This window comes from Squalius cephalus (assembly GCF_949319135.1).
Source record: "Squalius cephalus genome assembly, chromosome: 3".
Lineage (NCBI taxonomy): Eukaryota > Metazoa > Chordata > Actinopteri > Cypriniformes > Leuciscidae > Squalius > Squalius cephalus.
This window is the reverse complement of record NC_137124.1, coordinates 57143788-57287966: the sequence shown is the minus strand read 5'-3', so window position 1 is coordinate 57287966 and position 144179 is coordinate 57143788. Positions and strand designations below refer to the sequence as shown.

General features: G+C 38.1%; 3 protein-coding genes across 4 annotated transcripts; all 3 read left to right on the top strand.

The window, feature by feature from the left end:
* The first annotated feature begins 11021 nt into the window (after positions 1–11021).
* Positions 11022–19759, top strand: LOC307154814 (NLR family CARD domain-containing protein 3-like). 2 transcript variants are annotated; one of them, XM_079864933.1, is made up of 6 exons: positions 11022–11212; positions 12545–14623; positions 17998–18171; positions 18411–18584; positions 18966–19012; positions 19188–19759. In XM_079864933.1, the coding sequence occupies exons 1-6, from the start codon at positions 11064–11066 to the stop codon at positions 19733–19735; spliced, it is 3171 nt and encodes a 1056-aa protein (XP_079721059.1). In that variant the 5' UTR covers positions 11022–11063; the 3' UTR covers positions 19736–19759. The 2 variants fall into 2 exon arrangements, with proteins under 2 accessions (XP_079721059.1, XP_079721058.1); XM_079864932.1 differs by lacking the exon at positions 17998–18171.
* An 8747-nt stretch (positions 19760–28506) lies between these two features.
* Positions 28507–44028, top strand: LOC307154816 (uncharacterized protein). The gene is made up of 2 exons (XM_079864935.1): positions 28507–28690; positions 42053–44028. Exon 2 carries the CDS (start codon positions 42055–42057, stop codon positions 43693–43695), a length of 1641 nt encoding a protein of 546 aa, XP_079721061.1. The 5' UTR covers positions 28507–28690; positions 42053–42054; the 3' UTR covers positions 43696–44028.
* Positions 44029–47875: 3847 nt separating this feature from the next.
* Positions 47876–141195, top strand: trip4 (thyroid hormone receptor interactor 4). The gene is made up of 13 exons (XM_079864934.1): positions 47876–48038; positions 51244–51419; positions 52868–52995; positions 53083–53301; positions 53809–53887; positions 53982–54087; positions 56875–57090; positions 58893–59019; positions 60179–60363; positions 61092–61216; positions 62156–62247; positions 102899–103001; positions 139697–141195. Exons 1-13 carry the CDS (start codon positions 47959–47961, stop codon positions 139753–139755), a joined length of 1695 nt encoding a protein of 564 aa, XP_079721060.1. The 5' UTR covers positions 47876–47958; the 3' UTR covers positions 139756–141195.
* Positions 141196–144179: the final 2984 nt, after the last annotated feature.

Sequence of the window (144179 nt, the reverse complement as noted above, 5' to 3'; positions counted from 1 at the left end):
ACAAGGTAGTTTGTGACGTCAGAAACACCAGCGATTTCAAAGCGTGTTTTTGAGACTGTCTTTGGTTCACTGCAGTTTTAAGGAGAAAATACTCAGCAATGCTGTCGACTTATGAGTTACACATGGTTTGTCTTAAAGCAGATTAAAAACACCACATAGACATTTAAACAACGTTAAAAGCTTGATTTTCACCACAGGGGGACTTCAAATAAATTCAATTTACAGAAACTAGTTTTTTTTATCTTAAAGTCAAAAACTAAAACTCAACTGTCATTTTTGTCTGTATGCAACAAACGACCCATTTGGCATGAAACTCTCAGTCAGCGGTTGTGCAGCGGTTATCGGTGTTGATCGTGGTGGCTCTCACATTTCCAGGTTTTTTCCAACAGTACAAAGCTCTTGGAGCTCCTCGAGGACTTCAGGTGTTTCACATTATCTCTCTGAGGGGGTCCTGACCTTCATGGTCTCAGCTCTGGGACTGCACACCTCATCCACGTCCTCTTAAACTGCCCTGTAATGTCCTGCAGATCTCCACAGAAGTGTAAACACATTTCAGACCCTCCTTCACAGCGCTTCAAAAGCTCGAATCCAGCGCTCTGGCTAACCGGCCTGCTGGGATTGAACTTGCTGTGGGTGAGAATATGTCAAGGACTATATGCAAACTTGAATTTTTTTTTTTTTTTTTTTGTGAGGATCTATTAATATTTCAATGCATTAAAATGCAATTCATACCACAGTAAAAAACGTTGGGTTATTTGTTTAACCCAACCGTTGGGTTACACATGTTGGGTCAATATGTTGGGTTATTTTTCCAAAAATTATTGGATCATTTTTAAAATCGTTGGGTAATTTCTAGAAATAACCCGACTGTTGGGTTAAATAGCATATGTATGCATGCATGCAAAAATGTCAGGGTATAGTCATAATGAAGAGATTGTATGAATCTAAAGGAGAATAAAGCATTTGTAGTAAAGGCTCCTAAGTTATGGAATAGTTTGCGAGTGGATATTAGATCTGCTGAATGTGTGTCTGTTTTTAAACGTCGTTTTGTATAGACGTGCTTTAATAATAATTTGATATTTTGTATTTATATTACATTTTCTTGTTCATATATTGTGTATAGCTCTTCATGAATGTATTCTTAATGATTGTGTCCTTAGCACTTTGTGCGTTTAAAAATGCTATATAAATAAAATGATACTTGCAAGTTTTAAAGAAATGAATTGTTGAAAAGAAAACCTTAAGTATAGGTATATGGTAACTATTTTACAGTGACATTGCCACACGTTACATGCAGTTACTATAGTAATAACTGTAAATTATACCTTAAGTAACTAACCCTAAACCAAACCCTAACCTTAAGTATACTGTAACAACGTCGCCACGAACAAAAGTGTACCCAAAAATATTTTAACACAACTGCTTATAATTATTTGAAAAATCTTTGTCCATTAACTCAAAGTTATGTGGTGTGACCAACGTGCAAAAACACCCATAAAGTACAATGGTAACACTGTACAATAAGGTTCATTAGTTAACATTAGTTATCTACATTAGTTAACATGAAGAATGAACAATACTTCAATACAGCATTAATTAATCTTAGTTAATATTAATTTCAACATTTACTAATACATTATTAAAATTAGGGCTGTCAAAAGATTAATCGCGATTAATCGCATCCAAAATAAAAGTTTGTGTTTACATAATATATGTGTGTACTGTGTATAATTATTTTGTATATATAAATACACACACATGCATGTATATATTTAAGAAATATTTGCATACATATATATTTATATAGTTTATATTATATATAAATATAATTTTTTTATATATATAAATAATAAAAAATTCTTAAATATATACATGCATGTGTGTGTATTTATATATACAAATTTAATTATACACAGTACACACACATATATTATTAAAAACAAACTTTTATTTTGGATGCGATTAATCGCGATTAATCTTTTGACAGCCCTAGTTAAAATCAAAGGTTGTATTTGTTAACATTAGTTAATGCATTGTGAACTAACATATTCACTAATATTAACAAAGATAATAATACTGTAACAAATGTATTGCTCATTATTAGTTCATGTTAGTTAATACAGTAACTAATGTTAACTAATTAACTTTATTGTAAAGCGTTACCGATAAAATAAAACAGATATCGCAGAGACACATAAGACTGTGTGAAGTACTCTAAAATATATCAGATAAATTTTCCTTTTCATGTCAAAGTAAAGTTAGTTCAGGGGGGAATAGAGTAGATATTTATGAACTTATAATTGTGATATTTGCAGAAAAATAAATAAGTGTATATTTGTGGGAAAACTTTAAGATGAATACACTCGCATGTGTTTGAAGTGTAAGAAAAATCTATCTGTTTACTGGCCACACATGACATTTTTAGAGTCATTGTATTCTGACAATAGATGACGAAGGAATGTCGAGTGTGATGTGAAGAGTGTGTTATTGATCTCACACACCCATTTTGGGCCCTGAATCAAAACACTGTGTGTTACAGTGTGAGGTTTGTAACTTGAGATCATGCAGTGAACATGAATAGCCTTTTGCACGTTCTCCAAAAGGTCTGTAACCGATCTCAACTTTATTATCGAGCGCACACAAAGAGACAGAGAGAGTCAGAAAGCTGATTAGATTGACGTGTGTAAAAGTATATGTCGTTCGGGAATGTTTGAGTGAGATCTCTACGCTCTTATAAACACTTGCCAGTGAGATGTTAACATGGCTGCAGTAAATTTAGCACCAAATGGTGAATGACCTTTGACCTTGTTTGTTCATTTCAGCTAGAATTTCCTCAGAGAGTTGTGGTGATAATTATAGAAAGGCTTAACGAGACGTCTTTTAGATACCGCAGCAACAACAACAAAAAAACATTTCATGACAAAGCCACCAGACAGGTTTCTATAAACAGTAACTTCCTTTAAGAGAAATTCCTCAGCCAGAAACAAAACTATATGGATTTATGATCATGAAGACAGGACATCTGGAGGTCACTGGATGTGGAAAGGACGGCTACAGTCCGCTGAGCATGAAGACATGACAGATGATGACAAAAATAACCTTTTAGAGATGCACTTCTTATGAATTGAGTTCTTTTATATCTCATTTCTCTCTTTGCTGACTTTCCAGTCAACTAAATCTGAGGCCAACAAATGAATATAATTCTATATCACAGGTTTTGACCTAAAAGTCCAAAAGTCCACTCGTTCATGTTTTTTACATACAAACTGAGAAATGCACTAAAAATTAAATATTTTTATCCCTTAAAACTAATCTTTGATCACCGAAATTCCATATTTAAATGGGTTTTCTTGAAAAAAAAAAAAAATGCTGTTTTATCATGTTGAAAGTGTGAACAAAGAATCCTTATCCAGTCATTCAGGATTTAAATTTGGTCAAAACGAGTGTAACCTTGAAGAACATTAAAGTCCCCCCTTAAAACTCATCTTTGATCACAAAAATGACATATTTAAATGTTTTTTTCCTTGAAAAAAAGTTTCTTAATGCCTTAAAATAGCTTGATTGTAACTCGACACCCTTGCCTCATTTAGTATACGTGGTTCTATGAATATGCAAATGAGCCCCGCCTCCACTCACTCGCTCAGCTCAGAGATCCACTCGTTGACGATCACACGTTGATCTGATTGGTTACAAGGTAGTTTGTGACGTCAGAAACACCAGCGAACCGTGTTTTTTGAGACTGTCTTTGGTTCACTGCAGTTTTAAGGAGAAAATACTCAGCAATGAATTTACCACATGGTTTGTCTTAAAGCATATTAAAAACACCACATAGACATATCATTAAAAGCTTGATTTTCACCACAGGGGGACTTTAAATTATCTTTATCTTGGGACAACAGAGGTGTATAAATAATGCATGTGTCTGTACAGAAGTTGACTTTCAAAAAGAAACATTCAAGTTCGTATTTATGACCACTTTGAACCTGTGAGCTTATTCGCTTTTTCCCCCAAAGCACTAGCAATGAAAAATTTGTGAAGTGTGACAGTCAGACAGACGTCACATTCAGGATGATGTATTAGCAAAGTAAGTAAAGGCCTGGTGAGTTAAGATGTTACATAGTTCACCCAAAAATGAAAATTATGTCCTTATTTACTCACCCTCAAATTGTTCCAAACCATATGAGTTTCTTCTGTTGAACACAAAAGACAGCTGACCCATTGACTTCCATTGTACTGGAAGTCAGTGGGTGCCGCCAATTGTCTGGTTACCAACATTCTTTAAAATATCATATTTTGTGTTCGGCAGAAGAAAGAAACTCATTGGTTTGACACAATTTGAGGGAACGATCCCTTTAAAAAGATTATGACTGGTTTATGTTTATGGATATTTGTCTCCACCTGGTGTTCAGATGAGAACTGTATTGTACAGAATCAGAAGCTATTCCAATGACAGGGAATCTCAGTGTTGTATTTTCTGAAATAATTAGGAAAATCCCACTTGAATTTTGTCAAGGAACATAGACTTCATTTAAATAGGCTATATAAAAACCTAATACATTTAAATACTGTATATTTATAATTAGTGTGTTTGAATTAGTGTATGTTCCCTAAAGAAAATACAGTGAAAGAGGCACTTTGCTTGAAATGTTTGGCATTATTAAAAACGATGACGTAAATTTAGTCATATGATGCATATTGTACATAGATATTCATGTTTAAACCTGGTCGCACGCAGTCACCGTATGTTTGGTCTAAAACGAAACTGCTGGGTGATTCTATAATTGGAGATACATTTTGCATTTCAATTTTTTTTTAAAAAAAAGGTTGTCATACAGAACCATTGTTTAAGAATTACCTTGAAAACACTTTAAAGTTTATATATTCAGTGCTATACAAATACAGATAGTTTATTACTTTCTCTATTTTATCAAAATATCACCTGTTTATAATTTTTCTCGTCAATTCTGTTACGGACGAACAACCAAATATATAGAAGTAACAGTACATCAAAAAATTGTAAATCTTTTTAGTTTCATTTGTCATTTAGTCCTTTTATTCAGGCCTTTAAAACAGATATTAAATGTTATATTTATACAACTTCAAAATTAGATTCACCCCCAGGCAATAGTGGATTATCCAAAGGGTGCACTTGTTTTTTTATAAAATTACTTGAACATTACAGGGTAGAGATAAAACTATAACATATATCTTACTCTTGCACAATATAAAAATAACAATATTAATTAGTTTGATATTTCAATGTATTATCTCATTAATATTCAAGATGAAAGACTAAAAACAGAATTGACACATCTGGCAACAGAATTGACGGGGGTAACAGAATTGACCCAAACCAACCAGAACATGCCTATAACAAGAAAATAACTGCTGAGTTATTGAGAAATACTCGACCAGATATCCCTCTGGATCTCTACATGCCGTGTCGCAACCTTGGTCGGGGGTGGAATTAATCTGAGGATGTCCTCATGTGGGTACCAATGAACATCTTCACTACCAGGCCAAAATAATCTATTTTTTCCTATTTGGTGCATGCACTTGCGACGGAAGCAAATCAATCAAAACTAACTTTAGATGGAAAATAACTTAACTCTGCTATAAAGCCAAAACAATCTCTGTTGCCTTAAATTATAAGCTTATCTCTGTAAAGCTGCTTTGAAACAATCTACATTGTTAAAAGCGCTATATAAATGAAGATGACTTGACTTGACATGACTTGACTTGACCCTCACATGAGTCTCATTGACCTCCAGGATGGTACCAGGATAGATATCATGGTCATATGTGAGGACACACCATTGTCCAACCACATCCTGGCTCTCCCAGTGTATGTCTGTCTGTTGGTCTTCATCTCTCTCTTCAACAGCTCTCTCTTCTCCAACGGTTCTCTCTTCTCTCCTCCTCTCTCTTGGTGTTAAAGGGATAGTTCACTTTGAAATTAAATTTTGGTATGTTTTAGCTTACCTGAAGGGCATCCAAGATGTAGGTGTCTTTTTTTCCGCAGTAGTTTCCATTTTGATATTTTTAGGTCAAACCGTTCTTGTCTGTCAGTCACTTCATGCAGGAATATGGTCACGGTCTCAAAGAGCATGCACAGAGTCCAAATTAAAACAATTCCCCATCGTCCAAATTAAACAATTCCCCATCGTAAGTACACATTGATGGCCTAAGACACGAAACGAGCGGTTTGTGTGAGAAAACAAACAGTATTTATATCGTTTTTACCTCTTATAACACAATCACGTCGAAGTGATATGAAGGCGCGGGCGCTTTCTGCTGTGTGACGTGTGCGCATAGATGTATATACACTAGATTTCGCATTAAAGACATTCGTTCCAATGAACTGCCGTAGCCAAGGCGACATCTAGTGTATATACATATATATGCGCACACGTCACACAGCAGGAAGCGCCCGCGAGTTCAGATCACTTCGACGTGGTTGTGTTATAAGAGGTAAAAACGATATAAATACTGTTCGTTTTCTCACACAAACCGCTCGTTTCGTGTCTTAGGCCATCAATGTGTACTTACGATGGGGATGTTTCATTTGGACGATGGAGAATTGTTTAATTTGGACTCTGTGCATGCTCTTTGAGACAGTGACCATATTCCTGCATGAAGTGACTGACAGACAAGAACGGTTTGACCTAAAAATATCAAAATTGAAACTACTGCGGAAAAAAAGACACCTACATCTTGGATGCCCTTCAGGTAAGCTAAAACATACCAAAATTTAATTTCAAAGTGAACTATCCCTTTAAGTCCACAACCAATCTGACTCTTCCCATTTCTTTCTTGTGCCTCCATCTTTCCTAATCCTTTTTTAAGTTCTCCTCTCTTCTCTCTGGGGTAGCATCACGTCTCGCTCGATATCTACTCTGTTTCTCCGCAGCAGAGAGTGGCATGTCTGAGGCACACATTTTTACATTATATTACATTGTATTACAGTATTATTATTATATTATTGTACGGTAGCATGACAAATAACCACACATGCTTGGGTGGATGGTACATGTGTGTGTCTGAGTGTGTGTTGAAATCCTCTGATCATGGTAGAATAACCCAATTGATCAGTGTGTGTGTGTGTGTGTGTGTGTGTGTGTGTGGCTATAAACACACATTATGCATTTTTGTGTGTGTTTGCATCATTGTGTGATTGTAACCAAGGCAGGGGCAGTGTGAAAACCAAGGCATGGACATTGGTCAATTCTGTTACCGTACCTTGGTAACAGAATTGACAGTAACAGAGTTGACATTTTTAGTATTTTTTCCTAATAACACCACATGCTAGCATAAAGGCTAAGAGCACATGGCCTGATACTAAAGATGATTTTAAAAACTTTTAATACCTCCTTTTCTTAATATTTTTGAACTTTGCTTTCCCTATGAGATTGTTGAAACAGTTTTGACATGTTATATAAGAACTCTTGGTGCAAGTGCCTGTAAGATTGCATGGCTTCAGAGAGAACAAAACACATACCTCCTAGTTCTTCACAGTTTAATACCAAAAGGGAAGTGACATCATCTTGCGTTGCTTAGGATACTGATGCGACAGATCAGCATAATTTAAAGAGACAATAACATGTAGTAACAGAATTGACACAGGATTTATGGATTGGTATTTTCCAACAATAAAAGTTACTTTTAAACAAATTAATTTAGCATAATTTGGAAACTGTCACCAATAATAATTTATAAACAAAATAATTAAAACCCCAACCTGAAATTTGTAATTTAAAACATGTTTAATGCATATTTTACCCTTGTTTGAAAAAAGTACCACCCACTAAGGACAGTATGATATCATGACTTTCAGCATCATGAAATAGCTTTTAAAATAAAATATTTTCTAGTTTTACACTCTAACATTTTGTGACTCTTAAAAAGAATAAAAAAAAAATTAAAATGTGTTTTTGGAGTAAAATTTTGGTAAAGCTGTTAAAAATAAATGGCTTCGGACTTCAAATGTATCTCCAATTAAAGAATCACCCTGCTCTCACAGCAAATGTGAGTAAATTCTGTCATCTTTGCAGGACTGTGATATGAACAGTGTGCAATGTACAGGGTGGGCCATTTATATGGATACACCGTAATAACATGGGAATGGTTGGTGATATTAAAGTCCTGTTTGTGGACTTCTAAATGGCCACCATGGTCACCACCCATCTTGAGGAGTTTGCCCCCTCACATATACTAATGTGCCACAAACAGGACTTTAATATCACCAACCATTCCTATGTTATTACGGTGTATCCATATACCTAAATGGCCCACCCTGTAGAATATTTTTAGCAACAGTATGGAAGTGAATAGCACATAACAGGCACAATACTGGTATAAACATAAATATCAATAATATTTGACTAAATTTACGTCGTCGTTTTTAAACACCACGGGTTTCACAGTCCACACTACAACGTGAAAACGGCGTTTTCAAATGTGTCCACTTCGGAGTGCTTTCAAAAAAGCTTCGTTTTTATTAATAAAAACGCCGTCTCAGTGTGGACGGAAGGCCAAGCCTACGGAGAGAAAAGTAGGCTATACGTTTTCAAACGAAAAATGTGGTCGGTGTAGGACCATGTATTTTGTTGAAATCTACAGTATGAACTGGAAGAGCTGTGCAGTTTCACAAAGCCTTCATTATAATGCATGGAAGAAAAAACAAAACAAAACTTTAGACCATCTTGCAAGTTATTGTTCTGTTAAATTAAGCTGATCTAAGACTAACACGAACAACCCCACAACATTTGAACAAAACTTGGTTGATTATCCACGGCAGGAGAGTCAGGTATGAATTATGAATTAAATGATTCATGAAATGTGATTACTTCATAACACCATAGAAAGGAAATGAATATGACACACTTGTCATTTAAAGACCATAGACTGTGTTAAAGACCCACTGGATGGCGCCATTTATCAATTCACTGAACATTAAAAAAACAGCCCTTTATCAAAACGTATTTGATTTGTTATTATATTTGTTGGTATTGTTTCTAATTATAAAAAATTCGCTTCGTTTGTCGAAATTTTAGTAAGTGCCTCCAACTTGTTTTTTTGTTGTTGTCATCACTCTTATTCATCTCCATTAGTCATGGATGTCCAACTTGAGCTAGTATTTTCTCAGAAACTTGAAGGATCTGAAACCAAAATACATGACCCTTAATCTTTATGCGTGACCGACAGTAGCCTATTTGGTCACTAACTCGGCAGTCACCGATGCTTGACACTTTACCTGAACAACTATCAGTTGGCTTGGCTGGGGAGACAATTGTGTAAAAATGTAACTACATAGGCTACTACAACAGAAAGTCCAACAAATAGCCTACTGAGTCATTCCTTACAGCATGGCGAAATCTGGAAGTTTTTTGGGGGTGTTTTTGTCGCAACAAAGGCACACAAGAAGTGTGAGAAAGCAGAAGAAACTTCATGGGTGAGCTGTGTGTGTTTGGACTTCAGACGAATGAAGTGCGACCACCTGATTCGACAGACAGGAACATAGGGCTCAACTTCATTTACAATTGTCTGGGTGTGAACACTTTTTTTTTTTTTTTTTTTTTTTTTGAGAGAGAGAGAGAGAGAGAGAGAGAGAGAGAGAGAGAGAGAGGTAAGTTTCCATAACTTGATTTTTGATAATTAATGGTATGTGGCAGTGACAAACATTTTAAGGACATTAGCCTATTCAGATTCGATATCTAGACAGATATCATCCAGCATTACAAATGGTTTTGACTAATTGTGTTTAGTTTCAGATATCTAAAGTGAACCATAATCGCCATTGAAGTGAACGAGAATGCTAATCTCTGTGTATATTAGACTAGTATATATAGTTTGTGCATTAATTTACTCTATTTAACACTATTCTAAAGGAAAACATGTCAGGTTAAAAAAAAAAAATCCCTTAATGTTTCTTAGAAAAACAGGATTTCCATTCATGCAAGTTTTAAGAGGAAACAGCTGTTTTGGGGTTCATAGAAGTTCATAGATACTTTTCAAACTAAAATCAGAACACCTTTCTGATATAATGACAAATAAGTGCGTCCACGGTTAAGGATTCTTCATCTCTTTCTATTCATGTTGGTACTATGTGTTTTTTAAAAAAAAAATCTATCTATCTATCTATCTATCTATCTATCTATCTATCTATCTGTTTGTGTGTGTGTGTGTGTGTGTGTGTGTGTGTGTGTGTGTGTGTGTGTGTGTGTGTGTGTGTGTGTGTCTGTGTGCAGTCCTTGGCAAAATAAATAAATAAAAATGGGCCAACCCAAAAATGGGAAAATGTCTTTTTAACCACAAACCACTGGTCAGGAAATTAGCAAGAATTGCACAAATACTGTAAAGTAACTTTACAACGGAATAGCCTTTCCCAACTTACAGACAGCTTTTTGCTGGAGTCAGTGTTGTTCCACTTAATGTTAATGGCTTCAAACATTTCATGAGTAGCTGAAAAAGTTCATTCGAGTTCAATATGAGACCAAATATTCACTATAGGGTTCAAATCTGGACTCTGACCAAGGCCAAAACATGAGCCTGGTAGACTTGTTCTCAAGCCAGTTCTCGGTTATCAGCATTGTCTTGTTGAAAAATAAATAACATCTGATCATTCCTCTTTAGATAAGAATATTTAATTTGTGGGAAGCAAGCCATTCTGCAATATTCTCCTGTACCTCAAAGCATTAAATTACTTTTCACAATGAAGTAGCTCACCAATACCAACAGCTAAAAAGCCTCCTCTTCCTCCATGATTCACTGTGGTAGAGATGCATTTATTATTATTATGTCTCAGTAGATTTTCATAGACGCTGATCTGGTGCATCACCATGCAACTCGTGTTTCATTGTGATTCATCAGTCCACACACAACTTCCCATATTCTGCTCAAATTTCCTTATTTCCTTGCCATAATTCTTCCCAGGAGTGCTATGCATATTGCATTATCAGCATTTAGGACAGTTGTATAACCTTGACTTTTTGCCCCATTTTAAGATGTATATGTATTTGCAGACCTAATGCCAGCCACGTCTGAGGAGCAGCAGGGCCTCTAAAATGAGTTTCCATGAAAAGAGCGAGGAAGGAGTTTCTGTTCAGGCTAAAAGTGCAGGAACTCCAGGACCCAGCTGTGTGTCTATGAAGAGTGATGTATCTATGGGCATACCACCTGAATTCAGTGGTGAAGCAGCGACCTCTGACCTCAAGTGAGAAACAAGATTAAATCATAATAATTTATACAGTACAGACGAATAAACATAGGCACACTTCCTTTCCATGGTCTATCTATAAGCATATTCACAAAGCTTTAGCATGTGGCTGTGTATTAATGAAAAGTGACAGTTCAATGAAAAACCTCATACAACATTGGCAATGTTTACATGCAACCAAATAATCCGTTAGTAATCGGATTGACGGCTCAATCGGACTGAAAAGCCTTCATCGATTCGATTGAGCTCGATTCAAATGAAATTTCGATCGGATTGAAAGGGGTGGTTTCCTTTTCTAATCCGATCGAGAGAACATGTAAACACAAGATTGAAAATCGAAACTGAACAGACTGCGCTTGTGCAATAGCGTAATGACGTATGACGTTGCGAACGAGCTGTTTCTCCTGTTGAATAAAGTGTCTTATAAATGAAATCCCGTCATTCTAAAATTCTCCTTTCACTGCTTCTGTGAAGTCGAGCAGGACAACGTCCCACCAGTCCTTGTTTCGGATTCTCATCCACAGACGAGCCTGGCTCCGCCCTCCTATGTACTTCCGCTCAATTTTCATTTTCCTTCAGTACTCCGTCTGGGTTTGCGGTATATTCTTGGGTTTTCTTCAGCCAAATTTTTACCGGCCCAATCAGCGAACAGAGGGAGTGGCTGAGAACGATGATGTTGAGTTTGTGCGCTAGTTTGAGTTGTAGGGTTACGTCACGACCAAACGTTAGCGATTGGTTATGGTAGATCCAGAGTGGCTCTGGGCAGATCCAATAGTTTTAAACTTCAACAGAGTACTCGCCTTCAAGGAAGTTAACGCTTGTCAATGGAGAGTGGCCAGACTCTCTGTACAAATGAAATGTAAGAGAGTCTGGTAGGACCAGGCTACTGGTTTTGGGTGCGGGGAGGGGCATTTTTACTGAGTGATAAATACAAGCAGCACGGCAAAAAGGTTCATATGCTCATTGTCTCCAAATTATGACCAGAGACGGATATGAAGTCTGCTGTTTAAAGCCAATGTCGGAGAATCGTTATTATTCGCAGTCAGTGGGAAACTCTGTATATTCGTGCAGTGTGCGTATGTCAAAATCAATTCCAATTTAAAGCTTGTGACATAAACGCGCACATCAACTTCAACTATGATCACTTTATTTAGTGTTCATGTAAACACTACATTCGGATTCATCAATCGGAATGAATTGAGACCGATTGAAACAAAAGGTGTGCATTTAAGGCAAGAATGCAAATATGATTAGCTCACACTTTGAGACTTTTAAGTGCATGCAGTGCTAACGATGTTACCAGATAACACATCTAAAGTCTCTCTGCAGGGATTTGCTCCAGGTTCGTTCCACATGTGGAGTGTGTGAGCAGGTTCTGAGAGATCCAGTCTCTATTTCCTGTAGACATAGTTTCTGCAAACAGTGTATCAGCTGCTACTGGACTAAGTCCAGTCCATCAGAAGACTTTGACTGTCCTCAGTGCAGGAAGAGATCTAGAACACGGCCCATTCTACAAACAGATAAAGTCTTGGGAGGATCCAGATCTGCTGGTTCTGCTCTTTGTTACACAAAAGCAGCCCGGCTGGAGGAGCCTAACAACCTGGAGCCGGTGGTGGATGATGTCCTGCAGAGAGTCAAAGAGAGACACAAAACCAGCATGAGGAACAAGTATGAGAACTTATTTGAGGGAATCAGACAACAGGAGAATCAAACCCTCCTGAACAGGATCTACACACAGCTCTATATCATAGAGGGAGAGAGTGAAGGGGTGAATGAAGAACATGAAGTGTTACAGATGGAGAAAACACCCAGGACACAACATTCACAAGACACTCAAATCCACTGCAATGACATCTTTAAATCCTTAACTGAACTAGGATGTGAGGGGAAGAGAAGAGAGGGGAATGACACAATAAAGACTGTTCTTACTAAAGGCGTTGCTGGAATTGGAAAAACAGTCTCTGTCCAGAAATTCATTCTGGACTGGGCTGAAGGAAAAGCTAATCAGGATGTTGACTTCATGTTTGTGCTTCCATTTCGAGAGTTGAACTTGATTAAAGATCATCAGTACAGTATTCGCAAACTTCTGCTCGACTTTCTTCCTGAACTTCATGATGTGGACTCAAAGATTTATGATGAATGTAAAATGGTGTTCATCTTTGATGGTCTGGATGAAAGCCGAATTACAATGATGTTTTCAGATGGACAGAAAGTTTCTGATGTGAATGAGTCTTCATCAGTGGGTGTGTTGATGTCAAATCTCATTAGAGGAGAGCTGCTTTCTTCTGCTCTCATCTGGATCACCTCCAGACCAGCAGCGGCCAATCAGATCCCTTCAGATTGCATTAACCGGGTGACAGAAATTCAGGGATTCAATGACTCTCAGAAGGAGGAATATTTCCGGAAGAGGATCAGCGATCAGCATCAAGCCAGCAGAATTATCTCACACATCAGAAGATCAAGAAGCCTCCACATCATGTGCCACATACCCGTCTTCTGCTGGATCTCATCCACTGTGCTTCAGAACATCCTGAAACAAGATGACGGTGCAGAAATCCCTCAAACTCTGACTGAAATGTACATCCACTTCCTGATCATTCAGATAAACATCAGGAATCAGAAGTATGATGAGAGAGATCCTGGAAGACTCCTGCAATTCAACAGGGAAGTGATTTTGAAACTTGCGGAACTTGCTTTCAAACAACTGAAGAAGGGCAACATCATGTTCTATGAGGAGGATCTGAGGGAATGCGGGATAGATGTCATTGACGCCTCGGTGTATTCTGGGATTTGCACCGAGATATTTAAAGAAGAGTCTGTGATTCATCAGAGGAAAGTCTTTTGCTTCGTGCATTTGAGCTTTCAGGAGTTTCTGGCAGCTGTTTATGTGTTTTATTGTTATGTAATTAACACTGTGGAGGCACTAAGGTTTTTTGATTCCCTGCATAATTTGCTCAGAGGAGCTGTAGATAAAGCCTTAGAAAGCGAGAATGGACACCTGGATATCTTCCTCCGGTTCCTGCTGGGCATCTCACTGGAGTCCAATCAGAAACTCCTAAAGGATCTACTGACCAACACTCACAGCTGTTCAAGGAGCATTGAGAAAACAACTGCGTGTATTAAAGACAAAATTAAACATGGACATAATCTTTCAGCTGATAGATCCATCAATCTTTATCTTTGTCTCTTTGAAATGAAAGATCAGACTCTGTACAGAGAGATCCAGGAGTTTCTGAAATCAGACAAATACTCAGAGAAGAAGCTCTCTTCTGCACTTTGCTCAACAATCGCCTACATGTTTCAGATGTCAGACGAGGTGCTGGAGGAGCTTAATCCCAAGACATTTAATACATCGGAAGAAGGTCGAAGAAAACTCTTACCAGCTGTGAAGAACTGCAGAAAAGCTCTGTGAGTGTTACATTCTCATATTACTTAAGAACTGAATGGTGCTTTTTTAAATAATTTTCATAAATTTACGTTTTACAACTTTGCAGATTTTCCCTTATTAAGCTCTGCAAAGACTTATTAAGTATCTGGCAAAATCCGACTAAACAGTCAGTAGGCTTGACAGTCTTGAAAGTTATCAAGTTGTTTTGAGTGGGCTTGTGAGATGCAGGCTTAAAGATGAAGTATGTAAGATATGTTTTATGTTTAAATACATTTTCTTAACCCAGTTTATTGTTCATTGACTACTACTATTATGTCATTCATGAGTTTATCTCCCCCAAAAGCACCATCAAAACATTGAGAGTGGTAGCAGGCTGAGAGTTTGTGGGCGTGGCTACTGTAGCAGGCAGGGATTTTGGGGTGTGGCTACTGTAGTAGGCTGAGAGTTTGGGGGTGTGGCTACTGTAACAGGCAGGGATTTTGGGGTGTGGCTACTGTAGTAGGTGGAGAGTTTAGGGTGTGGCTACTGTAGCAGGCAAGGAGTTTGGGGTGTGGCTACTGTAGTAGGCTGAGCGTTTGGGGGCGTGGCTACTGTAGCAGGCAGGTAGTTTTGGGCGTGGCTACTGTAGTAGATGGAGAGTTTTGGGCGTGGCTACTGTAGTAGGCTGAGAGTTTGGGGGTGTGGCTACTGTAGCAGGTAGATAGTTTTGGCTGTGGCGGCTACTGTAGTATGCTGAGAGTTTGGGGCGTGGCTACTGTAGCAGGTGAGAGTTTGGGGCGTGGCTACTGTAGCAGGTGGTCTTTAGTTGTGTTTAGCCTGTGTAGGATCTAGGGATGCTCATTTCGATTAATTTTCCCGACCGACAACCGCCGCTCGTTAATCGATTATTAACCGTTAACTGATAAGATTATAATATTGAATTGACAGCCGATCTCACCAATCATAATCCGCCATTTTGTCCGACAAAGCAGTCAGGAGAGATAACGTTAGCTAGCAGATTAACATGGGAGGATTTGAACTTGAAAAACGGAATGTACTGACCCCTTTCCGCGGTTTAAAACAACATTCCTTCTTATGTTCATTCGTAACTTATTTGATGCTATAGAAGGAAGAGATGATCGTTTCACGAGCAGCTTTAACGGATGCTCTACAGCGATCTGTCAGACACATTTAAGAGCCACAAAACGGTATGTAGCCTATTGTATTGTTTATTTTAAAAAATGACCAAATTTGAAAGGTGAGACTTTGTTTAATATGTTTAATATCAGAAGTAACCGAAAAGTAACCTGGTCTGTCCTGTCTGTCAGCATGTTGTCAGTCTCCTCTCTGCTCCGCGATGTATTTTTCACTGCGTGAGAACATGGTGTACGTGAGAGCAGTGTAGCTTGTCGGACATAGCGACAGTAACTAAGGGGGGCGGGTCTTTGCGAAGGGTCAATTGCATTAAATACAAATAAAATGGACGCGTAACTGTGACCCTTTAAAAAAAAAAAGTTTTTATCAAAGGGTTTATTTTAACGTGCAAAGTGCAAACAGCAGCATACAGAACAGATCAACAACAGAACCTGGATTCAGTTTAAATTTTCACGCACTTGCAGCATTTCTGACAGTGAGAGAAAAACAGAATAAAATAATACAAATAAAAAAACAAAATAGGCCTACACTAAATATATTTTTTTAAACTTAAAGGGTCATTTCACCCATTTGAACATTGTTTTTTATTTAAAGTGGGTCATATATGTAGTCGAAATGTAAAATAATTTTTGAATTTGGTGCCTTCGTGACCGAGAAAAGACAAAAAATAACTTCAGAACGCATTTGTATGAAAGACAACAACTCCCACAATGCACCACATTGCACAGCTCCGCAAGCCACTCCCACTAATCCAGAAAGCGCATATCTGCCTATAAGAGAAATCACTCTTCCGTCTACAAGGCTAGCTACTACCAGAGCTTGAAATTCATTTCACATTCACACAAAATGTCTAGTTAGTTGGCGAACTCATATAGTGCATTACTCCTCGTTTGTATTTCTTTCGAAAAGGTGAATTATTGCATGGTACCTGGATGTTCAGTCAGAACATATGCGGTGCGAAACTAGGATAGTTCTCAACACAAACGTCCGTGTCCTCGTCTGATTCAGAGATTTCGTCCAGGAGAAATTGTCATCGTTGAAATTCTTTGCCGCAGACGGACTCTATCTCTGTGTTCGTAGCGGTTCGTAGCTGCATTGTGAGATCACCGGCGCCACCAGTCCGCCCTAACTCGAGCCAGTCCGGGCTCCTCGTCCGCGGCAGGCAGATCTTCTGCCTCGGCTGCTCTTCGCTATAATGCGGCTTGTAAAGGTAGCCACAAACACCTGATTCAAGCATCAGACTTCCGAAATCCTCTTCTTCTATATCATATTGAGCACTCTCCTCCGCTATTGTCATAACTTTACATCTGTCTCCACAGCGCCTGTTAGCTTAGCTTCAAACAAGATGGAGGATATTGCTTTCAGTTTCAGAGAGTAAAGTCCCACCCACTGATCTGTAATAGGTCTGTAGCGTGAGCGCGCCCCACCCTGGGAAAGATGAGAAACTAGTGCTTGTAGTCTTAACAGAAATCCCCCCCTCTAACACTTCCTCCTACAATGACGCAAAATGACGATTTTTGCGTCATTGTAGGAGGAAGTGTAAGAGGTAAATAACAGATTTCTCCCGTCTCAGGGGAAAATGAGAGAGTGTTGCACGACCATTCAATAGTATGACTGGGTTTCTAACAATGCAAAGCTTAATGCAAATGGGTGAAGTGTCCCTTTAAATAATTAAATTAAGATGACAAAAAGAAAACACTGAATCCGTTTGTACAAAGCTTTAGAAAAAAACGGCAATTTTTTTTCCGTTTTTTTATTTAAAAAAAGCAACATCAACGTGATGTGGGGTCAGTCTGGAGCGCAGCCTGTTGACAGTTAGACCCGCGGCAGAAAACACCCTCTCCGATGGGATGGATGTCCCATCGGACGGGAATACACAGGTAACGTCTCGAGACGTGTGTGGTTGCACTTGTCGACCATAGACTGTAAAAAAGGTGTCGACGCGCTCCGTGAGTTAATAAATATATAAGCTATAAAGTATTTTATTTTTAAACCATGCAGCAAACTAAAAAAAAAAAAGATAAAAAAAAAAACTTTTAAACCGTTTAACTGATAGTATTAATCGGTCAAAATTTTTACATTCGGTTAACGGTTAAACGGTCAATATGAGCATCCCTAGTAGGACCATGACTGACACGTTACATGAGAAAAGACATTCAGCTTCGGTTACAAAAGTGCAAGCCAAAGTTCAACCTTCAAAATTTTAACCTTCAAAAGTTAAATAGGTGATGAATTTGAAATGTGTTTTGTTCTCTTATAGTCTTGCTGACTGTAATCTCACTGATAAATCTTGTGAGATTGTGGCATCAGCTCTACAGTCATCAAACTCCGTACTGAGAGAGCTGGACCTGAGTAACAATGACCTGCAGGATTCAGGAGTGAAGCTTCTCTCTGATGGACTGAAGAGTCCAAACTGTCAACTAGAGAAACTGAGGTTTCTAAGAGTTTTTTACAGTTCAATTATTTTGATAAAATACAATCCTGTGTTAAAGTTAAATGCAAGCTGCCCATATGGTTCCAGACACAGTCACTTTTAATATCTGGTCTAATGCTATGTGTAAATTACCACATGTACAACAGTTCTAAAAAACTGTCTTAAACTGTTCTAAAAACAGTGTGTGTGTGTGTGTGTGTGTGTTTGAAGATTATCTGACTTTTGATATGCATGTTTAGATTATCTGGCTGTATGGTGACAGAGAAAGGCTGTTGTTGTCTGGCCTCAGCTCTGAGTTCAAACCCATCACACCTGAGAGAGTTGGATCTGAGCTACAATTGCCCAGGACACTCCGGAGTCAAGATGCTTTCGGATCGACTGAACCACCCAAACTGCACACTGGAGATACTCAAGTATGTAGACCTGAAATTGTGTTGTGTACATTAGGGGTGTATATCACACTAAATGATGCAATTTTTGCCGATACCATAACACATGCCACGATTGGATTACGATTCAGTGGTATATTGATCAATATATTGATAATATGATATTATGTGCCTATTTTACACCATCAGTTTTTTTTTATTAACTTACAAATGCAACCAAAACACATAACATGAACATTTAACTGAAATGTGCAAATCATTGGGACATCCACAACAAAAAATAAAAACAGAAGGGGGGAAAGCAATAACAACAGTCAACATGCAAACTCTGGACAAGTGATAGAAGGTGATGGTTTGTCATGAAGGTGAAGACCATTTTTACATGCGTTCTTCTGTGTTGTTTAGTTTGGACCATGGAGAGTCCTTCAGGATCACACCAGGACTGCGGAAATGTAGGTTCTCGCTCTGACACACACTTCATGCACATTCAGTTTTTTTTTTCAATTCAATATTATTGTGCTTTTATAATACAGATGATCCAAAAGCAGTCATAGAATAGTGGCAAAGACAAAGATGACAAAATCAAGGATCTTTAGTGATATCACTGATGTTTTAATCTCTCTTCAGATTCCTGTCATCTCACATTCGATCAAAACACAGTGAACACTCATCTCATTCTGTCTGAGAACAACAAAAAGGCAACATATTTAGAAGAGGAGCAGCCATATCCTGATCATCCAGAAAGATTTGAGCACTATGAGCAGGTTCTGTGTGGAGAGAGTCTGACTGGACGCTGTTACTGGGAGGCTGAATGGAGTGGCTGGAGTCATATAGCAGTCACATATCGAGGTATCAATAGGAAAGGAGGGAGTGACTGCAGGTTTGGACTCAATGAAAAGTCCTGGAGTTTGGTCTGCTCCGGTAAAAATTACTATGCCAGGCATAATAATGCAAGAACTGACGTACCCGCGCCCTCTTCATGTTCCCACATTATAGGAGTGTACCTAGATCATCCAGCTGGCTCTTTGTCTTTTTACAGTGTTTCCACTGAAACAGGCAAAATGATCCACATTTACACCTTCCACTGCACATTCACTGAGCCCCTCTATGCAGGATTTGGTGTTGGGGTTGACAGCGGCTCTTCAGTGTGTTTATGTGAAATACAGAAGATGTAAGGCAGGTGTGTCAAACATTCAGACCACGGGCCAAATACAGCCTGTGGAGGAATTTTTCTTTTTTAATTACGCAACATTTGTGCTAAAATATGCTTAAATTATTTATTTATTATATTAGTGTCATATTTAATCTGTGTGCCATGCCATGCACAAAGAAACTCTGGTCAGTGATGTCACATTATTTATATTATTATAAATCGGACAAGTTCAATGTTCAGTGTTTTCTACCAGTGCATAACTTACATTTGACTGTTATATTCTTATTGGGAAATAAGTGTATATAAAAAATAATGTGCTTGTATTTCTATTTTGCATCCTAAGTCTGTTAAACATTATTTTATATATGTCAAACAGACAAAGCATAACAGATAAAAGGCAGTGCAATAATGTTAACTATTTCTTGTTGGAGGTTACATAAAGTTATTATAATATCATTGAATTACAACTGTTAGTTAGAAGTGTCTTAAATTTACAGAGAAAATAAATGTCATAGTAAAGTTTTTTCCCCGATCACCGTTTTGTATATAAACTATAAGAACATGACATTAGACAATGTCTGTCCTTGATCATGTGTTGCACTGTGGATCTAGGTTAAAAACATTTATATAGGCTTGCTACACTGTAAAAAATCCAACTTACGTTTTGTATGACAAATTCAGTTTTAAAAGTTTATTCAACTATTTAACATGAAAAAAGTTGAGAAAAGTTGAGATAACTCAAACACATAAGTTGAGAAAACTCAAAAATGTCCTGCAGCTGGTTGCCTTAAACTTTTAAGTTTTCTCAACTTTTTTTTTTTTTTTTACAGTGTACATGTACAACCCACTTTAATGTCTTTTTCTTTAACAATGTCTAAAGATCTACAAAATCATTAATATATAATGAATAAACTACAACATCAGTAATGGAACTGTTTAGGAGTTTAAGCGTAAAAAAAAAAAAAAAACTTTTCACATAGCCTAATTATTAACAGCAGTCTTGTGGACTAAACTGTGGATAATCAGGGATAATCGGTTTTCATATTTTAAAATACACAAAAAATATTTAAAATAATTACAAACTATTATATGTTGCCTTGTTTAAATACACAAAAAGGAATATCTAGCAATAATATTGTATAAACTTTTTGACATTTATGTACACAAAGCCTGGTTGAAATCTGCAGACATTAGGCTATTGCAGTTTATTTTTATTTATTTTTTCTTCCACCGAGAATCACAATATTGTTTACAAGCTATTGGACTGTTTGAAATTCACAGGCTGCATTTTGGTCTGTTTTTTCAACTGGTCAACTGATTCGGACCAGAGCAATCAGTGTGGTGTAAAAATGAAAAAGGCTGAAAAATGCTACAATTTATAGCAATTTATACAATTTATTGGTCCGGACCAAATTAACTGAGCACCCTAAACCAATGTGAAACACCCTAAATTATCATTACATATAATTTCCCTTTTTTAAAAATAATATTTATCATTAAAATAATCATACAAATAAATTTTTAATAATCAACTTATTGAAAGGTCTATTTTTTCTTTTTTCTTTTTTTTTTTTTACCGAAATTAAGTTGTTAGAGAGAATGTTAGGGATTAGCTGCACACTTTTTAAAGTCAAATTTAAGGCTTTTTAAGACCTTTATTAGACCGTAAAAAAATAATACTGTAGGCTACATTAGGGGTGCGCAATATTGACAAAAATATATCTTGATATTTTAAAAGTTTTGTTGATAATAATTAGATGATATTTGACTGATTGTGTTTTTGTACTGGTACCATGCTGGTTTAGGTCTGTTAGAGAGTGTAGGGTGGCAAGTGTCACTTTTGATTGATCCCATAAAAATTCCATTCCAAATATTCCATAAATTCATAAATAGAGTTCACAATCACATTGATTTAAAACTTTTAAAAAACTCTGTATAAAGTTAAAAGATAAAGGTTTAGTATTCGTAGGCCTACATTTTACAACGTTAGGCCTATTAAAAAAGTTAGAGAAAGTTATTCCTTTACATAGGCTGTCCTACATTATTTAAAACCATTAAAAACAAAAAGTCAATGTACAATCATTTAAAACGTTTTCAGAAAAAAGTATCTTTCTAAGTTCTTTTAAAGATATCAAAAAAAGTTGGTTTCTAAACAGTTCAAGTGTGAGCATTTAAACATATCAAACAGCGGTTAAAAATACATCAAACGAATAAACAAAGTGTTTCCTTCACATAGGCTACAACTTAAAATTATGCCGACCTTTAAAATACAAAAAGGATAACAGAAGTGTAAAAACAATTAAGAGAGTTTTTCCTTCACATAGACCTACATCAGTTAAAAACGTTTAAAACATGTTCTTAAAACAAGTTAGAGAATGTAGCTATTTCGCTTTTAAATATATCAGAAAAAAAACGTAAAGTCCGTTTCAAAAACTTTTCAAGCCTGACCATTAAAACACATCAAACAACAGGTTAAAAATACATCAAACAAATATAGGCTTGAGTTCTCTACAATCTACTGCTAAAATGTAGTTTTTAGGCAGAAAATATCTGTCACTCAGTTCCGTATTACTCATCGATGGCAGAAATATGAATGAGAATAGATCAGTGTGTGAAGCCGAGGGGCTGTGTGTGTATGTGTGTGCTCGTGTATGTGAAAATCCCAAAATAAATTCTTATGGGGGGTCCCTAATGACTTATGGGGGGTCCGGGACCCCCCCAGACCCCCTCATTTCGAACCCTGTCAGAGCCTGAATATAAACCCAGCACATATTTTTCATTACTCAGCTCAACATACATACAGTATATACACTCACCTAAAGGATTATTAGGAACACCTGTTCAATTTCTCATTAATGCAATTATCTAATCAACCAATCACATGGCAGTTGCTTCAATGCATTTAGGGGTGTGGTCCTGGTCAAGACAATCTCCTGAACTCCAAACTGAATGTCAGAATGGGAAAGAAAGGTGATTTAAGCAATTTTGAGCGTGGCATGGTTGTTGGTGCCAGACGGGCCGGTCTGAGTATTTCACAATCTGCTCAGTTACTGGGATTTTCACGCACAACCATTTCTAGGGTTTACAAAGAATGGTGTGAAAAGGGAAAAACATCCAGTATGCGGCAGTCCTGTGGGCGAAAATGCCTTGTTGATGCTAGATAAGAGGTCAGAGGAGAATGGGCCGACTGATTCAAGCAGATAGAAGAGCAACTTTGACTGAAATAACCACTCGTTACAACCGAGGTATGCAGCAAAGCATTTGTGAAGCCACAACACGCACAACCTTGAGGCGGATGGGCTACAACAGCAGAAGACCCCACCGGGTACCTCTCATCTCCACTACAAATAGGAAAAAGAGGCTACAATTTGCACGAGCTCACCAAAATTGGACAGTTGAAGACTGGAAAAATGTTGCCTGGTCTGATGAGCCTCGATTTCTGTTGAGACATTCAGATGGTAGAGTCAGAATTTGGCGTAAACAGAATGAGAACATGGATCCATCATGCCTTGTTACCACTGTGCAGGCTGGTGGTGGTGATGTAATGGTGTGGGGGGGGGTTTTCTTGGCACACTTTAGGCCCCTTAGTGCCAATTGGGCATCGTTTAAATGCCACGGCCTACCTGAGCATTGTTTCTGACCATGTCCATCCCTTTATGACCACCATGTACCCATCCTCTGATGGCTACTTCCAGCAGGATAATGCACCATGTCACAAAGCTCGAATCATTTCAAATTGGTTTCTTGAACATGACAATGAGTTCACTGTACTAAAATGGCCCCCACAGTCACCAGATCTCAACCCAATAGAGCATCTTTGGGATGTGGTGGAACGGGAGCTTCGTGCCCTGGATGTGCATCCCACAAATCTCCATCAACTGCAAGATGCTATCCTATCAATATAGGCCAACATTTCTAAAGAATGCTTTCAGCACCTTGTTGAATCAATGCCTCGTAGAATTAAGGCAGTTCTGAAGGCGAAAGGGGGTCAAACACAGTATTAGTATGGTGTTCCTAATAATCCTTTAGGTGAGTGTACATGTGGGATATACGTGGGCCAAGAGGCCGAGATAAGCGTTATCAGGTTTTTCTGTGACAAACCATATTTGGAAGTTCAACCTCCTAAAAGGAAGGTCATTTTAGACCATTAAATCCAAAATGCACGACTTCCTGTTCTTTTAGGGCATCACATCACAGAACCTTTTTTACATCTGGAAACAGGAATTTCGTACATTTTGGTGAAACGTGCAGTGGGGGCTTTGTGAGTGGAGTTTTGTGAGTTTTTGAGCCCCTTCAGGCTATAAATGTGATTCATTGGGAGGAAAAAAAACAGACACATTTCATGCCCAGGCACTAATAATTGTAAATTTAGATTTAAAGGAAGACAAAGATTATATGTAGTAAAAAGGGAAGGCTGGATGTGCACAGGATCTACATTTTAATGCCACTGGGTCGAAGGGTTTCTGTAAATGGAGGTTGTGAAAGTACTTCTGTTGCAAGCAGAACACCGAGGGGACATTGGCTTTTTCAACAGACTAAAGTACCAAATAAAATGTCTGAGTAAATAAACTGTTTACGTTTTGTGTCTCTATAAACCTGCAGCCAGAAACAGAGTTTGTTTCAGTAAAACAGCTTCTGTTTCCTGCAGCAGCCGCTGAGCACAGGTACTTTTTCTTCTACATAATAATAATAATTATAATAATAATAATGATAATACTGTACTATTATGCAGATATTAATCTGCTTGTGTTAATCTAGGTAACAGTGGTTCTATATAAATGTAAATTTTGTAATAATAATAAAACTCTAATTGTCACATTTCATAGAAAAGGATCCAAGATGTTGGATTCTACTTAAGATCATTATTGTTATTAAACCAAAGAACTACAGAGCCACTGAACTATCCTACTTTACAATGTGCTGAACCGGCTTTATATTATATTATTTATTCATATTATCTTACATTATATAGACATATACAGTATATTAGGGTTGATTATATTTATATAAAATAAACAGAACCACAAACTTTGTTTTAGCAATGCCCTCTCTAAGAAAAAAGCCATGGAAAAAGTTTTTCGTGGTAAAATTACATTTTAACCCCTTAAGCAGCACCCCCCCCTATTTTTAAAATAGACATGAAAATGCACATTCCGAACTTAAATGGTTGTAATTCAAGAATGCTTTGGAATATAGATGTAAGATTGGTCTTGTTTTAAAGAAGACATTTGGCAGATTTTTGTGTTTATGAAAATGTACAATGTTAAAAATTTAATTATTCATATTTTATATAAAAAATATATTTTCAAAACCTGGAGGACTCTAAAAAAATCAAAGCCAAAAATCTGAACAAGTTGTATTTTCATACAATTTATGAAGTAGACATCCTATTCAGAAGTATAGGATGGTTTGGCAAAAGTTTGGCAGATTTTTAAATGAATTCAACCTCTAAGAAACACAAAAAGAACACGTACAGTGCGTGCAGAATTATTAGGCACGTTGATTTTCTGATCTTTTTTTTTTTTTCAGGCACATTTGACCAATTCCAAGCCACATTAATCGTAATAACTACAAATAATTTTGTATTTAATCATTTATAAGTGATATATAATTGTTCATGAAGGCTGGAAATGAAAAATGCCTTATATTCAGGTGTGCATAATTATTAGGCACGTTTTCTTTTAGAGATAAAATAAGCTAAAAAAGAGATTTAACTTATTAAAATTATTAAATGCCCATGAGAAGAATGCAATATTAACTAGGAATTGCAGTTAAGGCATGACCATTGGACAGTGAAATGCTCATTGGGTCAGCAGGGTCAGACAAATACAGGTGGAGAGGAAAATACACGTTAACTGCTAAATAATTAGGAATTAAGGTGAAGAATTAAGTGTGAAACCATCAGGAACCCTTTAGTCTTCAGTGCCACCATTTTCCAGAACTGCAACCTACCTGGAGTCTCCAGAAGAGCAATACCACTATTTGAAGAATTCATCTTCCAGAATACGTTTTAATAGGTTTTGGGAGTTAATTTTTAGTCCATCTCCAACCCTGAAGTCCGTTTTGCAGAGATGGACTAAAAATTCAGAAATTCAAAAATGTCAGATTCTGGAAGATGAATTCTTCAAAAAGTGGTAGAAGAGGATGTGGTGCTGGTCCTTCAAGAGTCACTCTAAATCTGTCTGTCTATAAAGCCTATTAAAAACAGTCTTCATGTATTTCACAACAATTCAGCTTGTGATTCTTATTAAGTGGGGGTTCATTTTTAGGATTCTTTACCTAACCCAAGTCTCTGAGACCCTGACACCTTGCTCTTCTGGAGACTCCAGGTAGGTTGCAGCTCTGGAAAATGGTGGCGCTGGAGATGAAAGGGTTCCTGATGGTTTAGGCATTTTAAGGCATTTTTCATTTCCAGCCTTCATGAACAATTATATATCACTTATAAATGATTAAATACAAAATTAATTGTAGTTATTACGATTAATGTGGCTTGGAATTGGTCAAATGTGCCTGGAAAAAAAATATGATCAGAAAATCAACGTGCCTAATAATTCTGCACGCACATGTGCGCTATAGCTCGCTGCCACATCACAAATGGTGAATCTATTCTTCTTTTCTTTATATTTAAAACATTTTCAGACCTTTTTTTCTAAAAGAATTGAATGGATGCTATCTTTTGAACTCTTGGTATGAAAAGAAACTGAGGTTTCTACCATTCTTTCATGATTTTTCATGTTCATCACTATTTCAAAATAAAGGTCTGAACACGCCTTAGGAGTATAAAAATATTCTTGTTGCAAATTGATAAATTACAGCTCTTCCGTAATTTATTTAGAAAATCAGTCTCCAAATATGTAATCTAGAGATTGTAAGCTTTCAAATTATATATAGTTTGTCAAGATTAGTTTAGGTTTAGTATAGGATATTACTGTTTTAAATATGCAATGGCCAATATAATGGGTTAAAGCAAAATACATTTAAATATCAGAAAAGATAAAAAAAAAATGCTAAATCTTTGGAGAAAACAAAAACAAAAAACAAAAAAAAACCATGTGCTCTTATAATGCTAGTAATATGTTAGCAGACCAACACATGTCTATTTAGTCAAGATAATTTTTACAGAACCTTGAAAACATCTCAGAAATGGTTAAATCATATATTTTCCATCAAATATATAATGGGATAACATTAACTTTATCATATTAACAACAGTGAATGTTTTTAAGTTAATAAAATTATTATCTTTGCATTACTTCTTGTGCCAGTACATTTACATTTACTCATTTGGCAGAAACTTTTATCCAAAGCGACTTACATTTGAGGAACAACATACAAGCATCAACACAGTAAGAGATCTACAAGTGACAATAGATACTATTAAGAGCTGTTAGAACATACTGTAAGGCATCAATGGGATAAATATCTCTCTGTAAAGTGCAAATTGATAGCACACCAGGGAATAAGAAATGAAAATAAAGCAAATATTACCACGCTGCTAACAACAATTATTTTGTAGCAAATAGATTTTATTCCATTATCTTAGCTTCACCTGGACCGAAAAATATGCTTACCTTTAAAACGTTTACCTTCAAATGCCACAAACTGATTTCTCATGTCTGTTGTTTCTAACTACCTGTAAGGAAGTGAACTGATGAGGTGTGCTACGTAAAGACACAGCAACATCTAGTGGATTTTATTTAGCATAACATAACTACACTAGTGGTGGAGGTGGCTTTAACAGGTGAAGTTCAACACATTTTTCAAGAAGATATAGTGATTCAAAATGTGCTCTACCACCCTTTATACCACAGCAACATCTCTCTGTTTATAAAGATATTATGATATGAAAAATAAATTACAATGAAATTTACCTTTAGTTCAGTTGAAGCAATTTTTTATCAGGATGACACACTGAATTCATACACTTTCTTTTCGACTCCACTGACTGTGGCAATCTTTCTTCAGGAACCTTTTGCAATGCTGTTGAACAAACACTGTGACAGTCCAGGTGGAACCATTGAGGGGTTTGGGCTTTTTAAACAACCCAGAAAAAAAACATGACACAAAACCTTTAAACAAATATTTAAAGGGATAGTTCACCCAAAAATGAAAATGCTGTCATCATTTACTCTTCCTCAAGTTGTTCCAAACCTGTATGACTTTCTTTCTTCTGCTGAACACAAAAGAAGATATTTTGAAGAAAGTCGGTAACCAAACGACTGATGGACCCCATTGACTTCCATAGTAGGAAAAAAAAAAAATACTATCATGGAAGTCAATGGGGACCAGCAACTGTTTAATTACCATCCTTCTTTAAAATATCTTCTTCTGTGTTCAGCAGAAGAAAGAAAGTCATACAGGTTTGGAACAAATTGAGGGAGAGTAAATGATGACAGCATTTTCATTTTTGGGTGAACTATCCCTTTAACAAACAGGCCAAGGTCAGTCCATCTCTGCACAAACTGTGTGTTTCATTGATTGTCCAAGTAAAACAAGTTCAGAAAACTGAATATTTGCATTAAAATCATCATGATGGAATTCTTTTCTGCAAAAATGGATGTCATATAGCACATTACAAAAACAAGGAAATTCAAAGTGCTTTACATAAAACATAAAAGCAACATAGGGAAATTGAAAAAGACATTGAAATACTATTTTTAAAGGGGTAAAATAGAAAATAAAAACAGGGTAAAACAGTTTACAGTGCAGTGTAAGTTACTAATCTACAGCTTTAAATTTTATTAAAGGCAGTGGTAAAAAGAAAAATCTTCTGTCTTGATTTTAAAGTTTCAGCAGACCTGCAGTTTTCTGAGAGTTATAACTCACCCTGGTGCGTGTTGGTATACAGCTGTCCTCACAGAAGCTGATGTGGGACGTCACAGCCTCTGTAAACTCATCCAGACTGTTGGTAGCAGTCCTGAAAACATCCCAGTCAGTGCAGTCCAAACAAGCCTGAAGATCCTCTACAGCTTCACTGGTAAACTGCTTAGCCCGTTTAACCCCAAATTTTTCCTAGCGATATGAGTACATGCATTTTACTCCTTAGACCACCCTTACACACAAACTTTATGCCCTTTTTGATTTTATGTTGGTTAAGTTAGTGAAATATTAGGTTTTATACTCGGCCATAATAGTGACCAGTGGGAAACGGCAAAATTCACACAAATTCTTCAATTAGACCCATTTACACATTTAAAGGGGCATTCCACCCATTTGAACATTGTTTTTTATTTAAAGTGGGTCATATATGTAGTCGAAATGTAAAATAAATTTTGAATTTGGTGCCTTCGTGACCGAGGAAAGACAAAAAATAACTTCAGGACGCATTTGTATGAAAGACAACAACTCCCACAATGCACCACATTGCACAGCTCCGCAAGCCACTCCCACTAATCCAGAAAGCGCATATCTGCCAAGCGGGAAGGAAGTCGACCGGAAGTTGAAGTCGGCCGGGTGCCGCCATCTTGAGCGGAACTTCACTTGCGTTAGCAATCCCATTGACTTCCATTCATTTTGGCGTCACTTTGACAGCGAATAACTTTACATCTGAGGCGTTTGAAGACTCCATTTGTCCATTTTTTATTTCTAAAGAAACACGACAATGCAGGCCAGCTGACAGTTTTGCCTGGGCCCGGGACGAGATAATCTTAGATGGGCCCCCCCCGCGCCCAGATCTCTCCTTTTCCCTTGCTCTTCCTATCCTCTGCATTAACTATGTTAACAAATACAACTTTTGATTTCAATAATGTAGGCTATTAATAGCCTAAATATCAAAATGAAAATTAACAATGCTGTAGAAGTGCAGTTTATTAATAGTAGCCTATGTTAACTAATGTAGTTAACTATAGTTTAAAGGTGCTCTAAGTGATGTTGGGTGACCTCACTTCTAGTTGACGTTTAAAGCATTGTCAAACAAAATGGAGGCTAGCTGGACCCTCCCTCCTCCTCATCCGCGCACTAACCCCCCAAACCCCACCCCAGATCCTTCTTGTCGGTTATTGGCTGGAGCAGTTTGTTATGTTTCGTGGTGCGGATGAGCCCAGTTGGTTTTTCTTGCTGTTTGTGGAGCTTGGGTTGTCTACAGAGACCGCGTTTTTTTTTTATACAGTGTGTTCAGGGGACAGGCAGCTAGCGGATGGTGAGGAGATGTTTGCTGTATGTGACAAAAAAAATGGCCTAAAAAACGCTTAGACATCGCTTAGAGCACCTTTAATAAATGAAACATTATTGTAAAGTGTGACCGATTTTTTTATACACCAATTCAGTGTTGGACAGATCAGTTGTTTTAACCATTCATTAAAGTGAATGGTTCAAAGGAGTCATTCGTTTGCGTATACGGCACGCATTGTGTGATTATCTCGGGTGTTTAGGACATCGCACAAGATTTGTGTCAACACAGAAAACATTTCATCACTGGATAGGTTTTTTCGTTTACTGAAATTGTGAATAATTCAAGAGGAAAAATCTCCCAATGCTCCACGTGCAACTGCGGTCTTCCGACCTTTTACTATCGTGTCAGTTGACTGATTAATATGCGCGAGGGAGAGAGCGCAAGACAGCGCTGGTGTTGTTTGAAGACGTTAGTGCGCGCGCGCGGCCGGGGCTCTCTCTGCTCGTTATCGCCCTGTCAAGCGCAGCAGTCGAATTCATTCTATTCTACATAACTCACCGATCAAATAAGGCTTTGGCAGGACAAAAAAAATTTGCTTAAAAAAAAAAAATTCAATGCAGGAAAACCCCTAACAAGTCTCGTAAACGTTGGCTGCGCTGTTTCTTACCTTGCTCTACGTTGACTTTACTAGTTACAGCTTCACCGTCACCACCTTTTTTTAAATATTTGTTTAGAAAATCTCCCAGGGCTCTATTTTCTTCTTCTCTTCTTCTCCTCTTTTCTTTCCTTTTCTGAGCACCGGACTTGAGCTGATCAGACATTTTGAACTGAACTGAACTGAACTTCAAATCAAATGACAACATCAAATTTTGATCAGTGGCCAAACCATTTTTGTGTTGGGGGGTGGAGGGGTTCTTGACCACTATTTCAAGGACAATAAGGAAGAAAACAAATAAAAAGCTTTTATGTAACTCAAATATTACATATTTATTTCCACAAATAGGCCTATTTAAACAAAATAATTTTCAATTATTCCATAATTGAATGAGGGCCCAGTTCTGGGCCCCCCCTCTAACCTGGGCCCGGGACAACAGACCCGTTTGTCCCCCCTGTCGGCGGGCGTGCGACAATGTATAAAATGCTCCATTACCTTGTAGCTTATGTTATGGCCCCGTAGAAGCAGTTTTTGTAAAAGTAGGCTAACGATTGCGTCATAACCAAGCGCCTCTTTGTCGCACATTAGAGAGATTACCGTATGGACAGGAGGAGAAGCTCGCTGGCAATCGGGGGGACGTAGAGGCAAAATGACAATATAATTAATCAGAATACCTAGCAAAAGTTGATCCTGCTCCTGCTCATGGACAATTCCTACTCACACTCTCCGTCTCTGCAAGATTCGGAAGGGAATGATTCAGATTTCTCTTGGCACAGCTACTAGAAGACAGACGGGTTGCTCACGTGGTCCGTGTAACGCTTTGCTCGGTTCGAGTCTGCGCGTCAGGAAAGGAAGTGCTAAGAAATCGCTAAAAATGGGCTTCACTTGTCTCAATTGAGTTCCAATGGGGTCGCTGTGTCCATTTCTTTTACTGTCTATGATATCTGCCTATAAGAGAAATCACTCTTCCGTCTACAAGGCTAGCTACCACCAGAGCTTGAAATTCATTTCCCATTCACACAAAATGTCTAGTTAGTTGGCGAACTCATTAGTGCATTACTCCTCGTTTGTATTTCTTTCGAAAAGGTGAATTATTGCATGGTACCTGGATGTTCATTCAGAACATATGCGGTGCGAAACTAGGATAGTTCTCAACACAAACGTCCGTGTCCTCGTCTGATTCAGAGATTTCGTCCAGGAGAAATTGTCATCGTTGAAATTCTTTGCCGCAGACGGACTCTATCTCTGTGTTCGTAGTTGCATCTTACAGTCTATGAGTTGCCTAGTGAGATCACCGGCGCCACCAGTCCGCCCTAACTCGAGCCAGTCCGGGCTCCTCGTCCGCGGCAGGCAGGTCTTCTGCCTCGGCTGCTCTTCGCTATAATGCGGCTTGTAAAGGTAGCCACAAACACCTGATTCAAGCATCAAACTTCCGAAATCCTCTTCTTCTATATCATATTGAGCACTCTCCTCCGCTATTGTCATTACTTTACATCTGTCTCCACAGCGCCTGTTAGCTTAGCTTCAAACAAGATGGAGGATATTGCTTTCAGTTTCAGAGAGTAAAGTCCCACCCACTGATCTGTAATAGGTCTGTAGCGTGAGCGGGTCCCGCCCCCTGGGAAAGATGAGGAACTAGTGCTTGTAGTCTCAACAGAAATCCCCCCCTCTTACACTTCCTCCTACAATGACGCAAAATGACGATTTTTGCGTCATTGTAGGAGGAAGTGTAAAAGGTAAATAACGGATTTCTCCCGTCTCAGGGGAAAATGAGAGAGTGTTGCACGACCATTCAATAGTATGACTGGGTTTCTAACAATGCAAAGCTTAATGCAAATGGGTGGAGTGTCCCTTTAAACTTAAACTAACATGTTACTGCAAATTCCCCACCCCATACATTCCAGTGTCAACAGATTGTTAAACAATGTTTTTCTTTTCAAATTAAAAACTGCCTCGTCATTTACAAAAACATAAAATTAGAGAAGTAACTGAGTTAGATTGACTAACATCATTGCCAGAAGATGGTTTGGGTATATCATCCAGCAAGTTAAAGCAATAAAAAACAAGCATTAAAAAACACATTTTCATTTCAAAAACAAACCCCCAGGGGTCCTCAGCAATAAGGGGAATAGTTTTTTTTTTTTCCATAATAATTCCATCCATAATAACACGATTACTATTTCAGTCATGGGTTTCATGCACTTTCTGTAATAAAACATCTACCAATCTAAACCAATCAGACACACCATCCAATCTTTCACCATTCAAAGACCTGTAGGCCTCCAGGACTCTGAGGTGACCCCTCCCACCCCGGACACAAACAGACACTCTCTCAGACCCCCACCCCTTTACACTGTCAGTATTTTGCATATCAAGTCAAGTCAAGCCATCTTCATTTATATAGCGCTTTTAACAATGTAGATTGTTTCAAAGCAGCTTTACAGAGATAAACGTATAATTTAAGGTAACAGAGGTTGTTTTGGCTTTATAGCGGTTCTTTAGTAAAGTTATTTTCCAGCTAAGGTTAGTTATGATTGATTCGCTTCCGTCACAACAATAATTTTTTATTAAATTAGGGGCCGCTAAGACGACCCAATTCTCTCTACATAGACTTTAAACGCGAACCTGTGATAAACGCTGATGGCGTTCACATGCACATTAAGAATTGGTTCTATAGTTATGTGCGTTTGAATATATGTACGCAGGTTTGTAATTCCCTACAAACCAAGCCTAAACAAAGTACTGGTGTTTCCCTATAATTTTTGATACAGAATTTTATTTTATTTTATCAATTTGGGGTAGATACGCGAATTGAGTTTCCCGACAACGCTTTATCTGTAGAGTGGTAAAGGGATCCTCCATAGGGAGAGACTAGTTGGCACTTCAGCACTGCATTGTCATCGGGTCCAGGCGCAGGTCCTTCATCAGATCTGGATACGGCCTGGATCCGGCAGGCTGCGGGAAAACCTCGGGATAAACAAAGACACTAAAATTAGCGTAGATGCCATTCTTCTTATGATGTAACGAGTACATCAGGATTTATGGGAAGTGTTCCCGGTTCCAGCTGACCTAATCTATGCAGCCTAATATTGAATCTAAAGTCTATAATGTATTATGTGAAAGCTAGGTCAAAGAGATGTGTTTTTAGTCTAGCTTTGAACTGACAAAGTGTGTCTGCTTCCCGGACAATGGTAGGAAGGCTGTTCCAAAGTTTTGGTGCTAAATAGGAGAAGGATCTACCGCCAGCAGTCGATTTTGATATTCTAGGTATTATCAACTGGCCAGAATTTTGAGATCGCAATAGACGTGAAGGACTATAATGCGTTAAGAGCTCGCTCAAGTACTGCGGAGCTAAACCATTTAGTGCTTTGTACGTGATCAGCAATATTTTAAAATTGATGCGATGTTTAATAGGGAGCCAGCGCAGTTTTGACAGAACCGGGCTAATATGGTCATACTTCCTGGTTCTGGTAAGAACTCGAGCTGCTGCGTTTTGAACTAGCTGTAGTTTGTTTATTAAGCGTGCAGGGCAACCACCCAGTAGAGCATTACAATAATCTAGCCTTGAGGGTCATGAACACATGAACTAATTGTTCCGCATTTGTCAATGAGAGCATATGACGTAATTTAGATATATTTTTAAGATGGAAAAATGCAGTTTTACAGATACTAGACACGTGACTTTCAAATGAAAGATTGGTATCAAAGAGCACACCCAGGTTCCTAACCGACGACGAAGACTTAACAGAGCAGCCATCAAGTGTTAGACAGTATTCTAGGTTATTACGTGAGGAAGTTTTTTGTCCAATAATTAGAAACTCTGTTTTTTCAGAATTTAGAAGTAGGAAATTACGAGTCATCCAATTTTTTATATCCGCTATGCATTCCGTTAATTTTGTGAATTGGTAAGTTTCGTTAGGTTTTGAGGAAATATAGAGCTGAGTATCGTCGGCATAACAGTGAAAGCTAATTCCATGTTTCCTAATGATATCTCCTAATGGTAGCATGTACAGAGTGAACAGCAGCGGTCCTAGTACTGAGCCTTGTGGTACGCCATACTGAACTTGTGATCGATGAGACATCTCTTCATTTACTGCTACAAACTGATAACGGTCAGGGGTGCGTTCTCCGAAACTACCTTAACGCTACGTCGTTCTTAAGTTGTACCTTAAGAAGTACCTTATCGTTAATACGTGGTTTCCGAAACCTTCTTAGTTAAGTATACCTTCTGTAAGTCATACGTTCGTAAGGTTGGTCTGGAGCACTCTTAGCTATACCTTATCGCTGCTGACGGTTCATACCGCTAGTGGCCACTACGCAAAAAGCTTTTTTACATTGCAGTTTAATTACACATAGAACATTTTATATGAACATTTAATATAAAATCTGATTTAGTATTAAAATTACATTTTTACTTTACTTTAAAATTTTACACATAAAATACTTAAGTTGTTATAGCCTACACCCAGTGTATATGGAAGTGTTTTCATTAATAAAGTTTCCATACACTAATGGTTGTTAGCTTTTTTAATCCTAAGGCACATCAGCTGGCGAACCATTTGACAGAAAAGGCTTAGGAGTCTATATAAAGAAAGATGAATTGCACAAACTTTATAGCTATGGCAGCGAGACAGCAAGTACTTGTTTTAAATCAAAGACGGCGCCGTCCGCGGAGCCAGTTAGTGTAGGCTATGTCAACTACATGGCTGGTGGATAATCAGCATACGTTGTGGAGAACATTAACACACTTATGGCCGTGAGGGTTTGGGATTGCACACTTGCTAAATTATAAACACATACTCATATTTATTTCTGCATGTACATATTTCAATGAGCCCCGATAAATGCAGTTTGTACTATTTCTAAAACGCTTCTTTATAAAGAACATTGTTTTCTCAATACTTTACCTATACCGCTGTGAAGGAAAGAGCGCACAATCGATCATCGAGGCATCGATATCAACCTATTCAGCGCCTCCACCATGGACAGCGCCTGCTAAGGTCGAACTTAAGAAGGTTTACCTTAAGCAACATCCTAAGGTATAGTTCGGAGAACACACGTAGGAAAGGTATACCTGTAGTTAAGGTGTACCTTTTGAGTCTTCGTAGCGCGCTAAGAGACAACGTTATCGGAGAACGCACCCCAGATAAGTATGATTTAAACCATGCTAGTGCAATTCCACTAATGCCAACATAATTTTCGAGTCTATTTAAAAGAATGTTGTGGTCGATAGTATCAAATGCAGCACTAAGATCGAGTAACACTAATAGCGAGACACAACCACGATCGGATGATAAGAGCAAATCATTTGTAACTCTAACGAGAGCCGTCTCGGTACTATGGTACGGTCTAAATCCTGACTGAAAATCCTCACAGATATCATTTATTTCAAGAAAGGAACACAGTTGTGAAGATACTGCTTTTTCTAATATCTTTGACAGAAAAGGTAGATTTGAGATCGGCCTGTAATTGACTAATTCTGTAGGATCAAGTTGCGTTTTTTTAACAAGCGGTTTAATCATAGCCAGCTTAAAGTTTTTTGGTACGTATCCTAGAGACAAAGATGAATTAATGATATTAAGAAGAGGATCTATGACCTCTGGAAGTATTTCTTTCAGTAGCTTAGTCGGTATAGGGTCTAACATACATGTTGTAGATTTAGATGATTTAACGAGTTTAGTAAATTCTTCCTCTTCTATAGCAACGAACGAATCAAATTTTTCCTCCGGGAGACTACAATGCACTGCCTGATGCGATACTGTAGTAGACGGTTGCATAGTTATAATTTTCTCCCTGATATTATCAATCTTATAAGTGAAGAAGTTAATAAAGTCATTACTGCTGTGCTGCTTGGAAACTTCGGTGCTTGAAGCTTTCTTTTTCGTTAGTTTAGCCACCGTTTCAAATAAATACCTAGGATTATGTTTATTTTCTTCTAATAGGGTTGAAAAATAAGCAGATCTAGCAGCTTTTAAGGCCTCTCTGTAAGCAATTGAGCTCTCTCTTTCCATGAAATGCGAAATACCTCTAGTTTTGTTTTCTTCCAGTTGCGCTCCATTTTTCTGGCTGCTCTCTTAAGGGCCCGAGTGTGCTCGTTGTACCACGGCGTTAGACTATTTTCTTTAATCTTCTTTAAGCGCAACGGAGCAACTGTGTCTAAAGTACTGGAAAAGAGAGAGTTAAAAGTTTCTGTTGCAATATCGAGTTCTTCTAAGCTATCTGGGATGCTGAGATGATGAAACTGATCAGGAATATTATTGATAAAGCAATCTTTAGTGGCAGAAGTGATAGGTCTAACATACTTGAAACACGGAGTCGGCTTTGCACCCTTGGCTAAATGAAGTTTACACGAGACTAGATAATGATCTGAGATGTCATCGCTCTGCTGCAGAATTTCAATGGCATCAACATCTATTCCATGTGATAATATTAGATCTAGAGTATGATTACGACGATGAGTAGGTCCTGACACGTGTTGTCTAACTCCAGTTGAGTTTACAATGTCTTTAAATGCCAATCCCAATGCATCTTTTTCATTATCGATATGTATATTAAAATCACCAACAATTAGTACTTTATCTGCAGTCAATATTAATTCTGATAGAAAGTCCGCAAATTCTTTGATAAAATCTTTATGGTGCCCTGGTGGCCTGTATACAGTAGCCAGCACAAATCTCAAACGTGATTTATCATTTATACTATATATTTTTACATTAAGTACTAACACTTCAAAATAATTATATTTAAAACTTGATTTCTTAGTGGTTTTGAAAATATTACTATAGATTACAGCAACTCCTCCCCCTTTGCGTTTCAGACGAGGCTCATGTTTATAACAGTAATTTTGCGGGGGTGGACTCATTTAAAGTAATGTAATCGTTTGGTTTTAGCCAGGTTTCTGTCAAACACAGCACATCTAGGTTATTATCTGAAATCATATCATTAACAATGAGTGCTTTTGAAGTAAGCGATCGAATATTCAGCAACCCAAGCTTTAGCATTTGCTCATATGTATTTTAGCTGTTTTTTATTTGTTGAACATCAATTAAATTTTTAACCTTAGATGGGTTTAAACGTTTTTTTGGATTTCCAAATTCGGGGAACAGACACAGTCTCTATATGATGATAGCTAGGTGAAAGAGGCTCTATGTGATGGGATTTATCTGACCTGGGTGACGCGAGGCCGCTAGCAGACGGTCGGTTTAGCCAGTCTGTCTGCTTCCTGACCTGAGCCCCAGATTGTCATGTTTGAGCTCTAAGACTATGAGCCATATTACTAGAGAGAAGAGCAGCACCATCCCAGGAGGGATGAATACCATCTCTTTTCAACAGGTCAGGTTTGCCCCAAAAACTTTTCCAATTGTCTATAAATTCTATATTATGTTGCGGACACCACTTAGACAGCCAACCGTTAAGCGAACACAATCTACTAACTATCTCATCACTCCTGCGAACAGGAAGGGGGCCAGAGCAAATTACAGTGCTTGACATCGTACTTGCGAGTTCACACACCTCTTTAATATTCATTTTGGTGATCTCCGACTGGCGGAGTCGAACATCATTAGTGCCGAGTCTGCCGACGTGAATAATGATCTTAGAGAATTTACGATTAGCATTAGCCAGCACTTTTAAATTTGCTTTGATGTCAGGCACTCTGGCTCCCGGCAAACATGTGACTATGGTGGTTGGTGTCTCTATTTTCACATTCCGTGTAATAGAATCGCCAATAACTAGGGCACAATCATTCTCAGTGGGTGTTTCACTGAGCGGGGCAAATCGATTTGTTATGGTAATCGGAACGGAAGAGTGGTTTTTTGATCCGCGACTAGAGCGATCCCTCACTGTCACCCATTTGCCTGGCTACGCAGGCACTAATTCAGCTGGAACCGACTCATGTAAAGAGTTCACTATGCTAGGCGCATCCAAAATAGTATCTGAAGCTCTAGCACTCTTACTATCCTCAATTAAAGTTTGGATGCGTGTTTCTAGTTCTGAAATCTTCTCTGTCAGCCTAACTGTCTCCTTGCATTTATCACATATAAATCCTATATTGCCAACAGAGAAGTCTATGCTAAACATGTGACATGAAGTGCAGGTGACAATAACAGAACAAGACATTACTCACCGTGTTTGTTGAGTGATTCTTACTCACCTGAGCTTTTATGAACTCAAAGGCGCGAGCGCGCGAGAGAAAAATAAATAAATAAATAAATAAAAATAGCTGAGCGCACGGGTGGCGCGTTAGCAGGCTAGCGAATTACTAGCGTGTTGTGCTAGTAGTAACGGAAGCTAGCGATGTCAGGTTAATCTGAGATGTTGGGTAAGCTGTATTTAGTAGTAGTATAAACAACTAGAAATTGTAGTAAATGATGGTTCAAAACAAGGAAATACGAGGCTAAGACGGAGCTTACAGCACCGAAGCAAACACACTCACAGCAGGCAGCGAGGCAGACAGGAGCAATCGATCAGACCATGTTTGTGCAGATATCACTGCACAAACATATTCTTACATATCCTTTATGATTCCTTTATATTTTGTCAATTTTTTACTTTATTTTTATATAAATCACCAAAGAAAATTGTTAACTTACTTGGCAATAAAACTGTTTTTGATTCTAAATGCAAAATCTCTATCAGATGGGGGACCCTGGAAAAAAAAATCTTGTCAAACTGGGGCCCGTGGTCTAATATGTGTCAGTTTAGGGGTCCTTAACGTGTAAAAAAGTTTGAGAACCACTGCCTTCGAACATAGTGCAGAACGTACTAGAGGGGGGATACTATGTGTGCATTCCACAATAGGGCTCATAATATACAGTACATGTACCCTGATGGTAGGGCTGGGCGATATGGCAAAAAAAAAAAATCTAGGTTTTTTCATAAAGTTTGACCGATTCACGATTTCGATTTCGATTTTTTTTTTATTGTGTAACTAGTCAGCTTAAAACATTACAACAACATGACTTAAGTAACATTCTCTTTGTAAGTAACTTGAAAAACCATTTGGTTAAGGAACATTGTATTTTTAATGGCCATGCCATACTTGGTCAACAAGGTGTAAATAAATGTAAAACAAATTCACGAGTTAAATATCTTTGCAGAAGATTTGAATGAAATATGAAAGTAAATATTGTGCAATTTGAATGAAACATTAAATACTTCTGAATATATAGTAAGAAAATAACCATTTTAACCAATGTAAACATTACATCATTCAACTCAAAAAGTTATGCAAATTTTCAACAGTAAAAAAAAAAAAAAAAAAACACTTTGTAGACCATCGTGCAAACATAAAGCATGCTAATAAACTGCGCTGCACAAGTGCGCATTTAAAAGTTCACGGCACAAAGCGAAGAAATGTCGAGAGCACAAATCCTAGTGTCTGTCAGTCCAACAGTTTATTGATCATTTGTTTCTTCACAGTTTTAAATTCCAGTTATTGTGCGTTTGATGCCGATTTAGTCCTTGTGATGTGTGTGATCTAACAGGCACACGGTAGCGCGAGTCGTTTAAAAACAGCAACAAACTCCAACAAAATAAAGTCATTTTATGCAAATCCACAACCTTTTCTCTGCAGATCAAGCATTATAATGTGAATATCATATTGGAGAGAGTTTTACCGTGCATGTATGCTGCTGTAACCGGACGAGGCGCGCGCGCTGTTTGAATACCGAATGGAGAATGATTGACAGCCGCAGAGGAGGGAAAACGAGTTTTCGTAAACTTTAATGATTTAAATAGACTTCTGTCCCTCACATTAAGCTATGAAATAGGCTTCAGATGAATTTGTCACCCAAACTGACGTGAAAAAAGCGGGAGGCGCCGAAAAGCGCGCTGTTTGCATCCCTGTTGGAAAGGAAGGAAAAATGCATCTCTTTGCCATCTGTAACCATGGTGACGTGCCGCCCGTTGTGGCCCTGTTGCGCGGGGACGGCGATTGTGGTTCCGTCCCGGGTTAACATGGTGACGGCTGTGATTATTCTGCCATTGGTGCAATTACAATATCTATTTTTTTTTTTTTTTATTAAAAAATCGCGATACCTCGATTTAATGATAAAAAAAATCGTCTTAAAACGTAAATTCGAATTAATCGAAAAAATCGAAAAAATCGCCCAGCCCTACCTGATGGTGATGAAAAGCTCCACAATTCATACCCAAATGGGATTGGTTGACATCAGGAATCAGGTGGATCATGACGTGATCAGAGTGTCCCAGTGGAGCGTGTGTGACGGCGTGATAGGCACTGCTAACTGTAGTGTAGCAGTGATCCAAAGTGGTCTCTTCTCTGTTTGGACACTTTATAAACTGTCTGTATCTGGGGAGTTCTTGGCTGAGGTTTCCTTTGTTAAAGTCACAGAGAACAAGGGAGTCCGGGTTTGTCGTGTGGTCTTGACCTTATATTTAGTAAAGCTATATTTAGTGTGGTAAAAACATTCTCTGCCCCCCTTTTTGCAACAGGCTGTGGCTGATGAGGAATTGATGCTAAACTTGCAGAATGTGTTGAGTGCTTACTGTTTCTTAATTATTGTTTATCTAATACCTATCAAGAAAGGAAATTAAAAAGCTAACAGGACACAGCTTGTCATTTTCCTTGTAGCCTGGACCAAACACATATCAGTTATTTTGTGCTGTGCTTTTAGCAGGCTGGGGAAACAGGGCAATTTTGATGCCGTTGGGTGGGGGGAGGGGCCGGATGCTGTATATGTGACACGTGTCAAAACTGGCTGAGGACTATTGGGTATTGGTGTAAGTGGACGGTGAGGGGTATTTAGGGGAGAGGACATTGGAGTAGGGCGAGGCAAGGGTGAGTTTGGTCCCAGCAATAACCAGCTCTTTTTAATGTGGTCAGTGAACTCCAACAGGGAAGAGGAAGGAGAAAGGTTGTTTGGAGATAAGTGTGACCTGGATGGGGTTTGGGGTGCTGAAGAAGGTGCATCCTCAAATGTGGTTTTTAGTGAAGGGGGTGGAGACTCTTCCTTTTGGTTCTGATTTCTCCCATGATAACAGCTCTTTTCCAGTGGGGGCTGAGGTGGCTTTCCTTCAGCGTTTCTGGAGTGTTGTGTTATGCCTTGTTTTTGTTTTGATTCCTCTTCTCCTGTCCTTGGCAGAGGGAACAGATGACTGACACATGAAGTAAAATAGGGTGGAGCTGAACAATTTTACACCTGACTTTTTAAGGCGAAGTCCATCTGTCTGTGGTCCCAGAAAAGGTTGAAATTATCGATGAAATGCACTGAATGGACAGTACATGCTGTTTAGAACCATGTGTTGAGTGCCAACAATTTACACAACGTCTCCACTCCTCTTTGAACTGGAACTGCAGCAAAGAATCTGCACTGTAAGAAAGCTGGAACCGCATGCATTAGACTTTAATTTAGCAAATAATTTGCAATAGGTGGACGAAATACACAAATAAACCAAATGTCTTTAATTACTGGGTTAGGGTTTCTAAATAAACCAGATTTTTACAGGAATCATTTCAGATGCTTTGAGTCTCTCAGTCCGACCCAAAGTCTTGGCTGTACAACATTTAGAAGGTTATTTCATGTCCTAAATTTCTGTTGTGTGTTTTGCAGTCATGGCGTTCCCTCGGCTGCCTGCCCCGATGCTGTTGGCTTCATTCATCCTTCTTCTCTACTGGACAACCTCCTCAGCAGAGTCACATGACCCCACCTCAGCTGATCTGTCTCCACCCTACAGGGTGAAGAGAGACCTGAAAGGGGACGTGGAAGCATCTTCACAGGTGGTAAAAGACACCCTCACAGTTGTCAAAGAAGTTATTGAAAAGATTGACCCCAATAAGTTGTCAGCGGTGATGAAGGGCCTCGCCAACTTTGCCAGCCTGGCGCCCGGTATCGGATCTCTAGTGTCCTCTGTTATCATCGTGGTCTTGAACTTCACCCCTCAGGAAGACGCTCAAAAGGAGCTGTTTGCTGAGGTCAACAGGAAGCTGGACTCTCTCTCCATCCAGATCTCCAACCTGGCAACAGACGTGGAGTGGTTCAACTACGCAAGCGTTTACTCTCAAGACGAGGTCCGCATCCTCAATGCCTGGAAGAAGTTCAATGAGTTTCTTAAGAACAGTGAGTTGGTAGATAGTGAGGAGACCAAACTCCGTCTGGCAGAGGTATTCACCAGCTACTATGAGAACACAGCCACTGAGGCCAGTGTGGCCAACCTCTACCTTTACCTGACGGTCAGCAGCACGTCTCTCAGTGGAAACCTCAACGAGCTGCTGAAGAAGAAGTTTAAATGTGGCATTCCTGAAATCGGCAAATATAACCTCTATTTCAGCAGCTTGCTGTGGAAGGGGATGGTCCTCAACCAGGTCTACTGGAATCTGATCGGCTTAAAGCCATCAGGCAAAGAAGCCGAACACACAGAGATGTTCAAGATGGTCTACAAAGCTCAGAAATCAGCTGTGGAGTTCTGCTTGGACAACTATAAGCAGTACATGATAAAGGATGTGGAGGAGATCAGCAAAGCAAACAGTCCTGACAACAAAACAGACATCGCTGTTCAGGTGAAGAATAAACTGGATGAGAAGTACAACTGGTACAACTGGGTGGTGCTGGTTTATGACTCAGCCCAGGAAACATATCACATCCTTTATGATCTGACTAAGATCCCTGTGGGCAAGATCACTGTTGCTGTGGGTAACATTCGGAATCCAGAAGAGAAAGGCCGTGCACTAAAAATAATGTTTGATGTGGATGATTGTTATAGAAAAAATACTGGTACAGGAATCGGAGTCCCTGTATATTGTGATACTTATCCACAGGAAATATTGCAGTGTCTTCATGACTTAGTTGGTGTTCCTGTTAAAATGATAAATAACGTTTATAACTATGACGTTGGTCTAGTCCCAGAAACCCTGATTCATTTAGATTGTCTGACGGGTGGAACCTACAGCAGGATCTCTATCTATTTTTCTGGAAGAATCACCCCCTGCAGTGATAATACATGTGACAGAGGAGAGTGCAAGATGCTGCTGGAAGGCACCAACGAACATCTGTGTGAGTGTCCTGAGGGTTGGGGTGGGGATCGATGTGAAAAAAAGATGGACCTCAGGGATGTCCCAGTGACTGATATAGGCCAAGCTGTGCCCGACATCTCTACCATCAGCGCCAGACTGAAACTGATGGAGGCCAGCCAAAAAAGGATGGAGGCCAAACTGGAGGAGATCCTTGGGACACTCAGGAACAGTCCTGCCGAGTAAAAACCGAGACTACAAACACGATGTGTAGTGAAATGCTGCATTACCCTGATTTTTCAAGAGAGATAATTTACTAAATATAAGAGTGCTAACAAGAGCAACATTAAAAGTGAAGAATACAATGAAATGTATGTAAAAAAGCTAAAAGTTTATTGTTACAAGTAAAGACAGTAGTACGGTACTGAAAGCAGAAAGGCGTCCACGGAGCCGCCATCTTGGTTACAAAACAACAACAAAGTAAAGCTTGACCATAAAACAAGAAATTCCCCAAGCACAGCAACAACAATTAGGTGCCGGTGGATGGCAGGATGAATCCAAGAAAAGTAAAAAAAACAAGCTACAGCACACTGATCTGACTTTACAGCCTTTATTGTGAGCAACACGTTTCGCCTATTTCTTCTTCAGGCTCACATAGTGAAAGGTTTGACCATGTTGTTGGAGGAAAACATTCAGGGTTTCTGTCTGGATAATGTTCAGTGTCAACATGTTTCAGTCTAGCAGTCCTAGTTCAGAGGCCAGGGTGAATCATGGGTATAATAATATGATTACAATCTAATGTATTAAAAAATGTATCAATACAGGTATTAATGGATTTATTCAAAATGTATTAATAAATGGGACATGGCGCCTCCACTCAGCCTCCCTCTCTTTTTGTTTGGTCGAGTCGTCCTTGCTCTTTTGGTCCAGTTGATTTTGAGGTGAAACAAAGTCTGCAGGGCGACACTAGATCAGATTAGTTACACAACTGGAACCAGTCATCTCTTGTCCATATCTGACATCAGCAGATTTCCTCCTCAGGTTGCACTAACAGACGTTGTTTCCTCTGATCTCTACAGCTGAGGGGCAGAGGACAAAGGTGGACTGGGCACCAGAAGTACTGGGAGTTTTCCCAGTGCAAGTACAGTTAGGTCCAGAATTATTTGGACAGTGACACAATTTTCATAATTTATATCAGAATCAGAATCAGAAGAATCAGAAGGAGCTTTATTACCAAGTAGTGTTTTACACATACAAGGAATTTGCTTTGTTGATAAGGTGCTCCACGTAGACAAACATACAGTTGACATAAATAAATGTAGAAATATATAAATAGGAAATAGACAATGCAAGTTATATAAGAATAATAAAAATAATACATTACAACTATTAGCAGAGAAAGAACAACGTCGCAGATATTTACATGTGCATTATTTTGGGTTTGTGTTGTGCAGCCGTATTGCAACGGAAGAGAGTATTGTGTACATAAATATATAAATTGACAATATAAAAATATACAACAACAACAAAAAACAACAAAGATTAACAATTAACAACAAATATGTGCAATGTGCCAGGTTTGTGCATAATATGAAATTAAATAGTATTTACATGTGCAGAGACATTTGTATCATTAGCAAGGGGGGAGTGTCAGTGGGGGACCTGGGTCTTGTTAATGAGGCTAGCTGCAGACGGGAAGAAACTGTTTTTGAGGTGAGAGGTTTTGGTCTGATGGACCGCAGCCTCCTGCCAGAGGGGAGTGTCTGAAACAGTTTGTGTCCAGGGTGGGAGGGGTCAGCTGCAATCTTTCCTGCTCGCCTCAGGGTCCTGGAGGCGTACAGGTCCTGAAGAGATGGACGATTGCAGCCAATCCCCTTCTCTGCAGAGCGAATGATACACTGCAGTCTGCCCTTGTCCCTGGCGGTGGCAGCAGCATACCAGATGGTGATGGAGGAGGTGAGGATGGACTCAATGATGGAGGTGTAGAAGTGCACCAACATTGTCTTTGGCAGGCTGAACTTCTTCAGCTGCCGCAGGAAGTACATCCTCTGCTGGGCCTTCTTGGTGAGGGAGGTGATGTTGAGGTCCTGGGAAATGATGGTGCCCAGGAAGCGGAAGGAGTCCATAGTGGTGACTGGGGAGTTACACAGGATGATGGGGGAGGGTGGGGCTGGGCTCTTTCTGAAGTCCACGACCATCTCCACTATCTTCAGAGCGTTGAGCTCCAGACTGTTCTGGCTGCACCAGGTCACCAGATGGTCGATCTCCCACCTGTAGGCGGACTCATCCCCACCAGAGATGAGCCCAATGAGGGTGGTGTCATCCGCAAACTTCAGGAGCTTGACGGTCTGGTGACTGGAGGTGCAGCTGTTGCTATACAGCAGGCCTATTCAATTGGTGGTCCGCGGGCCACATCCGGCCCCAAAGCAACCTCCATGTGGCCCAGCACATAATCTAATGACAACAGGTAAACTACATGTATAGTGTATGGAAGTAGCTAAAGAGTGATATCGTTTCCTTCTCATCTTTATTGAGTTTCACATGCGCTGTACCGATCACCACCAATCAAGGTCAACTGTCCGACCTGCAGCCTCTCCGCTCCTCTTTGTCTCTGCAGAGCGCCTCCACTCCACACACACACGCACACGCAAACGCGCGCACACGGAGCAGAGTCAGCCAGCTGATCGGCGGACTTTACGACGTTGACAACAACTATGCTCGTTAAGTACGTGGTGCAATAAAAGCTTTGCGATACTTTACCAACACTCCTGTTTAATAAGCATAAACACGCAAAACGCGATATTTTAATCTGCTCAGTCTCTCATCCACTGCAGCTGTGTTTAGGTTTTACACAGGCACAGCGCTAGCTCAGCTAATAGCTTATTGTTAAAAACAAGCTAAAGTGAAAGCTGTCTGTCTTTAGTAACTGTTAAGCTTAGTTTGCCAGTAGCCTACCTTAAAATATGACACATTATAAACTCAGCTGGTGGCTGAGACAGACCCTCCTCTCTTCCAGCAGCAGCAGAGGGAGGAGGAGGACAGGATCGAGGGACTGAATTGTTGATTCTTTCTAAACTTCACTCAGTATGTTGATGTCAGTAATATGATTTATTGACTTTTCTGATGTAAATCCTGTTGCTGCTCTAGAAACAAAATTTAGTAAAAAAAAAAAAAAAAATCATATTATTGTTTCAAATAACATATGCAATTATTTAGTAATAAATAGGACTGATAAGAGCATTGATAAAGAACTGAACCAATAAAGATTTCCAATACAAGTGACAAAAAAATAAGTAAAAAATACTAACGATACCCATCCCAACTCATGAGAAAATGTCCGGCCCATCTCCGTGTCCCGGTTTTAGAATCCGGCCCAATTGAATTTCTAATTGAATAGCCCTGCCCTACACTGTGAAATGATAGATAATAGAAAAGCGCTGAGGATTTTTTACTGCTCGTGCCACCCCCCATGTGACATGAAAAAATGCCTCCCAGTTCAGTTCAGTTCTTCAAGTGATTAAGGACACACAACCTAATAGCCTACAGGAATAATGAAACTTCTTCAAAATGTCACTACATTTCTTTTCGTGTTGGCTGGCCTCTCAATAACTGGGTGCGTAGTTACTTTGTCATTTGTAGCTGGCTTACTGTTACCTTTTATATATATAGAAAGGTAACAAAGGTAACAGTAAACAGTATAGGCTATATATATATATATATATATATATATATATATATATATATATATATATATATATATATATATATATATGTGTGTGTGTGTGTGTGTGTGTGTGTGTGTGTGTGTGTGTGTGTGTGTGTGTTTCTAATAAAAAAACACACATCATAACACATGCTGGTGGTCTGGCATGTGTTATGATGTGTGTTTTTTTATTAGACTGCATCAGCTATGATATTCTACATTGTATTTTTTAAAGAAACGTTGCCATACTTTTAAGAAACCAAGAATTTATAGCTCATATTGAAAATGAAATTTCAAAACAACATGTAGCTACAATGAAAATCTGACTTTTGTATATTAGTGCCAAAATATAATATATGTAGTATTTCAGGTGTATACTACATGGATTCTTTTCTGACATTTAAATAGGCCTTAAAAAATCTGTAAAATGCTTTCAATTATAATAATACTAATAAAAGTTCTTCAAGAAATTATAAAGAATTGTGATTGGTTCATCCTGTCTAGCGTTGAGAAAAGTAAAAAGCCTCATATGATACGATGTTCATAAATTTAAGAAGCGATCGGGATAGAAAATTACATTTGATGAAAAGCACCGACAAACTTTAATAGCCTAAAAATATAACACTGTAAAATATACAGTAAATAGTTAATATAATTATTGTTTTAACCCATCACACAAGACCTGAAAGAGTGATGGAGACTTTTATTTTGAAACACGTCTCCCGGAAGCCATTGCAGTCTCTGAGAGAAATCCTGACAGCTCTGAGTTTCAGTACAGCAGTGTCTCACAGTTTACTAACTTCATCATGACCGATTCTTTGCTTCGCTGGACTGTTGATAAGTTAAAGCATGGTTTTGGATTAGAGGCAAGCGACGACATTGTACAGTAAGTACATTTTAGTAGATGTTTATGCCTCTGGAGAATGAATTGTGCGCGAGTCTGTCTAATGCCAATTGTATAATTGCTGTAAAATATAAATGACAGAACTGACAATGTGTACAAATTCGTCTATATGTAAGTAATTTAATGTGTAATAACGAGCAGAGATAACTTGGTGGGCCGCACTCTCTTGTGCTAAAATAATAACTTACCATGTTTATTGACATCGTACTTCCAATAATACGATGGCACGACAAAAGTACGGAAACACCTTGGTATATGATTATGTCATTTAGTCCCATACTGCTACATAACTGTTTATAATAACCATATGTGAAAGATATATTAATGCTATGTGAAATGTATGTGGTGACTAAACACACGGCAGACAGTAGATTCTTTATAGTTTGTGATGGGTATGTGTGGGCATCCAGTATCCAAACAGAAAACAGTCTTTGTGGAAATAACAAGTGAGAAGAAACATAGTCTTGTCCCAGATCCGGTGTTACGGATCAACTGGGGATCATGTTAACTGGGGAACGCGCGTGCACGCAGATAGTTTTACCTAGATTTCCAGCAGATGTTAGACGGCTACAGATTCGTCGCAGCCATTTTTCACGGATCCATGATTAAAAAAACGTATGTTTCACCAGTTGTATACACACTGGTATGCATAATAAAGCGATTTGTTTTTGAAGTGTATATTCCTGCGTATTTGACGCAATTTCAAATAAGTTTAACATACTTAAGTGTCAAGCTCAGAAACCACGCCTATGTTAACATGGGGCATTCGGTTTCATTGGATGAACAGACTTGTCAGTGCACTTCAGAAGACGTGTAGAATCTTCTTAACATTAGTGTATCATATTTTCTGTAGTGTGTTGTCATGAGTTCTAATCACAAATAACAACAGACAGTAGATAAATTAAAGTAGCTAGGCTACCTAAAAGAAACATAAATTTCAAAGTCATTTACATTTTTTTTAAAGTTGCATTTATTGATCTGCATATAGCCTAATTTTATAATGGATCTATTTTTTTTTTTATTTTTATTTTATTTTTTTTTTAAAAAAAAAACACTTATCAGCTTATTTTACTCTGCTGATTATATTAAGATCTCTTTTCTGTACAACCAGCTCTGACGCCTCTGTATCCTTTTCCCTGGACATAAAGCAGCAATGCTTACATGTAGGGTCATGAAGTTAATTATCTCAGGAACTTGTAACATTTTCAACAGATTTATAAAACAAAAAATAAAAAAATAAAATTGTTCTTTCAGAACAATTCTATATAGGAAATATATAGTAATATTAAATTAATTAATATTAAATTAAGCTCAAATAGTAGAGCGTTGGTGCTTACAACGCCAAAGTCATGGGTTCGATTCCCAAGAAAAGCAAGAACTGATAAATGTGAAGGTGTACTTTGAAATGCGATGTAAGTCACTTTGGATAGAAGTGTCTGCCAAATGTGTAAATGTACATTATGCTCAGTAGGAGCATGAACTTGAATGTTGTGTATATGTCTTGTATTGGACATGTAGAAAACACTTTGTCTTTAGTGATTAAAGTCCACCTTAAAGGCAACCACAAATTGTATTACTGAAATAAGCAAAATATATGATATAGTGATAATGAATTATTACAAATATATACTGATATTCTCTATGGCTAATATTCTTATAGGCCTACTGTCACCAACCTCTTAATCATTTGTCACCTCACACGCATGACCCTCTCTAAAACAATAGGAAATGCTTTATTGTTTACTTTTTTGCTGACCTCTTTAACAAAAGAATATGACACAATCTTTTTATGTAATATAAATTTAAATTATGCCAGTTCTCTTCATTTGACTGGTACCATGAATCTCATTAACATATTCTCTTTACTTGTTATTCATCACATCATGTGCTTTCATTATTGTTGTCTGCTAACCATTAGGAACAGATTAAAAGGTCTATAAATGAAGTGTCATTGTTGTTAGGCCATATACTGCCACAGCAAATGGATGCAATTAAAGTTAGACAAATCAAAAACTTTGCAGGATAACCAATATCCCGATCGCTGCTCAAGAAAGGAGCGTGATTATATAAAGAGGAGATGTGAAAATTTCACAATGAAGGGTGATGGTGTGTTAAATTGTTCTTAAAAAGATAATACAACTGTGACATTTATTTACTAATATAACATGATTACATTAGATGGAGAGCAGCATAGGTATGAAGGCCAAACTGGCCAATGGGTAAGACAAATGTATACATATACATTGCAAAACAAGTAACTGTTCTTCATTAACATGTAACTTAGTCTATAGTTTGTTCTCCCTTCTTTAGATTGAATGTTCAGAATCTGGAAGGTGGGACTGTGTGGTCAGATCTTCCACTGTTGGCAAATACAGCTGTCCTGCATGCATGCACATTTGCCTATTTTTTTCCTTTTTTTTTTTTTTCTTCTTTTTTTTTTTTTTTACTTTAATACCTGTTAGCTAATGAATATGTTTGTTGAACATTCCCCTGAATAAATGCTGTGGGTAATTCACTGGATCCATAAACTATGGCTTCTCAATTTTCAACACTCTTTAGGCACATTTATGGAGTGTAGCCTATGCTTTATGCTTTAACTCATTCCTCAGTAACATTAAAATAAATAATAAATAAATGCTTGACATCCCTTTTACCACAGCAGTATTGCTGCTCAATTTAAATTAAGCCACAAATTGGCATCATAAAAATAATCTGCGAATATACATGCACTGCAAAGACACAATGTCAATAGCATAATTTATTTAATGTACTAACAGTTGTCATCAGATATTCAATTTCATTGAAACGAGTAACAAAATAATGTGGGCGTGGTCTGTGTCGTGAAATTAAAACACATTAAAACTTCCCTTAAATGCGTCTGAAACATTCAGCAGAGCAGCGACAGAGTAAACAACAGTGTCCTAATATGATACAAACATTTACCAATAACGTGGAAAGCTTTTAAATCTGCTCAGTGAAAGATTCGCTGTGACGAATCTGTCACCGTTCAACATCTGCTGGAAATCCAGGTAAAACTATCTGACTGCGTGCACGCGCGCGTCCCCAGTTAACATGATCCCCAGTTGATCCGTAACACCGGCCCACATCTGGTACACATTGATTCCGACACTATGTTGCTGTCTGGGGTGTAAGTCAGTAAAATGCCTGTTTTTGTTTTGTTTTTCAGGTACATCCTTTCCATTGACAATGCTGATGAAATTGTGGAGTATGTTGGAGATCTCTTACAAGGAACCGAGGGGAAGAAGCAGGAGTTTGTGGATGAGCTGGTGCAGAGATGGCAGAGGTGTCGAAAGCAATCGCCTGATGGTCTGGGAGGCGTCTTCAGGATAGAGCCAGTCATGGGTAAATACACACACACTGATGTTTTCAGTGTCAATACATAATTAAGAATTTAGCTTAAAGGGTTAGTTCACCCAAAAATTAAAATTCTGTCAGTAATTACTAGGGCTGTACCAGAATATTCGAGTATTCGAATATTCGTTCGGTAGGTTGGTATTCGATTTTCAAATTTGACATTCGAATATTCGTTTTAAATTTTTTATTTTTTTTTTCACACCTGGCATCCCCCTAGAAACGGTTCCCATTCGCGTTTGAATGGGGCTGTCATGCGTTTTCTCAGATCAGATAGTTCTCTCTGATTTATCAATATGAACAATGAACACATAAATGTGTTTTTGCAAAACGGATATGAATCCGAACTTCAAATCCCGCACTATAGGCAGATGTAATGGAGTGCACGTCACTAGCAACAGATAAGCTGCATTTTACTGATCGTCAGCTAAAATTTCTAAATCAAAGACCGCAATAAGAGAGCGGCAACAGCCCTGGTAAGATCATTTCGGTTCTTTACTTTTAATGAAGTTGATTGTGTGTTAAAGCATCTGCGACCCACTTTCACTTTGATTTGCGATAGTTTGCACGTTGGCTTGATGAATAGATGCTGATCTGCGGTGACGCGTGCTATAAGCGTCGTCATATCTGGCTATAATATGATATAGCCTAAAACACGCTCTCACACGGTTATTTTTTTAGCATTTTTGGGCGAAATACAATACTCTTATTTTAGAGCGCAGAACAGCGGAGTTTGTATGGGCAGAAGTGCATGCCTGAGCTTGTAGGCTATAACCTGCGTTGCTTTGACATTGTGGAAATAGAATAGAAACAATATATTAGCCTACCCTTTACTGTGTCAGTAATTACTGTGCTGCTGATTTCTGATTTGAGAGTTATTTGTTACTCACAAAAATATTAGGCTGTGTTTTGTATCACTAGTGCAGTGTCCGTTCTCGGAGCCCTGTGCGTGAGGCGTGCGAGCGGGAAGTATTAAAGCTGTTCTGTATTAAAAGTTTATTAATTCTGAACGTGTCACGTCTCGCGTGTCTATATTGCACCAAATGTGACACTGCACTCGTGAAGTCGATTGGATGAACGGTTCTAAATGCAAGATAAATAATCTAAATGCAAACAGACAGACGCATAGAGATTCCTGCCTTTATTAGAGAGAAGAATATGTTCAGCCCCCTCCCTCCGAAGCTTCGAATATTCGATGTTAATTCCTATCGAAGCTTCGAAGCTCAAAAAATGGTATTCGGACCAGCCCTAGTAATTACTCACCCTCATGTTGTTCCAACCCCGTGAGACTTTCGTTCATCTTCAGAACACAAATTAAGATATTTTTGATTAAATCTGAGAGCTGTCTCACTCCTCCATAGGCTTCTATGTTATTGAAAATATGGAAATATATCTGTTCAGTGTCAATAAAGTAATATTGTATGAAATATCTGCCCCAGAGGGTCTAGACACAACTCCCAAAGACAACCAGAAGAAGACCAAGCGAAAGGGAAGAAACAAGCAAGAGGTTGCGACTGTCTGTCAGGCAGAGCCGGAGCCTGTGAAAACTCCCATTGACTTGATGAAGGTATGTCACCTTATTTAAATATCGTAAACTCTTATATATGAAGCTGAACTGGAAAGACTTACGGAGGGATTTACTTGCTGTTATCAGGCTCAGGAGAACAGCGGCTCCGGCTCAGTGAAGAAGAAGAACAAGTTTGTGAATCTGTATGCTAAAGAGGGTGGAGATAAGCTGGCGGTTCTGCTGCCGGGCCGTCAGTCCTGCGAGTGTTTGGCTCAGAAACACAGACTCGTCAACAACTGTCTGAGCTGCGGACGGATAGTGTGTGAGCAAGAGGGATCCGGGCCCTGTTTGTTCTGCGGCAGTCTGGTGAGCTTGGTCCTCTTACTCATCAGTGCGGTGTGTGTTAGTGATTAGCGTTTTTTGTGTTTGTGTGTGTGTGAATTGAGTAAGGGTGAATCTCATGAAAACATGTATGGGTCTCATCTCCACCCATAAAAAAAAAAAAAAAAAAAATTAAATAAGAAATTATATTTTGCACAAAGTAAATGAAAGACTTTTCAACTTTTGACTTTAATTGGATTAGAATGATCATGAAAACATTCTCATTACCATTCAAATCTTTTACTTTTGAGTTCGTGTGTAGTTTTAAACTATTTTCGATCAAGTAAAATGAAGCCTTGGTGAACGTTAGACTCTTCTTTGAAAAACTTTTCAATCATAGTATTGACTATAGATATTTTCACTGGCCATGTCAACTACTATTCTGTATCTTGTCTAATCTTACGGACCTTGCCAATTTGATTATGTTAGTGATGAACAACTGTTTAAGAAGCCTTCATTATCGCCGTTTAACATTTTTCACTCATAATTCAGGTCTGTACAAATGAGGAGCAAGAGATACTGCAGCGAGACTCCAACAAAAGTCAAAAGCTCCGTAAAAAACTCATGGGAGGTGAGACATGAAGTGATTGTACAGTATGTGTTTTCCTTTGACTTGTAGCATTTGTGTGACACTGACAGCCTTTTGTTTTTCTGTGTGGACCCAGAGGGAACTGAACGGGACTATCTGCCCCACCAAGAGGCCAGGATGAAGACTGGACTGGAAAAAGCCGTAAAGCACAAAGACAAACTTCTGGAGTTTGACAAGAACAGGTCTGCCTGTCCAAATACACTGTTGCGGTGCGATTGCCAGGGTTAGATTAATTTCAACCTCGGAATTGCCCACTGATCATCTAAAGTACAATGCACTCACAAAGCTTAAAGGGTACATAACATGCACAGTTTCACCTAATCTCATGTTAATCTTGAGTACCTATAGAGTAGTAGTGCATCCTTAATATATCCAAAAAGTGTTTAGTTTTATTATATTTACAATAGAAAAATACAGCTTTCCGATTCTCTCCGGAAAAAGCCGAAGTCCTGGAGGCGGAGCTATAGAGTCAAGCGGTAGTGCTTGATTTCCAGCAAAAGACAGAAATCTGATCCAGTTGTACTTACATGAATGGGGTCTTTTATCACTGGGACCGCTCCACGTTTTAATAGCAAACGATTTGCAAATCCAGCGTCGACCTGGGCCTTGTTAATAAAACATTCGTCACTGAAATGACCAGAACACACAACCGCACTTGCTACACTCCGTTGCTGCCCCGGAAAAACAAACGGCATCCACTGTTCCTGTAACACTGGGTTCTTTGGAAAGCTGAACACGGTAAGCTTTCCCTCACATCCAAATACACACTTTTTTGGAGACATTCTTGAACAAATCCTATGCAGCGCTGCCGATGATTTCCTGTTGAAGCGCGTTGAGGTGCGCGGTCTCGCTCTCCTCTGGTCGATGTGTGCGCGGGCGCGCTTTTCCGGGAGAAATGCTCATATAAGGAGTTCCACTCTGGTCTACGTCATTAGATCCACGATCGAAAAAAAACCAGCCGAAACTTGTACCAACCCGGAAGTAAGATTTTTGGCACAGAAATTCTCTGTTATTCAAAGTATTTTTTTTAAACTTTGCCCATGTTTAGCATGAGAATCCATCTCTTTAACACTGTAAACAACTCTGAATACATGAAACACCATGGTACCCCCCCTTTAAGCCTGGGACACACCAAGCCGACTAAGTTTTCTCAGTGTGTTCCGCACTGTCGGCAGAAATTGGTCCTTGTCTGCTTTTTTTCAGCCGATTCGACATGTTGAATCTACGTCGGGCCGTCTGTGAGAGAGAACTCTGATTGGCTGTTCAGCTTAGTGAACGAGTTAGTGCACGAGAATAATAGCAAAACAGCAGCAAAGAAGTCAAAACGGTACAGATAGACGCTGTTCTAATGTTACGTCATCTTACCTGAGTGTTCCTTGGCGAATATTTCAATAACATGAGCGGAGTGGAATAAAGAAAGTGTTTAGCAGGATTGATATTCAAAACGGTTAGCATGTACTGCTTTGTTTATGGTTTGTGTATCTGCAGCGTCGGTTTCCCTTTTTGAATGACGAATATAGATGAATATATCTTCAGAAACAGACATTTGTCTCATTTACACGCAGGCGCAGAACACACATTCTAGCTGACAGTCGGCTCTAGTTCTCTCGGTGTGTTCAAGTGCAGCTTGTGTCCTAGCCTGGTTAAAACCAGACCATTCTCAGTAGTAACTGAGTTATGGTCTGGCAAAGCTTCATTAATAACTCATTTCCAAAGGGGCGTCACCAACGGACGTCGCTCAAATGCCTCTGGGCGCAGTTGGATAGACCTAAAACCAATCAGAGCGATCGTCAGCGTGTAAATCCCGCCTCAATGTTTCTGATTGGTGCCCCGATTTGGACGGATTAGAAATCGGCTTGAATGGGCTCTTTACCAGACTACTTGCAGAGCAAATGTAAATTTGCCGGAAGTTTGTCTGGGTTTTCTCAGACTAGGTGTGTCCCGGAAGTGTCATGAAACCCCCCTGTTTTAGCACTGATCGTTCACACCTCAGAGTTCAAAGAGTCTCAAGAAATGGGCATGTAAAGTTGTGGGAAGAGGGGAGACAACAACCAATAAAACACAGACTTGCAACACACTCATTATACAGACACATGAATATTAAAATATGACCACGGAGGGGGGAAAAACAAAAACAAAAAACGGATTTGAGGGCACCTTGATGCATTGTACAAATTTAACCCTATATAACACACTCACACGAAAGAGGAAGGTCTAAATAATAATATATTCATTACATTCACGACCACTAGAATCTGAACAAATGACACGCATCAGTTAAACAGAAAAAATAAAGGCATATTATGTTTTTGTCCATTGTTCTTTGATTTGTCGGTCTACATCATAGTCTTCTGTGTATAGAATAATTCCTCCCGTCATCGCGTTCATGATTAGACGTACGGCTGTATCAGTGTCCTTTATTTGCACATATATTTCATTTTAAGAAGATATGTGCGCATACACTCAGGGTTCCCACAGGTCCAACGAAAATTGATTTTCTACAAGAAGTTTTCTGGAAAAAAAAATCCATATTATTCCCTCCGGTCTGCTAATGTGTTATTTCACGAACACTACGTGGCCTATGCGTACTAGCTTGCTTGATTTACGTTAGTTACACGCATTTGCCCAAATATTTTATTTAATGTAATGTTTAATTGCTTTGCTTTAAGATAATGTAAACCCATGAGGCAAGAGTCCTTGAATTAAGTCCCCACATTAAGTCCTTGAATTTGAGGGTATTGGACCTGGAAAGTCCTTGAGTTTGAAGTTAACCAAGGTGTGGGAACCCTACACTATGCTGGTTCATGTTTAGAGAACTAGAGTTCCCGGAAGAACGAAATTGCTCACTTTTTGATCAAATATATGAGTGCTTTTAGTGTTTTCAGTGATGTGTAGCCTCTATCTCAAAAAAATGTGTTTTGGGGTTTCATGACCCTTTCAACAATTTGACCTCTTCCACTTTCTTTTAGTGTTAAGAGGACACAAGTCTTGGATGATGAATCCGATTATTTTGCAACGGACTCGAACCAGTGGCTTTCTCCAGGTGAGAGGGAGGCCTTACGCAAGCGAGACGAGGAGCTCCGGGAGCTTCGACACGCCTCCCGCAAAGACCGCAAGATCACACTCGACTTTGCAGGTAGACGAGTGCTGAATGAAGGGGAGAATCTGACTCCGTACTACCAGAAGTAAGAAGCCAGATTCATAATAAGTTGTTTCAGTTATTTCATTTTTGATGAATCTTATGCCGGGTTCAGACTACATGATATCAATCTGATTTTGGCGTGATCTGATGCATGGTGGTGATTCGTGGTGATTTGTAAACGACAATGGGCGTCAGGATGCAAGAATCGATCGTTTTATCTCATATAGTGCGTCATCGTGGATGAAACTGATGCCGCATCTGCAACGTTTCACGACGCCCCGACAAAAAGATTTGCATGTTTAATTTTTAACCAAAATGGTTTTCGTCACATGTGTATGGAAGCTTGTTTCCGCCACAGAATTAAAAATAAAAAAGGTAATTGTGACTTTTTATCTCACAATTCTGACTTTTTATCTCAGAATTGCGTGATATAAAGTCGCAATTGCGTGTTATAATTGCAAGAAAAATTGTGAGGGAAAAAAAGTCAAAATTGTGAGTTTATATCTAGCAATTCTGACTTGATAACACGCAATTCTGACTTTATATCTCGCAATTCTGAGATAATCTGAATTATCTTGCAATTCTGAGATAATCTGAATAATCTCGCAATTCTGAGGTAATCTGAATAATCTCGCAATTCTGAGATAATCTGAATTATCTCGCAATTCTGAGATAATCTGAATTATCTCGCAATTCTGAGATAATCTCAATTATCTCGCAATTCTGAGATAATCTCAATTATCTCGCAATTCTGAGATAATCTGAATTATCTTGCAATTCTGAGATAATCTGAATAATCTCGCAATTCTGAGATAATCTCAATTATCTCGCAATCTGAATTGCGAGATTTTAACTCGATATTGCGAGGAAAAAAAGTCGCAATTATCTTTTAAAATGTTTTATTCTGTGGCGGAAACAAGCTTCCATACATCTGTGATGTTGACCAATAGGAGCACAGAAGCCCTTCCGTACACACACCGTTCAAACAAGATGAAACGAAAAAGAGACAATGATATTGGTGCTGATAGGTGTAATTACGCAATAGAGGAAAGGTTCATGGAGCGATGGCCACAATATTCCTGCCTTTATGAGGTTTCCTCGAGGGACGACAACAACAGAGTTAAAAAAGCGAAATGCTGGCGAACATTAGCGGAGGCGTTAGCATTAGGCTAGTGTTACCATTATTAGTTTACGCTCTTGTTTCCGTAAGTCAGTTGCTAGTTAAAGTCTCTATGACATGACACACGTCGTTAAAGACGCCAAGCGATGTGCAACATGCGGTCAGACATGTTTCATGTTTTATAATTCAGGAATCAAAATTATAATCTGACTATTGTAACAGACAAAAATATCATGTAGTCTGAACCTGGCATAAAGCTCTCACAGAGCATGTTAGCATATATTTTAGAAGTATTATGCTGTCTTTAAGTCCTCGTGGCCCTACTTAATAATTCAGAAGTCATTATTATGACGTGAGGTGTGTTCAAGCGATTTTTGGTTGGGATGAAATAGACACATTGGTCAATTTCTTTCTTTTTTTTCAAAACAATAAATAAAATGTTTTCTGCCATGATATTTTAACTGACACGTCTCCAACTCAAGGCTCAGAGTCAAGATTAATTAAATATTTGGATGCTGTTTAACTGGATGCCCCGATATGATTGCAAAGCGCTTTGGGTGTACAGTAGTACATAGTAAAAAAGCGCTATATTCTTTCGTTCATTCATTCATTCAAACTATATTCATTTCATAAATACAATCAATTCGACGTGACTTGAAGGCAGCATTAATTGCGATGCATGATTGGCAAGGTATAATATGAATATAATTTTTTGGTTGCAAAAGGTTTGATGATTCAGTCAAGGACATCCACACTGGTTCTTTTGGTCGGACATCAAAACATTCAGTTTCCACAGATCGACAGCAGCTCAGAGAGCTTGTCAACCCCAATATAGTACAGGCCGCGCCAGAGGTGGGTGCAAACAGTCAGCTTCTGAAGAGCTTATATTAATATCACAAATATATTTATTTCATTTAGTTCACCCAAAAATGAAAATTAGCCCATGATTTACTCACCCTCAAGCCATCCTAGGTGGATATGACATTCTTTTTTCAGACGAATACAATCGGAGTTATATTATAAAATGTCCTGTCTCTTCCAAGCTTTATAATGGCAGTATAATTGGCCAGAAGCTAGTTATTTTATTTTATAAAGTTTTAAATATGAATATTTTTCTTACACAAACACATCGTTTCGCTTCAGAAGGCCTTTATTAACCCGCCAGAGCCGTGTGGAGCACTTAGTGGATAGATGCACTTTTATCATGGACAGATGCTCTTTTATGATGAATAGATGCACTTTTATGATGGATGGATGCTCTTTTATGATGGATAGATGCGCTTTTATGATGGATAGATGCACTTTTATGATGGATAGATGCTCTTTTATGATGGATAGATGCACTTTTATGATGGATAGATGCACTTTTATGATGGATGGATGCTCTTTTATGATGGATAGATGCACTTTTATGATGGATAGATGCTCTTTTATGATGGATAGATGCACTTTTATGATGGATGGATAGATGCACTTCTATGATGGATAGATGCACTTTTATGATGGATAGATGCACTTATGATAGATAGATGCACTTTTATGATGGACAGATGCACTTTTATGATGGATGGATAGATGTGCTTTTATGATGGATGGATTGATGCACTTTTATGATGGATAGATGCACTTTTATGATGGATAGATGTGCTTTTATGATGGATAAGATGCACTTATGATAGATTGATGCACTTTTATAATGGATAGATTCACTTTTATAATGGATAGATTCACTTTTATGATGGATAGATGCACTTTTATGAACTTTAAAACAAAAACAGCAATTCACTGCCATTATAAAGCTTGGAAGAGCCAGAACATTTATTAATTTAACTCTGATCGTATTCGTCTGATAGAAGAATGTCATATACACCTAGGGTGGCTTGAGGGTGAGTAAATCATGGGCTAATTTTCATTTTTGGACTTTATTTTGAACTACCCCTTTAAAGCCAGTTGTATATGAGTTGCATCTGTGTACATGTCTATTTATTCACGTGTGTTTGTGTTGTGTCAGTGGGTTGACGTGGCCTGTAGCGACTCCTCGCGCAAGTCTTCATCAAAGGCTGTGAGCAATACACAGAAAAGTGAGCGCAGCCGACTCAGACTCCAGGACAAAGAGCTTCAGGAGATGTCAGATGGAGGCTGGTGCCTCAGCATGCATCAGCCATGGGCTTCACTGCTTATTAAGGGCATAAAAAGGTACAGTTCACTTGAAGACGCCATTAAATCATAAATTACAGTAGCCACTCCCCAAACCCTCCTAATGCTACAGTAGCCATGCCCCAAACCCTCCTCCTTCTGCTACATAAGCCATGCCCCAAACCCCTTCTCCTGCTACAGAAGCCACGCCCCAAATCCTCCTCCTTATAGTAGCCACGCCCCAAACCCTCCTGCTATAGTAGCCACACCCCAAACCCTCCTCCTGCTACATTAGCCACGCCCCAAACCCGCCTCCTGCTACATTAGCCACGCCCCAAACCCTCCTCCTGCTACATTAGCCACACCCCAAACCCTCCGGCGGTGACGGATCTGTGTGGACCGCTCTCAATGTTTTTATGGTGCCTGGAAGACTCAATCTTTACACTTTTGAGAGAGATGAACCCATGAATGGCATATAACCGGGGTATAAACAGGTTAAGAGAATGTATTTAACATAAAAAAAAAAATCTTACATATTTGATATGGGCCAATAACTGGATGTGGCACCAAATATTGTGCATTTCTAATATGAAATAAAGGATTTAGACTGAAGAAAAACTTAAGCACTTTGAGATGCCCCATTCCCTCTTCCTGTTCATTTATATACATCTCACGGGGAAGAAAATTCCTTGTGTCAAACCACTTAATGTGATCCATCTTTTCATCACTGATATGTAGAGCTCATCTGAACGTTTCTAATTTTCTCTCCATTTGTTGTGTTTGTGTAGGGTTGAAGGCAGAACATGGTACACGTCCCATAGAGGGCGCCTGTGGATCGCTGCTGCTGCTAACCGAGCGACTCCTCAAGAGATCGCAGGGGTGGAGGCCATGTACCGGCAGATTTACACAGATGGTGTGTTTGCAGATTTATGACAGTAATACTAAACCTATATATGCTTTCAGGCATGCCTGTAGAATGTAGTGTCTTTGTAATTTCACCGGTAACTCTTTACAATAAGGTTCATTAGTTAACATTAGTTAATGCATTGAGTAACATGAACTAACAATGAGCAATACATAATCTTTGTTAATGTTAGTTAGTAAAAATCCAGCTGTTCATTGTTTGTTCATGTTAGTTCATGGTGCATTAACTAATGTTAACTAATTTTAATAATGTACAACCCCATTTCCAGAAAAGTTGGGACATTTTGTGAAATGCAATAAAATAAAATGCAAGAATCTGTGATTTTGTTAATTCTCTTGAACCTTTATTTAACTGTCAATGTTTTCACTGACCAACTTAATTTTATTTTGTAAATATAAACAAGTTTTGATTTTGATGGCTGCAACACCCTCCAAAAAAAGTTGGGACAGATGCTTGTTTACCACTGTGTCACAACACCTTTCCTTTTTATTTACACTTTTTAATCATTTGGGAATTGAGGATACTAATTGTTGCAGTTTTGCACTTTTATTTTGCCTCTGTCCCAACTTTTTTGGAGTGTGTTGCAGCCAACAATATCAAAATGTGTTTATATTTACAAAATACAATTATCTTGGTCATTGAAACCATTGTAAAAACTTTTCTTGGTACTTTTGTCAGTTAAAAAAAAAGGTTTGAGAGAATTAACAAATCACAGCTTGTGAATTTTATTGCATTTTTACAAAATGTCCCAACTTTTCTGGAAATGGGGTTGTATTAGTAAATGTTGGAATTAATATTAACTAAGATTAATAAATGCTGTAGAAGTATTCTTAGTTCATGTTAACTAAGGTATTTAACTAATGTTAACTAAAGAACCTTATTGTAAAGTGTTACCATTTCACCTAAGTTAGTTATTTTGCTGTCCAGAGCCCCAGTTCCCTGCGGAGTATCCCACTGGCTGTCTGTTGGGCTGCGTGAACGTCACAGATTGTCTCTCTCAGGAGCAGTTCAGGGAACAGGTCAGTGGCTTTTGGTGTCCCTGTTGGTATTCATCCATACAAAACATTCGGTTTACATTAAAGGGTTAGTTCACCCAAAAATGACAATTCTGTCATTATTACTCACCCTCATGTCGTTCCATAACCCGTAAGAGTTTCGTTCATCTTCAGAACACAAATTATAGTGTTTTTTGATTAAATCAGAGAGCTTTCTGTCCCTCTTTTGACACCTCTATCAATTTTTGTCCCATTGAAAATAATAATTCCTAATATTTGTCATTGTTTTTCAATTATTAATATATTTTTGTTTAATAATATTTTGTATTTTTGTATTTTGAGATAATTTTATGGTACTAATTCATATTTATCCAATAATTATGATCCATTTTTTTCCCATTGTTCTAAAAAAATAATAATTATTTTTCATTTAATGCAGTATTTCAGGTTTAAATAGAGACTAGGCCTTTAAAATCCAATTTTTTAAAGGCGGATTAGTGCAATCTGGTGAGAGTAAAGAAAGAAAGCCTAATAATATGGTGTAACCACTAGATGTCTGTAGAGCTCTCTGTAGAGAGGCTTGTGAATTCCCTAGTTGTTTGCTTTTTTTTTTTTTTAAATAAGGTTGTGGATTTTAATATATATATTTAGACATTCTCAAAGACTGCTTTTTGTCAAGGTTTATATATATATTTTTTTTTATTGTTTTGTTTTAAGGCATTCTACCCTCTTTATACACTTTTCATAGACAACATTTTTCATGCACTTACCCATTTTGCAAATGCTTACAGAGAAATACTGGGCATCATACACTTAAGGACTCTAAAAGGATCACACACTTTCACCTTCCGAACACGACAAACTCACACAGAAACAAATTGGGGGGGAAATCGGTGCAAAAGTAATAGTGTTTTCCTTCCTTTACCCCACAACAACACTGCCTACTTTTGGGCCAAGACTTTATGTTGGGTATCCATCGAGAAATTGAAACCCTGAGAAATATTCACTGGAGTAAAAATCATATAACAAAATATCACACAACCAACCAAAACATTTCACAAAAAGAGGTTATAAAGCAATAGGTATACTGTTAAAATGGGGAAAATGCTGAAATGAAATGTTCGTGGATCATGTTCACAGTTAATGTGTTGAACGGCACATGTGGTTACATGGGTAAGTGTACTTCATGCATTCACTAGTAGGTTTAAAAAGAAAAACTATACAATTGAATTGCTCATAAAAAGTGAAGTATTTCTAAGAATCTGAGAAAAGGTCTTACATCAGTTGATTGCAGTTGGCACTTGGTTTGATATGTATGTTGTATCAGTAGGCGCGTTTCCATTACAGATTTGCGCAAAACTTTTGCGATATTTTTTTATTTTTTTTTAAATGTCGACAAAAAACTATTGCGAAATGACGGCGTTTCCATTAACTGATGTTATGCGACTAAAACTTCATTTTTCCTCTCGCGATAAGTAAAATCATTCCAAAACCATGGTAACGGACGTTGGTAGGTTTATGGACTATATCCACTGCACTAGCCATTATTATTAATCGAAGGAGATGTGTTTTCCAAGCATTAATGGTAAGGAACGACCCTTATTATACTTGTGAGCGGCACATATGTGGAGTTTCTGGGTGTTTCTCCCTCATTTCTGCTTCGAGGTCTTGATTGTAGAATTTCTTTGAGGTTTAGAATCCATTATTCCTGTAATTCTTTTGTCTTATATGAATTTAATAAAGAACTCTGTCTCGTATTCTGTCCAAACACACATCTACGTCAGGTGACCTGTAAATGTGCAAAAACTATTTCCATTGCAGTTTTGCAAAATATTTATTTTTCGAATTGCCTGAAAATCCACCTCATGCGAGCGTGAAAACTTTTTTGGGATAAATGGGAGTTTTTGCGAAATTGACGTGTTTCCATTGGCCGTATTTTCAATTCGCAATTTTAATTTGCGCAATTTGAAGGGTAATGGAAACGCAGCTAATGACATTCAGAAATGTTTAAGTGTGACTTAAATGTCCAAATATAATTTAGGACCACTGTATATATGCATCAGATGGAGGTCTTAATGCATCGTCAAGTTAAAAACAGTTTGAGTCTGTGGATTCTGTTCCATTTCACTGCGCTCTGTCTGGCTCATTCTGAATTTAATAACATCTCCTGTGTGTGTACAACCCCTTAGGCTTTACATGAAGCAACATGATTTAAAAACCATTAAAATCAGTTTAAATTGGATGAGTTGCACTCAAAGCTGTTGAGTAGCCGATATACCCACACCTGCGACCGCACTTCAGTTCAGTTTTATTCTGGTACTTTTTTGGGTCACCGCATGAAATCCAATATAAAATTTGGGTGCCTGAAAAAAACAAAAAAAAAACAGGCTTAAATCAGTTGAGAACACTGATCTATAGAGACAGAGCGCAACGCGTCATAATCTGAAAACCACGCCCACCGGGGGCGGGGGGGGGGGGGACAATCCAACGGCATTGACTTTGCATTGCGAGAGGCTGCCTCCTTGTCACTTATAATAAAAGACAGTGTGACAAGGTGTACAGCAAACAAGCTAAAAAAAAACCAGAAATAAATTTTTATAAGCTTCCAAACCGTAAAAGCCAGCCTTTAAGGAGACAAAAGTGGATACAGGCAATAAGATGTGAAGCATCAGCAGGAAGATGATCCTGACACTCAGTATGTCTACGTGTGCAGTAAACATTTTGTCACTGACAAGTCAAATATCCAAATGTCAGTTTTATATATTATATTTATATAAGCTTAGCTATAGCATTTTTTACAATAACATGTCGCTTTCCAGTGGGCGTAGTTCTCAAAGTAGTTCGAGAACTAGTTGCGCTCTGTCTCAATTGATCCACTTTTATGTCCTGAAACAACCGTTTTTTGGAGTCGACAGCTTATAAAAATTTATTTCTGGGTTATTTAGCTTGTTTGCTGTACACCTTGTCACATAGCAGCTTTTAGACATTGTTTTGTTTTTTGTTAAGTCATAAATGACAAGGAGGCAGCTTCTCGCAATGCAAAGTCAATGGAGACGGTTGGATTGCCCCCCCCCCCCCCCCCCGGTGTGGGCGTGGCCTAAATACGCTCTGTCTCTATATAGAATGACTGGATATCTCTTGACGTCATAAACAGTGAAGCCACCACGCCGCCCATATTGGTATTCCCTAGTGAGCTCACGCGCTCTATTAAATCAATAGGAAATTTGATGATTTGACTGAGAAAACATTGCCTAACGAGACACCGTTTTTAAATCTAAAGTCTCCCTGTACATTCTTACAACGCAAACATCCGAAGTATTTAAATGGGTATTTTTTTTTAAAGTTGGAAATTTTTCCTGCTTATTAAAAAATTGTAATTTCTTTGCAAAAGGAATAAAAAGAGCTATCTTCACAGGTAAGAAAAACCGTTTGCTACTATTAATTAAATAGTGAATGCTAAAGCACAATATTTTTGTGAATTGGTGAATATTCAGGTGAATATTGTTTCATGGCCACAAATTAATAATACCTCAGCACGTTTTACTAATTTGTTCCCTCGTTTTACTATATTGTGGCCACGTTGTAATTCGTTAAATCAAAATGAGGGATGGAATTAGTTAAACGTGTCCACAATTTATTAAAACAAGGGAACAAATAAGTCGTCGTAACAACGAATCATTTAGATCAGTGGTTGAGAACCACTGAGAACTATGTTTTGATGAATTTAAATGCATGTAAATATTGGTGTATTTTATCATTGCTAAAGTCAAATTATTCCCCTGCTCTTTTCAATAGTTACTCTACATTAAATAGGACCTATTATGCTTTTTTACATGTTCATCTTTCTTTAGTGTGTATTGTTGCTGTTTGAGTATGAAAAAGCTCTGCAAAGATTCAAGGTCCCTCCAGCAGGAGTTATTCTCTATATCAGTGTCAGTGTTTCTGAGCTCCCTGAAACGCCTCCATTATAATCTTGAGTTTTCTTCTGGAAACAAACACGTCACAATATTCCTCATTTAAATAATTAATATGCAGAATAAAGGGGCGGGGCCTGGTTGAGTTTGTGAGTAGTGTGTTGAAACTGGTGGTTATGGTGAGGGGCGGGACATTTCACAAACACGCTCGAAGCGCTCGACCAATCACGACACACTGCTCCAGGCGACCAATCAGAGCACAGTGTGCTTTTCAGAAGGAGGGGCTTCATACAGACAGGAACTAAACAGAGCGTTACTGACAGACTGGGAAGTGAGGAGCTGCAACAATGGAGAATATGGGGGAAATAAAGTGTTTTATGAACATTAAAGCATGAAAACCTATTCTAGTAGAGCCTAAAAACAACATCAAGACATTGTAAAAGGGCTTAATCGGTCCTCTTAAATGTATCAAAGGCCCTGATTACACCTTGTATTAAGATGTATTTTGGTCGATCGGATCACAAGTAGACGAGGAAGACACATTTACATTTACATTTACATTTATTAATTTAGCTGACGCTTTTATCCAAAGCGACTTACAATTGCTATATATGTCAGAGGTCGCACGCCTCTGGAGCAACTAGGGGTTAAGTGTCTTGCTCAGGGACACATTGGTGTCTCACAGTGGATTCGAACCCGGGTCTCTCACACCAAAGGCATGTGTCTTATCCATTGCGCCACACCACCACCCACCAGTTTACACCTGGACAAGCTCAAAACAGTTTAGACCCCGTTTACACCTGTATTTAGAGTCGTCCACTTGGGATCCGATCAACAGAAACGCAGTGTATGTGCAGTGCATATATGTGAACACAAATAAACCGGAGAAGATGTGACTGACTGCGTCACAGTGATGACATTCTATTCAAAATAACGAACATTACAGATTCAGTATTTTGCACTCCTGACATAAATTAAGAAATGAATGTCACTGCAACCTAGTTTTATTATAAACAGTGGTCAGATATCGAAGCTTTATCTTTCAAAAGAAGAAGACCACATGAGCGTTTACACTATGAAAGCAATCCGGTCTAATGTGTTTTCCACTATCTCTGGAAATGGTCGAAAGTGGACGAGCTCAGAATGTTTCAGACCCCTTTTACACCTGTATTTAGCATCGTCCACGTGATCCGATCAACCAAATCACGTCTTAATACCAGGTGTAAACAAAACCTCACTCTTCGAACTCTCTCCCTCCCACAAAATCAGTGCTCTCTTCCTGCCTCTCTTCCTGCCTCTCTTCCTGTTCTCACTTTCTGCCTCTCTTCCTGCCTCTCTTCCTGCCTCACTTCCTACCTCTCTTCCTGTTCTCACTTCCTGCCTCTCTTCCTGCCTCTCTTCCTGTTCTCTCTTCCTGTTCTCACTTCCTACCTCTCTTCCTGTTCTCACTTCCTGCCTCTCTTCCTGCCTCTCTTCCTGTTCTCACTTCCTACCTCTCTTCCTGTTCTCACTTCCTGCCTCTCTTCCTGTTCTCACTTCCTGCCTCACTTCCTACCTCTCTCCCTGTTCTCACTTCCTGCCTCTCTTCCTGTTCTCACTTCCTGCCTCTCTTCCTGCCTCTCTTCCTGTTCTCACTTCCTGCCTCTCTTCCTGCCTCACTTCCTACCTCTCTTCCTGTTCTCTCTTCCTGCCTCTCTTCCTGTTCTCACTTCCTGCCTCTCTTCCTACCTCTCTTCCTGTTCTCACTTCCTGCCTCTCTTCCTGCCTCACTTCCTACCTCTCTTCCTGTTCTCACTTCCTGCCTCTCTTCCTGCCTCTCTTCCTGTTCTCTCTTCCTGCCTCTCTTCCCACTTCCTGCCTCTCTTCCTGTTCAAAATCCATGAAGATTTTGTATTGTGTGACATTCTTTAATGACTATTAAAGAAGTAGTTCACTATAAAATGAAAATTACCCCATGATTTACTCACCCTCAACCCATTATAAAGCTTGGAAGAGCCACAACATTTATTAATTGTAACTCCGATTGTGTTTGTCTGAAAGAAGAATGTCATAAACACCTTGGATGGCTTGAGGGTGAGTAAATCATGGGCTAATTTTCATTTTTAAAGTGAACTACTACTTTAAGGACATTTCCCTTCATAACTGGATGCTTACAGGGACGTGAACAATGTGTTGTTTGTTGAACAATGTGTTGTTTGTTAAACAATGTGTTGTCAAAGTTATTTTTGACTACTCAGAAAAAACATGCAAGACGTTTTACAGATTTATGTTTTTTCCTGAAAGAAAATTTGGTGTTAGTTTGAATACAGTGAAAATTTGTAATCACTTGAATCAAATTTTCTCTGCTAATGGACAAGCAGACAGTGCATAAAACTTTAAAATGATCTCTACCTTTCACAGAAACCAACATTAAATACATACACCAAAAAATAAAAAGCAGTTGGAATGGGATCATTGATTAAACAAACAAAAAAAAAAACGTAAAATAAATCTTGCATTTGGAACAAGACATGAATTTCATTTTAATAATCGCAGGGATCAAGTTACTTTCACATGATGCTGGATGGACACTCAAGACTCGCACATAAACCGCTGATGCTTTTGAAAAGGTTTTTAACCAAGTAAATCCAAATTTAGTCTTAGAAAAAGTGAATCTTAAACCTCTTATTTAGTTTTTCCAGGAATATAGCCATAGAAACTGGCATGGTTAAGATGTAACTTTCTTTCTGGTGTAGACATTTTACTCTTTGTCACAGGAAGTTTAGATAGGACATGTCGAATGACGAAGTGCCTTTTAGCTCACTTCACAACCTAGAGAAACGAAGGGGTCAAAGTTCGACTAGTCGGCATATGGTCCATTTTGACCCTATGAATCACCCGTAGTTCAAGCCAGGGTTGCCAGGTCTGCAGTTTTTCCTACACCAAACATTATTCGTATTCCATCGAATAATCGCAAAGTCTCATCTTTCAAATTCTGTCCATTTTATCATGAAATTCAAACAATAAATGGCGTTTTGACGCTCTTGAATGTGACGTGATGGATCGCTCTAGCGCCTCAGCTCAAGAGTCTTTTCTTCCACTTTAATACAAGTTATAGCATTAAAAACATGCATTAACATCAGTACACTCATGTAATCGCTCAATCAGTGTTTCAATAAAGACTTCAATAAAACAGCTTGTGAACAATGACACTTAACGTTGGGTTTATCTCAGGAAAGATATTCAGTGTCCACAGTTCATTAGTTAGCTATACAAACACTAAAGAGGAGCTTATTTACTGTTAATTATATATGTATGTTTGAATACAATTATCAAGAAGACAAAGTGTTTATGAAACTACCTTTTGTTCAACTGAGTTGTATACAAACATTCCAGCTTTTATTTGAGTGTAATTAGTATATCTGAAAATAAATAGCAGTTGAATATGATAATTTGGGCTTTGTTGTTAATTTTAACCTCTAATATTATAGTAATGTTACAAATGAGATGGTTTTCCTGTATAGTTTACAGCATTATTATTGGTATCAGTGTGTGTATATATATATATATATATATATATATATATATATATATATATATATATATATATATATATATATATATATATATATATATATATATATATATATATATATATATATATATATATATATATATATATAGTATCGCTGCATCTCCATATATATGTGTATATGTTTGTGTATGTTTGTGTGTATGTATGTATGTATGTATGTGTGTTCATGTATGTATATACATAATATATATTAGCACAAGGTGTTAGAGGGAGATAATAATTCTTTCTTATTCTAGTGAGCATGAGTGGATGCTAATTGTGCATGTCAATATTAGTCATGCATATGTTATTTTTCCCATTAATGTAAAGATTTTAAATTTAGATTTGTGTAGATAAAATTTTATTTTACTAATTTTTAGCACTGTGCTTGGATACCGAGTGCCTCAAAGCTAACAGACATGGACTAAAAGCCACACAACAATTTTGATGTAGTAGGCTTTAATTGTTTTTGCAGTGTTTTATCCTCAGCTCAGCCTGCAGGGGGCGCAGTGCATCATCAGCTCCTCAAACTCCACATTACTGCCATTTTGACTGAAGCAAAGCCTCAGAATCCTTTCATACTGATTCATGGCATGCATGCAATTACTTTCATATTGCACTCTTCCACTATTCATAGTTGTATGTTTGAAGCGAGCATCTATTCTCCTAGTTTCTGTGATGTCAAGCAGAGGATTTAAAAGGATTATGTCCAGGTGCAATATCGCAAACCCGGCTCTGTCCTTGATTAATTATAAATCAATGAAGTCTGTTGCAGCTCAGAGGGCTCTAATCTTTTCTCTTTCATCCAGTGTAAATGTTGGTGTGCCTCAAACACTCTGTCTGCTTTAACCTGAGCGAGTCTGTCTACCTGAGTGCTTTTCATAAACCTAACACCTCTTGACAAACTATGCACAGAATGATTTTGTTCAGAGAGGAGAAGGCTTCTGTCTGATGCCTCTGGTCAGACTGCAGATGCTTCGGATTAATATTCTGCGTTTAAAATCATTGATACAAGCAGAATTCTGTCGACCAAACATTCAAAATGATTGTAATAGGGGTGTAACAATATATCGCAATATAAAAATGCATAAATATGTTTTGTGGATAGTTCACCCAAAACGAACGTTTCTGTGTGAGAAAAAAAATCACGTTTACAGAGTTTTAGTGCCAATACTACATTAAACTGCTATATGTAATGTTGGATATAAAATATAATAAGGCAATGGGGGGGAATATGTGTGGGTCCTGATAAGGCCAAATGTCTTGTTACCTGTAAAAAGTGTCCTACATTATTCTAAATATATCTAGTCAGTGAAAAAGCATATTCGTCCAAAATAATTCAGTATTTTCAGCTTCAGAATCATGAATATTGTTATTCTGGTGTCTCTATTGTCCTGTGCTTTGGGTTTCCAGCACTAAACCCAAGCCTATTCATTTACACACCAATGTAATATCAAATTTAGCATTTTAATCTACAGTACATTTTTTTGTTAACCATTTACCATATGTCTTGGAGCATCACAATAATATCGTATCGTGAGTTTAATATCATGATATGTATCGAATCGTGACACATCTTATGTTGTTAAATTAAATGTTCTTTGCATTATTGTCTCTTGTCTCTGCATTGTAAGCATGACACTGCATGCACCTTCTATACATTAGTATTTACTTCAGCTTGTGGAAAAGCTGCTTGTTGTGATGAATTATAATTCATAATGTGGCTTCTCTCTTTACCTCCTGTGTTATTATGGTGGTTGTCAGTATATGTTAAAGTTTCAAAACAGATTTTAGTGCCAGTGTGGCTTTGCTAATTCAGCAGAAAATTCATTTTTGTTGTTGTTGTAAATTACAGTGTTGAAACGGTCAAATTTACAGGTTGATCTGTAAATATGTTTACATTTTTACTGTATTTTTACAGAATTATTCTGGTATTCAAACTTCTGTGTTATTATTCAAACACAGCTGCCAGATTTATTTAATAATGGATATTTCCAATTAATCTGGTATGTCTTAATTTAGAAGGATCTTTTGGTGAGTTAATAAAGCAAAATGCTTTAATTTACTGCTGTTGAATTATCAGAAACAATCACAATCTTGCATTGTTATTTTTTCCCCATAATTTATTAGGAGTGGTATGTTTTAATTAAAATCATAATCGGAGCACATTTGTGGTCTCAACTTGGTTATGGGTTTCAATTTTAATTGTGCTTTATTGGCATGAAAAACACATTTGTATCGCCAAAGCAATGTGTGTGCAATGTAAAGTACAATAACATTAGTGCAAATACATAATGTTTACTAAGACATAGTTATGCAAAATTAAAGGGGTGGTTGATTATGATTTGACTTTTCCAACTTTAGTTAGTGTGCAATGTTGCAGTGTGAGCATAAACTACATCTGCAAAGTTACGACGCTCAAAGTTCAAAGCAAAGGAAGATATTTGCTTTTAAAGAAATTGCTTTTTAAGGACTACAACAAACAGCTGGTAGAGACTACACCACATTCCTCCTGGGTTAGTGACATCACTAACCCTAAAATTTACATAAACCCCGCCCCCTGAACATGATTTATAGATTATCATGACAGAATATGCTAATCTATGACTAGAAGATAACTACACATAATGTACTGTTGCTTCTACATGTTGTCTCTTCTTCTTGAGTCTCTCCATCTTTGTCTGTTTGAACATAAAAGGCTAAAAGTTTTTGAAATTTTGAGTGCATGTGTGTGTGAGGTAAAAGGACACAAGCTGTTGTAGCTCCGCCCCCTGTGCTGGGAGCAGCAGCTCATTTGCATTTAAAGGAACAGACACAAAAACGGTGTGTTTTTGCTCACCCTCAAAAAGTGACAATTTTAACACGCTATATACAAATATCTGTGGGGTATTTTGAGCCAAAACTTCTCTCTCTCACACACACACACACACTGGGGACTTCAAAGACTTATTTTACATTTTGTGAATAGGGCATTATACCACCCCTTTAAACAAAGAGAAATTAAAATACAGTTTAAAATATTAACAAAATTAAATAACAGAATAAAGAAGTAATACTATATGTTATGCAGTTTAGCTACACATGAGGGAAACATTAAGTCAGGGCGGATCATTCACTGTCTCTTTAATATTGTGGCAGACAGACACATATTGTGTCCTTGTGTTCTCCTAACAGGAAGGGCATTTTTCCATTGTTTGATAGTGTTTCAAATGTGTGGAGTATGCACTTTATTTTTTTTTTGATAGAGCAGTGTGCAAATATCTTGGTATTTTGTGCATTGTGTTAGAAAGTGCTTCTCTGTCTCGATGTGGTTTAGATTGCAGTGTGGACAGAAACCTCTCTTCCTGTGTTTGCCATGTTTTCCTGTGTTTGCCCGGCTCTATTGTGAGCTTGTGTCCGCCGGGTCTGAATCTGGTCAATGTGTCTCTGTTTTTTTTGTGTGTTTTTTTTTGGTCAGTCTCTGTGTACAGATGGGGTGAACGTAATTTCACCAAGTACCACATGTTCCTGGATCAACATCTTTGTTGATCCTGGAACAGCTTTCCAATCAACCAATCAGATTTGAGGGACAAGTTTACAGTTTATGTCAAGTTTAGGCTTAGAACCAGGGTGAGGTGCTTCAACATCAGTGTTATTCACCCATTATTTCCCTCTGATTTTAGTGATGGGTTGGGTTAGGTTTAGGGGTAGGGATAGAGGGTAAGGACTACATTTTGGGACAGGAATGTTATTCCAGGATCAACAAAATATGAACATGCCTTACTTGGCAAAATCACGGTGACCGTACAGATGGTGACTGGATTTCATCAAGTCTAACATGTCCCTGGATCAACACCTTTGTTGATCCTGGAACAACATTTTAATCAACTAATCAGATTTGAGGGATTTGTATGTTTACAGCTTACAACCAGGAGTTGGTGCTTCTTCATCAGTGTTTTCCGCCTATAATATCCCTCTGGTTTTAGGGATAACTCATGGCTAGTGTTAGGTTTAAGGGTTGGGATAGGGTTAGAACTAAATTTTCAGACACAATATGTTGATCCAGGATCATGTGTGTCTTGGCAAAGTTATGGTGACCGTGTACAGATAGTCTGCCATGGTGCATTCTCTCTTTATGGCCAAATAGCATTGCATTTTACTCTGATGTTGTGTTTGAGTTTCCCAGTGAGTGATGTAATTGTTACATTTTGTGCCGAAATTTGGTTTAATTTAATAAGTTTGGCAATGCTGTTCTGGTTCAGAGCATCAGTGCAATGGGAGTCCCCCTGTGGTGAAAATCAAGGTTTTAATATTGTTTATATGTCTATGTGGGATTTTTAATATGCTTTAAGACAAACCATGTGTAAATTCATAAATCGACACCATTGCTGAGTATTTTCTCCTTAAAACTGCAGTGAACCAAAGACAGTCTCAAAAACACGCTTTGAAATCGCTGGTGTTTCTGACGTCACAAACTACCTTGTAACCAATCAGATCAACGTGTGATCGTCAACCAGTGGATCTCTGAGCTGATGTGAGTGAGTGGAGGCGTGGCTCATTTGCATATTTATAGAACCGTGTATACTAAATGAGGCAAGGGTGTCGAGTTACATTCAAGATATTTTATGTCATGGATATTTATTTTTATTTTTTTTTCAAGGAAATAACGCTTAAATATGTCATTTTGGTGATAAAAGATGAGTTTTAAGGGATAAAATGATTGACTACAGGGGGACTTTAACAACCATTTTAGCTATTCATTTTGCTGACAAGATTAACACTACCTACCCCTATAGCCAAGTGTACAGGAGGACAAAATAAAAAGTGGACCAGACTGTAGGCTAATAGTCCAGCTACTCAAGGCTAGCGAGGTTGTTGGATAAATTCATCCAACATTCGATAGTGCTGCATGGTTACAGTTTCATTGTTTGTAGGTCTTATGGATTGTATGACGGCATTAATCTCCAAGCAGGAACTGGAGAGCCCCTCTTTTGTCTTGCGGTTTTATTTGAAGACGAAATTGACAGTGCAAACATCTGTGACTGCCACCGCCAGCGTTTCCCACACCCTCTTAGTCTCATTAGCTTTAATGAGATATTGACACAGACACTGGTGTCTAAATTATGCACACTCGTTTTCCGCTGATGTATAAATAGCACTGATGAAATGTAATTGCTCTCCTTTAGATCACTCAGAGGGTGATTATGGAGAGAGACTTCTCCCCAGTCGTTGGACAGTTCTTACCGAGTCGCTTCCCGACTGCTTTTCCAGGCCTCGGGCTCATAACTGTGGCAATAACAGCGCAAGAGGAATCTGCCTTTCTTGTGTTTGTCTTATTTGCTCACTGGCTGTTTTCTCTGGCTTTTCAGCGCTGATCATAAAAGCCTGTGTTTGAGGTACAGGCAGTGTGAGCGGCTTTTCATCCTCTGTTTGAGTGCTCACAGCTCGGAGGCCAACCATAAATCCAGTCTGGGAAACAGGAGGGGGTGGATTGGGGGTTGAGCGAGCGAGCGAGAGAGAGAGAGACTGGGCGTAAATAAAGCTGGCCATAAAAGCCTGAACGAGAAGTGTGTATCCCTCCATGCTGTCCTCCTCCACCCCCCTCTGAAAGAGAATTAGCACAGGCTATATGGCTTCTCCTGTTGGAGTTTGTTCCCCCTCCTACTCAAAGAAAAAAAGACTCGCCTGGCTTTTGGAGGGAGGGAGGGAAAAGAGAGAAGGGCATTGGTTTTCACAGACACACACACCATGGCCCATCTGTTTGGAGGCATTATAACAGTCTTGCAGTATTAGTGCATTGAGATATTGATCAACGACCCCCCACTCTCAGAATTACTGGGAAGGCACCGTCATCTGTCATATCGTCCCTCCTGCGTTATTTTGGAGATTAAGACATAAATTATGTCGCAGATTTCATTTAGACACCTTTCTAGGCATTTAATGTAACAGTTCAAATGTCATGCGTCTACAGACAGGTTTCAAAATGTTAAACGTTTTGCCGAACATTTACTGGCCGTAATACACTCTCAGAATAAATAGGTACAAAAGCTGTCACTGGCAGTGTACCCTTTCAAAAGGTTCTAATATGGGCCATTGTGGTACCAATATGTACCTTTGAGGTACTAATATGCACTCTTTTGGTACTAATATGCACATTTGATGTACTAATATGCACTCTTTTGGTACCAATATGTACATTTGAGGTACTAATATGCACTTATTTGGTACCAATATGTACCTTTGAGGTACTAATATGCACTCTTTTGGTACCAATATGTACCTTTGATGTACTAATATGCACTCTTTTGGTACCAATATGTACATTTGATTTACTAATATGCACTTATTTGGTACCAATATGTACAGGGTGGGCCATTTATATGGATACACCGTAATAACATGGGAATGGTTGGTGATATTAAAGTCCTGTTTGTGGACTTCTAAATGGCCACCATGGTCACCACCCATCTTGAGGAGTTTGCCCCCTCACATATACTAATGTGCCACAAACAGGACTTTAATATCACCAACCATTCCTATGTTATTACGGTGTATCCATATAAATGGCCCACCCTGTACATTTGATGTACTAATATACACTCTTTTGGTACCAATATGTTCCTTTGATGTACTAATATGCACTCTTTTGGTACCAATATGTACATTTGATGTACTAATATGCACTCTTTTGGTGCCAATATGTACATTTGAGGTACTAATATGCACTTATTTGGTACCAGTATGTACCTTTGAGGTACTAATATGCACTCTTTTGATACCAATATGTACCTTTGATGTACTAATATGCACTCTTTTGGTACCAATATGTACATTTGATTTACTAATATGCACTTATTTGGTACCAATATGTACATTTGATGTACTAATATACACTCTTTTGGTACCAATATGTTCCTTTGATGTACTAATATGCACTCTTTTGGTACCAATATGTACATTTGAGGTACTAATATGCACTTATTTGGTACCAATATGTACATTTGATTTACTAATATGCACTTATTTGGTACCAATATGTACATTTGATGTACTAATATACACTCTTTTGGTACCAATATGTACATTTGATGTACTAATATGCACTCTTTTGGTACCAATATGTACCTTTGAGGTACTAAAATGCACTCTTTAGGTACAAATATGTACCTTTTAAAAGGGTACCGCCCCAGTGACAGCTTTTGTACCTTTTTTTTCTGAGAGTGTATACAATTGGAAATTTACCAGCCATCGAGATTTCTTTCCAGCCAAAGCAAAGCATTTTGCATGTTTCATAATGTTGTTCCTGGGGCAAATGAATTGTCTAGCTGTTTTTTTTTTCTAAGCATATTTGTGGTGGAGAGCGCAAACCACCGTGCCATTTGTAATCATACATTAGCCAGTCTCAGCGAAACAACACTGGTTGAGACATGCCATTTTTGTTTGTTAGATTTTAGTTTTGTTTGCTTAATGCCAAGAATATCCCACCACAGTTTTGAGCTTTCATTTAGTACATATTTTGTATCTCTTAAAATGGTTTGCTATTCTATTGCGAATCAACCCTTGGTGCAGTTGTCATGTATAGGTATAAAAACAGCCTTTTCAAGCACACAGTATCATTATTTCTGTCTTACAATAATTCAAATCATCACAGAAGTACTGCAATTAAACGTTTATAGTTGGGACATAATCACTGATGTTTACAGTAGCGATCAGAAATAGAATAAATCACCTTTTGTAAGTAACTATGCTTAAACTCCCAATTGCATCAATTACATTGTTACACCAGTAGGTGGCGACAAGTGACTGTTAAAATGTATTTATCATTTAATCATTCATTAAAAAAACGCTGATTCATCCAGTAATGAAACGAGTGTTTATGAGTGAGTCGTTGAATCATTCATTCAACCCAATAAAAAAAAAATCTATTTAATATTTTTCAAATAGATTGCAGCAATTAACATTTTGTCAGAACCTCTAATAAATCACGTTATTTTGTTTAGTTGTCAACTCAGAATCGTGGGAGAATCATGATCTCTATTTTAAACAAAAAAAAATTGTGATTCTCAATTTATCCAGAATCGTGCAGCTCTACTTGGTAGCCATTTTCATTCCTATATCTCATATTTTGATTGTATTGATCTAAACGTTGAACAGAGCCCTTAATATCTCTGTCAGTCCAGTGCTGTTTTGTAGGCTGCCCTGTCAGGGTGATTTCAGACGCCTCCATTTGGCTGTCAACATGGCACTTTTTTAGTCAGCCCGATATGAACAGGGAAAAAAAGAACCAATTTCCCCTCCACAGTAGCCGAGTGCTGTATTGATCTGTATTGACTGAGCATGGCCAGGCTGTCCTGCCATAGAGAAACGGTGCTATTGTTGTAGTACTCCATCATTTGCAGTCTCTGTGTGTATGTAAATGTAAGGGCTTGCTTGGCTATTCATTGATTTAATAGGTTGAATATCAGCTGCATATATATATATATATATATATATATATATATATATATATATATATATATATATATATATATATATATATATATATATATATATATATATATATATATATATATATATGTATAAATATATATATATATGTGTGTGTGTGTATATATATATATATGTATATGTGTGTGTATATGTGTGTGTATATATATATGCAGCTGATATTCAACCTATTAAATCAATGAATAGCCAAGCCCTTACATTTACATACACACAGAGACTTAACACTCACCTAAAGGATTATTAGGAACACCTGTTCAATTTCTCATTAATGCAATTATCTAATCAACCAATCACATGGCAGTTGCTTCAATGCATTTAGGGGTGTGGTCCTGGTCAAGACAATCTCCTGAACTCCAAACTGAATGTCAGAATGGGAAAGAAAGGTGATTTAAGCAATTTTGAGCGTGGCATGGTTGTTGGTGCCAGACGGGCCGGTCTGAGTATTTCACAATCTGCTCAGTTACTGGGATTTTCACGCACAACCATTTCTAGGGTTAACAAAGAATGGTGTGAAAAGGGAAAAACATCCAATATGCGGCAGTCCTGTGGGCGAAAATGCCTTGTTGATGCTAGAGGTCAGAGGAGAATGGGCCGACTGATTCAAGCTGATAGAAGAGCAACTTTGACTGAAATAACCACTCGTTACAACCGAGGTATGCAGCAAAGCATTTGTGAAGCCACAACACGCACAACCTTGAGGCGGATGGGCTACAACAGCAGAAGACCCCACCGGGTACCACTCATCTCCACTACAAATAGGAAAAAGAGGCTACAATTTGCACGAGCTCACCAAAATTGGACAGTTGAAGACTGGAAAAATGTTGCCTGGTCTGATGAGTCTCGATTTCTGTTGAGACATTCAGATGGTAGAGTCAGCATTTGGCGTAAACAGAATGAGAACATGGATCCATCATGCCTTGTTACCACTGTGCAGGCTGGTGGTGGTGGTGTAATGGTGTGGGGGATGTTTTCTTGGCACACTTTAGGCCTCTTAGTGCCAATTGGGCATCGTTTAAATGCCACGGCCTACCTGAGCATTGTTTCTGACCATGTCCATCCCTTTATGACCACCATGTACCCATCCTCTGATGGCTACTTCCAGCAGGATAATGCACCATGTCACAAAGCTCGAATCATTTCAAATTGGTTTCTTGAACATGACAATGAGTTCACTGTACTAAAATGGCCCCCACAGTCACCAGATCTCAACCCAATAGAGCATCTTTGGGATGTGGTGGAACGGGAGCTTCGTGCCCTGGATGTGCATCCCACAAATCTCCATCAACTGCAAGATGCTATCCTATCAATATGGGCCAACATTTCTAAAGAATGCTTTCAGCACCTTGTTGAATCAATGCCACATAGAATTAAGGCAGTTCTGAAGGCGAAAGGGGGTCAAACACAGTATTAGTATGGTGTTCCTAATAATCCTTAAGGTGAGTGTATATATATATATATATGTGTGTGTGTGTGTGTGTGTGTGTGTGTGTGTGTTTGTTTGACATGATGCATAATCTGATTACACCATAAATTAATGTTACAAAGGTTTTTTGGAAACATTTATTTGTAATTATCCATTTTTCTTATTGTCACTGTAGCATTTAAAATAGCATAATATATGTAACGGGGCACTGAAATTTTTTATTTTGTAGAGAGTTTAATAGGGATCTTATGCAAAGGTATAAACATTTCGTATACTTAGCATTTTACTTAGCATTTTATTATATGTGATATGTGATTTATTGTGTAATGATTATTTAGATACAGTTTTACAAAAGAAAACAATAAAAGGATTATCAATTATGCGTTCTCCATATTGTTTATATGACACTTAAAAGCAAAAATAATCCAATTGGTTGTTAAAAAAAAAAAAAACAATTAAAAAAAAAATCATTGTAGATATTTTTCCACTACATAGAGTAAGTAACTATTCATTCTGTTCTGTGGGCTGTTGGAAGAAGCCAGTTGTCAACAAGAAGCCAGTTGTCATTTTGATAGAGGCGTCACCAGTTTTTATTTTTTATTTTGATGCACTAGCTGTGATTTGAGCTAAAGAAGCAAAATTCAGTCGTCAGATTTTATCACGATGCAATCAAACTGAGTGCACTGCATTTCGAGCAAAATTCAAAATGAGAGGTTAATCGTGTTAACTGCAGAAAATCATGAATTGTTTTAAGATCCCAATCAGAAAATTGGGATTATTTTAATCTATTAGCCCTAGTTGTTATTTAGAAAAGGTGCTTTGTCCTAACTGAGTTGCAGAACAAACCCGTTAAGCTGCCTGCTATGAGAAGACAGTGGCGTGTTGGCAGGGGGCAGAAGCCCTTGTTAGTGCAGGTTAGGAGGCCAGCTGAGGCCTGTGTTTCCTTGTGTGGTAATGTGATATTTATATGCTGAAAAGCCCTCTTCCGGTGGGAGAGACTCTGAATCTGAGCCAAACCGAGACAGCCCTTTTTCGCTTTCACGCTATCTTATTCTCTCTCTTCCTATCCTCCCCCCACAGACATTGTTTTTCCCTGTCAGTGTAGTGTGTAAGGATGTGGTTGTTAGGAATTCAATTTCTCCAGTAGCTTCCTTCATTATCTGCTGTGTGGAAAGATGCTTTTAAGCCCCCTCCCTCTCTGTGCCGGGCGTTTTGCCGTTCCGGAGAGATCAGATCGTGTGTGACGGGTCTGGACACACTGAACGACGAGCTCAGACAGACTCATGAAATAAAGAACTTGGTTACACTTTATTTTAAGGTGTTATTGTTACAGTGTAATTGTATATTTAAAGGACAAGTTCGGTATTTTACACTTAAAGCCCTGTTTACAGGTCGTTTCTGATGAAATAGAACGGTTAAGATTAAAATATGGACACATGCTGCTGTCCCGAGAATTTTAGGTTTATTTCGCTTTCCCCCCCACCTACACAATGGCAGCCTATGGGCACTGGAACAATCCTTCATAAAACGCATTAAACTTTCGTTTACAAAGACGTGAAACTCACCGAGTGGTCAGGGGTGTTCAATGATATGCTCACAAAAAAATCGCTGCAAAAGATGCTTTCCAACAGGTGTTTTACCATTCGTTGTAAAACTGTGGACCTATTTTTCCAAACGTCTCACACCCGTAGATTCTTCCGTTGAGAGCTTGAATATTTACACTCCAGCCCAGTTGGTGGCGATAATGCACCTTTGCCAATTACAAGCAAACCACTGGCATTTCACTGAATACACAGAAGAAGCAGAAGAAGAAGCGGCGGAGTAATACCGTACCGCACACAGCCCATCCAATTCAAGTCAATGGAGTTGGACAAAAACTACGATAAAACCTGTTGGAAAGCATCTTTTGCAGCGATTTTTGTGTGAGCATATCAGTGAACACCCCTGACCACTCGGTGAGTTTCACGTCTTTGTAATCGAAAGTTTAATGCGTTTTAGGAAGGATTGTTCCAGTGCCCATAGGCTGCCATTGTGTAGGTGGGGGGGAGAAGCGAAATAAACCTAAAATTCTCGGGACAGCAGCATGTGTCCACATTTTTATCTCAACCGTTCTATTTCATCAGAAACGATCTGTAAACAGGGTTTTAAGTGTAAAATACCGAACTTGTCCTTTAAGTACTGAGTAATATTAAGCAACTGCATGTACTTACTATAGGGATAGGATTAGGGTTTGGTTGAGGGTTAGTTGCGTGTAATTATGCATAATTTACTGTTATTATTTTGGTAAGTACATGTAACATATGTAACAAGGACACTGTAAAATAAAGTGTTGCCCAGAATTGTTGAATTGTAGAGAATTGAGATGAAAACTAATGATCCTCGTTCTGATTTCTCTTAACAATTCTAGTTATCTTCATGGAAGAAACAATTAATGATTTATGTCTTACAATAATTCAAATCTTCACAGAAGTACCGTGAGTAAAAGTTAATTATGTAAAAAATATATAAATATTATAATAATTATAAAAAAATTATATCTGTCTTACAATAATTCGAATCATTCGATTTAAGTTTATAGTTTGTATATAATCACTGATGTTTACAGTAGCAATAGAGTAAATAACCTAACTTGACGCTTCAAATAAAGATAGTATCATTTACATTGTTACACCAGTAGGTGGCGACAAGTGACTGTTAAAAATTAATTGGTCATTAAATCATTCATTCAAGAGATTTGTTCAAAAACGCTGTAATGAAACAAGTGAAGTCTTTGAGTGAGTCATTGAATCATTCACTCAACCCGATTTAAAAAAAAAAAGGAAATTAATTCAAATTAATTTAAGATTTTGGTAACACTCTATTTTACATTGTCATTATTACATATGTTACATGTAGTTACTATAGTAATAAATATAAATTATGCATAATTACATGCAACTAAACTAAACCAAACACTAATCCTAACCCTAAGTACATGTAGCTACTTAATATTACTCAGTGCTTAAATGTATAATTACAGTTTAACAATAACAAAGACATCTTAAAATAAAGTGTAACCAATATTTTTTTTTAATAGATTACAGCAATTAGCATTTTGTCAGAACCTTCATTAAAATACGTGTTATTTTGTTTAGTTTGTCTACTCAGAATTTTGGGAGAATTGTGATCTCGATTTTAAACAAAACATTCTCAACAAAAACTGTGCAGCTCTACTTGGTAGTCATTCTTTCCCAAATCCCACACTTTGTTCAGTTTGATTGTATTGATCTAAATAATTGCAAATTAAAAGTTCTCAAAGAAATAGTTTACCCAAAAATGAAAATTGCCATCATTTGCCCCTTTCACACAGCAATCCTGGTAGATTACCGTAAAATTACCAGAATGACTTTTCACCGGTAAGATACCATTCACACATCATTACCAAGTTACCGGTAAACTCTGTGATGTCAGCCATCGGAAAATACCTTTAAAGGCTGAGCTGTTTTCTTCCACCTGAATGAGAAGCGCTTTAGTTTCATTTTAGTGAATTTTTACGGGCGTAAGGGGATGATTACACAAGAGCGTGGTTTTGCTCTTAAAAACACGGGACACATAATAGTTGCTTACTATAGTATTGCAGTTACTATAATACACAATTACTGCAGAGCCGCAGTGCTGATGAATTGAAAAGACGACAGGGTCTTGAGCATGAGAACCGGCGCAACGGTCAGACCTCCGACTAGCGCATGGTTACATAGAAAAACAGTTAAAAGCAGCAGAACTTACTCAAAACATCTCCGACAGAGCTTTATGATTGGTCCAAAACAAACCTCTTAGGTCTGTGTTCACATATGTGACCCTGGACCACAAAACCAGTCTTATGGGTCAATTTTTTTAAATTGAGATTTATACATAATCTGAAAGCTGAATAAATAAGCGTTCCATTGAAGTATGGTTTGTTAGGATAAGACGATATTTGGCCGAGATATAACTATTAAAGTTCAGTTTAAAGTCCATTTCTGTTGCCGATTTTGCTGCATCCACTCACAAAAATACATTTTTGATATATTTAAGGTAGTAAATTTACAAAATATCTTCATGGATCATGATCTTTAATTAATATCCTAATGATTTTTGGCATAAAAGAAAAATTTATAATTTTGACCCATACAGTGTTTTGATGTCTATTGCCACAAATATACCCGTGCGACATGTGACTGGTTTTGTGGTCCAGGGTCACATATTATCTATTTTACCGACAATTTACCAGTTAAAACTGTATGTTTGAGGGGCTTTCAAAGGGCATTTACACTCATGTTATTTACGACTTTTTTTATTTGTCATACAAATCAAGATATTTAGAAATTTGTTCATTTGAAAATCGTTAGTTTGAAAAATTCTTCCAATTCTGTTCGGTTTGTAGGATATTTTGTGCCATTACCATATAAATTATAAATTCACCTTTAAAATTTCATTAAGTTAATACTTAAAAAAATAAATAATAATGCTACAATAATCACTCTACCATTCAAATTTCCATACCATAAAATTTGGGATTGAAGGTTCAGAAAAGTTAAATGAAAAATGGATAATGATGACTGTTGCTAGCACATATTATTGCTCTGCACAACATTATTTACTATAAATATATTTGTAGTTTGTCATAACAGAGTCGGAAAAAAAACATTAGCTTGTCATGACTATATGCGTAAACATTTGATAAGAATGGTGTTTTTAAACGGGTAAATGCTGTAGAATAATGAGTTGAAAAGAGAATTATTGGATATCGAAAGTAGTCAATAATTTTATCCCTTAAAGCTCATCTTTGATCACCAAAATTACATATTTAAATGATTTTTTTCTTAAAAAAAATTATTCATGCCTTAAAATAGCTTGAATGTAACTCGACACCCTTGCCTCATTTAGTATATGCGGGAAATGAGCCCCGCCTCCACTCACTCACTCAGCTCAGAGATCCACTGGTTGACGATCACACGTTGATCTGATTGGTTACAAGGTAGTTTGTGACGTCAGAAACACCAGCGATTTTGATTTCTGTCTTTGGTTCACTGCAGTTTTAAGGAGAAAATACTCAGCAATGGTGTCGACTTATGAATTTACACATGGTTTGTCTTAAAGCATATTAATAACACCACATTGACATACAGTATAAACAAAATCAAAAGCTTTATTTTCACCACAGGGGGATTTTAAGTTAGATCAGTGTTAACCACAATTGATGCCGATTTGTCCTGCGTCAATGTTGTTTCAGTTGACCAAATGATTTGTCCTTAAAGATCATTGTTATGGTCAGTGAGGGGTCGTGTTTCACTTGCCGTCATGAATGGAGTCCAGCAGGTGCTCAGCTGGGTCTGTTAAAGAGCTACGGCCCGATCCCCCACCCAACACTAGTGGCAGGTGTCGTGGTGTTAATGCGTCTGGCATTCTCCTCCCTTATTCCTGGAAGCCAGAAACTGTCAGTCAGAGAAAGACACAGGCAACTCGTCAGCCATACACTCTCCATAGGCATCCGTCTTCATGACAGGCAGAGCTGAGAAACCCGCTGAGGGTGTCGTGGGTCAGAATGGACAAACTCGACTGTGTTATTCTGGGTTCGCATGTCCCTCTAAGCCAACCCCACCCTGATGGATCAAAGACGCGGTGCTGCTTTCATCCTTCATCCTGTTACTCGTCGGGCCTCGCCTTTTACCTGTTAACTATTCTTCAAAAAGCACCTTCCTCTCCTTCCCTAATGAACTTCCCTAATGAACTGGTACTTGTTCTACCATTTCTAGTGGTGCAACGGATCACAACTCACGGCCTTTATCATTTACGTTTTTTGAGCAACGGATCAGATAATTTTTCGGATCAGCAAAATTTTACCTGATCGACCGAAAATGAACTGATCCATGGCTCAAAAAACGTATATGATCTTTATTTATTTATTAATTAATTAATTAATTAATTAATTAATTAATTAATTAATTAATTTGCTTATTTACTTACATACTGATCTGAAAAAATATTTGATCCGTGGCTCAAAAACCGTAAATGATCCGATCTATACGATCTATCTATCTATCTATCTATCTATCTATATATATATATATATATATAATGATCCGATATATACAGACATACAGTACTGTATATATATATATATATGGGGGGAGGGGGGTGTAACTTTGCTTTTCATTTATTACTTAAAGCTCACTTGAAGCTCTTCGATACCCAATCAAAAACTACCAGCCTAACTGATAAAGTTCAAACATTATTAAAAACAAGTGAATAGTCAGTAATAAAACAAGAACAAATACACAAATTACAAGCAGAGATGAATACTAAATAACAAAGTTAACAGTTTAACAGTAGTATTCCAGAAATTAATAGTTATACCTGAATGTAAAATAACACTATTTGTTCAACTATAGAAATTAAATATAGTTTCATCTTTGTTAAAGCTGTGTGTTATTAACATTTAATGACACGGACAACAGCAGGAATATTAGGCTGCTGTCACTTTAAGGCCGAATGCATGGACTGAAAAAACTGACAAACATCCGGTTTCTTTCTCAGTTGTTCACTAATGATATAACCGAGAGAAAACTTGCAGAGACGGGTTTATATATATATATATATATATATATATATATATATATATATATATATATATATATATATATATATATATATATATATATATATATGTATAGACGGGTATTTTGACATAATTTTATATGTATGTGTCCGTTCAAGGGCAAGGAAACCCGAAAGAGGAATCAATTCGTTGTTTGGGTGCTGTCTGAAACGCTCTCTCTCTGCGAGTCCCGATTTTCGCCTCTTCTTCCACGTTTAAAATTGTTTGAATGTGTAAATTGGCAAGACAAAACACATCCAAATTAAACCTTTCACTCTATGACGGTTAAATTTAGCAGTTAATCCGCATGAGTGTCGAAGCGTGGAGCCTGATCCGTACGGATCAACTGCGATCCGTTGCACCCCTAAACATTTCCCTGTTTAGCTGATCATGTTATGGCTGAGTCCTCCCCTCTCTTTCCCTGCCATTTCTCCAGGTCTGTTTAATGAGGTGTCGGTAGATCCACAGGGGATCTGGATGAAAGGCATGCTCTCGTGGCCAGTTAGTCTCCCTCTAATGGGACTTTGTGGGAACAACTGGTATTTCACCTTGGGGCAACGGCTTCCAGCAGACATAGATGGGCTGGTTTCCAAAACCTCAATCAAAGCAAACATTCATGTCTACCTACCGACAAACTCATAAACGTATCTCTTATTTCACGTCAAGACCTCTGGGTGAGGAAACAGTTGCCCAATACTTGTTGACATGGTCTAAGCTGACAGACAAGGTGAGATTTGTGGAGCTGATAAGATTTATTCCTAAAATGCATTGAGTTTAACTGCATGATTTCCTGCTGAGCTTTGATCCAGAAGGAAAGCCTATCCTTTAATAACGCTCTTGAGAAAAACCAAGTTGTGATTTTTATTGGGTTTCGATGTTAAACCCTCTCAAAGGCTTGAGGTTTGCTATGTTTCCGCTTTAGCAGCTATCTTGCCTTGATAGAAAGATAGAGTTCTACTATTTTTACGTGCAATATGATTGTAACTTTAACTATTCTTAACTGTCTACGCCGAAAGTCTAAAATGTCGCTGTATCCACACAGTCCACATGGACCCTGTTCTTGGCACTCAACAAGATGAAGGGTTAAAATGGCAAACTGAAGCCTCTGTACTCAAGAAAGCGATTATAACCATCAAATGTATGTGCCATTAAAACAGATGTTAAAACAGTTTGCTATTGTTGACAGTCTATAGGGAACATAACACAGTTTTCTGCCTACCTGTAGAGTAGTATTGCATCCTTCATATCTCAGAAGAGTCTTTAGTTTGATCAGATTTATAGAAGACAGATACGCTGAACCGAAGCTTTCCGAAAACAGCCGAGCTCCTGGAGGTAAAGAGTCACGCACTATCCATGGATAACTTTTGATTCTCCAAACGTTTGTGTTGTTTACATTATATGCACTTACACGCCGATTGCCAACAAAACACAGACATTTTATGTTACTTTCCGCCTGCAATTCCGACTCATGACCGGGATCTTTTATCACTGGGACCTCTCCATCTTTCAGTTTCACACAATCTGCAAATCCAGCGTTGAACTGGGCCTTGTTTATAAAACATTCGTCAACGAAATGCCAGGAAAACACGTAGGCTCACTATTGGCCGACGCTGGTCATGTGTGTGATGCTGGCCAATAGTGAGCCTACGTTCTGACGTACAACCCAGAAGCGCTGCACGAAGAAAATGAATAGTTGAATAAAGTCGTTATTTTATTTATTTTTTTGCACACGAAAAGTATTCTCGTCGCTTGATAAACTTAAGGTTGAGCCACTGTAGTCACTTGGACTATTTTAACGACGTCTTTACTAACTTTTCTGGGCTGGCAGATATCGATTACCTAGCAGCCTATGGAGGAGTGAGACAGCTCTCAGATAATATCTTAATTTGTGTTTTGAAGATGAACGAAAGTCTTACGGGGTTGGAACAACATGTGATTACTGACAGAATTTTCATTTTTAATATTAATATTAATTTCCTATTTTGAGCTTTATTGAGCTCCACTTTAATATGATTTGTGGAAGAAATCTGCTCAAAAATGTTAACATAGTGTGGTTTTGTTTAACTCGGCGTCTGGTCGATTCTTAGGCGACCTTGTTTTCTCGTTGCTCGTGGTTTGCTCTCAAAGCTGAGGTCATAGGCAAAACTCAGGGACCTGGAACTGAGCAAAACGTTTGGGCTGCAATAAATCTTACCACCAAAATAAGTGACCTCACAAAATCTATCATCATCTTGTGAAACTGCATTTTTCCCCATTCTCTAAGCCATGATTTTCAGTAAGTGGAGGTCTGTCGAAATGCTAATGTAGAACCTGCAATTCAGCCAGTTCTGGCAACATTGGAAGCCCGCTAGTGTTTCATTTTGCTTATGCATTTTCAGCAGGAGCCTGAATCACTGACTCTTTTTAAACGAGGCCAATCAATGCATTACAGCATTGGTTTCCCCCCCTGCGGGCCGTTGCCCAGCTGCTCCTGGAAGTTTTGTGCTTTTGCCTCTGAGAGGTACATTACTTGTTCAGTATGCATTAAGGTGAGCGTTTACCATCAGCTTGATTGACACAGTGGCAGTTTGTGAAGCGGTAATAGCCGGACATGAATTTTCTTGTGGCTGAGACATAAATTATGTACAAACACTAGTGGCAGTGTTGGACAGTGCTGTATAATTAATTTGCGCTCCAACTTGACACCAGTTGTGTTTGTGGATGAAGGAGTGTGTTTAAATATTAATCACTGCAGAACTCTCCTACTGGAGAGGGAACAGCTCTGCCTGCCATAAATATAAATAACTTGTATATTATTGTTTGTCTGGAATTGCTGTGGTTCCAGCATTTATAATTTTGAGCCAAATCATCTGCATTTACAACAAAACATAAAAAAACATCTCTTTTATTAAACCCTGACAACATGAGAAAAACACATTCGCATTTTGATACCAGCAGGGTTTTTCCAATGTTGTGCAAGTGGTAATCCATTTACAAATTATACAAATGACTTACAAATTATGAAAAAAAGAAGAAGAATGGACTGTACAAATTACAGTCACATTTACTATTGCAAATCCAGAAATTTTGATTGAAATCCAAGCAATCTGGAATTTTGTGTGTGAGCGAAAGATTTCCCCATGCAGATTTCAAGTTGGACACTCACATTCACTACCCTTGAAATCCAGAGTTCTCACGAGAGCACAAAGTTGAATTTGCTCAGCGAGTTTACTCTGGCGTCAAGTAATGATGCTCATTAAATATGCCCTTGTATCCGAGCTGCACCAATCACATCGGGTTATCTGATATAGGCGGGCCAGAGGCGAGCTAAACAGATGACGACAGCGCTGTGACGTCAAAGTCATTAGTAAACATTGCAAGATGGCTATGGATGAACACCAGTTGTTTGAAACGGCTTTGGCCGCTACAATGAACGAGTTAGACTTGGCTTTTTATCTAAAAGAGGAACAGAAGACGGCGCTCAAATCGTTCCTTTGCAAGGTAGCTGGTAGCTAAGCGTATGGGGCTTGTTGTGATTGGTCGTAGTGTTGTCCAATTGCGTGCAGTGAGATTTTCAAATGCATGCTTGGTGCCGCCCCTCGAGCTGGCCGATTTTCATTAGTCGATGCCAGACCATTAATCTTTCAGATTTAGATCTGGATTTCCAGGCTACGCATTCGCCGCATTGACCAACAGAAAGGTTTATAAGTCACTTCTGTGTGAGCTGTGCATTATAACTTGCGGTTGGCGATAGACAATGACCCTTTTTTGCATGCAAAAATGTACCGACATTTTGCGAATGCGACTACACTTTGGATCATTCAACTTTAAATAGTGTCTTTTAAATTACATAATCACATATCACATTATAATACCAAAGCTAATACATTTCTAATTTAACATTTTCATTTCATTGTGTTTTCAGTGTGTCTGCTCTTAATGTTTATTGGTTTAGAAAAGCTTATTTGATTAATTCAATTCAATTCAATTCAAATTTATTTGTATAGCGCTTTTCACAATACATATTGTTTCAAAGCAGCTTTACAGAAAGTGCATTTCAGAAATGTACATTGAGAAATACAGTTAGTTAATCATGTATTGATTTAGGGCATAAACATAGCCAGCGTCGAGTCGTCTCTTCACAGGCGCCGAGTCGTCTCTGCACGGGTGTTGGCGAATCTGTAGTTTCCATGAGAGGCTGGATACAAACTGGAGCTGACGATCTGTATTTACCTCGGGACTAGCGTCCCGAGATAACAACAGAAAAGCATATGGGAAATAATTAGCGTAGCTGCTGTTCGCAATATTAATGCATTCAATCTGATTCAACTGTAGTATAAAATGTAAGTATTATGTGAATGCCTGGCTGAAGAGATGCGTCTTTAATCTAGTTTTAAACTGGGACAGCGAGTCTGAGCCTCGAACAATATCAGGAAGGCCATTCCACAGTGTAGGAGCTAAATGTGAAAAAGCTCTCCCTCCTTTAGTGGACTTAGATATCCTAGGAATGACCAGAAGCCTCGAATTTAGTGATCTTAAAGAGCGCGATGGATTGTAGGGCGATAGAAGTTCCGTTAAATACACGGGAGCTAAACCATTTAGGGCTTTATAGGTCAGTAGCAATACTTTGTAATTGATACGGAACTTTATAGGTAACCAATGTAGAGACGACAGAATTGGTGTTATATGATCGTATTTTCTTGATCTAGTAAGAACTCTAGCGGCGGCATTTTGGACTAACTGTAGCTTGTTTATTGAGGATGCAGGACAACCAGCTAATAAAGCATTACAGTAATCTAGTCTCGAGGTCATGAATGCATGAACTAACTTTTCTGCATCAGAAACAGATAGCATGTTACGTAGCTTAGCAATGTTTCTAAGGTGGAAAAAGGCTGTTCTTGTAACATATGAAATATGATTTTCAAAAGACAAGTTGCGGTCTAATATAACACCCAGGTCTTTTACTGTAGAGGATAAAGTAACAGGACACCCTTCTAAATTAAAGTTGTATTGTAAGAGGTTTTGTGGGCAGTTTTTTGGACTAATAAGTAATACCTCCGTTTTATCTGAATTTAATAGCAGAAAATTACATGTCATCCAGTATTTTATATCTTTAACACACTCTGTTAATTTAGATAATTTAGCGTTTTCATCTGGTCGTGATGAAATATATAATTGAGTGTCATCAGCATAACAGTGGAAATTAATTCCATGTTTTCTTATAATATTACCAAGTGGCAGCATATATATTGAGAATAGCAGAGGGCCTAACACAGATCCTTGCGGTACACCGTAGTTTACTGACGTTATCTTCGATTTTTCCCCATTTACGCAGACAAAATGGTAACGGTCTGATAAGTATGATCTGAACCAGCTTAATGCCTGTCCCTGAACACCAGTGTAGTTTTGTAGTCGGTCTAAGAGTATTGTGTGATCTATAGTATCGAACGCAGCACTAAGATCAAGTAAAACTAGTATTGAGATACAGCCTTGGTCAGAAGCTAAAAGTAAATCATTTGTGATTTTAACGAGTGCAGTTTCAGTGCTATGGTGCGGCCTGAATCCAGACTGAAACTTTTCATAGATATCATTTTCTTGCAAGAAAGAGCACAGTTGAGCGGACACCACTTTTTCTAGTATTTTAGACATAAATGGAAGATTTGAAATGGGTCTGTAATTTGCTAGGTTATTATGATCTAATTGTGGTTTCTTAATAAGAGGTTTTATAACTGCCAACTTGAATATTCTTGGAACATGACCTAAGGATAAAGACGAGTTAATAATATTGAGAAGAGGCTCTTCCACTACAGGTAACACTTGTTTCAGCTAGAACAAAGGTATCACGACAACATTCGGCATTTTTGAAAAGGCATTGAGGAAAGAGGGAATATGATTTTTCATAACACTGGTCTTGATGTCAAAATGCAAAAAAATTGCACAGAACTCAGAGATTTTATATGACCTTACACATCGTCGGCCTAGTGAAGGAGTAGTTTAGCCAAAAATTAAAAATTACTCAACCTAATTTTATTCCAAACCTGAAGACTGTTAGTTTTTTTTTCCAAACATTTTTTATTTCTTTTCTAAAAAAATCACTTTAGTATTGTATTTTCCATATAAATAAAGTGAGAATGCTCCAAAAAAAGGACAAAAATCTTTGACTTGTCTGGCAAATTCCAAATTTAGATTCACTAATAATGATGATTCATTAATAACCAAGGGTCATTTGTTCGGAACGTCTCATAACCAAACATCATAAGGTCAAACTATTAATAATTGTAAAAAAAAAAATAAAAAAGAAAAAAAAGAACAGTTGTGAATAATGACTTAAATGTTGGTCTTTTTTAAATTTTAAGTGTGGTCATTTTTCCTCTTCTTTTTGGAGCTTGACAGCTTGTGGTTATGAACAGTCATGAAAACCTCATTCATTAATCAAAACGTATTTTAAACAATATTTGCTCAAAATTCACTTCAAACATCTGAAAAGAAAAGAAAATGTTGAGAAGCTGTCACTAACACTTCCATTAATTGGCCAAATTAGTCTGTTAATCAGTATTATTGATGTATAATAGCAGCAAGAGCTCAGAAAACTGCTCATTCTTCTCATCTATTCATGGTTTATTCACTGTTACCCGTCATGAAGCTGGAATGCTGCTCAGGCATTTCACACTACAGCTCCCAGATGGTCTTTGACTTGCAGGGGTTTACAGGCTTTGTTTTTTTTTCTTCCTTGTTTTGTTTTTTGAAAAGGCTGCTGAGCTTTTTATTTTCCATTTGAGGGTTGGTCTTATGCTAGTGACATACAGCTGAAAATGCATGAAAGCAGTGATCCTGACAGCATGCATTTTTCTCCTATTCCCTTTCTCTTTGAAAGACCTCTTCCTTAGTGCTTCTCCTGTGTCAGGGCGTCGGTGCCAATGAAGCCTTTTTATTTGTCCGAGATTGAGTGCAGCCAAGCGGGCCGGCCCTATTACCACTGCGCCACAGTGCAGGAGATTGCCTGCCTCTGTCATCTAATTGCGTACATCAGCTGAAAGCCTGTTTCTCTGCAGTGGTGAGCAGACAGCCAGTCTCAGATTCATTGCTCCATTGGCTAGTTAAAGCACCAGGCTGTCTTTGTTTGGCGACATGGGGAGGCTTATAAGCTATGGTGTGCTCTGTCTGTTCACTAATCTTATAATGTTCCCTGGCAAGGTCTGCTCACCCTTTGCTGCCCTCCTCTGCTCTGGACAATATGAATCTCTCATCACAGTGCTTATAGCTGGGACACACTGGCAGAGTCTCAGCCTAGAGAGAAAAGAAAATACTTTCCACTTATCTGGCACCCTGTCAGCAGATATTTGTGGCTGCGCACACATTTTGCACTGCGCTAGCGTAGTTGTTTTGGAATACATGCGTACATGGCGTGAGCTGTCTGAAATTAAATTGGCTTTTGCATCATGCGTTCTGGTTTGAAGAAATTTGGCCGGTTAAATACAATTTGAGCTCAGTCGACAGCATTGTGGCATTCTGTCAGTTACCGCATTAAGGTAATATTGACTCAGTCCTCAATATTTAAAGTCCCCCTGTAGTCAATCATTTTATCCCTTAAAACTCATCTTTGATCACCAAAATGACATATTTTAATGCTTTTTCCTTGATTTTTTTTTCATGCCTTAAAATGGCTTGAATGTATCTCTACACCCTTGCCTCATTTAGTATGCGCGGTTCTATGAATATGCACATTAGCCCCGCCTCCACTCACTCACTCAGCTCAGAGATCCACTCGTTGATGATCACACGTTGATCTGATTGGTTACAAGGTAGTTTGTGATGTCAGAAACGCCAGCGATTTCAATACGTGTTTTTGAGACTGTCTTTGGTTCACTGCAGTTTTAAGGAGGAAATACTCAGCAATGGTGTCGACTTATGAATTTACACATGGTTTGTAGGGGTGTGAACCTACACTGGTCTCTCGGTTCGGCTCGATTGCGATTATCATGTCATCGATTCAGTTCAATTCGATATCACGATGCACTGCATCCTCATTTTTCAGTTTTACTTCACATGTATACAATTTTGTCAATAAATACAAGCAGTCAGAAATATGAACTGAACCTTTAATTTTACCTGCTCAAAGAAAACATGCTTTATGAATGTATCAAACAAAACTCAAGTCTGGGCACAGAAGACAACAGGAGCATTTAGAACTCGACTTTAGTGGTCGACCGATATATCGCCCAATATATTTATATTATTTGTAACAGAAAAGGCAAACAGTCAGGCTAAAATACTTAAATCCTTCATTTTAAAATATGCTGTGCTATATCCAGTTGCCCACTGTGTCATATTCATATCGTTTTCACTGTGTGCTGTATGTAAAATTAGCCTTTCCATGTCTTTATTTGAAAAAATATGATTACCAGTGCGCACGAAATTACCAGATTACTGAGTGCAATGTTACAGTGTTTACTTCCTTTTTATTCACATATTCATGTATTTTTAAACAATTACTTTATTTGTGAAAAATACTGTAATAGGTTTGCAGATTCAAGAAGTTGCCATCTAAAGTATAAGCATGTTTATTTTAAGGACTTGTTTTCTAATTTATTTATAACTGATTAAATATTGATTAAAATAAATCTAAAGTATATATATAAAAATATCGGCTTTATATCGGCCACAGCATCGGCCATCAAAAAACAATATCGGTCGACCACTACACACAAAAGTAAATACTAAAAGTGATCGCTGCCATTCATCCACGACATGAGACCGTATCTCTGCCAGGCGCTAAAACCTCGGGGTGACAACGGTTTCTCAAGTTAGTGGTGTTACCCCCTGCATATTTTATTTGTGCGTGACATGATTTACACACAGTGTGTGTCGCACTCGCGTCTCTCCACTCAGCAAGCAATAGCCGTCATTTCGCCGTCTAGGTTAACTATAGACCCGATATAGTCCAGCTATGAGTAACCCACTTCTAACCAAAATAACCTTGAATTTGGTTACATGTCGTTTTTGCCAAAATAACTTGCGAGATGTTTGATATTCCATCATGTAAGCAAAATAAACAGTGATTACAAGCTGTTTGGTTTCATTTCTACACTCATTTCATTTCTTTGTTATCTAATTGATGACTAGTCTATTCTTGGGCTATGGTTTAGACTTTATGGTTTAGACTAAATATAAAATTTTCACTGACAGTCCAAATTTTTCCTAGTTTTAGCCTAGACATCTGGGCTGTGTTTGGACGGCTATTAGACGTCTTTTAAACGCAAAATTGCTTGCTGGGCTCCCTCTGCCATTGCATGCGACCGCGACAAAGCACGTACGTAACAAATGGCGTCAGAAAAGCGTCAGTACATTATAATCGGTTATGGTCTATTACTGAACAGATACCGAATCGTCCTCGTCTGCATCGCGATGCATCGTAGACATGATTCATTTCGACACACCTAATGGTTTGTCTCAAAGCACATTAAAAACACCACATAAACATTTAGAAGCTTGTTTTTCCCCACAGGGGGACGTTAAAAACAGAGAAAATGTGTGTCCAGTAATACTTACAGTGGAAGCTAAGCAGCCAATCATCCTGAACCAAAAAGCATAAAATTAGCTACTATCACACTGTTTTGAATACATAACCATAACACTTTAATCAATAGGTCGTCAAAATGAAAATTGTTATTGTTTATTCACCTTTGTGTCGCTCCAAACCTGTGTGACTTTCTTTCTTTTGTGAAGCACGAAAGACTCCACTAGTCACTCTTTTATGTAATGATAATGATTGGAGCTTCCTTTATTAAAAAGCATTATTAAAGTATCATGATTGTAGCCAACATGACTTGTGCACTATGCTCCAGATCTTCTGAAGCTACATTATCTTTGTGTGATGACCAGACCATAATTTAAGTAATTTTTCTCAAAAAAATGGTCCAATCCAGTGCGCTGGTTATCACTGCATCCGGATAATCTAGTCAGTGAGTTGAGAAACCAGAGAAATAGATCTGTCAGATTTGTGAATGAATCATTCATGCTGGTTTCATGAACCAGATTAACCTTTTAAATTATGATTCCTTAATCGATACGGACGCTACGAAGGTCAAGAACGCTCCAAAGAACACAGGTTTGGATGTAGAGATTTTCAATGAATAATAACTTTAAATTTCGGTCTGTTCCTGACACAAAGCTGTCGTATAGCACCAGAAGGCTAATATTGACTCGTGATTACAGCATAGGCGTAATTTGCGGGTGGGACGGGTGGGACATGTCCCCACCACTTTTTGCTAAGGTCGATATTGTCCCCACCACTTTTGAAACATCTTGCGGCACGAATGTACCAATACAAATAAATAAAACATCTCCAGTTAACTAGCAGAGCATTAATTTCGTTTGTTTGTTAAATAAGAGGCGATCTAGCGCTGAAATGGGTTGTTTTTGAAATCAAGTGATCAAAGTGCTCGTTGCCGCTGCGATGTTGCTCACGCACAGTCTTCACTCGGACGCGCGCTTCAATCGGCTGTGGAGACTTTCTATTCGTTCCGGTGAAATTACAAAACAAAATGCACACAAACGTGTCCCTGCCTGATATACAACCACTGATAAACATAATCGGTTTTGATGAGAAAAAAAAAAAAAAACCTATACGAGTGCGCTTAATGTTGTCGGATCTGTTTATTTATTCACATGGAAATTCTCACCACTAACGACATATATTAGACCTCATTAAATGACAAATTACACCCAATGTACTATTTAAATCGATTGCTGGACATCGTAATGTTATTGTACATACATCTGATTTATGATTTAGCATTGTGTTAGCAACGCTTTTTTACTAAACATTTTTATTTATTTACATTAGTAAGCTACAGGACATCGTCTTTCAAAACATGACCTGAGCGAAAGAGGAAAAAAATGAATGTGTCATTGTACCCAGCACATTTCGGGGTTGTTTACACCTGGCCACTTCATGCGTTTTCTCTGATCGGATAGCTATCCGATCGTGAAAAGACCAGGTGTAAATGCCCTCCGAAACGCATTCGAGACGGATTTGAATCCGATCGCTCAAACCACTTCAGGAGGAGGTCTGGGCCGCATTCCAGATGAAACTGGACAAGTGTAAATGCATCTGGTTGTTGAAACCACATGTAAATTGTACTCCTCCCAAAAATGCTAAAAAAAAATAAACGTGTGAGAGCGTTATAGGCTAAATGACATGTTATAGACAGATATGACGACGCTACTGGAACACGCATTACCGCAAATGAGAAGCTGAGCATATATTCATTAAACCAACGTGCAAACTATCGCAAATCAAAGTGAAAGTAAGTCGCAGACACTTAATACACAATCATCATCATTAAAAGTAAAGAAACGAAATGATCTTACCAGGGCTGTTGCCGCTCTCTCTTATTGCGGTCTTTGATTTTGAAATTTTAGCTGATGATCAATAAAATGCAGCTCATATCTGTTGCTTTCGGTGACGTGCACTCCTTTAAATCTGCATATAGCACGGGAATTGAAGATCGGATTTAAATCCGTTTCGCAAAATCACATTTATGTGACACATTTATTGTATTCACAAAGCATTTTATCTTACCACTAGGAGTACTCCTAAATCGCACTAAAAGATTTTAGCTAGGAGTTTTCTCTTAAAAGTTATTCACAACGCCTTTCAGACCTACTCTTAGTAAAGAAAAATGACAACTCCTAAACTAAGAGTGAGTCTTCGTTGCTATGGATGACGTCATTACTCATGCACGAGCTTGACTGAAGTGACCACCTTGATTGGCTGATGATTGTAACGCGGGAATGATTCCAAACATCTCCCCTACGATGATGAGTGACAGGTCTGAGAATGCGTGCGCTACACAAGTAGTGCGAAGGACGGAAGATGATGAATAACTGAATAAATAGCCTAAATGAATAAAGAGTAAGGCAAAACAAATAGCCTAGTAGCCTAATGAAACATATGGATTGATGCAATATCTTTGCAACATTATTGAATTAATCTGTCACTATATGCCTCTGCCTACGTTTGCAAAGAGAAGAACATTTTAATTTGATTCACAATGAAACGTTACAATTAGTTTACATGCAATGAGTAGTTTTGGTTGTTGTTGGTGGCGTATTGCATCCCTAGTTATGCCTACAATGCAAAATTGTTCCCTCGCGATTGGAAGCTCCTGTAGCCGCCGCATATGCATTTCAAAACATCGCAGCGTGAAATGCCACAAAAAGCGGTTTGTGAAGGTCTTAGTAAGTTAGGAGTCCTCTCGGCTTCTTTTAAGCTGTCCCAGGCTTAGGTGCTACTTTTAGGGCTAAAATGCTTCGTGAATTACTCTTAGTCAAAAAAATTAGGAGTCCTAAAGTTACAAGTGACACGCCCATTATTTTTAGGAGTTGCTCCTAAATTCGCCAGTTAGGAGCTACTTTTAGCCTTAAAATTCTTTGTGAATACGGCCCCTGGTGTAAATGGAATCGTTTTGATAAATCAGATAGCTCTCCGATCTGAGAAAACGCATGAAGTGGCCAGGTGTAAACATCCCCTTCAAACCAAACTGACGCCCATGGATTACAGACTCACAATGGTTGGTGAATGTTGTCCGAATTGTCATTTTTGGGTTAATAACTGTTGAGTTATGTTGTAATTGCAAATATAATGACTGTTTCCAACCCAAACAAGTTTAGTCACCATTTGTCATATTTCATCAGCCACAAACGTATGCAATTGGCTCAGCCGGAAGTTGACATTAGGTTCATCTCCTAAAACAGTGGACACATTTTTTCAACATTGTACTATACAATAAAAATAAATGCTTCACATTTCTGCTTTGAAACCTATAGACATCCAAAATGGAAATGTGCATTTTCTGATCTTCATTACAAACTGATGAACAGAACAATCCAACATTATTTTTCTGTAGCAATGGGAAGCACATGGCTTCAATATAGCTTAAGTTATATTTTAATCCACCGTATTCCTTTAATGGCTGATGTTCAGATTGTATCTCATCTCAGCGATACGACTGAAGCTCGTGAATGTAAGCCCTTTTTCTGTAGATGGATATGAATTTGACATGCCTTTTCAATTAGTCAGGTATTGAAACTGTCACGCGGGGGAAGGGAGAACTGGCCGGTGCAGTTCACCAGCATTAAATCCTAATTAGCCATGGAAGGATGAAAGGGAAACGTTTTTGAGTTCATTCTTTGATCAAGATTATATTCTGAACATTATCCATATATATCCGCTCCATTGTGTGTGTGTATAGGCTTCTTTTTGTTAAGGCCATTGGCTTGAATTTGAGATTAGTTCCTGTATATCAAACACATTCCCTCTTCTCTTGCTTTTATTCACTGTTTTTAATTCGAGATTCATATATGGCTTTATGAAGGTTGTCTAACACATAAGAAGACATAGGCAGCGCATTCAAGGAAGCTATTAAGGAATAGTACGCTTAGTCTTTTGTTCGGTAGTCCTCCCACCGGCCCATCATGCAATTTGTCATCCTTTTTAATGAGTCTTAGCCCACACGCTTAATCTTTGAACTCTGCAGTTCTGTCTTCCATTAAAATTCTTTTTTAAAAACATGTTTTTGTGAGACTTTTCAACATGAAATCAAAATTGAAGCTATTTACTTTCTTAATAAATGTTCCAGGTCTTATTGTGCAGTATTTATCAGTGCACATTTTCCCCAAAGAAAACAAGAAAAAAACTGTGAAGAAAATGTTAAAAACATTTTTAATATCAAGTGTAATAACTTCTGAAACAACTTTCTGTGGGGTGAGCGATATGACCAAAATCATATTTCACAATAAGATGTTTTATTTCACGATAATGATATATATGACAATGTTTTTTTTTTTTTTCTGGTTTTAAAAATAAGAACAAATAACCAAAGAAACAATAGGACAAAAAAGAGATATAAATGAAATAATGCCATAAGGTTTTAAGGTAGAAAAAGCTTCTTTTTTTGTACTTTCTTAGTAAAGCTACAAAAGTTATTCAGTCAAGGGCAGTGATTGATTTCCTCTTTTTCTTTTCTTGTTTGATTAACATTAAAGATATAGACAGCAGTTGTTATATTAGGCTCCTGTCACTTTAAGACTGAATGCACAGATCCAATATATTTACACACATCTGATTTCTTTCCCAATTGTTACGTTCACTATTGGTTGAGCAATGTGTAATTTTTTTTTTTTTTTTTTTGATGGTGGATACCCATGTACAACAGGGGTCGCCCATATATATATATATATATATATATATATATATATATATATATATATATGATATCACACTATCTAGAGGTAGTAAATGACACATGCATAACAATTTTCTTATTTATTTACTGTGCATTTATGCATGTTTCTTTATCACTCGAACGTGTCAATAACTTTATGTAGTGTTGAGCTATGTGGATTTATTAACATTCCTCCATTACATTACATTATAACAAAGTCTCAGTCAATTTACACTACTTTCTGTTTCTGCTAATGTCATTTAGGCCATGCAGGCTATTGGATGATGTTGACTTATAGCCAAACAGACACTTAATTCGGCCCTGCTTTATTCTGGTATGGAGAACCCTGTTTTCACAATTCAGTTTCTTCCACATAGATCAAATCAAGTCAAATTTGCTTTCCTTCATTGAATAATGAGTCAGCTGGCTCTGTGCATGCTAATTAGTTTTAATACGTTATTTAGCAAACAAAGAAATCTCCAAAAGAGGCACATCATTAAATTATAATGTGAGATCAATGTGAGCGCTAATCAATAAAATAGCTTTGCTACTGAGAAGTTTCAAAAATAGCAACTCTATGAGATCGCTAATGAGAAATGCAGTTAAACAAACAGCTTTTGCTACTTGAGACACTAGTTACCCACAATGATCAGTGAATCCACATTTATTGTTTTGTAAAAGAAGACTTTTGTTTCTTGACCTTTGAGTCTAGATGAGAATTTTGGACACCTATTTATGATCGCTGTCATTATTTTTTTATATTTTCCACACCATCTACTGCTGCTTCTTAAGTTGCCACTGTACAGTTTTATGTGTTCAGTTATTCCAAGTATTATGTTTCTATAATGTATATAATGGTTTTGCTTAAGGGCCCAGATTTTACACAGATATTTTTGAACACCCATATGGAATCCCAAGTATCCTAAAATATAAAAATAGTTTTTTATACAGTATGTATATATATTTTTTTCTGGTGTAGTTTTTGTTCATGGGTTTTTGATGATGATGTGAGCTTGTTGCACAACCATCTAGAGAATTTGCCAGCTTCTGTTTTGTTGACCGATGCATTGTAGAGTTTTATTGGACGCATATCCTTTTGACATGAACTACAAAATATATATTTGTCCTTTCATTGGTCTAGAATGCAAAACTGTTTTAAAGGTTATTAAAATGCTAAAAATATTTAATGTAAGGTATGCACTCTAAATTTGAGCAAGTTGACCGGTCCCACTTTATATTAAGTGGCGTTAAGTACTATGTACTTACATCAAAAAATAAGTACAATGTACTTATTGTGTTCATGTTGTATTGTAAAACACTTTTGTGCTATTGAGGTGCTATTGAGGTGTGATACGGGTAAGGTTAGGGACAGGTGTGGTGGATTGGGTAGGTTTAAGGGTGAGTTAAGGTGTAAGGGAAGGGTCAACTGTGTAATTACAAATGTAATTACATAAATTAATTACAGCTGTAATTACATGCAGGAATTTTTAAAAACATGTAGTTACACAATAAGTACATTGTATCAAATTATTAATTTCAATGTAAGTACATAGTACTTAAAGCCACTTAATATAAAGAGGGACCAGTTGGCCTTATATACTTTAATGTTAGTGTTATCTGTCAAACTTATAATCTGCTGATATTGACGTAACATTTCGTTTTTTATATGTATATAATTTTTTTCTTGTTCATGGGCTTTTGATGATGATGTGAGCATGTTACACAAACCGTCCATGATGGCATCTAGAGAATTTGCCAGCTTCTGTTATGTTGACAGATGCGTTGTAGAGTTTTATTGGACGCATATCCTTTGACATGAACTACAAAAGGGTACATTTGTCCTTTCATTGGTCTAGAATGCAAAATTGGTTATTAAAATGGTACAAATATTCAATGTAAGGTATGCACTCTAAATTTGAGCAAGTTGACCTTATATACTTTAATGTTAGTGTTATTTCTCCATGTTATTTGTCAACCTTTCATCTTCTGATCTCGACGCAACATTTCCCCACAAACATTTCAATCAGATATGTGACCGTATCACCACACAAGTGTTGGTAAATCTGGCAGTGTCTGAATTGATCCACATCTCCTGCGAGACGACTCAAGTATGCAGAGGGACCTCATATCTGCAGCACTTCTAAAAGCCCTGATTGTGTCAAGCTCTCTTTGCCGCTTTTAGTGTGGGGGTGGGGGGGGGGGGGGGAATAGTGTCGTGAAAAGCTTGCGCTTCTTAAATGCCGTGATGCAATCATACGACTCTCTGATGGTCTGGAGGAAATAAGATGACCTGTGCCTTCCCTCGACAGATTAGATAGATGTCACCTTTCTTATGAAAGTGCCAGTCAATTTCGCCTCTCCTGTGTGTTGCCTATCAATTACGGGGGAAGAGAAGCCTTTCAAAGCAGCCCTGCTTTCTGTGCGTGGTAACCAAGTGGCTGAACACAGCTCATTGTTTCCTCTCTCTCTTTTCAGTATCCCAAGATCAGCGAGGAGTCGACTTCTCCATTTGTCTTCATTTGCTCCAACCCCCAGGAGTTGGTGGTGAAATTTCCCATGAAAGGGAAACACAAGATTTGTAAGTCCCGCCTGCCTCTTTTCATGTGCCGGCTCTAGTCGTTCAGCCTTTCTACACTCTCTCATTTAAACACATGCATGTCTAATGAGCAGTCTATGGAGACAGTGGTTTTAAGCATCATATAGGCCACTTTACACATGAATGCAGGCAAATTCATTATGCTGCCCCAATAAAATACTTTTTAACCAAGACATCGCATTCTGTACTGTGCAGAAGTCTTTAGATGTTTCACAAAAACATATATTCTAAGATGTTTATTTATATCCAATTATCTATAGTAGGGGTGTAACGGTACACAAACTTGACGGTTCGGTACGTACCTCGGTATTGAAGTCACGGTTCGGTACAGCAGGAGTGAGAAAACTAAACACCTTTTAACAAATGTGTAAATGTGTTTAAATAAATTCTATTATAATTAGAATTTTCTTAAGGATAAAAAAATCTATCTTGGCTAATGCTGTAAACTATATGGGGAGCCCTTACTTACATATTACTATAATATTAAAGGTTACAATTAACAACAGAGCCCAAATTATTAAATTCAGTTGCTATTTATTTTTAGATATAATAGTCAACACTCAAATAAAAAAAAAAACACATAATACAGGTTTTGCATTAACTTCTAAATCTAATTGTAAAGAGTATTATTAAGAGTAAAAATTATACGTTTTTGAAATATCATTTACACAGTGGCTGTCATAACTTGTTTTCATGACAAATTTATTTAAACATACATTAAATAATCAAGACATTACTAATAGGTTAAGTAAATATAATGAATATGCTAATATAGTGCATATACGAAATGCTTCTCTCTCTAGCGAACTAACCTGCTGTCGACACTAAATGCTCGAGGTTAATGTAATGCTTTGTGAGATATTATTCTCAAGCTGTTTTATTGATAACACTGGTTGAAGATACCGTTCATTGCATCTTCCTCTCCTTCTTCGCTTTTTACTGGTAGCAAACAGCGTTGCATTGCCGCGCGCGCCCCCTTCTGGATAGGAGTGTGGGTCGCCTGTGACTGACTGTATTCGTTGCATGCGAATACATGTATTGTTACACCTCTATATAGTATACAATATTTGCAAAAGTAATGTTTGGAGATATAAAATGGCACACTTAAGCAAAAAATATAAATAAAAATCTTAAAGCAAATGTTTTTGAGAAGCATCATATGCACTGCACTGTATATCCTTCACAGAGAAGGCAATCACATGGAAAATTGCACCAAGCTTGGTAAAAAAAATAAAATAGTAAAGTTCTTGTTAGATGAAGCAAAGGCAGTGTTGATTTATAAATAATCTTCTATTATGTTTTGTGATTTGAGTATCATATAATTAGCTTAAGTTGCTAATGGCAAAGCCCGATATCATTTTTGAGCTATTTCAGCCCATTTACACAGTAGACATTGAGGCAGTTTTACACACCATCTTCTACTTTAACTGGTGTTGCGTGGTATTCAAAATATTACATTTTCATAATTACTTCACCACTTTTCACCACACTTTTCATGCAATATGTCATATGGTGAAATTTTCCTTGAAAACACAAGCTGCTTCTTTTCATATATTGGACTGGTATATCTTATCAGTTAATGCTTATTGTTGTCTTCACTATCATCTAGCTTTGGTTCCCTTTGGTTATGATCAAGGTGTTAGTTCATTTGTACATCCAAATAATCACATCTTCAGGCATTTCCAATATTAATGGTTGCATATTTGATTTGCATGAGTTTAAAAACCATTCAATTATCATAAAATATCCATTGGAAAACCCATGGTGATATTGTGGAGATTGTACCAGAGTATATGTCAGTGGCCTACTATTTGATTAGTCAATCGTTTGAAAAAAAAAATTTGTAGCGGCTATGGAGATCAAAGACGGTGATTAATGTAAAAATATTCAAACAAAGTGAAACAAACAATTGTCGGTCTGAACAAAAGACAAATGCACTCCAGCTGTTCCTTTCCCCTTGGCGTTTCCTGGGTTTTCCACAGCTCAGGATAGTCACTAATGAAGGGTTTGGGTCTGTGCATGTTCTTGTGGTCCCATCAGCCAGAGTGATAGGTCACATGGCATTTACGGCTCTGGTGATCGGGCAAAAACACCTCATGGCAGTGTACTTCTGGGAGGTCCTACGCCAGCTGAGAAGCTGCCATTGAGATGAATGGGAATGATAACTGATGAATGTTAAGCTTTTTTTTTCTGGGAATGATAGAACCTCTTGTTCCAGCCACATGACCCACGTTTTGTCACCAGACATGAAAAAAAAAAATATGTGTGACCCTGGACCACAAAACCAGTCACAAGTCATACGGGTATATTTGTATAGCCAACAATACATTGTATGGGTCAAAATTATCGATTTTTATTTTATGCCAAAAATCATTAGGATATTAAGTAAAGATCATGTTCCATGAAGATATTTTGTAAATTTCCTACCGTAAATATATAAAAAATATATTTTTTGCATCATCAAGGACTTCATTTGGACAACTTTAAAGGCGATTTTCTCAATATTTCGATTTTTTTTTGCACCTTCAGATTCCAGATTTTCAAATAGTATCTCGGCCAAATGTCGTCCTATCCTAACAAACCATACATCAATGGAAAGATTATTTATTCAGCTTTTGGTAACCTTGTTACATATGTTACATGTACTTACCATAGTAATAACAGTTAATTATTCATAATTACATGCAACTAACCCTCAACCAAATCCTAATCCTACCCTAACCCTAGAGTAAGTACATGTTGTTAATTAATATTACTCAGTACTTAAATGTATAATTACACTGTAACAAAGACACCTTAAAATAAAGTGTAACCCAGCTCTCATATGATATATAAATCTCAATTTAAAAAAAATTACCCTTGTGACTGGTTTTGTTGTCCAGGCAGGGTCACTTATGATGACAGAAACGGAGAAGTACAAATAGTTCTATAGGAATGCATTGTTTCTATCTACAGTCTTGTTTGTAGAAAATCTCCACTCTTAATGGAGGTTGTTTGGTGTCATTTTTCCCAGTCATTCTTCACAGCAGCTCAACTGTCAACAATGGTGTTATTTCACAGTACAGACTGGAAGCATTTCACACTTGGATAGTATCTGCGTGCAGTTCCTCCTTAATCACATGTGCACATTCTTCTGTTCAACCTGCTTAGCTTTCTCAGATAAAAATGGTCAATTAATTATATAACTGAATTTGTGAATTCTCGGGGTGGAAAGCGTCTCTGACAAGCATGGGGGATTGCTTTTACAAGAGCACTGGCGACTCAGTGTTTGGATTCTTTTGTTTTCACATAAAGGCAGCACAAAGCCAGGCCCTCAAAAGCGATCCTTCCTTCTGACATTCAATGCGCTCTTCTTTCTCCACCAGCTTTTCATATCGTAATGGAGAATTTTATATCCGTTTTGACCTTGTGTCTATCCACCATTTCCCATTCATTTTCATTCTCTCCTAAGCTGCCAGAGCTCTCAAGAGAGTCGACCTCCATGAACTCCTCATTGGGTGAATGGGGGAGGCGATATGGACTGATAAGCTGGGAGGGCAGTTAAGAGTAAGAAGTCACCACAGAGATGGCCTGCCCTTTACTTCTTCCGTGTCTTTCGAGGTTTATCCAACATTAGGGTCAATGTGTCACCCTTCTTGTCCTGCACATGAAGACCAAACAACTTTGTCTTTTTCACATTGTTCCAAAAACCGGATGGTATATGGATTAGCAATCAAAAAAGATTGCCATTACAAAAAGCTATTACAGAAAACTGACTTGCATAATAGAAAACCATCCATCCACCACTCATTGTTGCTGGAATTGCTGACATTTAGATGTGGCAAATTTGGACTCTCTTTGGACAAAATGTCCGTTCGCTGATTAAAACAACTGTATTAAAAGCTGTGTGGGTGCTGAGGTTTCTGAATCTTTTATCCTGTCATTTCATCTCCTCACTGAAGGTCACCCTCGCTGCACTGAGCTAACAGAGATATCCTGATGAGTGGCATCAGCCATGTGTGAATATTGCAAGTTCACATCAGTGATTCTGTTACATGCCAGCCTTTTAAAGGCTAAAGGTTGTCTCTCTCTTCTTGCTTTATTCGAATCAATATGGCTTCAATATCCAAACAAGTGTGCCTTGAAAGCTGCATGCATTAATAATATGCAGCCCAGCTTCTAGAATGCTGTGTTGAACTGCTTTGCTGAAGGATGGATTTACAGTCGATGATCTATTTATTTTTTGAAAGGAAACCAATTTTGTTTGTTTTAACCAACTGGTAATAAACAGGCTTCTGAATGTCTGCTTCACTTGGCAACTTATTCTGGCCAAGAACGAACCACATAGACCAGGAAGAGATTTTCCGACCAGAATGTACAGCGACTAACCACAGTTTGTTTAATTTTTCCATATTGTTTAAGGGCAAACTAAAAACTTTGGGTACGTTTACACGATGACGATATCCTTAAAATGGAGAAGTTTTTCCTTTTAGTTTTCCGCGTACAGACAACACCATTGTCAAAACAATCCCCATTCATTCGTATCCGCGAAAACGACTAAAAACATTCTGTATTCATTAGATGGCGATGAAACACTGTAGACTAAACACGTAATACACATGTGCATGACGTCATTGTCTTCAAAGATTCGCGTTTTTATTGTTTACACGGAGACCATTTTCAAAAAACGTGCACTTTGAAACCCATTTTCAAAACTTTGCGTTTTTAGGCACCCAAAACGCCATTGTCGTGTAAACGAATGGCCAAAACGCACAAAAAGTTTTACGTTTTTAGTTGAAATTGTTGTCGTTTCAACGGCCCCTTAGTTCTCAAATTCAATTAATAAGTTTGTTAGTAGGTGTGCAATACAGTGCAACCAGTGTAGTATAATTGACAAGCAAATTACTTTAGCGTGTTAGTGTTTTCAATTAATCGTTTAAAAATACTGGTTTAACCAATTTGGGAACTCGTGGACTATTTCACAGACTCGAAAAACAAAGTGAGATATACTGTGCTGCACATGGACTCAATGACACACGCTCAGCTCCTTTAACACTTTTTTTTTTTACCATATTTAAATCCATTCGCAGAATTCTGCCAGATTGTCCCACACAATCGTTGCAAAAAAGTGTGTAAAATCACCCACCAGTTACCTCACACCCACCAGCTACCTTACCAAGGGGTTATAGTAGCCTGAGGCCATGAGATTATCGACTTCAACTTCTACTGTTAACGCCTTTTCTTTTTCTCCCTGCAATGTCCTTGTTTCTACACCTTTTTTTTTTCCCTTTCATTTCACCACAACCTTTTTTCATTCTCTTCCATAGGGTAAGTAAAAAGAGAGGTTTTGATTTATTCATGGACTCCTTTTTTATATTCATGTATTTTCCAGGGCTATCTGGGTGCGGTGGAATTTCTTGCTTCAGCGGCTGCTGGGATGCTCGACAGAAATCGGGTTTCATGTCTATTGAGCCTTGCGGTGGGGGAAGGGTATGTGTATTGGGGGTGGTTATATATTACCCAGGAAATGTGCAGCAGGCTTCAGAGGTGACAGGCTGTGTTTATTACAGATCTGTCACACAGCTAATGGGCAGCCGGGAACTGGCTGCTTCACTAATGTGAAGGAGAAGCGTGCAATGAACAAGAGGACTTTAGTGCTCGGAGAAGGGCTTCCTCCCCCTATTTGCCCTTTAAACTCAAAGCATTGATTGTGATATCAAACAAACAGGCAAAAGGTGAACGAGTGTTACCGGAAATCACAGTTTTCAAACATTGCACAGGTGTTATAACACTGGATAGTGGGTGAGTAGTGAGCAGGGATGAGTTTATCCAAAACAAGTTACAGCAGACATTACTGGCAGGCTCAGAGGGATTTTTTTGGCATTTACTTTGCTGATTTTGGGTGGAATTTTCAGACATTGCACAGAAGTTATAAAACTGCATGCTAGTAGGCAAGTGAGCACTTACAGCAGACCTTTTTTAAATTGTGTTAAAGTCCCCCTGTAGTCAATCATTTTATGCCTTAACTCATCTTTGATCACCAAAATGACATATTTCAATGTTTTTTCTTTGAAAAAACAAAACTCTAAACCCTTGCCTCATTTAGTATATGCGACTCTATGAATATGCACATTAGCCCCCGCCTCCACTCACTCACAGCAGCTCAGAGATCCACTCGTTGAGGATCTCTTTGGTTTTTGGAACTGTCTTTGGTTTTAATGAGAAAAAAACAATGGTGTTGACTTATGAATTTGCTCATGGTTTGTCTTAAAGCATATTAAAGACACCACATAGACATATAAACAACATTAAAAACTTGATTTTCATCACAGGGGGACTTTAATGGAGCTGAAAAACAAAATATGTATACCGCAAACATGCAAAGGGCAGATCTGCAGAGTTGTGAGGGTGCAGATTTCATGTTGGCCCTGTACTAGTCATTGTAATTTTGCCAAGTAAGATGTGTTCCTCAACAACTTTTGCAAGTCCTGAAAGAATATTCCTTTCAAAGTATATAGACCTAACATTGACGTAAACTAATCCTATAAACAAGTATCTAGCATAGGCCTTGTTTTCTGCTCTTAAATGACAAATCCATAACTTGGAAAAGAACAGGAAAATGACACAGCCTAAATATATATAGGTCAGCGTGTCAAATTCTTAGGAAGTGGAGGAGGGATGGAGAAGCTTGTTGAATTTCCACTCCCCAACCTAATGTTTTTCCAGGAATTTGTCCTACTTGGCACAATCATGGTGTCCGTACATTATTACAGGGTCAGTTCCCCTGGATAAACCTTGGGTTAAGTGCCTTGCACATTGATGCCGGTTTAAAGCTCGTTCCTTACAAGGCTCGAGCCGGCAACCTTCCCGTACTCACTGCTCCACACCACCACCCCCTTTTACAGGTGGGTGAGCATAAGAGATTATGTAGCATTTTCATTTCCAGTGTTTTTGAGAAACTATTGGGTTGAGTTTTTACTTTAGAAATTAAATTGAGGCTCTGATATTTGCAAAACCATTGCAGTTACAGCTTTGGATATTTTTGTAATTTTCTAATTTAAACAACGGCCATGTTTTTCAAGGTAGACCAATTTCATAATGGACTATGATAGCAACTGAGACAAAGACATGGTATGTTAATTCTGAAGTCAATCAGACCAATGGTACTGTAGTTAGAGCCAATTCCATGTTTTGTTCAATTACAGCGCCACCAAGTGGCGCAGTTCCACCGGTTTTGTATGTGTCCTTAGAGTGCCACCATACATAAGCGTGTCAAATTTGGTGAAATTATCTCATTTTGTTTTGGAGTTATAGGCATTTATATTTATGAGCCCACACTGGACTTTAATTGTATTTTTTTTTTGCCACTTATTAACAATAGGTTGTGCTGTTCAGTTCCCTAGTGCAAATTGTTTAAATTATGTGAAATAAATTATGTGTTGATTTATTTCCTATTGAACTAGGAAGTTTCTGTGGGATATATTGAAAGAATAGTCGCAGTCCTGAACCATGATTTACTGCTTGCTGATTGGACGTAGGAAAAGGAACATTTCAAGAGAAAGACTGTAAATTATCACTTAATGACAAGTTTAAAACAGTAAAACTCATTGATTGGGCTCTACTTCTATCCCTCGCAGCCTTGTTTTCATCCGTATAACTTTTAAATGTGGTGTTTATCCTGAAAACGATCAGTTAATGTTTCTTAGTAACTGAAAACAAATTTAGTCTACTTTGAGAGGTGTCCTGGAGGCCATGTGGAATAGCGTTTAAGAGTGTAATTGCTGGCTACTTTTCCAAGCTCCCACACAGAGTTGTTCACTCGTATCGTGGTGTGTGATCAAAATATCAACAAGCGGTTTTGACACGCTTGTATATCTGTCTCCTTGATACAACCCTTCAGTGCTAAGAAGACTTGCTAGCTTTTAAACTGAGTGCTACATAAACACATAAAAGATATGTGTACATGAAAAGAGAATTGGAGGGAGACTGTTCGACACTGCCAGAAAAGAAAACAAGCAAGCCTTTGAAGGTCCTGTGCATTCAAGCAACTCTCAAAGAATGCGGTTGGTATTTTGCTATGAGTCGAAATAGACATAATTGTCATTTTAAGCACAGGTCAGCCTAGCATGAAATGTAAATAAATAACACAGTTAGACCTTTCTTCCTGTTCTTTAAGACCATGACAGACAAGTCAATGTTTGTGAGCATCTGCTGGACTGTAGTCTTTTCGTGGGTGTTCAAGCGCAGGCTTTTGTCCGAGACATAGCCGACTTGACTTGGTGTGACATGGCCTTTAAACTTAGGCTGTGTCTGAAATCGCCCCCCTATACCTTTAAATAAGGCACTATTTGAGGGGACAGTCATTTGTAGATGTGTCCGAAACCATAGTGGATGTTATTGAGTGCACTCATTCAATCCCACAATGCACCGCAATAACGAGTGTACAACTGATGTACGCTCATGGCTAAAGAATACCCATAATTTTCTGTGAGAGTCACGCACTGAATGAATTCCAGCATCCCACCAGAAGATGGTGCCCGCAACTGAATCAAATCATCCATCCATTTTCCAAACCGCGCTGGTCCAGTGTAATATCATACACATATAAATTCCTTTTTAATTGATTATTAAATTGTTTAATTTATGAATGATAGTTTCCACATTTTCATTATGATTGAAGCTGCCAGTTTTCTACATTTCAATTAAAGCGTAACTCTCGCCAAAATGCAACCTAGGGTCTTTTTGTGAATCGACACGAGGCAAACTTTCATTTAAAAGCATAATTAGAATGGAAACGCCACTTTGAAATTTGACCTAAAAACTTAAGGTTTTAAGTATTTAAAAACTTAAAACCTTAAGTTTTAAAGTATTTGCGTTTTCGGTCAAATTGCCTTTTGAATGGGAGTGAATGGGGCACAACTATGATAGCATCAAAATCGCTATTTTTAAAACACTAAGAAGGCTCGACACAACATGAAACTTTGCTCGAAGTATCACCACGAGCTCTACACATGAACTCCAGCATTGAGAACATTGTTTGTGTACACAGAGTTTACTAAAAATAAATGTTTTGAACAACACACTGTAGGCTAGCTGTTGTTGTTTCTTCCGCCAGCATTTTGACAGTCAAAAATAGTCTATCTCCGAATGCGAATGAACTGACTCTGAATTTTAGTATTGTTTCTTATATGAGGATCCTTTTTCAAATACAAGGTCAATATTGATTTTCACTAACAACAAACCAACAAATGATCCGTGAATTTATATGGAACTAAGCTTTAGGAGCTTTCCATCTTTACTCTCCTCCCTGTTACGTTCCATTCGACAATAGATTTGTTATTACTACATAAATATATGCATACTACAAGCAGTGTTTCCTTGGAATGTATGGCACAGATTTTTTTAATAGGACAAAAGACAATTAAACCAAAAAATGATTGAACAAATATATAAGCTAAAAATAGGATGAAAGGCTCTAATATAGAAAAAGCACTGGCATTCCTTGTACATGATGATGTTCTTTTAAAGCTTCGAAAGCAACGAAAAGAAGGCAAAAAGAGAAGAGAGTATGTGTATGAATCACCTAGTATATTTTATCCATTCAACAGTTTACTGAGCCTGTTTCATCATGGTTTTTAATTCTAGGTACTGTGCGTTTGAATGACGAGTTTCATTCAGTCCTGCACTCCAGTGCTCTTATCTAACAGACACCCAATATCAAGTACAACACCATTCACATTCACCAATAAACTCTAGTAAAATACAGTCGTTTTAAACGACCTTTATGATCATATTATGCATAATAATTGGAAATATTGTAACATCGTGGAAAGAGTTTTACCCTGTTGACTGTCTTAACCAATGCTAATGCTAAATGAAGAATTAGGGATGCATCGGCACATCCCTAATAAAGAGTAAATTAAACTCCTGGTGGCACCAAGTGGTATTGCACAAATAATGTTTTTCAAACACTCATATTGCCTTTTCAGCCTATCCCCCATCTTCCATTGTTCATAGAAACTGGTTGTCAAACTCACGCCTTGACGTGTCGGACCCCTCAAAAACAACCAGGAAAGCACCACAGTCTACAAATGGCTTACTTATAGTTGTCTCCCATCATTGCGCTGGGAAAGTGTTTCAACATTGGGGAAACTTGAATGTGTCCCTCCACAAAATGGCCGTAGTTCTGTGGTCCTGAGTTGCATAAATGTGGTGATCTGGCATGATGTTGCCCTCCATTTGTTTTCAGTAATGACCGCTCTGCTTAAAGAGCCCAAGTCCTCAGAGTAGAGCGATGGAGATTGCATCTATGTGTGGGCTGCCAGCTGCTCCCATGTTTCTCATGCTGTCTGAGGTTTAATTTGCCCACTGCAGCACGTATGAATAATGATACGAGGCAACGAGCCCTCTTCTTTATCTTAATTTAATCCTAATTTACACAACAGCCAACTGCAATAGAGCACTAGCAACAGTGTGGGAGTACTGGAGTCCCACACCATATGATGACAAAGATTACAAGGTCTCGGTTTGGTGTTGTCAAGCGTGTTTTTACAGGCTCATCTGTCGACAAATACATCTACCACTTTGTTGCTGGAAGTAGGAACCCTTGACTTCTGCCAAGATGGCCATTTAAGCTCTTGAAAAATTAATGCATGAGCGAGAGAGAGGAAGATGGTGGGAGTAAATGGAAAGACTGTGTGCATGGATGAAAGTCGAGTTGCTGGTCTCTGGTTACAGTTGTTGCTCATTTGCACCTTGCATCTTCATCTATTTTGAGTTTGACAGACGCCTTTCTCTTTAAAATAAATAATCAAATAGTTAAAACATGCATTATATATTATATGTGTATCTATGTGACAAGGTCTTGCAATGGGACTTTATCCCAAAAAACTTACAATGTGACTATTGTTTATTTCTCACAATTACCTTTTTATTTTTTCTTTGATGCAGAAACATTCTTTCCTTGTTTTTCCTTCAGTTGCCATATACATTTTTTTAAAATGTTTGTTGACTTGAAAATTGGACTCTTGGATATCTATTCAAACTATGATCTATATTCTACCACAATTGTTCTTAAATATTTATGTTCTTAAAAAGTGTTTTTAATACTAATAATACAAGTAACTGCATCAGTTGAATAGGAAAATTGACACTTTTGGTTTCTAAATGTCTCTTGAGTTTCAAATAAGTGCAGATGTAGTAGGCTTAAATTAGATTTTTTCCGTGTAGCAGGTAAAGTGTAGGTCATATTTCCCTTTTAAATTAAGTAATTTTATGAATGGCTTTTAAGGTTGAGTGCATGATTTGCAATTTGTCCTTTCTGACATTGTCCTAATTTCTTTTGCTATATTATATACAACTGTTTTGTATAGTTTTTATAAATACTGTATACTGCTAGTATACCGTTTTTCCTTTCTCTCCGCAGCTCTATCACAACATCAGACTCTCACATTCTAGGTTGCCAAGCAAAACACCTTAAATCAAAGCTTTGTTGTAACCACTTCAAATGAGTAGGTGTTTCCCTCTTCATGCTGCATTACTCCTTAAGTGGCTTAAAAACAAAGACAGGGTTATCCTGTGACTATTTACGCTTTGTGCAAATCTAACCGGAGAGGTACAATACTATACATCAACACAGCTTGACGTACACGGTTGTAGACGGTGAAGAAAAAATAATTGACGTGTCTATGGCAGATTTGTGTAAAACTAACAGGATTGCTTTGAATCTTTAATGGTATGTGTATATTTATGCTTCCTGTTGGTATGACTTAGCTGTCAATTAACTGCGGTTCTTATCTTAATACCAAAAGTCTACATGAAATTCAGTGTCAAATAGTTACATATTCGCTTAGCGGTCAGAGGTCACAACTGTAATAAAGCTTGCTTGTGTTTTGTGTGAAAGGCCAGAGCATTGGTGCATCACACATGGCTTTCCTTCACGCTATGTTTCTGTTCTGTTGAGTGTGAAGGGACTTCAGAGAGTCCTCAAAGCTGTGTTGTGCTCCGCTCTCATGCACACCATGAATATTGCATTAACACATTCCCCACCATATGTAGCCGAGACGCCCTGGCTACTGCTGCAAGTGTGCTTTAGTATGCAGTGAGAGTCGCTGGCTTGCATTGACCTGCCAACAGCAGCAGCTCTGTATTGTGTACAGTAAACATACTCTTAGTTTTGTCGACTAGCTCCAACATAGAAATCAGTAGAATATTTAGATTTGCCTTTGGGTCGGCACCTAGTGTACAGTCAAACACTCTTTGAAACCTGATATAAATAAAAATGCTTGTCTGCTTCCTTCTGAATAATATGATAAAGTTTGACTTTTTGTGCCAAATATTCCAGTAAAGAATCCTCATACCTTTTCTGAATGGGATTTCCAAAGAGTCCAGTTGGGCTGATTGATGATCTCAATGACGTTACCATGTTGGGATCGATTTTCGTGTCTTATATGTGCTCATGAATCTCAAAGCAGGTCTAGCCAGGGCTTTGACCCCAGGGATGTGGCCGTCCAGGGTAGGGGACTGTAAATGAGGGGAGTGGATTTCACTACATTATGTTGACATTCATTTTGCATCTGCAGAGTCTGTTTTTGTTGGAAGTGTTTTGCTCCTTTTCTGCTGATGATTGAAGTTGTTGTCTGTAGAGATGCATTTTTACGATGCACCATGATGCTGATGTGATCAATTCTGCATCGATGCATTAAAACAATGTTATAAAATGTAATTAAACAGGCCCATCATACACATTAATCAACTGTTTTGTTGTGAAATTAAGTTTCCGCATAGATTATACACAGCATACATAGATTCCTCATTAGCGGGCGTTTCAACGAGCCGCTATACGTAAGCAGCTAACGAGGCATCTATGTATATACATCTATGATACAGTATCTAGCATGCCATTGTGTCGTTCAGTCATCATGGATCACGATTATTGATTTGGCGAGTACAGAAAATCCCAAAAAACTTTAACGTAGATCAACTAAGACAAGCAGGCTTTGGGACAAACGGAGAAATAAAACAAGGATCAATATCGGCGTGGCGTTTATGAGATTGAGAGACACCGCTCTTGCATGTGTTTTAACAGGTAAGCAAATATATATTATTTATTGCACAAATACAGTTATATTGCACTTTGTTTGTGCTTCAGTAATGCTTTTTATCAAGTCTGGTGACCAAGTCTATGGCAGTGAAATAAAATCCAGTATGTGTTGCACAAAAATATTTAGCCATTATTTGCAAATACTGTGGGTTCGTTCATATTTACTTTTAGAACGATTGTTTTAAACGTGTAAAACTGCGCAGCATTAACCCACCAAATCATTTGACATATAGTCACATATCAGTAACAGGCTAATATAGCATTACATTTCACGTTCCTTGCAGCTAATTCATTACAATGACATAAAATAGTGTGATCAAACGTACAAGTAATACAATAACTAATTTATTACCTCATCCGTGAACATGATTAGTGAATTCCACACATCTCTGGATGGTGAAAACGACATCTCTCATCGTTCCACTTTCCTTCATAGCGTCATCAAGCTTCACCTTTGTTATTGTTTTGAAAATGCATCCACGTGCTTGAATAAGAACATTTGCTCTTTTAAAGAGTTAATTTGCGTCTTTGTAAAGACTTGTTTATTCCGGATATGTTTGTTCCGAGCATTTGACTGCAGATTGTTTTGTAAATGAGGCAGTGTAATGGAGAGTATAATCATTTCTCTTCGTTTTTTTTGCACAAATTTTTTTAAAAACAAACCTTTAGGAACATTAAAATAATAAAATAAAATCATCCATTTCATGACTCTTTTAAATGTATCCTTTTGTGTACATTTGTACAAGAAAAATATGACAATGTGCTAGTTTTTTTCATGTTACTGTAATGGTAAGGTTCAGTTTTGGATCATACATGTTTGTTAGTTTCTTAGGATGTCCCCATATTGTACAAATTTTGACAAGAACTGATTGGAAAAGCAATTTCTCTGCATGTTTTTTTGTTTATTTATTTTTTTGCCCAAAAAACGTTATTAACATAAGTAAACCTCCAGGAACATATTAAAATAGTAAAATAAAATCATCCATTTCATGATTCCAAATTTCTCCTTTTTGTACATTAGTACAAGAAAAATGACTTAATGTGCTCTTTATTCATATTACTGTAATGGATCTTACATTTTTGTTTTCTTACGATTTCCCAATATTGTACAAATTATGATGATAACTGATTGGAAAAGCAATTAAATCTTTCATGTAAAAAAATAAATAAATAGTTTTAGTTATAACCTACCAATGCAATCCACGGCATTTTGATTTCTATGTCTGTCGCATACTGGGTCTCATTGGTCTCTCACATAGCTATATATTAAACCTCAGACATTTTCTGCATGGCTGTGAATTCGATGCTTCATACAGTTTTCCTCTCTAAGTGTAAATGGAAAAATGAGTTTTTCACTAAAAACTGTCACATCATGCCTGGTTAGGACATAATTGTCCCCTTTTCTGGCTGCATAGCCGATTTCTAAACCTCACTGAATGTCACGGTTGTCACTGTTGAAACCATTTCGGCATCATTTGGGGAGCTTGAAAAAGAGTCAGCACTGGTGTTAGTCATATTTAATGTTTACTATCTCTCTTTTACCTGGACAGCAGCCACTGCACGACCTGAAAGAGGAATGTGTTGCTTTGAAAGCCTTGAGATATGGCTGGAATTTCCCCAAAAGGCTGGCACAAACAAGACCGGCATGGCAGGCATTCCCTTCCTCTAATTGGTCTTTCGCAATCAAAGAGAAATCCTTTTTTTTTTTTTTAACTGTCTGGTAGAATCTCTCCAGTACTTGAAAGCAACTGGACATGGTTTTCCATTTGAATCAGACTCATAATTGAAGCGTGGCAAAGAAGAAGACAGAAAAGATGCCCTTGTTAACCAATCAAACAGTGTTTTGAATGGAAGATTCAGCCCTAGATCGTGACTGCAGTAATTAGAGAGCTTTTTTGGTTATATTTGGAAGCACACTCATGCTTGTCTCTGGAGGGAAAAGCCACTGTTTCTCTACTGCAGTGCATCAGCTGTTCACCTTCAAGCTGGATTTTCTGTTTTAAACGCATTAAGACCTATAACATCAGAGCAAAACGACAAAAGGAAGCGGATCATTGCCCAAAATCATCCAACGACTGTCACCCGTAAACTATTAAGCCGTTCAGGCAGTGACACAAATTTTTCCTGGCCTCAAACACATTCTCATTTCGCTTCGGTTGTTTGTTACCACTGTGGCTTTCAAAGTCAAGCGTCTTATATCGTTGGAATGCTTGTCTCGAGACGAACACAACACGCGTCTCGGATTCTTGGATTTTTCGAACTAGTCCTAGTTTTTTTTCCGCCCGATCGGATCCAAACCAGTGCAGAAAGATTCTCTCAAGTCTGATTGTCAATAATTATCAGCAAAAAGTCAGTTTCGATTGACTTCTGCGACGGGACGCCAAAACGTTCAAAGGGGTCATGGCCACTTTTACTAAAATGGCTATTCCTCTTGGACGGAATGAGATAATTTCACCAAACTTGGTACACATGTGTATGGGCTCGGTCTGTAGTCGCGTGAAAAATAATGTGGCGAGTGGCCACTTGGTGGCGCTATGAGATAAAAAAACACAAAAAAAAATGGAAAAAACAACACGAAAACTGCTATAGCTAGGCAACATTTTTTTTACCCCGACTGACTTGAAAACGGGCATGCGGTGTCTTTGTCCAAGGTGCCGTGATTGTCTACGAGGACATTGGTGGATCTCAAAAAACCGTCAGCCAATGAAGTTCCAGCGGCTGTCAGACAAGGTTAACGGAGACCAATCGAAACAAAACTCACTGGGCCTGTTTGACTCGCGGCCCTAGAGGCCTGTGAGAAATTAAACAGATATCGACCACCGGGGGGCGCCTTCACGTTTTTCACGTTCGTAAAGGATTGGATATTACTAGATTTTTCGCACACACCCACGACATTCATACTATAGGGTAGAACTCCTCATTCTGAGCAACTCTGCCTCTAGCACCACTGTCAATCGAACTGTTCGTTAAATATTGGAGTTTAGTGATACAAATTTTTCCTGGCCTCAAACACATTCTCATTTCCCTTCGGTTGTTTGTTACCACTGTGGTTTTCAAAGTCAAGTGTCTTATATCGTTGGAATGCTTGTCTCGAGACGAACACAACACGCGTCTCGGATACTTGGATTTTTCGGAAAACTTTACTTTTGCAAACTAGTCCTAGTATTTTTCGCCCGATCGGATCCAAACCAGTGCAGAAAGATTCTCTCAAGTCTGATTGTCAATAATTATCAGCAAAAAGTCAGTTTCGATTGACGTCTGCGACGGGACGCCAAAACGTTCAAAGGGGTCATGGCCACTTTTACTAAAATGGCTTTTCCTCTTGAACGGAATGAGATAATTTCACCAAACTTGGTACACATGTGTATGGGCTCGGTCTGTGGTCGTGTGAAATATAATGTGGCGAGTGGTCACTTGGTGGCGCTATGAGATAAAAAAACACACAAAAAAATGGATAAAAAACAACAATACGAAAACTGCTATAGCTAGGCAACATTTTTTTTTTACCCCAACTGACTTGAAAACGGGCATGCGGTGTCTTTGTCCAAGCTGCCGTGATTTTCTACGAGGACATTGGCGTATCTCAAAAAACCGTCAGCCAATGAAGTTCCTGCGGCTGTCAGACAAGGTTAACAGAGGCCAATCGATACAAAACTCGCTGGGCCTGTTTGACTCACAGCCCTAGAGGCCTGTGAGAAATTAAACAGATATCGACCACCGGGGGGCGCCTTCACGTTTTTCACGTTCGTAAAGGATTGGATATTACTAGATTTTTCGCACACACCCACAACATTCATACTATACGGTAGAACTCCTCATTCTGAGCAACTTTGCCTCTAGCACCACTGTCAATCGAACTGTTCGTTAAACATTGGAGATTATTTAAAAAAAAAAACTCTTTCGTGAACTCACCCTAGGTTTTTGGCTCAACCTCGATAACTGTAAAAATTGTTATAGGAACACTTACCAGCCTCATCAACTCAAGCAATTACATCAGCAACGCATAATGAGCAATGAATCCTGCTATAACCGTAGTTCTGTAGTAGAATAAAAAAAACAACAACTGGTAACACTTTACAATAAGGTTCATTAGTTAATGTATTAACCAACATGAACTAACAATGAGCAAAACATTTGTTACAGTATTTATTCATCTTTGTTCATGTTAATCGTGCTGTTCATTGTTTGTTCATGTTAGTTCACAATGCATTAACTAATGTTAACAAATGCAACCTTTGATTTTAATAACGTATTAGTAAATTCTGAAATTAATATTAACTAAGATTAATAAATGCTGAAGAAATATTTTTCATTCTTAGGTCATGTGTTAACTAATGAACCTTATTGTAAAGTGCTACCAAAAAACCGTAACGCCGTTTTATGGACAAAATAACTAGCAACAATGCTTGCAAATTTACATTTGATTGTGGACTTCAATTTAACTGTATTACTGGAATGTCATTTTTTTGTTTTGTTTTTACAAACATCAAAGTATTTTTTGTGGTTTTTCAGTGAAAATTTGCACTTTTTTTCCACACGATTGGTCATTTACAACTTGCTACCTACTTTTTCCTCACGATGGTTTCACAATTAGAGAAAGATTTGATTTGATAATTAGAGTCATTTCCTATTGATGTTCCCCAGTACGCTCTACAGGGACAAGGCTACACACAAACACACGCTTCCCCATGGTAATTATCAGATCTTTATCTTATCTGCAATATTTAGTACCAGTGCCCTTGAAAGTGTGCTGATAAAAACCATGGCAAAATCACACAGCGCTTAGAATGACTCTTTGTTTTACATTTCAGTGCTTCCCACAGCTAGCCCCGGCTTTGTGCTGAGCTTGTTTTAATCTCCATAGCTCTTGTTGAGCTTATTGTTGTGCTTTTGAAAGAAGTGTATTTACACTCAGAGAGCTGTCTGTAGCCACCTCGGCTGAGCCAGACCTCTCTCAGCAGGATAATCTCAGTCTGATCTGCTCACCCCCTACATAGCAGCCAGTTCTGCCGTCTTTGTGGCGTTCAGCGAGTGGGGGAGGAATCCTCGCTCTCGTCTCCCCATGTATGGACTAGTTCTCTGAGAGCTGAAGAGGCCCTGAGTGCTTGTGTTTATACTACAGAGTCCCTACAGGCTTTGTGTTCGCCGGCTATAAGATTCACACTTTGAAAACGTCACTCGTGGAATTTTTCATTTTTTGAAGATTGAAGAGGTAGCATCTCTATTGCCTTTGTGTTGCTTCCCATAATGTGTCGGAAAGAAAAAAATGCGGTATTTTTACATTTCTAAGCCCATTTTACCTTTATGAATGATCTAAGTCGATGTGAAATGGCATTCACTGCCCATTTTATTTCCCTAATGTCTCTAATATATCTTTGTGAAAGGGTATGAGTGGCAAGGAAGTGATGGAAAAAGTGTTTAGAAAAACCTTCTTTGAATCTTCATTTTTTCTAGTTCGGCTTGGTTGCAAAATTTCACATTTACACCCGTATCTGTGTATATCGTGAATGAGCCATTTCACAAAACGGATGTTTGCATATAGACAAAGACTAAGTAATAAAAATGACCCTTTTCAAAAGTTTACTTGTGCTTGATTCCCCCTGTGGGGAAAATCCAGCTTTTAATGTTGTTTATATGTCTATATGGTGTTTTTAATATGCTTTAAGACAAACCATGTGAAAATTCATAAGTCAACACCATTGCTAAGTATTTTATATCCCTTAAAACTCATCTTTGATCACCAAAATGACATATTTAAAAATAAATTTTCCTAATGTCTTAAAATAGCTTGAATGTAACTCGACACCCTTGCCTCATTTAGTGTACGCGGTTCTATGAATATGCAAATGAGCCCCCGTCTCCGCTCATTAGCTACGTTTACATGGACACAATCGGAATGAAATCAATCCGATTGATGAATCCGAACAAGGTGTTTACATGAATGATAAATAAAGTAATCGGGTTGATGTGCGCGTTTATATGTCACAAGTTTCAAATCGGATCTGATGTTTTGACATGCGCACACTGCACAAATATACAGTTTCCCGCTGTTCGCGCATAAATATTCTCCTCTGTTGGTTCTTTATTTGTTTTAAACAGCAGACGTAATATTAATTCGTCTCTGGTCATAATTTAGAGCATATTAACCGTTTTGCCGTGCTGCTTATTGATCGCGCAGTAAAAATGCCCCTCCCGTCGTCTGTGGATGAGAATCCAAAACAAGGACTGGTGGGACGTTGTCCTGCTTCACTTCACAGACGCGCGAGTGAAATGAGAATTTTAGAATGACGGGAAACTTATTAATATGACACCAGAGAATGTCTAATATGGCGAGAAGTTTCACTCTCACTACACTTCCGGCTTCTGAACTGTTGCAGTTCCACTCTGATTCCATATGAGGGCGCTCACAGGACGAGTGCAGAATGAATGGAGGTCAATGGCGGTATACCCCTCAAAATCCACTTTTCTCAGGATATAATTTTTTGTCTAGTAATTTGAATGTTGTATTCGAAAGGAGATGCAAAGAAATTACACATTGCTGGGTGTTAGATTTTTTAGAGTCACTTATTTGCTTTAAAAAGTCTTTCAAAATGTCAATGACGTCAGAATGCTGACGTCATTAGCAGAATGCTAGCGTGTTATGGGCAACAACAACTCAACCTGTAAGAAATCAAAACGACATAAGTACTCGTTCATTCAACTTTCGACCTAAAATCCATGCTGAACTTGCAAAATCTACAATCAAACCTGAGATTTCTCAACGGCGATCGGGTGAAAGAGACAAATTTAGCCGTCTAGCCCCATTGACTCCCATTCATTTTGCACTCATGGCGATCGCCCCCAGTGGAACTCTGGTGGTACTACAACCAAAATTCGGTACAATAGGACTTAAGGCCTCGTTATACTTCTGCGTCGGACCTACGCCGGAGCCTATACGCCGTAGGCAACGTGTTGGTTTTAATTTATACTTCTGTGTTGTTGTCCGCGTTGACGTGCACCTAGGGAGCATGTGAAACCCCGAGGGAGGGGTTCTGGCAGACCAATCACCGCGCTTGTGTCCGCGTAGAATTGACGCGTTGTTACATTTTTGGAGAGGTGCACGTCAGGGTACGCCATAGGGTACGCGCGCTACACACAGCCTACGACGTAGCTACGGCGGCAGTTCGACGCAGAAGTATAAAACAGGCTTTAATAGGGAGTGGGCAGGCTCTCCGTAGACGGGCTCTGATGACACTTTATTCAACAGGAAGAACAGCTCGTTCCGCGCGTCATACGTCATTACGCTAGTTAACGTCATGGCACATGCGCAGTCCTTTCAGTTTAGGTTTTCAATCCGATCAAGTGTTTACATGTTCTCTCGATCGGATTACAAAAGTGATAAACCACCCCTTTCAATCCGATCGAAATTTTATTCGGATCGAGCGCAATCGGATCGAATAAGGTGTTTACATGAAGGTTTTTTAGTCCGATTGATTGAGCCGTCAATCCGATTATAAGTGTCCATGTAAACGCAGCTATTGACAATCACGTGTTGATCTGATTGGTTACAAGGTAGTTTGTGACGTCAGAAACACCAGCGATTTCAAAGCGTGTTTGTGAGACTGTCTTTGGTTCACTGCAGTTTTAAGCAGAAAATACTCAGTAATGGTGTCGACTTATGAATTTACACATGGTTTGTCTTAAAGCATATTAAAAACACCACATAGACATATAAACAACATTAAAAGCTTGATTTTCCCCACAGGGGGACTTTAAGAAAAATAAATTTAATTTAGATTCAATGTATGTTTTCTAATAACAACTCTCATTATCTCTTGCTTCTTGATTAAGTGCATATTGTTTTAAGGCTATTTAGATATTTTTTTACTGGAAAACAAGTCAAAATACTGCTTAAGGAGTTGATGTTTTGCAGTGCTTCCATGGCTCTGTGTGTCTAAAAAGAAACCATATGTCACAGAGTGCACTCATAAGTGCTCCTGACACGTTTACTTGTAAAAGCAGTGGCCGTGTGGAGGTGTGCGATACACTCCTCTGACGGACTCTGCGTGTATTAATGCTTTGTGGCGTTGGACTGGCAGGTTTCCAGGGCTGCTCAATGAGGCAGCACTCAGTCTGCTGAGCTCTTTCTGCCTCACGTCACTCTGTTTATTCTTCCCTGCACTCCAGCAAACCAGCTGAGCTTCGGGAATAAACTCCATCAGCTTTTTAACTCCGTACCGATACCGTGCCAGTCTAGTCCTCAACACCCAACGCATAACCTTCCCACCCGAGAACCCATTTTGATGATTACCAAGAGCGTTTAATTCCACTGACTGTGCGCACAAGCCTTTGGGGAGGCAAACTGACCCAGTTTCTGTGTGAATCTACATTTAGACTGGCTCCGTGGGCTAAAATCATCTATCCTTGATCTCGCCCTCATAAACAAAACTGCCGATATAAATCATCCATTGCTGCTTTCCTGTCCCTTGAGTGAACAGTGCTTTTTAAAGCACAAACATGACTATTGTGCTTTGTGTGTGTGTGTGTGTGTGTGTGTGTCCTATACTGATTACTCATTATCTTATAGCCATTAATTGATATGCTTTGTACATTGTAGTTATGTCCATTAATTGAAATGCTAATATAGTGATTCTCACCTGGTGGAACGAGACCCAACAGTGGATTGCCGGTCTGTTTCTATAGGGTCACACATTGCAGGTAAGCTAAATGCAAATAATTGTATAGTCATGCATAGTTAGGGTAGCAAAAAAATGCTTATCTTTTAAAAGGGCAGAGAGAATGCTTCCAATATCTTTATTGACTTAAACTGATTATTGACTTAAAAGACCATTTCGACGCTAATTCATCTGTCCCTTGACAGATCCCAAGATAAACAGCTTTGCATCTTCTCATCCTTGAAAACCGTTTACAAAACTGTGCAATGTTTAAAAACGCTTACTAGATCTGCCCATTGTTTTTTTAATTGATTCATTCATTGGCATATAACATAATTAATTAAAAATAATTGAATATATTTGCTGAGAAAAGCCCCCATTTGAAGATAGTTCAAAGACATTATTGTGGCAGACAAGTAAAACACTTACTAGACAGTTTGTATGTGTACACAAGCAAACAGACATCTTTAGGAGTTTGTATTGTATTTGTGTGTCTGTTTTTCACGTGCCATCTGTGCATTAAACTGAAATTTAGAAGACTGAGGGTTTAGAAACTAGAAGATTTTAGAGACATTAGAAACCAAAAGTTCAATGTTGCTGTTTGGGCTGTGCAATAATACATTTCAATGTTAGTTGTCGAAACGATTAACCTTTTAATATGGTTGATATCTCTCTTCACAAAATCTTTTTACTGATCATGTAAAAAAAAAAAAAAAAAAAAGTACATACCAATAATGTCAGGAATAGTGTGCATCCCTAATCATTGTATTCTTTTTTTTTTGCACAAATCACTATTTACTGCAAAATTATCATACTTTATATCTATGTATAAAATCATCCATCACTGTCAGTTTTGCACTGTTTGGTTTGGTCTGTCTATCTTATTAAAAAGTGCCAAATTACTGCCTTCTCAAACACACACCTGAAAGACAGGCATTCACATGCAAAAATGTTGCTTAACAAGATTTTGTGAAGCTGAAGCTTTTAAGCCCATTACTTTCTACTTTCTACCAAACCATACATAGATAAATGGCAGAACAGAAGCAGTGTCACCAGTGGTTTTGTATTTTGGACCCAGCGTTTATCGGCACTACACTAATCATTTCATCATAGGCTTTAAAAAAAAAAGAGAAAAAAACCTTATCTGTCGACTAATTTTAACTCTAAATGTCTCGGTGGTAGTAAAACCTAACCGCATTGTGTGAGTCATTTCCTACTGGATTGAATTGTTCACCTTAAATGTTTTGATATATGTCGTGACAACCAACCGTTTATCAGTTTTCCTCCCCCACAGCCAGGTAGTGTGTGTGCGTGTGTGTGTGTGTGTGTGTGTGTGTGTGTGTGTTCATGCTTAAATAGAAGCACAACCATGGCTGCAAGTGCAACCAGTGCTTAGCCTCTGCAGGGAGATGTCAAGCAAAGCCAGCCAGCTGAATGCGAGCCCTGGATACGGTCAGTGTGTGTGTGTGTGTGTGTGTGTGAGGGGGTAGTGCAGCTCAATTTCCATTTTTATTAACAATCCTGTTACCTCTGTCAGGGAGACGGATGGACGGGAGCTGGTGGATCAATGTCACTCTCCCTCCAGCATGCCAAAGAGCCACAGCACAAGCAAACCATTAACTGCTTCCTATCCAACCCCTGTCCTGTGCTCAGCCCACAAGGAACAGCTATAAATACTGATTATGTTACCTTTCTCAAGGTCTTATTAAAGGAGCAATACTCCTTAACAGGCACTACAATGCAATTTCTTGCCATTACACTGCAGGTAATTGATTGTTCAAGTGCTTGCTGTTAACTTAATTAATGGGTTTTTTTTAATTTTTTTTTAAGACAAGCAACACTATTGCTATTGCTCAGGATTAGGGGTTTGTTCAAATCCCTAAATATGAGTATTAAACTTTGTTGCATAAACTAATTGTGTTTGTGGTACGGACATGAATGATTTTTGCTGAGAAAAGCTCCCAAATTGAAGATAGTTCAAAGACGTTATTGTGGCAGACAAGTAAAGCATTGACTAGACGGTATAAAAAGTGAAAACGCAGTATAAACTTCCCAGGATAGTCAAGGAACCAAATAGCAGTGTGCTAAAAACCACCCTATCAAATGCATTTAAACACATTAAAGTCGCAAAGAAATAGAAGAAGCTAAAGATCTTTGCTTCCCTGTTGCGATGCACATCCAAGTGAAACAAAATGAAGGAGGGGACTTGGTTCAGTACATCGTCGTTGATTGGGCGGAGGCAGATCTGAATACAAGATTGCAGTCGATTGTAAAAAAAAAAAAGGGGCAGGGTTTAAGTGCACTAAATTATTGGAGAAGTCCAGTATACGTCACCGGAAGATTGAGTTATGACAATTTGATTAAAAATTACGAGGTCAAAACTAATTTAACATGCTGCTATGCAACTGCTAAAAACCTCCCACAACACCGTAATGCTGTGTGTTTCATGATCGAACACGACTCGTGTTAATATAAGAATCTAGTTTAGTAACTTCACATGCAAAATCTGGGAAGTTATTCTGCTTTCTTTTACTGTCGTTTTTCATTCTTAACAGAAATTACTGCAGGAAGATGAACAGTTGGAGAAGAGTTCGGAAAACCTCTCCTGCTGGTTTTTGATTTGTGACTCACTTACGCCAACAAGAAGAGGACCCCTGGTAGTTAGTGGGGATGATTTCTCCCAGAGAGCCATTCATTCTGAAATCTCAAACTGTAACAGAACAATTTGCATGCACAACGATGGATTTAGATCCATTTGTTTTTCAGAAGGGGTTTGTGTGTGTGTGTGTGTGTCTACTTAACTATAATTTTTGGGAACAAATTTGTGCCCAGCAGTGACCAAAACCTTTAGGGCCACCCTCATTTGTAAATCTGGTATAAAAATAAAGTAATTGAAGTTTTTTTTTTTAAATGCAGAAAGCGTTGTGTGATGGATAGGTTTGGGGGTAGGGTTAGTGTAAGGGGAGAGAATAAGTTTGCACTGTATAAAAACCATTACGTCTATGGAATCACCCCATTTAGATAGCTAAGTAAAGTGTGTGTGTGTGTGTGTGTGCGTTGAGCTTGACTACTCTAACGATGATGGTGGGGAAAGGTTTGTATCCCTTCCCTGCTGAAAAGACCAGCATAGCTGATCACCAGCCCCCAACAACTGCATGACCCATCCTAAAGAGCCCTTACATATATTAGCTGTAGACATGGTTGGTGTCCCAGTTTCTTAACTTGCTTAACCCTCTAAATATCCTTAGTTAACCAGCTTCTATGCTATCTGTTCTGGTTGAACAGCTTTATCAGCAAAGTTTTGGAGGTCAATAGCATGGCTATGTTGGTTCATCACCACCAAACCAGAATAAACCAACCAGGACCAGCATGGAAATTAATACTTGTCTAAGCTTGTCTTTTCAACAGGGTGAACCCTTGCTTCATTTCCTGCACACTATCGACCTTATTCTGGCCATATTTGATTTTAAGCACCAAAGCTGTAAGGCATAGTACAGTTCAGTCGTTCAAGTCATACTGGTGTGTACCTTGATGTCAATCAGTATGTTTTTCCAAAAGAGGAAAACAATCTCAGGATAACAAAGACCAACTTATTGAACGTCTATCTCAGAACCTAGCCTGGCTAACGTCAGACCTCTTCTCATTGAGACGTGGTCTGGGAACCACATGTTCATTTTCTCGTATTTGAGGCGTGGTTTACGAATGCCCAGAGCCATTTATTGGGCGCTACGAATGTCTATCAAATGCGCCTGTACTGTGCTCATAGCCAATCGTTTCAATCATACCAGATGACGTATGTAGAGCGACAGAAATTCGACGAGGAAGAAGACGAAATAAACTTGCGTTCTAAACTACTGAGAACACTATCTAAGGCTGCATCGAAAGGTAACTTCGTGTCTGATGCCATGTTGGATCCATAGATATAAACAAACTGCTTCGGTGTGTCGCATTGACGTCGGCATCGTCTTGCTGCTCCCTCCCCGTTCTGTGATTGGTTCCCTTTTTGAGGGGAAAATCTGGTCCATGGTGTCCAGGCTGCCTAGCAGCGTGAATAAAATCGTGCTGCGCGCAAGGCAGCATGGGGAAACCCAGGCTACTCAGAACCTCAAATTAAATATTAATCTATCCTCGCTAAGGTACGTCGGAAAGTATGTACAGTGTATGTTTTTGTATGTGTCTTATAATATTAATTTGTCCTCTTTTAGTCTAGCTCTGTACCAGCCCACACACACATACACACATCTCCATTTGCCCTTGCAGCAGGGAAGGTTCAACTCGCCCTCCCCCCAGAGAGCAGATTTGCACTTGAGCTGACCGTTAAACATGCTTTGCTGGGTTGCCATAGGAGGGCTGAGCACAAAGGCACTGGTCCTGACCCCCGAGCGGCTGTTAGCAGGGCTCCTGCGGTCTCAGGGATAGAAAGAGAGGCGCCAACATCGAGCTTAAAAATTCTCAGGGAGCTGTCAGTACTGACACATTTCTCCCTCTGCACTGCTGCACATATATGCAAATCTCAGTGCCTCAAAAACAGAGCACCAGATCAGCCTCAATTTATTCCCCCCTTCTGTTTCTCTCTCCTCCTTTCTCTCATCCGCTTTCTTTTGCCGCTGCTCTACTAATGAAGATTTTCTTGCCCTGCCTCCCCCTCGCAGGAGAGAAGTGGAACAGAGAGCTCAGCAGTGTTTGAGTGTGGGGGAGCGGTCATGTACTCAAGTGTTTCTCATTAATGAATGATAATGGAGCCATCATATCTCATGTAAAGAGCTCTGTGACTAATTGTGCTACACTGTTTGTTGGGAGGATCTGCTTGATCTCTCTTCCAAAGGCTTTAGTGAGTCACCATCAACATATATGTGAGGATTTTCTCACCTGGATTTAGTTCTGACTCGCTGTTTTGTTTGATTGTTGTATACAGAGACCAGCTGGCTTTATTTCAGTGGTAGCTGTAGCTTGTTCAAAAACCAGTCTGCTATGGTACTTTCATGGTTTTGGACGTGTTTGGTCATTGTGGACATTGTTAATACCTTCTTCTTTTTTTTTTTTTTTAACAAGCTACTGCTACCATTGTGTGCTACATTGTAAGGCTGAATAATTACATATGCCTAATTATAATCTTTCTGATAATGGTACCATGGTGATATCATATATATTGTAGGGCTGTCAAACGATTAATCGCGATTAATCGCATCCAAAATAAAAGTTTGTGTTTACATAATATATGTGTGTGTATGGAGTATAATTATTTTCTCTATATAAATACACACACATGCATATATATTTAAGATAATATAAATTATATATAATATAAATATATATACACAGTATATACATGCAAATATTTCTTAAATATATACATGCATGTGTGTGTATTTATATATAGAAAATAATTATACACCGTAAACACACATATATTATGTAAAAACAAACTTTTATTTTGGATGCGATTAATCGCGATTAATCGTTTGACAGCCCTAATATATTGTAGATGTGGTATCATGGCAATAGCATGGTATTCTTTAATACGTTGATAAGTCCCATTCAAAAAACACCAATATGTTTCTTGATTCTATCACTTTAAAAGTGAAGCATGTACAAGAACAACATAGGGCCTAAGACAGAACCTTGTTGAACTCCATACTTCACTTGCATGTTTTTCTGTGATGTCAACATAAAATAAGGCTGAAACACTACTTGTGCTTAATTATTTAATCGGTTAGCATGACACGGAGTAAAACGTAATGTGATGGTTAACATGGTACCATGGTCTTATGGACATGTACGATTTCTTTTGACTTGGTGTTGCAGTAATTGTATGAGATTTATGGACATGGTAATATGTTTTTTTAAATATGGTATTGTGTTACCATGTGGTACCATGGTAATATCATATATAGTGTGGACATGCTGTCATAATACCATACCTATACCATCCAAAAAACACAAATATGTTTCTTAATATCATGTATATTAATAATAAGGATGGATGTTTTGTATATTATCTGGGTAGATTCTTCTAATGATCTCTACATTGCTCTAAGGAGCGGAGTGAGCATGGTTGTGATTTAGAATGAGTTCAGTCGTGGCTCCAGCAGAAGCCCTGGATCTGTGCTTAGCCCCAGGCTCTTGTGCTGACAGAGAGGGGAGGTGATTAATTGCCTTGGAGGGAACAGTTGCAGGAATTATTAATGGCTGCAGGATTAATCTGTTTTCTCTGGTTGGCCCATTAGTATGGGCGACCCTGGTGGCTGGAAGATTTTTCTCTTGGTCTGGAGCTCCCTGGCAGCTAGTAGGACTGAGTTGTGTCTTTCTTTTCATCAGTCTTTTTTTCTTTGTCTTTCTCTTCATGTGTCTGAAAAATTCCCATCCTCGGCTGGCTGTTTCGGCAAACTCCAAACTCTGTGAGGCAGGTGGAATTGATTAATGTCACAGCATATTAGGGAAAGGGCTGTAAACACAGTGTGTCCCTGTTTTAACGGTCCAAGCACTGCGATTTCTCAGCATACCTGTCCTGGTCTGTGTGTGGGTTTGCATCTAAAGTGGGAAAATGCATTGGTTTTTTATGGAACATGTTCAACTCTTGGCTACAAGCCTCTTACCCAGGCCTCCATTAGCAGAGGTTGGGGTACTCGAGCTACATGACTTGTCTCGAGTCTGATTTGAGTTGCAAATTCAAGGAGTTGTGACATGCTTGACTAAATGAAGAAAATTATTAGACTTGAGAACCAATGACTCGAGACTCGACTTGGGCTTGAACTGCATGACTTGACAATTACCTTTTAACAACTGTAATTAAATTTATGTTTTTTAAATGATGCAACATCTACTAACAAATGCAAGCCACAGAACCACCGACACAACAGAGTCAGAAAAAAATCGCAGGGCACCAAATAGAGAAGGTAGAAGACAATCTACCAAGATCATTGCTTTTGGATATAAACACTTCAAAATGGACCATATTCATTAAAAGAGATTTGCTGTATGCACAATTTGCAATGCCAGGATATCAGACACGACCAACACAACCTTGAACTTTCTCTACTTCAAAAAGGAAAGATATGTAAGCTAACCTGTTCATTATAGTTAAATTGACTAATATCGAGAGAGAATAATGTGCAAAACAACATGCTTCTGTATGCAATATTATGTTTTTAAATGTAGCTGAAGGCTGCCAATAGACTAAAATGATTATAAACAATGAATCTCTTGTTTTGTAGTCAATTGATTCAATGACCCATTCATGAACAGTCTATTTAAGGGGGCAATTGTGGGGCCTTAAGGCTCCAGTATACTTTGAAGAACAAACTTGCGTGACATAATTTCGAACAAAATTTGGCCAAAATAAGTTCATTTCTGGAGTTGGAAACAGCTTGCCAAAGTGATCTTATCAGAAAAGTTTGCTCCGGCTGGTAAACACCTTCAAACTTCCATTGGTCGGTAGCAATTACGAAATAGTTGGGTGTGGTTCTGTGGCTCTACCTTCTTTGTGAACATCTTCAGGTTATTTCTTCTGTTCAGTCCGTCAAGGTCAGATGCAAGTAAAACAGGAACAAACTGGAGAGACGTTTTATAGTAGAAACTGAAGTTGTAACTCTAATTGATAGAGATTGAATGATTTTTTTTTAATCATGTTTAATACTGTAAAGCTGCTTGCTTTTAAACAATCTATTGTATAGCGTGCTATATAAATACCTGTGAAGTGACTTTATTGGAGTGCCAAAATGCAGATCTTGTGCAAACATATCCACATCGCTATTATCAGATGCTTTCTGACCTGCTGTTTTCTCACCGCTGTTATTTTTTTGTTTATTTTGATATCGAAAGGAAAACTTTTTAAATTTTTATTTATTTTTTTTAAGTATATTCAGCAGAAAGCTGTTTAGATTTCCACAGAATTCTGGCTGCCTTCATTCATAAAGTGCTGCTTTTTCCTCGCCTCTTGCTTGTTTGTTTAGATAATTTGGGTAATGTGTTTATACCTTTTTTCTGATAATAAAAGTGTTGCACTCTCAGCTCTCTTTTAACATGCTAGATGAAATAAGTGCACAGATTCCATGAGGACCTATTCAAAATTTTCATTTTACTCCAATTCTGCAGCAAGATAAGTAGTTGAGTAAATTCCATACGATTAAACCAGCTGAGAGTCTCTTCCTTCTGGAGACTTGTGTGCATTGAATTCACTGCAGTGAGGGAGCTGTAAGTGTCTGTGAGCATTCATGACATGCTCTAATCATTAAGGTACTTAGAGTTAGATTGGAAAAACGAGCTGGATCTCCCCAGACTGTGATGTGATTCTCCCTTGGCACTTCTGGTGCGTTATCCTTGATTGAGACCCTCAGAGTTAGTCAGATCCTGCAGTGAACAGTGATTTGTTTTATAGGCTTTGACTTGACTCACTATCATATATGAAACATCAAAGCAAAGACTGTCTATCTTTATTACATTATTATTTCTAGTCATATATCCAAGCTCATCTTAACTCATTAACATGGACAATACCTCTAGAGCTAGATCACAACGCTCCCAGCTGTCTGTGTTTATTACCCTTACTGAGTGCATGTGTTGATGTCCCTCCTCCCACCCTTCACTGCCCATGGCTACAAGACAAACAGCCTTTTCAGGAACCGATATGATTGAACACGACAAAAACAAGGGAATACTTTCTACTGTAGGGTTCCTTTGGTGATCTCAAATTCAATTAATTTCAAAAAAACTTTATTGTCTATCCCCACAGGGGTAGAAAATTATCAATACAAGAGACAACCACACAACAACAATTTAAGATACACCCCCATTTCCTATTTAAAATATCAATGGCAGTTGGAATAAAAGTCGTCTTATGCTTGGCCTTTTTCACCAAAGGTACTTTATATCGTCTACCAGACGGAAGTCCGTGAAATGAACTATATAGGGGATGGGAAGAATCTGTCACAACAACGGAGGCTTTCCTTTTTACTGCCACAGTGTAAAGATCAGACAGAGTTACTTGTTTCTCACCAATAATTTTACCAGCCATGTTTGTAATCCTTAAAAGTCTGTTTTTGCATTTAACAGAAAGAGAATTGTACCAGGATTCAATGTTGAAAGTGAGCACAGATTCAGGGAGTGATTTATACAGAACTATCAGAATGTCCTTTTCAATATTAAAACTCGTCAGTAAGCCTAGACGTTGATAAGGCTTTATCATTATTACAGGTTATCTCATTTGTATAAATAGAGAAAAGAATTGGGTGTAAAACACATCCCTGTGGGAGACCAGATTTTAAAACCACATTCTCTGACTTTTTGCCATTTACCAGCACATGTTGTGGGCGGTTCTGTAAAAAACTATCAATCCATCAAATCAAGGACTGATGCACCTGTAGCTCCTCCAGACGCCTCAGAAGTGTGTTTATATTCACAGTATTAAAGGCAGAAGAATAGTCCATAATTAAAATCCTAACGCATGAATTTGCGAAATGAAGTCCAAATGCTTTACAGCCCTGTCCAGCATAGTGAGGGTGGTATCTTCAATTACCTGCCCAGTTCTATAAGCAAATTGCAAAGGGTCAAGTCATTGCCTGGGAGAGTTGCTGACAAACCACTCTCTCCATACACTTACAGAGCACAGATGTTAAAGCCACTGGTCTATAGTCCTCAAGCACCTTAGCATGAGCCTTTTTTGGTAATGGGATGATGGTACTTTCCTTCCAGGCTTGTGGTACAACATTAAAGTCAAGAGACAGCTGAAAAAAGTTGTCTCAACACACCCTTCAGCTGAGATGCACGTTCCCTCAATACCTTGCCCTTTATTCCATCCGGCCCCGATGTCTTTTGGGGTTTGACTTGCATTAAAACCTTTTCCACAATCTGTTCCTCAATTAGTATGGGGTAAAGGTCAGGATGCTCTGTAGGAGTCCAGTGCTCATCTGAATAGCTATTATTAAAACGAGCATAAAATTGATTCAGTTCGGTAGCAAAGCAGACATTATCAAGGCACTGGATATTGTGTTGCTTCTGGTATCAAGTCAAAGTAAATGCATCAAGGTGAAAATCCGCTGTTTCCTGGGAGAGCCATGTCTCAGTAAAACAGAAAAGGCTTGTGCGACGATAATCCCCATCATATTTGATCAACGTAGACAGCTCATCAATTTTATTTCCCTAACATTTGACATTATATCTAACATTTGACAAGGTGATATCAGGTATGGGCAGTCTACTACCTCTTTTCCGTAGCCTTTTGAGTATTCCTCCTCTCGAACCCCTTTTCCTTTGTTTCACTTTAGACTTTTTCCAACTGATGCCAACCAAAAGACATTTTGGGACGTTTTTAAAAAGTTTTGAATCCGTTGTCGGCAGAACAGCAAGCGGGCGCAAATCCAGCAATAGTCCACGTGAATAAACCAGACTTGTCACGGTTGATATACATGCTCCAGTCTGCGTTGGCGGCGTTGTCCACAGAGCCAATATTGGTTGAGAAATGAACACCAGAAGGCCCAGAATTGCCCAGAAGTTAACCATCTCGTATATAAATAATAAATAAATGAAAACTACAAAACACTTGATATAAAACAATCAAAACAAACATCAAACACAGAGCCTGTGTCACGAGTCGCATGAGCAGCGTTGCGCCCCGGAAATACTCTAACAATGAAATCCACCTGAACATTTAGGGCCCTATCTTGCACCCAGCGCAATTGACTTTGTACACCGACACATGTATCATTCCTATTTTGCACCCGCGCAAAGCGCGTTTTTCCCTCCACAGAAGCACGTCGCTAAACTAGGGAATGAACTTGCGCTCCCTGGGCGGTTCAGCGCAAAAAAGGAGGCGTGTTCCAGCGCAAACGTTCCTTCATGCTATTTTGCAGGTTTAGAAAACAGTTGCGCCACTAACCAGGAAAAAATGGTTTAAAGTCAGTGGCGCGTTGCGCATGTTATTCATATGCTATTTTAAGGGCGCATGCTTGGCCATAATCAATGTAGCGTGTGCACAACGCGCATACACTTTGATTCTCTCATCTACACAGAAGCAGCAGTTTTCATTTTTGCAAATCATACATTATTACGATAGATAGATAGATAGATAGATAGATAGATAGATAATTTATTATAAAAGCATACATCTAGCTTACACATTTACCCAAATTATCATACGCCTTTTTAACCGAAGTTAATTTGGGAGGGTTTCTCCATCCCCAACGTCCCTGACGAGAGCGTTGCTCTCCTCGGCTGTGAACTGCTCCTCGCGTGCGTCTGGCAAACCCGCCGTTATAATAGGAATCCGCTTTAGAACAAGCGCGCCTGCTCTTAAAGGGAATGTGAGATGACGCTCTGATTGGTTTATTTCACGTTACGCCCAAACCACACCTATGAATAATGAAGCTCTTCAGACCAACCCATTTTAGATTTGCGCCTGGCGCAAGAGTCATTTATCCCGCCGGGAAAATAGCAACAGCGTCGAGACCCGCCCACAAAGTTACTTGCGCTTTGCGCGTTGACACTTGCGTTTCAGATCGTTAAAATAGGGCCCTTAGAATACTATTGGATTTCTGGCATTTGTAGTCTTCTATGGAGAAATGTGAAACATTATAAATGTGACTAAAGACTTTAATGAGATTAAAGAGATAGTCTACCAGAAAATGAAAATCCTGTCTACTAGAAAGTAATTATCGGTCGTCTAGGAATTACATTTATTAATGCACTCAGCTAACTGATATTTCATGTGGCTGGAGAAGTTATAAAACGTTTAGTTTTTAAGTTAGTTTTATCAGCATCAAAGTAAAAGCTAATGCCATGTTTTCTCATAATATCATCTAAAGGGAGTGTGTACAAGGAGAATAACAAAGGGCCAGTGACGGATCCTTGTGGCACTCCATACCTAACTTACAGTATATTTGATTATCAGTGAATAACAAGTTTCTCACACAAAACTATTATGACTTTAAATAGAAATTAGAATATAGTGCACAATATAAGTTGTACAGACTTTTATGGCATTGTTTTGTCCTTTTTTAAGTTTCTGTTAAATGGAAAAGAACAATCAGATTGGATATTCTACTAAATGACTCGGGCTGAGAATATTATTTTTATTTTTAGGTCTATTGTTTTAAGTTCCAGTAAAGTTCCCTGTTACATTTTACTTAAAAAAAAAATAAAAAAATAAAATAAAATCTACCCTTAAGTTTCCAACAAACAGTTACAGTTCTTCGAATGAGCCCAGGGTAGTTCTACGTGTTTTGTTTTGTTTTGTTTTAGACTCTATGCAGTCCTGTTAGATGGGAAGATTACATAAGTTCTGGAGTTCAGTACTTGATCTGAGCGTAGGTAGTTGGAGAAAAGCCAGATGTGCTAGATGATGGAGTTCCAGCAATGCTCTGCATCTATTGTTGGGCTGGCTCCCTTGCTGCAGTATGGGTAATAAACTGCTTCACAACAGCCCCTAAACAATCAATGAGAAATTATCTTGCCAGATCAATGTCTGAGCTCTCAGAAGTTGCCTCACCAGCCAATGCAGAAAACTGGGACTCAGCAGCTCTACGCAACCATTGGCTGGAGAAATGCATCTCCATTAGATTGTGTTTGTGCTTTGATGTTTCTTTGTAGTTATGTAGGGTATGTTATGTTTAGATCTCTCTTAAATTAAGGTTTTGATTTAAAATTGATTCTGGAATAGTCTTAGCTGATTTCAGATGTGCATCCATTGCTCAGTTTGTTTTGAAAAAGTATTTTATATCAAAGAAAAAAAATCTCTTTCTCTGTTGACCTAACTGATCTGTTCATTCATGTACTGGTAGCGTGAAATTCTCTTCAGCTTTGTGACAGTGTGCTTTGAAATAGCATTCAGATGCATGCTCTGAACAATTGTTTACAGGTTTTTGCCTTCCCGGAGCCGCAGGTTTAATAGGGCGAGACAAACAAAAAGACAGCATCTGATAAGCTGGCTTTAGCGTATGTCGTGTTCCGTGACTCAAATTTTGGTCAGGTAACAGATTTCATCAGCATGAGCTGTTTGAAGAGAGCCAGACTTTGCAGGCGTTGCAGGTTGACAGATGCTAGCGCTGTACATCTTGTGCCGAATGCTGCCAACTGATCTGAAAAAGCGGCCAGCGAAGATCAAGGGGTGGAATTGAGAGTCTTTGCTTTCCCACAGAATAGAGATGCTGATGCCAGCCAGATCAGCATCATCTCATTTGCCATCGATCGAGTGGCTCCAGTTTCAGAACTGAAGACTGCTGAGAGCCTCGTACTGGCGGCTCTTAACTACAGTAATGCAGCATTAGGAATCACAGAATCTCACCTCTGAAGAATCTGACAGAACAACTGACACTAGCCTAAAATATTAGCCTGAAAATGAGATTCCTTGGGCATTTGCAGTTCTTGAAGATTAATTCTGACACTGGAATACTTGATATGTTAAAAAACTACTGTTATTCTGTAAAATTGAGAACAATTAAATGTTTAATATTATTTGTTTTTTAGATGCAGGGAACACTTCGACTTAAAGGAGAACTCCGGTCAATTTTAACATTGAGCTCATTTTTTTGTAAATTTGGAGTGCTGTCAGTACAGAGAACAACGACAAAAATCGGTGTTGCCTACACCGTGTTATCCTCTTTTTAAAATGTGCACCCTTTTGACTTCAATGGGGCAAGTTTTAAACCTGCTTTTAACCTCTTAATATCCTTGATGTGTCATTACAAGTGCATAGGTCATGTGAGTGATTCCTTCAGAGTGAACGCGGGTCAATCTGACTGCAGTAGATGTGCAAGATATGAATAAAAGTGATGTTAATTTAGCCAGCGCACATACCTGTATTTACATCCTGTTTTCGGTCAAAGTCCACAGTAGTCGATTGTCGAGTTCACGCGCATAGGTTTAGTACGTACGATCACGCGCGTGAACTCGACAATCGACTACTGTGGACTTCAACCGAAAACAGGAAGAAAATACAGGTATGAGCGCTGGCTAAATTAACATCATTTTTATTCATATCTTGCACATCTACTGCAGTCAGATTCACCCGTGTTCACTCTGAAGGAATCACTCAAATTTTAAAAAGAGGATAACACGGTGTAGGCAACACCGATTTTTGTCGTTGTTCTCTGTATTGACAGCACTCCAAATTTACAAAAAAATGAGCTCAATGTTAAAATTGACCGGAGTTCTCCTTTAATTTGACAAAATCGCTTCATTCTGTTTTCCTCTACAAAGCAAGGATGGCCTTCCTAATGACAAAACCCAATCCAAGTTGGACTTTTAACAAAAGTAGTCATTTGCAGTCTTTATGGTCAAATGTATTTACAGAAGCTCAACAAATATGCAATACCACCTAAGAGTGAAACACTGTTATGAAGAAGATACCAGAAGATCACTTCATCTTCAACACTTTTATTTAAGAAAGGCATTTGGAAAGAAAAAGAATACATTTAGACTTCATAGAGATTTTTAGCCAATTTAAAGTTATTAATCATTCTAAGAGCTAAATAATAAAAATACATTAGATTAGTCATCAATGCAATACTTTAATCTATTGACATCTTTTATTCTGTGTCTTTTTAATAACAAATCACATGCAATGGAAAGTTGTACATCATTCTAGGAAGAACATTTAATCTCTCTGAATGCTAGTTGGTTGTGAATCCGTATTCTCAGAATTGTTTTCCCGATTTACACTAAACAAATGAGCTATTCTGTGAATGCAACATCTAGATTTAAACCTGTCCCTGAGTAATGATGTATCAGTGTGACTTTTACAGCACTGCAATCCCTATGTGTGCGATGAGAAAGTGTGAAAAAGGTGTTGTAAGTGTGAATGTGTGTGTAAACGGATTCATAAATTCCCTCTTCCTGATCCCAGCCCTCGGCTCAGCAGGGCAGCTTTTGGTTGTTTGACAGGGAGCTTTGAAAAGGTCACCGGGACTTGAATCACCATTAACCTCACCCCTCCCCATTCTCTCACACAGGGAAACTGGAGAGCCAGAGCCATCAAAGTGCCAAGAAGTGTTTAATGCAGCCGGCGTGACCCGAAACAAAGCCGTGGTGGTCAAGAGACGAGGAACAGAGAGTCGTCGGCCGTGTCAGACAGTGGGAATCACCGTGTCACATGGATGCATATGGTGACCGTCAATAGATAACCAAACCAGAATCATTCCCTAATTGCTTTCTCTGCAATAAAAGGCTGAAGACTACTTGTGTATCTGGTCTTTAATACTAATAATATATTTGTTATAATCCAGTCTTTTTTTGCCATATAATTAACCAGCTCCCTTTTAATCTCAATTGGATTTCCAGCTCATAAAGCCGACGGTCTGAACCAGAACCGCTTGGCTGAGCAAGGAATTTTCTGCTTACTAAAGAGGCAATTGTGCTGGAGAGCTCGTATTGGAGCTGCTCTTGTTATTTGGGCCACAAAGCCTCTCAGGTTTTTGGGCCTGCTGCTCTCAGAGTGATTGAGTGGCCTCTTTGTGACACAGGCATCTCTGCAGCAGAAAGAGCAAATGACTGGCTCCATTAACAGGAGATTGCATGATGGGAACTGCATTAAAGTGGCCATGGAGCATATATTTCCCTCTTCTTGTGCAAAACGGGACGTTCAACATGGGGAAATACATCAGCATGATAAGTGGTTAGCTAGCATCTGCGGTCTGGTGAATAGAGAGTCTGTTCTGGGATTGCTTCACTTTTTTTGGAATATCATGTGTGAATCATTTCTAGTAATTCTCTCAAATTAATAATAATTTTTTAAAAAAAAGTCAATTTCATACCAAATTCCTGTCATGCGAAAAAAGATGTGATTGACCATGAGTTTCTTCTACTTAAAATAATACAATTATTTGAAATAAATTGGTTATATTTTGTATTACAAAAATGCAAATTGTACTTATTTTATATTTTATATTTACAGCACACTACTAACAATTGGCAAAGGAGGAAATGCGCTTAATTGTCATAAAAGATAATGTTTAAATAAATATATGATACATTTAAGAAAACTCTGTAGCAGTATAATTGATCTGTGAGTCACGTCTTAAAGTGACAGCAGCCTAAAATACCTGCTGCCAAATTATGATATAATATTAAAAAATATCTGGTAACACTTTATTTTACGGTGCCCTTGATACAGAATAATTACTTAATTAATTACTTAGTAATAGATGTTGTAATAACATGTAACAAAATGTACTTAACATGTAACTAAGTTATGGAACAGCCTATACTTACAGATTGTAATTACGCACATAATAGGCAGCTACTGTTACACATGTGTAACAAGCCGAGTCTGTTACATACGTGTTACGACTTGGTACACTGTAATTATGTAAGAAAGTACTTAGTATAACACAATGTAACAACAAGTACTTAAATATGTTAGGCTATTAAGGTCTGCAGTTACACATGGTAAATGTGTATGTTCTGTAGCATTACTTGTATGTAACATAAAATAAAGTGTATCAAGATTGTACTTAAGTGCACTTCCTGTGTATCTACAAATGTTATCCATCTGAATTAACCCACTAGTTCACAGCTTAAATACATGCATTAGCTTCCTAATTACATTGCAATTACAAAATATTACACAGGTATAAGCTACATAAAATATAGTGTATCAAGAATGTACTTAAGTGTACATTGTGTATACCTTATCCATCTCTGCCTTAGTTTGATTTAACTTACTAGTTCACAGCTTAAATGCATGCAGTAGTTTCCTATTTACATTGTAATTACACAGGTATAAGCTACGTAAAATAAAGTGTATCAAGAATGTACTTAAGTGTACTTTGTGTATACATACCTTATTCATCTCTGCCTTAGTTTGATTTAACTCACTAGTTCACAGCTTAAATGCATGCAGTAGTTTCCTATTTACATTGTAATTACTTAATATTACACAGGTATAAGCTATGTAAAATAAAGTGTATCAAGAATGTACTTAAGTGTACTTTGTGTATACATACCTTATCTTTCTCTGCCTTAGTTTGATTTAACTCACTAGTTCACAGCTTAAATGCATGCAGTAGTTTCCAAATTACATTGTAATTACATAATATTACACAGGTATAAGCTACGTAAAATAAAGTGTATCAAGAATGTACTTAAGTGTACTTCATGTGTATCTATAAACCTTTTCCAACTCGGCTTGTTACACATGTGTAACAGTAGCTGCCTATTACATGTGTGTAATTACAATCTGTAAGTACAGGCTGTTCCATAACTTAGTTACATGTTAAGTACATTTTGTTACATGTTATTACAACGTCTATTACTAAGTACCTAATTAAGTAATTACTCTGTATCAAGGGCACCGTAAAATATCTATATGGCAGTTTTTCCCCATGGTATCGATGTCAGGAATTGAGTAGTAACTTTGGAAAACCACTATAGCCACAGTGACTGGGGAGCAAAGAAGTTAGTCGATATTTATTCAAGCTGAAATGTGACCGTGAAAGTGTTCATAATGATCCACCCTTTTACAGCATGTCAGTCACTTTGCTTCTTTTTTTTTTTTCTGTCATATAGTAATGTGCGACTAATTGTCCAAAATACTAATAGCGTTTGAGTGTCAGATTGAACCTTTTGGAAACCCTGCGTCGCCTCAAGCCAGAGAGCCGCTAATCAAACGCACATCTCCTCCAGCTATGGGTGCTGGGACGCTCCTTTGTGCCCAAGTACAAAAGAGGTTTTCTCGGGAAGTGCGGAAGACCTTCCTAAATTCATTTTTTTCACAGAGATTTGATCTTGGGTGGGATTCGATGCGTGGGATTTATAAATCAAAATGTTTCTCAATAAAACAACATTATTATGGAGCATTCAAACAAGTTTCCTGCGTTTGTTTAAACACACAGTATGAGCTATTAAAAGCACGACTCGAGTGTGAAGGAGCTAATTATCTTATGAAAAGCTTATGTTTTTGCATTTGAATGAGGGGGCATTTTAAAAGAGGCTTAGGTTGTAGAAGGAATGTCAGCAGCAGGTCTTCCTGTTCTCCGTCAGCACTTTCCTCGCAGGCGTTTCCTTCTCTCGCCACTGTTTGACAGGCCTCACTCTGTTAACCCCGGATGAAAGAACGTGCAAATGAGTGTACCTGTGGCTACAGACACGACGCTGCCACCCAGGAACCAGAAATCGCGTGAGAAGTTCCTGATGATGCCGCTTTGTTATCTAGCATAGTTTGGGGGGGAGCTTTCCAGTGTTCACTGAAGTCAATTTAATACCAAATTCCTGTAATGCGGAAAAAGATGCGATTGACCATGAGTTTTAAAAATGTGTTTCTTCTACTTAAAATAATACAATTATTTGAAATCAATTGGTTATATTTTGTATTACAGAAATGCAAATTATACTTATTTTATATTTCACATTTACAGCACACTACTAACAATTGAGAAAGGAGGAAATGCACTTAATTGTCATAAAAATAATGTTTAAATAAATATATGATACATATTTTAAGAAAACGCACGTATAACAGTATAATGGATCCGTGCGTCACGTCTTAAAGTGACAGCAGCCTAATAAACCTGCTGCCAAATTATGATATAATATTAAAATTGGCAGTTCACTGAGCTATGCAAGAAGTCAAAGAGTAAAACGCCTACATGCACATCAACAAATGTCCTTTGTACATTATTAGGACATTTTTGAGTGTTATTATATTAACACATAAACTGGTATGTCTGGGCTTAGTCATACTTAGTCAGTCATCATGTAGCAACTGAAATCAAAATCATTACAGATCAATCATGTTCTCTCCAGCAATGTTACTGTAGCACCACATGTCAAGTGTTGAATCATTTAACTCCTCCTTTTTTAAAGGGATAGTTCGCCCAAAATGTAAATTCTGGCTTAACTATCTTGCAAACATGTCATTTCAAACATGAAGGATGTTTAGCACAATGTTAATGCTGCTCATTTCCATTACATGTGGCATCCGCTGTTTCCATTCACCTATTTTTATGCAAATTTTGGGATATCACATAAAAACGCTTGATGGAAACGTATCGTGCATAAAAACAGACTCAGTTAAGGTGGATTTATCTTTTAAGAGGATATGCGCATAAACAAAGATGAAAACACATTTACCGAATAAATCCCTCGATGCTCAATAAAAAACACGTGACAGCCTCAGCAGACGATGTGATTGGATAACTGCACTTACTTATCTCAGATGTCGGTTTTGTCGTTCTGAAGTTTCTGAGATAAAGTTTGTCATCACAATAGGGGTATAATTATAATTAGTGTCACATGATTGCGTTCCCGAACACCAGCATTTGAACGCAAGAGAACATGACAGCGTTTATTGTGTAAACGCAACTCAATTATGATCCACAGTTTCTTCCCTGATTGCAGCAACTTCCATTTTTATCACTGATTTATTCATTTTATTACTGCAATTTCCCAGGAAGTGACTATTTTGTTCTCTTGAACACATGGGATGGAAACGCTGCT

Excerpts from the sequence above, each read along its gene's own strand:
- LOC307154816 (XM_079864935.1), top strand. The coding sequence starts at position 42,055 with ATGGCGTTCCCTCGGCTGCCTGCCCCGATGCTGTTGGCTTCATTCATC.
- LOC307154814 (XM_079864933.1), top strand. The coding sequence starts at position 11,064 with ATGAGTTTCCATGAAAAGAGCGAGGAAGGAGTTTCTGTTCAGGCTAAA. Across the intron at positions 11,213-12,544 it reads GCAGCGACCTCTGACCTCAA|GGATTTGCTCCAGGTTCGTT; the intron begins GTGAGAAACAAG and ends GTCTCTCTGCAG. Across the intron at positions 14,624-17,997 it reads AAGAACTGCAGAAAAGCTCT|TCTTGCTGACTGTAATCTCA; the intron begins GTGAGTGTTACA and ends GTTCTCTTATAG.
- trip4 (XM_079864934.1), top strand. The coding sequence starts at position 47,959 with ATGACCGATTCTTTGCTTCGCTGGACTGTTGATAAGTTAAAGCATGGT. Across the intron at positions 59,020-60,178 it reads TAGTACAGGCCGCGCCAGAG|TGGGTTGACGTGGCCTGTAG; the intron begins GTGGGTGCAAAC and ends GTGTTGTGTCAG. Across the intron at positions 62,248-102,898 it reads AGGAGCAGTTCAGGGAACAG|TATCCCAAGATCAGCGAGGA; the intron begins GTCAGTGGCTTT and ends CTCTCTTTTCAG.